Consider the following 144,179-nt stretch of genomic DNA (forward strand, 5'->3'; position numbering starts at 1 on the left):
CGACTGGCGAAAGGTCCCGAGTTGGGCACAATATTTCTGTGCATTTATCGTTTCTCCAGGTGCCAAAAAAGAATGGTGGATAACTGCAGCTGTAAACCACTAAACAGTCACGGCATATGTTCCGGTGGCTCATCAGCATCTAGCCATTGTACTGATCGGCGACGATTGTCGTATAATATTCACTTTTCATCACATGTCACTATTCTAGGCAAAAAAGAATCGCTTCTGTTGCGGAAGAGTAAAGAACTGTCAATTTCCATTCGAAGCGCCATGTTTTGCATTTGTCGAGCTTTTTCACCTTTTCGAGTTGTTACAAATGCCAGGAAATTGCCGATTAGTGTACACCCAGTTTCTCTGCAATGTCTCACACAGACTGACGTGTGTCCGATTCGACTAGCAAACGCAGCTCGTCGTTGTCAATATATGCATGTCCGCTTGGCTCACTTTGAAGGTTTACGTCGCGTGACCGGAATTTTTCGAACCACCGCCGTGTGGTTCGTTCGCTTACCGTATCACCTCCAAATGCGCTGTTAATGTTCCTGGTCGCATCCGCTGCTTTATGACTGAGTTTGAACTCATATAGAAAATGTATACGTTCTTGATCTTTTTCCATCCTTTTTTCCTTTTTATTCACTGTTATTACAACGGTGGTCAAAACTGAAATGATTCCTTGATTAAATGTGGGAGTATTTATACTTCATTATCCGACACCAACAGTGCCAGTTGGCGGTGGTTTGATACAGAAAAATCGCAAATAACTTCACTTGATTGCCAAATCGGCCATTTCATGTGCAATAACCTAATATAGAACACTAGAGATAATATTGACCATTATAAGATTGCATTTCAATGACAAAAAAGTTCTTTTTTTCACGATCTGCGCTGCATGTTGTTGTTGCTTTCTTCTGCTGAAAATAGTAATTTCCATTAGCCGATTAGGGATTTTATTCCCAAGCATATTATATTTCGGGCTGCTGGTGGTACCAGATGCGTTCCCAAGCGGGAGTTTAAACCCTTTCCCGTAATCGTCTCATATGTGTGTGTACATGTGAAAGTTACTGTATTTCCAACACTCTCCCTTAATGCGAACGTGTACACATTATATGCTTACTCCATCTTTCTTATGCCCACTGCCTGCATGAGTTCCATGTGTCTCTCTCGAGGTAGAGACTTCATGAATATGTTGGCGACCATTTTGTCCGTCGGCATATGTTCAAACTGATGTCCATCGATAATTTTATTGCGCCTCGATTATCGCAAATCATCCCATCTGATAATCCTGGGAATTCTAATCTGTTGAGGAGACCTCTAAAGTACATTGACTCCTTTGTCACCTCAGTTAGCACCTTGTATTCTGCCTCTGTCTTGATAACGCCACAGTTCTCTGTTTCCTGGACTTCAAGCTGATCGCGGCGCCTCCCAGTGTGAATGCGTATTCTGTGTACGACTTCGAAACTGTGGGGTCATTTCCCCAGTCTGTGTCGGCATATCCGACTAACTTGTTCACTGGTCCTTCGTAAATAAGTACTAGATTCGATGTTCGTTTTAGATATCTGAGCACTCTCTTTGCCACGCCCCAATGTTCCTCTTTTGGATCCTCGTTGAATTGGCTCAGTACGCTTACACTGTGCGCTATATCCGGTCTCGTCGCTACGGCTAAATACATTAGTGATTCCACTAGCTCTCGGTAGTGTGGATTCTCCGACGGTTTCCTCGGGTCTGTGGCTGCTTTCAACCTTGATGTTAGACTTGCTGATGTATTCTGCGGTGTGCGTGTGGTCATGCCGAATCTTTTGGGAAGTTCTTCGACATATTTCCTTTGATTCAAGCTCACACGTCCGTTTTCTTGCTTGATTCCAATCCCAAGGCAATATTTCGTCCAATACAAGTCCTTTATCTGGAACTCTCGTTTTAGTCCCTTCTTCGGATCTTCGATAAACTCTTCGTTGTTCGACGTTACTAATAAATCATCCACGTAGACTGCCAACAATAAAATTCCTCGTCCATGTCGACGTTGGAATAAACACGGGTCTGATATTATGGGTTTCAATCCCAATTTTCTGAGTACTGCGCTTAGTCGGCCGTGCCACTTTTTCCCGGATTTTTTTTTAATCTGTAAATCGTCTTGCGTAACCTGTACGCTTGATTTCCTTCTGCATTTTCGCTGCGTTCGGTAGAATGGGCGAGTCTCTTCGGTCCCTGCGTATTATATCCTCCACAGCTTCTTTCAGCGGAACTTCCATGTATAGTTTCCTCGTCGACTTCTCCATGTTTCCACATCTATCTAGTACAGTTTCACTCCCATTCCAATTGACAATACCGCCAGCAATGTAATGGTTTCCAGTCTTGCCACTGGTGCTGATCTCTCATCGTAGTCGAATCCAGGTCTTTACCTATAGCCTCTGGCCACTATTCGGCTCTTTTTGCGCTCGATTTTTCCCTCGGCATCTATCTTATTTTTGAGTATCAATTTGGAGCCTATTATCCTCCCTTGCTCTGGACGCTTTACGAGCTCGCACGTGCCGTGTTTGAAATGAGAACGTATCTCTTCTGCTAAAGCATGCTTCCATTGCTGCAATTCAGGTCATTGAATCGCTTCTTCGACATCAATATCCGCTATTAGAGCCATTTGTTTGATGAAATTCACTTCCATCTGTTCGTCGTCGTGTACGTCCTTCTGATCGTTACTAGGTCACGTATCTGGTTGGCTCGCGCGTGTATCTGCCTTGGACGTTTTTCTATAATTGGTACAAACGACGTCTTGAGCGATCGTTTTGCTCCTGGAGTTTCTTCTTCAATTTCTTGATCAAAAACATCATTGTCGACTTCGCCATCGTGCTCTGAATGATCATCTTCATACTGCGACATACCTTCGCGAGTGGAAGCACGACTCGAAGCAACACTCGACGCAGTGACATATTTGTACGTTTTTGGTCGTCCGGGTTTCCCAATCTTTAGTTTTCTGGGTCTTCCTCTTGTTCCTTTTGACGCTCTTCTTGAACATCTTCTTGTCTCATTTCGTCTTCTGCTGGGTGGGTATATTCAAAATCAATCAAACTGTGTAGATCCATGTCTTTTCATTGTGTACTCTTCATTTATTGAAACATCTCTTGTAACGACAATTTTTCCTGTCTCGTTTAATCTGACTCTGTAGGCTGACCCTGTTTCGCTGTATCCCACAAGTCTTCCTTCTTTTGATTTTTCGTCCAGTTTTCGACGACCTGGTCCCTTTTCCAGGACCAACGCCTTCGCACCAAACACTTGTAAGTGTTTCAAGCCTGGTTTTCTTTGAAACCATAATTCGGATAGAATTGATCCTCCATGGCTTCTACTGGGACATCTATTTCTCAGGTAGTTTGCAGTTTTGATGGCTTCTCCCCAATATTTCGTCGTAAATCCAGCCTGAATTAGCCGACATCTTGCCATATCGACGATCATTCTGTTCATGCGTTCGGCGACGCCATTTTGTTGTGTGTGTATACGGCACTGTTAGCCGTCTCTTGATACCCTCGCGTTTCAGGTAATCATTAAATCATTTATTACAAAATTCACGACCATTGTCAGATTGCAATGCCTTAATTGTTCTTCCAGTTCGTTTTTCAACATAATTTTTGTACGTTTTAAACGTCCCAAATACATCTTCCTTGCTCTTGAGCAAGTATAGTTTACACCATCCACTGTAATCGTCTATAAACGTTACGAAGTATTTAAGCCGTTACTTTCTTCTCTGGATGTAAACGGCTTTGCCGTTAATCTTCCTCGATGACATATTTCGTACGATGACGTATTTTTCTCCAACGGTTTTACTCCAATGGCTCGTCCTTTCGATAAATTGACCACGGCGTGCATGTGCAAGTGGCCTAGTCCATAAATCCGCATCTTTTATGCGAGTTTCTCCAGTCGTCGCTGCCTTCACTTGTTCTCCAGCTTCCAGTAGGTAGTACAGATCTCCAATCCGATCTGCAATCATCTTGACTTCTCCAATCAGGTCCTTGATGATCGCGACATCTTTTCTAAACAAAATCTTCCAATCGTTTCGAGTGACTTTCAACACCGAAATGAGATTTGATATCGTTGATATCTTCTCGTTGGAACACATGTGTGTGGTACATCCACTATCCAAACACCATCTCGTCGTGGATGTCACTTTCTTGGCTTCCTCTGGTCCTGCTACCTCGATGTAGTGGTTCTCGTTCTGTGCATAAAACGAAACCTTATTAAAATCGACTCACTGCCTGTCTGCCTGTCTGTCACAAGCTCTTTTTGCCAAAACGGCTAAACCGCATGAATTTACGTAGAGTTTGAAGGAAGAGCTCCTCATTACGTGCAAAGGGGGGCTGTTTAAATTTTTTTTTCAACCAATGTAGTGATGTGGGATATATCGATTAATACTTTCTGAAACCGATATTAGTTTCAGCGTAGTTTGGAAAATGCATGAGTAAACAGGCAAAATATTCACACTTCAAGTGAGATAGGATTCATTTTCGGAAACTACCCAACGCAAAAACGAATACGAACTCTAAGCCTCAAAATATGTCCCATTCCGATATCTGCTCCAGTAAACTTACTAATAGTATATTGCCAACTTTTATAAATTGTCTGAAAACCCCCCTTAATTTCATTTTAGGAGTACAGGAGTGTAACAGTATAGGGGACAGTATTGCACATACGCATGCCAAGTTGGCTATTCGTGTTAAAGCTATAGCAGTTCAAACTTATCAATTTCGTGCAAATTTACTCCTAAGCCATGCAAATAAGATGCTGACGTCATAATTAACGAGAATAATTGACATTCGAATGAAATATTAACATTCCATTCATGAAGAATCCACTTCTGCATTGCCTTTTTTGTATGTGTTGCAGGTTGTCCTCTTCACATTTGTTAATAGTATTGCACTGTCTAGTGTGGAGCGTATGAAGTTCACTGTTATCAATCAGATTTGCCAATCGTGAGCCTAGACTGCGCGAGGCACGTGCTGGAGCCAACCCGAATGCTAGCAGTTCGGCGAGATGAGGGTTCTCTGTTAGGACACAGTGATTTTATTCACGTGCCTAGACCCAATAGTAAGAAAAAAATTAAACCCACCAGGGGTAAAATACTCTAAAAGAGACGTGAAGCCCTGAGGTATCGAAAATTTCATCACCAAGGGAGCTAAACTGTTTAACGGTCTAACCACAAAAAAAAAAACTAACGCGCGCAGGATGGATGGACTGGTACCTACGCGATGGTGGCCCTGCGGCACCTTATACACATTAGACAGACCTACTTGCTTTGCGTGGCTAAGATATGGTGGTCGTTCATATGTGAGTTCAATATCATTTAGTTCTCAGAACCTAAGAATCATCATCAGATAGGATGTCATGTAAGTCATGACCACTAGATTCGAGCATGGAAATAGTTTCTCTCGCAAAAGGTTTCGATGTTTTCCTTCTGTGTGGTCTCATATCTATCATTACTGGATCAGATTTCAAGAGCAATCTGTAAATAAGATAATATGAATAGACATTTAATTGCAGTAAATTCCATTTTCACTTGTTTGAACATTAAGAGACGTTCGTTGATACGTCGATCACAAAGAACACCAGTTGTGGAACGCCATTTCATCCAGGTTGCGTTAATGCGTGAAGCAATTTTTTAACGCAGTTCTTCATTGGCTGATAGCATTGACCTGAGAATTTTAAATGGCTCAGTTCTGGGGAGATCACTGCCGCTGACAGTGATTGTACCTGTTTCGTGGGAATCGGTCGTCAAAAATTCAGTTTTGTTTAGATTCAATTTGAGACCGTGTTGCATGAGACGACCATTCCATTTTTGGACAAGTTGCTCGAGATAATTTTTGCTATTAGATGCTAGGAAGACATCATCTGCATAAAGCAGTGTGTAGGGCGCTGGATGTTGGATGTCCCCTGTGACGGTGTCCATAACAAGAACAAAGAACAGTGATGAACACCAACAGAGACATGAAGCGGTTTTGATACACCCGCCATACTTCGAACTTTACTTTTTGGATCGTGCTAGAGCAATTGAACCCAGCCCGCGAGTTCTTCTGGCACTGTGTTGTCATAGAGCACACTAGATGAGTTCGTGTGACACACGGTCAAACGCTTTCTCTGGATCCAGAAATGCAATGTACGGTGTTTCTCTATGAGTAACCGCGCAGTGTGTATTGTGTCAGTAGTTCCGCAGTTATTGATAAACCCGGCTTGATTCACGGTTATTTCAACGATTTCGCGAATACGGTTATCAAGAATGCGTTCAAAATTCGTCATGGTATGGGAAAGTAACCGGATCAGACGGTAATTTGAACATCCCCCTAGACTACCTTTCTTTTTCCATATTGGAACTGTGGTACTTTCTTACCAGTCAGATGGTGTTCTACTTGCCTGAATAACCCGATTAAAGAATTCACTGAGCAACAGTGTTGGGTCCCAGCTCTTCGCTTTCCAGAGTTCAGATGTGATGTCGTCACGTCCTGTTTCTTTCCCCGATTTCACTCTTTTTTTTTTCCTCGACTTCAGTCGTACTGACGGTTCCGTCACCGCTTTACGTGGGTATCTTCTCAGGGACTTCTTTAGACACGGATTGATTTTGTGATCACAATCAGAGTCCCGTTGCAGCAAGCTACAATGGTACCAGTCTATACCGAGTGCATAGCTCGGCATTCATACTGGTGGATGCAAGACTTACCTAAATCTCTACCGAACTAAGGAGTACGGCACCCGTGTTGAAACGCAACACCACGCCGAGGACCCAAGGTCTCTGTTCGCTTGAACGTAACCCACAACCCTCATGAAGCTACCATTAGGGGGCCAACCGCTACAACTGAGCTGAACGTACATACAACAGGAATTCTCCTAAAGTATGTGAATTCAGGGAATCTCCCGGTTTCCATGGTACCAGTATACCCTTAGTAAGGTTTCGTGACCAATTTGCCACTTCAGATAAGTCCCCGTGCAAACTCGGGTCTGATTGCCCTAATTAGGCCTTTGGAGCATTCGCCTACTGCATCACGGCCGGTAAGCCAAAGTGAGTATAGCGTCTCCCGGTGCCACCACTATGGAGGTTCTTCTTGGCCACTTGGTTTTGGTTTGGCCGACAGGGTTGCCGCACCAATTGCGCTGACAGGTGGAACTGCTCCAAATGTCGGCAATGATTGTGAAAGTGGAGGATGAGGAAATTCTTCAGTTGAAATCTGCTCGAAATATTCTCGCCATCTATCCGTCGCGGCTCAACGGTTGGTAGTACCGTTATTGTTATTATTGCAACAGAACTGTTCGATATCCTGCATGCGTTCGGTTCGGTTTTTGGCAAGTCGATACAGATCTCTTTTGTCATTCTAACTTCTCCACACAACTTTTTACCGAGCTTGCATTCTTTCTCTTTTGTTTGGTGCGACGTGTCGCTAAGGAGGCTCATTCGTCAGTCATCCTGAATAAGTGTATGGCATAATCCACTAAGTAATTATCCCTCTTTGTCAATGTCTGACCTATTCACTGCCACTTGCGTCTTCTGATCAACACGTCCATGGGTATCTGGCTCGTTCGCCATCGAAATTCTGTATTTGATATTGTTTCAGGCCAGAGTGGCCAGATATTCTGGGGAGTTCAAATAACAACTAACGCTTTTACTATTCTTAACAAGCCATTCAACTATAAAAATGATCAAAACTACTTATCCAGTTCAAGAAATTGTGCTCAGCTTTTCACATTTAACGCGGTTTAAAAAAAATCTATCCAAACTTCAAATCATTTAAGTTTCACCTAAAAAAAAGTTACAAAAAATGACAATAAATTTAACGTTATTTCTATGAAATTTTTGTTATCAATGTTAGGTAGACCAAATTTATCACTAAAGTTTTCGTTTGTTCAGAAAAGGTAAATGAAAATGTTTGTGTATTTCTCAAAGCAAAGGAAGATAGTTAACCATGAAATTTTCGTTTATTTTACAAAAGGCACGATTACTGCTTGATATCTAGAACTGCTATCTAGTGCAGCTATTGTAATTTGATAGGAGAAAAAAGGATAAAACTTATGAATATAATCTAGTGCGAAAAAAGGCCAAGAGTAGAAGCATGGCATGGGCCCTTCACTAATGGATAATTGTTCTGATACTGATAGAAAATAAAGCTGGCTCTGTCAGCGCATTGGCTTGAATTGCATTGCCTCAACCGTTTTCGTCTCAGAATATGAAATCAGGAATTTATGTCCGGAAACAAAACAGAGAATAGTAGAAAGAAATCAAGAGCGAGAACCAAACACTCGTAGAGAACTTAAGGAACGTTGTAAAAATTCATATAAACAAGTAACTCTAAATTTCTATATCATTCGATAGACTTTTTTTCAATTTGTTTATATAATCATCGCCAATTTGTTTAAAATACTTATGACGTTCATTTGGACCAAAAATCCTAATCAACTCTGCTTTTGTTTTAACCAAAATGACCGATATTTCCGTGAGTGTTCCTTTCCCGCTAAGCTCTCGAAAATAATCTTCAGCTTCTGAAAATTTAGTTAATTAAATAAACAGCAAAGAAAGGAAATTATAAACAATGAACAATATTAAGAGAATTATCCGAATAAATCAATTATTTTATATATATCATACGTAACACTCAGATACACACTCCATCAACATTTACTGTAACAGAATAAAAATCAGAACAGTGCGCATTACATGAATAAACCGATGGAAGATACAAAAAAAAAAAACAAGAAAAAAAATCAATAAACCAAACTGTTGTTCTGTAAACTGTGAATATAACAATATCAACAAAATGTGCGTAAAACGGATCTATTTGTTTCTTATTTCTTTCTTCGCGTGTTTTTATATCACAAAAGTGAAAAATAAAAATTTTTTAAAATGAATTTTGTGGTTTTATTTTTATCTAAGCTCTTGGTTAATTTTCAGTATATTTTCTGCTTGCAAAAGCTACTGAAAAGCCGATGAAACAACAAAAAGGCGTGATTGACTTCCAAAATGTGTATGGCGTCGTGTGAACCTTTGAATGTAGAATGAAGTTGGAACGCCGAATTTGATTCCTCTTGGGAAAACCCTGGGGGTCCAGATTCACGGAATGCAAGAATTTTCACGCTACGATGTCGGGAAGGCGAGATATGGCGCAAAATCGGCCGGTGGAAGGCCTGGCGAAAATCCAAGAAAATTGAAATTTTCCACGACCCCCGGGTCGTAAAACTGATGAAAAATGTAAAATCGTTGGATTCGTGTGGGCGATATCTCGTTTGAAAGGGGAGACGGCCCAGATTCAGGAGATCCAAGAATTTTCATGCTACGACGTCGGGAAGGCAAGATATGGCGGAAAGTCGGCCGGTGGAAGGCCTGGTGAAAATCGAAGATAATTGAAAACTTCCACGGCCCGGCAAAATCGTCGGATTCATGTGGGCGATACCTCGTTTGAAAGGGGAGGCGGCCCAGATTCACGAGATGCAAGAATCTTCACGGTACGTGTCACAAGTCAATGAAACGATGGTAAAATTGAATGAGTTCGGCTCCGCATCCACCGTATTCCCCAGATTTGTCCCCCAACCATTTTTTCCTGTGCTCTGACGGGAAGAGAATCCTAGCTGGAGAGAAATTTGGCGCCGATGAAGAGGTAATCGCCGAAACTGAGGCCTATTTTGAGGCTAAAATCGTACTAAAAAAATATCGAAAAATTGTGTGACCGTATAGTATTGCCCTCGGAGGCACTATGTTGAACAATAAAGTCAACGAGCGAACTTTTCATGGTAGCTTCTTCAAAATTACAATTTTCTGTTTTCAATGTAAATATATTTTTGCAAGTAGCAGATAAAAGCCTAATCTCTTATAGGGCCCATACACTGCCAAACAAATTGCACAACGGGGCGATGCGCATCGTTGCGTTGTGCAATTGCATTTCCCATACACTTAGTGAAATTTTGTTCAAACATTAGTTACAAGTTGGAAACGGTACCAGTAACATGCCACTAAAAGGGTATTGCATCTATCTGTATTGTTATCGGGACGGGTAGGAGGGTAAGGGGGTGGAGTCCTCTCTAGTCTCCCTTCCAAATTGGGGCGATATTTACTCTAACAGCTTATTTATGATCCGAAACTAGCTCTTTTTCGAGGTACTGTAACTTTAAAAAAAAAAATGGAAAGGAAGAATATTTTTTTCCTTCTATATATCCTCTTTACACTCTTACTGTCCGGGGATATGGTTGGCAAACTCAACTTTACCATGATAATATCAAAATACCCCCCAATTTGAGAGAGAGGACATCTTTATCACAGCAGAAATAGGGTTCCAAATTAAACCTTATCGTTTAAAGGGATGATGGCTGCCGCTGTCCTTTAACGAGGTTAGAAAAACAAAACCTTTCTCCCCATTCCGTCCTCCTCGCGGGTTAACCTTGAAAATTCAACTTGGTCATGCTGATGTAAAAGGAACCCCACTTTGAATGGTCATAACTTTGTAAGGGCGATGGGCTCATCGAGTTCCTTTTTCTCCTTTCCACCCCCTCCGGGGATGAGGTTGAAATTCTACCTTTATGAAAATTATATTTCAGTGGTCGGCTGAAAGATATTGCCGAACGAAGCACAATATGCCCATACACAGCACATCGCGTTGCGTAAACGTCTCCGTTGCCCAAAAGATTTCAAACATGTTTGAAATCCGTCAAACATTTGCGCAACGCGCCCATACATTAGCAAATTATTGCGCAACAGTCTGCGTTGCGCAATTTGTTTGATAGTGCATGGGTTATTTTAGGTAAAATTTCTGGACGATAAAAGATGTACAAATGCGTATACTAGATTAAACATCTTTTATGTAAAATATCCATAAAAGTTACGTAGAGTTAGCAGTGATGCGAATTAATTGTATCCGAAAATTGTGTAAGTATCCGAAAACAATAAAAGTGGCAGCAGTCTCACCTTCCGTGTACTACGGGCCCGACGTAGGAAGCGAAGTTACATCATCCTCACCCATCCCCGCCTACACATGTCGGCATCTTCAAAGTACGATGCCTAAGTAAATACTCGTTAGCAAGTAAGTTAGTTTTATTGCACTAGACCTAAGTAAATACATAATTGTTAGTAGTGCTTGCATTGTGACCCTTTAAAAGGACATGTAACTGCAAGCAAAGGGTGCACTCTTATCCAAGATATTAAAAGTGAAGGGTCACAGTTGAAATCATTTGTTTTGTAAAGGCGGACCACGGTCGGAAACTCGTGATCATAATTTCCCGCTTCCGCATTGACATAGTTATACAATAGTACCTATGCGCTCTCCATCTCTGCAGATACGGCATCTTGTGTCCATCACGATTTGACCTAAAAAGGACACACGAACCAGGTGCCGAGCGCAACACCTCGCGTAACAACGCTGTCGTGCACTATGGGCCCGACGTAGGCAGCGACTATCAAACCGCCTTCCCACAGAGGACTTGGTGCTTAAAACTATTTTTTTATTGAGAATAATTAATTTGGGCCGATCCCGGCGGTACTGCAATACCGGGCCAACCCGCGACAGAGGTGGAGCAAGCCCCTAGCACTCCGTCAATTTCCAAAAATCAGTTTAACATTTGTTGTCCCCCTATGGGGGATCTATCAGATGTTAAGCTGATAAGAACAGATACTACACTTTGATCTTAGCCATAAGGCCGAGAAGCGATACTGAGTCCACCGTCGACTCCGCTTATAAAGCGTGCAAAACACGACATGGCTACGAATTATATTCAACTGAAATCGGTCGCCTTCCAACTCGAGCTCATGCACAGATATAGATACGCGTATACCCGAGGAAAAATCATGAAAGCATTATTCACGTTGTGTGCGATAAACATTGTATGCTGTGCGCTCAAATATTGCTTCGCTTCGTCATATTTCTGATGTAATTCTATTCATATCAAGTGGGCGAAGTTTTTACATTAGAGTAAATTTAAAGGAAAATGCAAAACAAGTAAAAAGTTACATAGTCCAATCTATAATTAATAAATAAATCTAATAATCAAAAATTTACCCCCAGTAAAGAGTTTTAGAGTGAATGACTAGTATAAGAAATCAAATTAAATCAATCGATAAAATGATTTTTTTAAAAGTTTGAATATTCATTAGTGGGGACAGTTTGAACCATTCGAATTAAATTTGTTTTTATAGGAAAAATGACTCTTTTTAATGAATAAGATACTTGCATATCATTTTTTCTACTTTAGATATTTTGCTCAGCGATATGGCTGATTTAATTTACCTTTTAATTTCTTAGCGTCTACTTCATTTTTTGTTACTTGCATCCTTATTTGGAGAACAGTCAGGATCCAGTTCTATTCTGTTGGCTTGCCTTTTCCATGTGTTTTCAAAAAATGCTCACTATTCATTCAAATTTACGTTTCCAATTGAACGTTACGTAGATCCTAAAATAGAGTAAATTATAAGAAATTATTATATTGCATACTATGGGTAACAAAAGTATAATATTAATACATAGTGAAACGTTAGCATAAACCGCTCAAAAGGCGAATGAGAGGTGAAAATAGTGTATGGTGTCGAGAGAGAATGAGCATGAAACACGACAAGAAAAGGACATATTTGAATACCAGAAATGCATAGATGAACAGGGGAAAAAATGGGTACTCTATGCAGATGTAACGAAAATATTGGTACACGATGACATGTGTACAAACAATTATGTTTAACGCATGTATAAATAAATTTGAAAATAATAAATCGACATAAAGACATATGTGGGCAGTGTCCGAATTGCATAAAATCTAGAAAAATTATGACTCCGAAAAACTCCAGATCCCTTTGGAAGATCATGGGTAAACAGTGTCGCTTTGAGGAAAGAATCAAAGACATGTAGCTCTAAAGAAAGGAGGAAGTTTTCCTTGAAATATTTTATTTTTCTTTAGCCTTTGTCCCGTTCAAGGCTTTTAAATACACATCCAGCGTTGAGGCTTGTTACTCGATCCGATCATCTTGTTTCTAACGACATTGGATGCATTTTCTTGGTCGGCCTGTCGTGGGACCTGTCACCAAGAGAGATTGGGTAGGATTTAGCATAGTGGACTAACTCAAACTATACTTCATTTATCTCTTTCCCTGACCTCAGTATTTTCTTTTTGTTTTACTGAGAATAGTACAGAGTACGTTCCCTCAAACCCTGCTCCTTTGCCTGGGCTTGGGACCAGCATAATATGTTAATAGCTTGGCGGAGTTTGTTCCTGAAATATCGGTATATGCAAATTTAAGGGGACTTTCTGTTTGAAAATTTTTTATTTCCTCAAGAATTATTTCCTAAAATTTTGTTAAGAAATTCCTAACGAAAAAAGTTATAGCTATTTTCATAATGGCGACGTGCTAGATATTTCATTTCTCATTGCATACACCCTGTATGAATGTATGAATATTAAAAAGTTCAACCGTTGCTATGTAACAATCGTGAAGAAGCACGTGCTCGATTTTATTGAAAGTTAGTTAAAAATTGCATTAAAAACGTTGTAAAATTGTCTGAAATTGGTACTAATTTTGAAGACGGTCGAAGCAACTGCTGTCGGGCAAAGATGTTGTGGAAATAACATCACGCACTGAAGCTGAAGCTTTCGAATATATCTAACAATAATAGGTCTAATGGGAAACAAAATTGGCCCAACTGTAGCAATTTGGTCGGAGAAAATGGATGAGTGCCGTATCGCACAAGCAAGCGGCAGCAGCGAGCAACCGTAAGGGGCCGAAATCCGATTAAAACAGCTTTAGGAGACTATATGTAGCTGCTGACTGAGAACGAAAACCGAACGATGTTTATAAATTTTTTATAAATCAAAATTAGATCGGTGCTGATGAAAATTAGACAATAAACCTTCAAAAGTTTAAAGAATGCCCACTTCGCCTTTCTTATATAAGGGGCTTTGTCCTGAAAAGTCGATTTTTCGAATTTTTCAGAAATATTTACAAAATTAGAAGAATACAAAACAAGTCGGGAAACCAGAAGCTACACGCCCCACGTATGAAAGGGCTTGTGTTTTTGTTATGTGAGGAATTTTCAATGTACGTTCACCGGAAGCTAAAAATTCAAAATATTCCTTCGTGTTTTTCCAAATTTTAAGGTATACATATGTACGTACACACTAAAGATATAAATATTAGGCTCATCCTGATATCAATAATATCCTAAATAAAAAAAATAGGCGGAACACAAGTTGAGGCGTAGTGTGACGCAGGGTGATGCAGGAAAGTGGGACCCTATGCCTCCTCATGTCAAATAACATACGAGGTGCCTGCGGATATACATATCATGTTCGAAATCTGATTCCTATTTTAAATACCAAAAAAAAAAATCCAACAATATCCCCCTTTTGGAAAAGCAGCTATTGAAAAAATGACAATGATGCAATTCAATTTTTTGAACTACTTGAATTCCTCAAGGAGTGAGTAGTTGCTAGTTTTCACTCCAAGCAGACCGCAGTCATTAGTGAAAACTATGGCAAACCTTCACAGTTCACAGACGCTCTCAAGCTTCATCACGTAACTCAGCGTGGAAACCATTAGTTGTTGCATTAATTTCCTTGTTTCACAAAAAGCCACGGTGGGTCACGTCACCTTACCTCACTAAGCTGCATCTCAACTTGCGCTCATGGTCTCAGCCTTGCGCTGGAAAAATCGAAGTAATCATCTTGACCAGAAAGAGAATTCCGACCTTGTGTCCCATATCGATTGGGGAGTTGACTATAGAGTCAAAACGAGCTATTAAATATCTTGTCGAGCATTAAAGACTCGGAGATGAGCTTCTTCGAGTAAATCAAAGCAGCAGCAGACAGGGCTGTAGCTGGAATATCGGCCTTGAGTCGGCTAATAGTGAACATTGGAGGACTTGTGTCTAACAGGAAACGTTTTCTTAAGGGAGCGACGCAGTCCGTTCTGCTCTATGATGCGGAGGTATGGGCTGATGCCCTTGTCAAGGAGGTGCAGCGTAAGCGTGGCCCGTTACCCTGCTTGCTAAGAATCTATCTACAGCCAAGAGCGAAGATCTAAGAGAGGTGGTTGCCCATGAAGAAGGGCACACTTACCGAGTGGCAGAAGATTGAGTTCGACCGGGGTTTCCTGAACTAACAACTCCCTGCCTCCCCTCCCCTGCCGCTGGTGTAAGGAATTCTCCGACTTGAATGCTCTCAAAGCCGGGAGAGCGGGAGGGCCAGCCCGAAGTAATGTGTCACAAGGTTCCAGGCTAGGGGCTTAGTTGGTAGTCAGTTGCGGGAGTCCAACATTATGTACGTAAGCTCATTCACCTACCCTACTGAAAAAAAATACACATAGGACAATTTTGTTAGTAACTTCAGGATTTCATTCAACAATTAGGCAATGTATTATTCTTCATGTTTGTGCTGAATTTCGTACGTTTAGAATGAATTTTAGGGGGTCTTTCCAATAAATTTCTAAAATATAGAAATACAAAATTATTAACATTTTTTGAGCAGATAATGGAATGAGGCCTAGGATTTATACAAACGCAGCTTTGTATTTTCAAAGTTTTTGATTGACACACCATATACGCTTTATGGTACCGAAAGGGCAGTGCCACTGAATTATGAACACTAAGAAAATGTTGAAACAACAAGTTTTTATTATTTCACAAAAAAGGCATATGCGATGTTTGGAGTTCCTTATTAAGGCAGGTCTAGGCCGGATACCGGTTGTGGCGCCGTTGATGGCGATGATGTGATGTAAAAGGAATTTTGTTCATAAATGAAACAGATTTTGTAAAAAAAAGTTTTTAATAAGTGCGTTCTTATCAAATTTAAAAAAAAAAACAATAAAATAAGTGCATTAGCAATTAGAAAAATTTGTTTTGTTTCAGTTTGGTTTAGTCGCTAGTAACACCACGGACATACATTCAGTTCGAAATTGCAAAAAAGTTAAGATATCGTTGGATGCTGTCTGCTACATCGTAAATAATGTGAAAGGACCCAGAAAGTTGAGAGACAAACAGCGGAAATTGACATTTTAAAGACGATGCGACGCTATTCATAATTCACAGAAAAACTCATTCAAAATCATTGCCATGCTGGCGGAAGATGTTGATAAATGTACAGGCTAACAGTTTGCCCTTAGAACATTCGAAGATTATTGTGAGTAGTTCACCTCGAAAAACAATTCGCCAACCTAAACTTCAAATATACAGATTTCATAGGTAAAATATTTCTGTTCACGATATCAATTTAATGTTTGAGACTGTTTACATCAATATGATAGGGGCACTCAGTACTATACTATCATTACTTTATTTGAACTGATGTCAGAATAGGAAGTATTTTGAGACTTAAATTTTTATAAGGGCATCGTCTTGTTTTTTTTCATAAATTTTATGGTTTAGTAGTTTCTGAAAACGAGTTTTGTCATCTTTTAAGTTTGTACATTATAACTCCTTATTCCCCTACTTCGAAATTAACATCAAATTTAAATTTGTTTCTTTAAGTACTAACCGAGACCTTTCATTTGGCTCCACTATGTTCTGGAAAAAAAATACATACCCTCTTCGCTTATACCCCCTCCCTTTAACCATACTCGAAATTCAATGCGATGAAAGTTAATCCAATCTTTTTAGATCCTGCGCAAAGTAATATATCTACGAGAAAAGCAACACAGAAATTGGAGTTTTCAATGTACATATATGCAATCGTCAAACGTAGTGACGGGAATCAGTCAGTTTGGAGCCAATTCATGACAAAAGAAATATAGATCGATGTATTGCACTTTAATCTGCGACAAAGCGCGGTCCGTAGCATTCAACAGTCATTGGTGTTTCAGCAGGATAACGTCTCGAAAGACATGCCTAATTCATAACGAGAATGGTCCTTGTCGACTATATACGTTTCTTGACTATACACGCTTCTTCAATCGCTAGGCATCGCTCAATAGACTCCCCGTGTTAGAAAATAAATAGTAGTTTCACCTGCCAAATTACCATGACCGTTAAAGAAAACAAATTCGAAACACTGATTTGTTAATTATAATGGTTTAACAATTGAATTCTCACAAGGCGGAAAAGCAAACGCGGTGGCGTCATCGAGCAAGCAATTTAAATCTTATCTACGTGAAGGCATCCGGGTTAGTGTTTGCTAGTTTTCAATTAAACAATCAGTTTTCAACAGGAAAGTGGGAAATTGATGCGTGAATGGACAATCCTTCAATTTACTTTACGTTTTGGCAGTAACGGTCACAAGCTATATAGCAAATTCTGACATTTCCACCTGAATGGCAATAAAACGTACGTTTCTGAAAGATTCACAGGCCGCAAAAAAAAAAATGGATTTGCACTGAGCGGGATTCGAACCTTGGCCACGTTGAATATTCTGCGGTATCTCTTGTGACTTGATTTGAATTTGTATAATAGTGACACAAAATTCTAATGCAATCATATGTCATTAATTAAGATTGGAGTTAAAGTTTAAAAAATGTTAACTCATATTGAAGTGATTCTCACAATTTAAACCTGACTCCAAGGAAACTGGATTCCGTCGGACGATGGCGATCTACTTCTTCTGAAAATCTTCTTTCGAAACAGCCAAGTTATGGAGTTATTTATGCAGCAAGGCACGAAGCAATATTTCATTGTCCTCCTTAGCATTTCAAGCTCGACTCGAAGATGAGCTTCTTCCAATTGTGTGTGGTTGAACCGAACGCATGGTGAGATTGATTGCTTCCTTACGCAACTTTAAAGTGGACATGGAGGTGTTCAGTCTTACCTGCACATGATAGGGAAGGATCCGATCTCCTGATTGTTTGTTCTGCAATGGAATGGCGGACGATGCCCAACACACCTTTTTCGTTGATTGAAATAATAAAACTTGTTGTTTCTTTTTCGTTGGTGTGTGTATTTATTCTTGCAAATACCGATATTTCGGGAACCACTTGTTCCCTTCATCAGTGCAAACAAGTTGTTGTTTGCACTGATGAAGGGAACAAGTGGTTCCCGAAATATCGGTATTTGCAAGAATAAATACACACACCAACGAAAAAGAAACAACAAGTTTTATTATTTCAATTAATTAATCGTTGGAAACACCGCATAATTTCACTCTGACACCTTTTTCTCTTGTGAAAGATGCGACGACTTTCGTCAGCAGCTTCATCCTGGCACAGAGGAGCTCTCTCCAGACAAAATTTGTCAGAGAGATGCTGAGGAATGCTGGTACCTGGCTGTTTTCAGGCTCTTCTTATTGCGAAGAAGATTGAGCTCAACCGGCGGAGGGACCTTATAGCAAGGAATTCGCTGAACTAATAACTCCCTTCCTCCCCTCCCGTTGGTGAAAGGAATTCCCTGACTCTTAAAGCCGATGGAGCAGGAGGACTAACCCGAAGTAATGTGTTAAACGGTTCCAAGCTAGTTCTCTGATAACAGGGAGGTGTTTAGTTATATTATATTATTATATATTTCAAATTATTGCTTGAAACTGGTAGTTTTCAGTATATCTGTGTTATAACAAACAGTTACTAAAATTTCAGTAAAAAGTATCGTTGATAAGCACGTGCTTTAAATACAGAGTTTTACTTAGGAATTTTTGAAAATAAGGGCCTCAAGCCTTAAATACCGTTAAAGTCCTTCTCACTTGGGGTCTTCTCAGAACTGGGTGACGGATGATCAACGCAGAATATACAACATAACACAACTACAAACTTTTGAAAGCGGTGTCCGAGGCTAAGCTTGTAACACGTACCCTGCCTCTTCGGGTAGGCTCCGACACAATTGTCCTTGTAAATGTCGTCACAAAACGAATTGGAACATGTGTGGGTTGTTTAACCTACAACAAGTCTAGCAACACAGAGCCCAATAACCGGGTGAAAGCTGGCATACATAAGCCAAAGCCCTGGTCAATACTTGTCCTCTTCATGAGGCGGACCAGAGAACTTAGCTCAACTAAAATCTACAACAACAATAAACGGATATGTTCGCCAAATTTCACTTAGAAAGGTATAGCCGTATCTCATTTATAACGAGAATAGTTATTATATTACACCCCTTGTTGGATCTATACGCTTCTCCAATCGCTAGGCATCGCTCAGTTGAATATATATAGAGCTTTCACGCTACCTCTAGGTAGGTATTTATGACAACCATAGATATACATATATGTCAAGCTAGAGAACAAAAGAAATAAGTGTTGGATAATGACAAAAAAGTTTTTTATTTTTCATATATGGATCGATGCCTCGAAGACCAGTTGTCCTGTTAAGTTGGATAATAAACTTTATTTTTATTATTATGTTGAACACACTTATTTCCTCAGTTTTTCCTTCGCGAATCTGTTCTCCTACTCGTTGAATACAAAAAATAATTTTTGCCGTGGAACACTTTTTCAAACACACATAATTGCGCGTGTTGGTCATGGAAGTCATTCGCTCCGTCACAACACCTCACCTCCAGCTGAAACCAATGGGGATTTTCAGTAAGGTACCAGACACATCAATCCCTTGGCTCGGCTGCCGCAAATCAAAATGGACGCATCACGCGTTTTTTTCCTGGCTGCGCTGTTTCCGGGAAGGAAGGCTTTAGCCGGACCAAGGAGCTTCCCTTGATCGAGCCTCCGACGTTGAGGCGAAAATATAGGGTTTAGCTTTCACACTGCGCTCTTTAGCAGACGCAACAAGCGGGTGGTGTTAAGGCCCAACCTAATGTTGAGTACAGGGCCGCTGGGGATTCTCAGGTTCTCCCCGTACTCCGTACGCTTAGTCCAAATAGAACGAATGGTAAGACTTGCGACCATAAAGAGTCGTGTTGGGCTATTATGGCGGATTTCAGTGTCCTGTACCATCTTTCAAGCATCCCACTGCAATGTGGGTAGCACGGGGTTGTCCAGTGGCGTTTAAAGCCGATAAGTTTGCCTAACTCCGAGAAAAGGAGGACCCAAATCCGCAACTGCATTCCCTGGCCGGTGATTATAACTACCGGCATACCGAAGCGTGGAATCCACTCTCGACAGCAAAAATTGTTTTTCATTTTCATTCCCTACTCGTTCAGAATTGTGCGCATTTGTTACTGTCAATGTCTGCGATAAAAATGGAGGGGTCGAACATTCTAATCTGTTCCGACAGTCGGGCGGCATTATCAGCACTAAATAGCAACGACATATCAAGCCAGTTGGGATGGAGTTGTCATCAGGTACTGCTGAAACTTGGCCGACTGAACGAAATATTCCTGATGTGGGTGCCGGGGCACTCTAACATCGCTGGTAATGAGGAGGCTGACAGACTGGCTCGCCGAGGGTCTGGATCCACAATGATGGGGCCAGAACCAGCTCTTGCAATCCGACCATCTACTGTCAAGTCTACTCTGAAGGGTGAAATTGCAAGGATTCACGCAACCAAGTGGAGAAATTTGGACTCTTGCCGGCAAGCGAAAATCCTTGTGAAGGAGCCTAGGGCCACTCGAGCGGCATTTTTGTTGTCCTTTAAGAAGTGGGACATGAAAACCCTTGTAGGGCTTTTAACAGGAAACTGCTCGTTAAACTACCATATGGAGAAGATTGGGGTGGTGGTTTCGGCTATGTGCAGTCAATGTGAGTAGAAGGTGGCGACGGCTCTGCACTTTTTATGCAGCTGCCCGGCATCCTCAGATCTCAGACGAAGACTCCTTGGCTAGGTTTTCTTCAATGAAGAATCTGCACACTCTCTGCCTCTGGAGAATGTTCTCAGATTCGTAGAACGCCATAGGCGGGAACCCATTGAATAGGTGATTTACGGGGATAGTACATTGGGCTTAACAACAGCCTGAGTGCTCGGAGCTGCGGCTCCCCCCAGAAAACTAAAATAACTAACTAACCGGAAATACTATTCCACGTTTTTATTAGATAATCATGTTTAGGTGACGAGATAATCTCACATTATTTAAAGAATGATTGAAGCAATTAATGAACTTCTACTCGGTTAAACTCATCAAGGTCCGGGAGTCTTTACCACTATGGATGATGAAAACCCCATGACAATTAGGAGAGTAATTACTTCTTTCAAATACAGCGGATGAAAGAGCTATTAGTCATGGAAAACACTGCCCGGGGCCAGATCTAGTAGTGAACTTGATACCATAATTTGAAAATAAATATAAAAAAAATAAGTATGTAATTATAAAAGGCATCTAGTCATAACAAATTTAAGGCGGTATACATGCAACTAATATTAATGAACTTAAAATACCTTCACCATGAAAATGCATGAATTTCTATGTTTCTGTTAGGGCTTGATTGTGGTTAGAATGATCTTGCAATAGAATTTCTGACTATTCAACACGATGTATAAAACTAGAAAAAAGAAACAAAAGAAATTTAATACTTTTATTGGGAGATAAAAAACAAGTTTAATTACCTTGTATTTATGCTTTATTACACAATAAAATTCTAAAAGATATCTGGATATAATTTTCGCGTATAACAATTATAATTACTTAGTTTCGGCTTCATTAATACGCAAATGAAACATGCTTTCATCTTCGCAATTTATAAACTTATCTATTATCTTAACAGCACTAAATTGTGTCAATGTCAAATCATAAGACGCCTGACACTTTCAATTGCCCAAAAGTTCATGAAACGAACTTAAAAATGAATTTTTATTCATAATTTTCGTAGTTGCAATTATAAATTCAACATTATATTCCTCCTGTTGAGCTAGAAATCTTAAAGCAGATATTTCGGCAAAGGTGCAACCACCTAAAAAGAAAACTAATATCACACGTGGAATGTCTGATGAGGAAATTTCACTGGTTAATGATGCACGTCTGCCGCCGATACCGATCAGTGGTGCCTGAAAATCTTCAAACATTGGTCCTGGCAAAATATTTAGGTCGCCTTTGAGATTTTGCCAACCGTTTGGTTTTAGACTTTGTTCGATGATTCGTATTGATAATGGAGCGTAGAAACTATGAACGTAGCTGATATCTTTTGGGGAGATTTCGATGGCTTCGTCAACGGTTAGATTGAGTCGCTGGGGATAGAGAGTAAATTTTTCCCATTAACCATTTTATTATCAAAGATGGCAAAATGCCATCCACTTACATAATAGTAAGACATACGATTTAGTTCTACTCACCTTGCGTAATACAGCGTAAGGTCGAGCTTCAGTTGGTATTTTCAGGATCCCAGCACGCTCAAGACTACTTATTGTTAACAGACTTTCAACTCCATAGACATGCACCAATTCCCGTTTATAATAATCCAGAATCTATCATGAAACCCATTTAAAATACTAGACATATTTGAAAAGCTCGGTAAGTTACCTTTGGTTTCAACCCCGACGCGGCAATACACTGAATGCAGATTAATCTTATCACAGTTCGAAAATCACACTTTTTCGCAATTAAATCTTCAATATAAGGGCTAGGCTTATCGATATCCGAGCACATCATAAACTCTTGTTCAGCAGCTAGGTCATCTCCAAATTCATTCGACTCAGTAATCTCCTTTATCATCTCTGCAATCGTAGTATGCGTGGCGACTGATTGTTTCTTTCCGAGAATGTTAGGAAGACGTTCAACAAACTTTTTCATTTCCTGAACCGACTTATCACTATGCCGCTCTTCAAGTTGTGAACTGATTGCCTTCGCATGTCGTGACAGGATTTTACCAACCTCATTGAAGTTTTTATCTCGCAACTCAGCAAAGATTTCCTCACCTGAGTTCAGTATGATTGTTTTTACTTCAGGCGTTGAGATTCGTTGGAAACGTTCTTCATTTCCTTTTGAAAACTTATCAGCTGGCAACTGAACTGTTGTTTGTTTGATCCCAAAATTTTCATCTATAAGTCCTTCATATGTAAGTTGAGTCGCCAGAACACTCATCAGATCGACCGACCTATCTAAGATTATCATCTGATCGATTGCTCCTTTATCCGAGTTGAACATGGAACGTTCCTCGCGACCCATTCCTTTAGCAAGCTCCCAAACTCTGGCTGCAAAATTTCCTTTCCCAAATATTTTTGGTATCCTGCCGTAAATTTTTTGCAGGTTCACAAGTCCGGTAGCTGCTTGAAATAGACAAGTCTGATCACCCTCTATCACCAACTCTTTATAAGCGTCTGGAAGTTCCATTGAGATTAAATCACTGTCAACAGGAAAGAAATCACAAGGAAATTCCTCGATTGATGCAAAACTCCCAAACACTCCTTTGTGTTTGAGATGTTGTTCGCATAGGAGCGATTTTCGTGGTAAAAAGCATAGATGAAAATCGCGTTGGACAAATTTCCGGCGTCGTGATTCGCTGTGAACATTCTCTGCAATCATATCCATGCATTTAAGATTGGGGCGGGTGATGAATATTACATGCTTGACATCGACGTCTGGTAGTTCGCCGCCTTGCAAAGGAAGATTTTTCATAACGTTTCGTTCTTTAAGGAAACTCAGCTGCGCAATTAGGCCGACAGGACCGTAGAGACCGTCGCCCCAAACAATAATCTGTAACAATTGGAATGAGAAGTTACGATATTGATTCCAGTAAGATCTACAATTGAAAGGAAGACAAATATTGACAACAACTTAACACGTTCCTTCTAGGATCTAAGCATGGAAAATATTTCATACTTTTGAGGTCGCTGTTCGATGCTGATAAGAGTGATTCGTCAATCAAATCAAGAGTTGGAAGGTCCTCCGTAGGATCGACACGATCCCTCTCCGCCGTGCTCGAGCATGGGCGGTTCTTTTTTTTGCTTGGGGGACAGATTGATGAACTGTCGGGGGAAGGGCTTAATAACACTTATTACAATGCCCCCCATTAAGCTACACGAGGAGCATAACTTCCAAACGATAAATGGAAAAAATACATCAGAAATACAAGTGACATTCTTGAAGGTAGGAAATGAGAAAAATCTGGTACGATAGGGACGGAATAAATGAGCGCTTGATATCCTAGCAAACCATCAAGAGAAAAACAACTACTTTACCAAAGACAACTGAGCGAATGAAAGTCAGAAACTCATCGATAGTGGTTCCAGAATTAGTAGAAGAGCAAGAGGCGAAAGAAAATACCCAAGAAAAACGGAAATTTAGCGACGATCGTTCCAATATTAGCAGAAGAGCAAGAAGATCAAAGCAAGCTCGGGAGAAAAAGAGACTAAACAAGTCGGGAAACCGGAAACTGGACGCTTCAGGTACGAAAGGTTTTGTATATTTCTTAGTACGTAGCACGTAATATATGCAGAGATTATCTGAGAATATCTACTTTCGGAAGATATTGACATTCATAGTCTTAAATTTGCAAAAAAGCGATAACTTTGACGTATTATAACTTGATTAGCAATAGTGCGATTTCCACCAAACTTAGTAAGATCATGCTCTATATTATACCCTATATTGAGGGATCATGCTCTATACCCTATATTGTTGCTAGCATGAACTTAAGGGGGGTTTTGCAGCCAATTACTAAAAATTATAGTAATCTACTATTATTAACTTTATTTGTACAGATATCAGTATGGAAGGTATTTCGGAGCCCAGGCAACATATAGTGGCAGCCTCCTGATTTTTCTCAAATTTTTCGGTTGGGTAGTTTCTGAGAATGGCTGCCTTAAAGGAATGATCACTTTCAACCCCCGCACTCCCCATCTTTTCAAAAAATGTCAAAACTAAGACCGCTAACCGAGACCTTTAATTTGATACCCCACATGACAACATTTGATGAAAAAAAAAATTTACACCCCCCTTTTGCATATATGGGGACCCGGCCTTAAATTCATCGTAAAAGAGTGTAACTCGCTGTATGCGTTAGCATTCACAGTTCCCAGCTTTCTACCAAATTTGGTGTCAATCGCTGTAACCGTCTCCGAAAAAAATGCGTGTGATAGTAGACCAATTTTAATAAGGTTTTGTGTTTACACATAACCTTAAAAAGGAAAGGAAAGAACGAAAGCCATAACTATTTCCAAAAAAGGAATACATATGATCTATGCTGATATCATTTGAAAGATGTAAACCGATCCAGAGATGAAAGAGATCGCCTTACGGACATATATGCTCATTTCATTCGAAGACATGTTCAGCCTTAGTGATTTGGCGCAGAGCGTCATAAAGAACGTGGAAAAGGTCTGCAGGGGATCATAAAAGCTCAGTTTGGCGTCAATTACTCCCCCTCCCCCCCCCTAAATTGATAGTCAGCTTAGTATATATCCACCGGCTTCCACGTTCAAGTTGTTTTTTTTCTACGGTTCGTTATTAAAACCGCTCCCGTTTTTTCATCCGTCAGGGTCAACCCGGCTTTTTCTAGCCAGGTCTTTACCGCTCTTAACGTCTCCGTTGCGTAAACTTCCACATCCTCTAGGTGTTTTGCTGCAACATCTACAACCAGATCATCAACAAAGCCTACTATCGTAGCCTCCTCTGGGGCGGGAAGGATAAGCACTCCATTATACATGACATGTGGTACTCCTGCTGTGACGATGTACTCTTTGAGACCCTCATCCATTCCGTACCAGAGAATATCCAGGAACACCTATGTCAGCCAATGCGCTTTCAATTCGGCTGACGGAATCAAATGCGTTTTTGACATCCAGCGTCACCACCAGAATTCAGTGCGTCTTTTGCTAGGCTCACCACCATGCTTATTGCATCCATCGTAGATTGAGCACGTCGAAACCCGTATTGGTGCTTGGCCAAATTCTTGAAGATTAAAAGATGATGTTGATACCTAGATGCTACCACCGGGCGAATAGCTTTATAGAGGCTGCAGAGGTTCATGACGAAGTCGTTAGGACTGGCGGCTGGTTTACCCTGAAGCGCGATTAACTCGCTTGGAATGCGGAGCGATGAGCTGAGAGCCATTTCAGCCGTAGAGGTTGGCAGATCCTCTTTGAAAGTAGTGTGTAGCCCAAAGAGGACTGGTGGAAGCGCTCGGGGCCATTTAATCCCGAGTATGCACTTTAAGGCGGTTTTGGGAAGGCGATACATAAGTTGGCCTGGAGGTAAAAAGGTTTCGTGTGGACGTGTTTCGCTCCCACGAGACGGTTGAGTTGAATTAAAAGTTCGCAAATTGGCGACCTTGATCAACGGTGACGTACAAAGGCATACCAAAAATTGAGATCCAGTTATCAAATATGGCTCTTGCGATGGTGAAAGTCGTCGTATCTAGAACTGAAACTACTTACAAACACCGTATAGGTTAATCAATAATGGTAAGGCAACTTCTCTAGCCTTCGCAAAGAGGAAGCCTTATGACATCCACGTGGATATGATCGAAGCGAGCATCAGACGTTTTGAAATTACCGGACTCTATTATGTTGTGGCGGTGTACCTTTGAGAGTTGACATGGCACCCATTGCTTAGTCCAGCGCAGGACATCCTTGCGGAGACCCGGCAAAAAAAATAGCTTGGCTGTTACCCGGGCTATGGGGTGTGCCATTTGGTCAATGATGTCAAAATCCTGGCGGCGAAGTGAAATCGGTGAATATGGCTTGATCGTGCTCTTGAACTCCGTATAGTAGCCCGCGTAGCCGTCGTCCAACTCCAACTGGTGAAAGTCAAGGTGAGAGCTGGCGATGAGGTACAGCAGTTGTTTGTCTTTCGTCTACGCCTCGCGGATAACTGGGTACCCAATATGGGGGACATAGTTACAGAGTGTCTGAAACAATGTTTTGATTGGCAAGTGTCAAACTGGCCGTTGAGGTCGAATTGCCTGGCTTGATTTGGTGAGGTCTTGTCGGGCCGCTGCATTAGCGCGAAAGTGAAGAGACGATGGTCGGGGCCGTTAAAAATATTTAGCAGCGAGACGGCGAGAAACTCGCGATCGTAGGTGCAATAGCGCTGCTCATTTTCCGGCTATCCCGACTTGTGTATTGTTGGACCAGATGATTGCAAATTCGACTTCTTCCAGAGATGTGAAGAAGAAGGCGAACGGGCCGATTTTGACTATATCAGCCGGGCGGCTGGGGGAAACAGTGCAAGGTTCCAAGGTCAACCTTTTATCGTTGACAGTAGTGATGACCACCGAGTTCCAGATGGGGTCCGCGGGAAATTTGGCTTTAAATAAGCGGCTGAAGTAGTCTACGCAGTCAGATATTTTTTCCTCAAGGGAGTGAAACTGGAGGTTACCTACTTTTATCGGGGAGTAGTTGACGTTGGGAGAATTTTTTTTCCTTCCAGCCAATCGATTAATTATTGAGAAAAACCAGGTTTTAGGAGTTTGAGAAGTTTCTTGTAGGATGTATTCAATTCGGACTGAATAGCTCCATTCATTTTGCTGGACCGGGTTTTATTGATCTCGGAGAGGAGACGGTAGTCAGCGTTGCGTCTGTTTCGTAGTCGGTGAAAAAATCGTTTCCGGCGCTGCAGTAGTCTGTCTCTATCGCGGACTAAGAGGAGGGTTGAGGGGGAAAGGCACCCGTATTTATAGTAACCAAGTTCTTTGAATGGAGCGTGTTTGTCAACTGCAGTTTCGAAGGCAGGATTGAATTTCCAGATGCAAGTGTCTAGCTCATCATTAGAGTGAATGCGCGATTTGTCCAGGGGAAGACCCAGCGTACTGGATAAGTCGCGTTGAAAATCGTCCCAGTTTGTCAAATTGAAGGACCTGCATTTATGCGGATGGTGGAGGAAAGGAAGAATTTGCTGTACATGCAGAGAGAGACTGAGAACATGGTGAAAAGTGAGCTGCCAAAGAGGAGCAGCTAGTGACACATTGGACGAGATTATAAAGCCGTCTAGGAAGGAAAACCCTCGAGGAAAGAATGGCACTTCAGCGTTAATGATGCCCGCGCTAAGGAATGGGCCTGACTGGAACCAATCGAAGAGTGCTTTGCCGTTTTCGATGGCAAATGGGTCGCCCCAAGTTACGTGCCTGGCACTGAGCTCACCGCCGAGGATGAAAACGTCGAAACCGGCCGCGATTTCCCAGAGTTCGAACAAAATGGGAGTGAGATGGCGATCTGTGCCGCCCGGGAATTAGAGAGTGCCATTTAGGACTCGGGGGACGCCTCCACCCCTAACAGGTAGTCTGACCACTGCTAACAGGGATGCCGATGGGATGCTATTTGCCCCGAGTCTGACTAGGATGGCTGTGCTTCTACCCGTGTCATTGCGGAAAGTAATGTAACCGGAAACATGTAGTCTTACATTGGGGGCTTCCCCCAGTCTGGTTTCGTTTAGGAGCTTGGGATCGGAATCCTCGAGGAGCTTGTAGAGAGCGAAATTTTTGTCGTTAAAATTGAGCGAATTAATGTTGAGTGTGAGCACCTTCATTTTGGTTGTCTACCAATTTGAAAAGGAATTGTAAGTAGGCTTGGGGTTTGTCTTCAAGGGGGAGACGGAGGTAGTTGTGAAAGAAGTCAGAGATTGGGATCCACAGTGAGGAGAATGACATGTTGAATAGGAACCTGGTTTCCATGAAGAAGCTCGTGGGAATGAAAGAATGAGGGGGCGATGAAGAGCTGAGGATTTCGAGTCTCACTCGAAACCCATTTCAGATTGCTTTCCCATATCCTACTAACTTGAAGCTCATATGACGTCCTTCTCTATGCAGTACCTTCGTGAAGCGTTTAAAGGAAATCTCCTATTTCTAAAATGCCTGTGGTCTTTGTTATTGGTATTGTTAATCCTCTGCATGAATATTATAATAATATTTCATCCAATTTCATTATCGGAAGCTGAGTGAACGAATATTTCACAAAGGAAAAGGAAACGAATTATAATCAAGTCGAACATCTTACCTTTGACCCATCGCATTTTTCTACCAATTCAGCCAACTGTTTGCTTGCCGCCTCTTGAAGCAAAGCTATATTAACTCGCCATCCAGATAAATGTGGAAACATTTTATTCCTGGCTTCCTTCTGTAATCACTCAACAGATCCAAACACTAGTCATCAAGTAAACGACTAGTTGTCAAAATCTCTAAATACGCCTCTTTGCAGAAAACAGCTGTAGCTTCTTATCATTTCTTATTAGGCATTGTTGGAAAAATGGCGGGTGCTTCATAAAATGTATTTTGTGTTGTATTAAACTTTACTAAATCGAGATGTATATCAAGTTGGTTGACTCTAGTCCCATATGTAATTTTCCTTTACACTCGTCTATGTTATTTTAATTCAAAAAGGAGATATCGCTAATAGTATAACAGTTAGCTTGAATCAACCGACCGTAGAAAATTCCAATTCAATAATAACAAACCTAAACAGCCGATGCATTTCTGCAAAGTTATCTGCATGTGCGAATGTTTGTACCGTTTGCCGGAATCTGAGAAGGGAGGACTTGTTGGATTATTCTTATAAGAGCCGAAATGTAAGTTTATTTTACCATATAATTCACCAACGATAATTAGCCATGTATGTTGCCCCCCTATTGAGGGCCTCAATAACCGGGAGTTGGTGTAGGGGTTCAGGGTTTTTCAAATTAAACAACCGTCTCCAAAGCAATGACATTCTTGCTGTCAGACGCAGCCCCTAGAATCCCAAAACTGTGTGTGCGCTTGTGTGTTCGACATCCTTCATTGCGAAGTTCCTTTCCATCACAAAGGCACAGTTGATTCATTTTGTAGGCGTCCCTGCAAACCATTCAAAAGTAGCCAAGTTTTCCTGCTTTCCATGTTCAAAGCTAATCCTGTTTGTATGGGCGATGAGCGCGACAGTAGACCCAGCGCCAGTTGTGAAAACGGAAACTCCACTTTTCTACAACTGTAATTACCCTGCAACCCTCCTGAATCTAGACACCTATCAAAACGTAAAGTCTAGATCAAAGTGGAACGAGAGTCCCGAAGCAAGACAACGCCGGTTGGCACGGAACGCGGAAAGGATGCGTGAGAAACGATCAAAGGAGTCAGATGAAGAATACAGAGCGCGATTGGCCCGGAATGCGGAAGCGAACCGTATTCGGAGACAAAATGAATCGGACATGGAGAGAACGTTGCGACTAATGAAAAATGCTGCGCGCCAAAGGTTGAGGCGTGCTAATGAGAGTGGCGAGGACCGGGCAAAACGCCTGGCCAAAAGCGCGGAACGAATGCGGATGGTGCGAGCCAGTGCACCAAAAGTGGAAAAACCAAATTTGGCCGACAGGCTGAAAGGATACTAGATAAGGTGGAGAAGGAAGTTGAAGTTAGTTTTTATTAAGGGTAGTGTATTTATTAATTGTAAGTGTCGCCTTGGGAGGAAGATTAATTTTGTGTGTACTATTTTCTTCTTAATTGAACCACGACTGCGTGGGTAACAATAAAGAGTCGTATGTTACGTTCACATTGTAGAGTTTTGGTGCAATAATTCCGTTTCCATTCGTCGTTGGTTTGATAGGTTTACTTCCGGAAAGAACCGGTCCCCGTTCTGGCTATTTGGATCTAGGCCTTGCAGCATGTTAGGGCACTTCATTCAAGACCATAACTCCTCTTTGAAGCATAGGGCTTCCATAAAGCCTCTCTATCAGGATCTTTTCCGCTCTTTGAACATCGTTCTTTTCAATGTAGTGCCCCTCTTGCCCGCTGGAGTTGCTTCTTGGTCTTCGCAGAGTGTGTTCAGTCCAACATCACTTGCGTCTTCCGATTCGAACTACTTTGGACGTTTTCCTTTGTTTCCATAGCTTCTAATTTGTTGTTTGCCTGCTTATAATTCTTGTATTCTGTTTATTATGGTTTTTTTAGTGAATCGTTTTTGACTATTATATATCCAGCTTTATCATAACACATCATTCGAACAGTAAAATCTTCGGTTTTTGCGTTATTTCTAATTTTTATGTTCGTCTCTCTGCTATCTCGTTGCTGTAGGCACATCTTATCGAGTTATTTTTCAGAGTTATTTATTTCCCAGGCCGAATTTTTCCACCGACAGAACGCGCGCACTGTTTCGTCCTCATCATTGTAAACTCTTCACATTGCGTCTTCGTTGTAGATCATCATTGTGTGCAGATGTTTACCACGTTTGCTTAGTTGCAGGGTTTCGATTGTTCTAATCCCTCGTCCATCCGGTTAACATTCTTGTAGATTTGCCATTGACCAGCGTTTTATCGTTGAGAAACTTGTGGTACAGGCGTTTCTTTTCACGGACCTACATTTAAAAAGGCGCATCTGAAGGTAGTCTCCAAAGCTCAAATGTAAAAAAAACATGCTGCAACGTTAGAAAACCGTCTACCTAAAGTAAACGCGGACATGAATATTTGAGCACCAATAAAAAAAAAAAAAATGAGGAGACGAAGGGGGACTAGACTGTCAACTCTTTTTCTTTTAATAAACCAACGGCAAGCAAGTCCTTGTGGAAGTTGTCGGCGAGATCTGTTATAAGATCAAGTCCGAAAACAGTGGAGCAGATGTGTTCCTTCCGAATGTTGGTGAAGTCCTCTTCGATTTAGCTCCTAAGTCGCAAAAACATACCGTCTGTGGAGTGGTCAGGGGGCAACTACTGGGAAAGAAGGCTCTGGTTTCTAGCTTAGAACATAGGTATTCTCTGCAAAATCTGAGATGACTGTCTCACCCAAAAAACCGATGTTAAGGAGGTCTTCAAGCATGAATGTCCAAAAGTAACAAATGCTCAAGAAGTTGCCGAGCAATAGGCAACTTGTCGAGGATCTGATTGGAGGGCAGGACGCCGCAGATGCCCCAGATAGCCCATGAAGGGAATAATTGCAACGAAAATGAGGGTTGCGTTCTCTATAGGGGTCTGGTGAAAGCGTTGTACATGCTACGGTGTCGGGGTGGTCAGAACAGAATTGGAAAGAACTAGGACAGGATTAGCACGATCTGCATTCCACAGCTGCTAGTGCAGCTCGCTTTGGAAATAACAACTGATTTAGATTCACACTACCTCGACTTATCAGGTACCGCTGCTATCTGGGTTCAATACGACACCCGCCCTAGGGTTTGTTTGGATGCGGTGTTTAGGAATAAAGGTTTTTAGCATCTATTTAACACTGAATGAGCGGCCGAGTTATGATGACCTCATTGTTGGCATTGAGGAAACAACCCAGATGATCACAACTAGTATTGGCTTGTGAAGAGAACCGTTCACTCAGTTGCTCAATACGAAAGAAGGAAAAACACCATAATGGGACTTGGATTCGGCAAAAGGGATCAACGACAAGGGCACTATAATACCGAGCTCTCAAATCTGATTCAAATTTGGCTGTAATCGGTACAAAAAGGGGCAGAAAGCTCTAACGAAAAGCATCAGTTAAACTAAACGGACATCACGGAGACTATTTTGCAAAGAGTCTAAGTGCATCCTTCCCAAAGAACGTAGCCAGCAACGGGGTAACCCATGTTTACTGAGCGGGGGATACACAGAGAGCAATGAAGAAACGGCAAACAATTTGCTAGAAGTGCACTTCCCAACTAGCATCCAAAATCTTAATTCAATTGAGAGACTTAGCGAGTAAGTCCTATAGATATAAGTCTGCGGGCCCAGGTGCCATCATTCCTTCTCTAATAATAGAAGGACTGGGTTCTCTGGTCCTATATGCCGTACATGCCCGATACCCATACAGGTGATATTTATTACCAAACTAAGAAAGTTTACCTTGACGAACACATCGGTCAGTCTAACTAAAAGGTGTGATAAACTAGTGGATCAGTTCGCAAAGGATGCATGCCTTTCTTGGCGGCTACTTCACTATAGGCGACATGAGCTCATCACACAAATTAAGAAGTTAATATTTGAAAATGAATTTTTTTTATCGCTCTTATGGATTTCGAAAGTACCTTCAATTATAGCTCGCAGTTATTTATTACATTGCAAAGCAGTATGGAATCGATCCACTGTTAATCAGTTGTATTTTTCACATGCAGAACTGGAGAAAGATTCACACAATAGTCGCACGGAAGTCTATTGAGACAGCATGTCTTAGAGGCTGCTTATAAACAGGGGTTCTCTCATCTGGTAATGGATACCTTGCTATGACTTCTGGAGTGCACAAAGGTCTTTGCACAAGTATTCCCGGATGATCTAGCTGTACCGATCATCGGCAAGTTAGCGGACACAGTATATGACAACCTGCAGATTCCTCTGGTGCTGTACCGTACTGTACTGTCCTTAGTAAAGTCCACTTTGAAGTATGGCGTCCAAGACTGAACTTTGCTAATAGCAAGAAGTTGACGTCAATCGCACTCAGAGCTCTCCTAAATCTAAACCCCATTAATTTGGAGGTGAATCGGCAAAAAGCTAACGACGCATTTAGGCTTTTGCACGTGGAAAGGCGATCAGTTACACAGTGATGTGTCCATCTAGAAATTCCTTGGTAAAAATCAGTTGGCCCTTATGACTGCGGAGCATATAGTTTCCAAATTTGTGCTTGACCAGATATTTTCTGTTGTAATTACTAAAAGAAGAATGGTCGATAAATGGCCAGGAATCGCTTGGAATTACATATATAGCCCGTCGATGGGCTAAGTTTTTAAGCTCTCAGTCTTGCATAGTTCTTATAGTTGGGGCTTTTCTTATTCCAAGTGCAGGCACCGTTCTCATAAATGATGCCCCTCTGCTCTCTTGTCGCCATCACTACTTTTGTCCCTCGCAATCCACTTCAATATTATCTTGGTTTTGCCAGCTATGGGTTTGAGCTTTTTGCTGACATTTGCATATGAGTATGAATGGTTCGAACTAATGTGATGTGTTTCATGCTGCCGTCAAACTGTGGATCTTAATACGCTTGCAAGATTCTCTCCGGCATCACCGGAAAAAAACGGTGGTATGTCGACCTAGAAATGTTGGTCCTATTTTCTGTTTTAAATCAATCTGTGTACAACAGTATTCGATTCCTAAGACGGCTATTATTGCAATGATTCTAACTTTTCTTTATCATCGTGGACCCGACGCAGGATTTGTGTGACATAAAGTCACTACTCATATTCGGATATCCAGAGTTGAGTTTGTAACTATGTAGGTGATCCTGCAATGCTCGTAAGCCCCATGTGTCCCACATGTTGTTCAACTTTAGCTTTTATGCTGCAAGGCTCGCCTCTTCTTTTACCAAGAGTAGTAATTCTAGCAGCATCTTTAAGGCAAGTGTGGGTGTACTCATAATGCAGAAGTAGGCGACCCTTTGAAGCGAGCCCACTTTCTTGACAATATACCTCTGCTTCACTTTTGACCATCGTACTAGTACTCCAGAGTTAAGCAGGCGCTTCATCACGTTTTGGTATATTCAGTATTACATGTGTCGTTTCAATTCATATGTCGTACACCTTCGGTTTCGTTTGTGTCAAAAAGGGTCCGCTTTCAACTGTTAATTACATACTCGAGATAATTAGATCATTCTAGCTTTGTACCCAAGACCAATCCCAGATATTTTCCCTCATTTGATAGTCGAGGTCGTTCACTAAACAAGTCGGAATATTTCGGGAATAAAGGCTTTGTGTTCATCTTGTGTGAGCAATTTTCTATGCACATTGTTCCACTCGTATATAGCTAAAAATCCAAAATATCCTTTCATATGCCTGCAAACTGCGCTGTTCAAATGCCTACACTTTATATGATGATGACGTCGTACATTCACATGAAATACAATATTTTGACTTTCCATAACTTTGTTAATATTAGTTGGATTTCCTTCAAACTTTCCAAAATTGAGAATTATATTATTACCTATAATGGTATAACTAAAAAACGAAGGGATTTGTTTAAGCTTACCGAACCGATCAAAACTTGAAAATGAAATAAAAAAAAAATAACGGTTCGACCACACGAGTGAAGCCGTAAAACTCCAGACCCGGGTGTCGCAATCGAGAAGGAGTTTCCACGACGGATCACATCCTCGATCGATATTTCTTCTGCCTCAGATGTATGGAGAGGCGCGGTTTTCGAGGTTTCCTCTCTGCCTTGGCATCCTCAGACCCTTCTACTGGTGGATGCCCCTTGTGAGACCTAAAGCCTCAAAACACCACATAAAACGAAGGCCAGGGCAAGAGACTCTACAGGGCCTGGACGCATCTACACTGACACCTGAGAGACTTCCCTAGTGAGGTCTACATTTTAACATTTAAAACGAAACGCAATATATAAAAATGACTCACTTTCGTGGTATACTGTAAGGAAAGGATAGGAAAAGTCTTCTCTACATGGTGGGATGCAAAAGTGAATCTTAGGAACCCTTGCTTCTAGGGAAAAGGCGTGAAATTCAATACTTGAAAGAGTGGAGCAAGTGTACGTGGAACCTATCCCGGAACAATGTTGAGAAACTATTGTTTACCTATACGACACTTGTGAGCGTCCGAAAGCTGCGGAGATTTGTGTTCATGCCGTATATTTCACTAGTGACTACGACCTGTTGATTGAAAACTAGGAAATATTGACTCTTTGATGAATGTTCGCGGATTGTTTAATGATAATTTTTATACTTTTCATTACAATATTCGTCCTTAACGATAAATTCAACGTGTTAAAGTTTCTAGGAGATATTGTCGAATTTTTTGTTCATATCATATAAGCAGTCATTCCGTTCTTTATTTGACACAGTGTCGATAGAACTGCGCTTCAACTTTTGCTCTATCTGCTCGCAAAGAGCAGCGATTTCACCTCCTGCTTTCTTGCGTCACCCTGCGTATGGCCTAAATATTGTGTCGGAAACTTTTTTTAGTTTCGTGTTTTCACGTCAAGGACTTTCAAATTGTACGACAGAGTATATTTTGCTCACGCTTTCCGAAAAGGGACTATATTTTGAAGAATGGAATCTTGCTCTACTCTGCCACACCCAAGTAAATTGTCCTGAAAACTAACGAATCTAAGAAATGGGACGATTCATTCAATCCTCCTATTTATATCTTTTTGGAAGAAGTAGAACCAGTAGTTCCCCGAAATATCCACACTCATTATAATGAAAGATATTAACAGGAAGCCTCAGAAACCAAAAAATTTGCGTGTACATCGAACTAGTCATATCAAATTCAGAGTATGGCTGCGGAATTTGCATGGGGGTTATAAGCAGGAATTTCGATGAAAAAGTCACTCTCATTTTGTTGGTAAATGAGGTTCCACAAATGTAGGTGGCCAATTAACTTTTACCCGAAGCAGCTTCTTCTTTTTCTTCAGCCTTTGTCCCGTTCAAAAGCGGGGTCGGCTCATGCGTCAAGAACCCTTGCCCATTTCTCGACAGGACCGGGGCCCGTCCTGCCGCGTCGACTGAGGTGGACGCCCTAGCATTTCTCCGAGGCTTATGACTCAATCCGATCATCATGTTTGTAACGACATTCTATGCATTTTCTTGGTCGACCTGTCGCGGGGCCTGTCACCAAGAGAGATCAGGTAGGATTTAGCATAGTAGAATAACTCCAACTATACTCTATTTATCTCTTTCCGTGATCTCAGCATTTTATTTTTGTTTTACTAAGGATAGTACAGAGTACGTTGCCTCAAACCCTCCTCCTTTACCTGGACTTGGGACCAGCATACTATGTTAATAGCATGGCGGAGTTACCCGAAGCAGCATTCCATGATTTTAGACATCGAGCCTTCAATTCAATTTATATTTTTAACGCTTTTTCTATTCTGCTCATTGATATAGATTGGGGAAGTGCATTAATACGTGGCTTTGGTAGCATTCATTCTCCAAGTCATTTCGCAACGGCTGATGAGTTACGGGAATGCAATTGGGACATTTTTCCTGCGAGATTGAAGTGCTGAGGAAACTACGTCATTTTTTCGGGTTTTTTATATCTTTCTTCTCATAAGAAGCAGTACTGCAGGTGGCACGGTGAGGCATTGTAGACTGTCAATGGGACCCATTTATATATTATTAAGTTTGAGAGCAGGAACGTGATGGATCTCTAACTTGATGTGATTCAACTTATACGGCTGCTTAAACCTCTCCGCGGAGAATAGCACACCAACCTCGTCCTTGCGCCACTGTTGTGAGGCCTACCCACTGCCACTCGCCTTCTGACCAAAGCCTTCGTTAAAGCTTTTTATTTGTCTTTATTTACTTGTCTCAGGGCAGAATATCCTAATGATGAGTCGCAGATATGGTTGATGCAACCTTGGAGCGTTCAAGTAACAGTGGCAGCGTAGACAGAAAACCGGAACGAGACAGCCTCAACTCGATATTGGTGTTGAGATATCGACATTTCCAAATTCTGGGCAAAAAACAGCGAAGACAGACTAACGGAGTCAAGTGAAATTAGGTTCAAAAGGGCCATCTTCAGAAGAAACGTTGCTCATTCATGCGAATTGGGATTCAAAGTGAGAACCTTGTTTTTCACCTTCAGAGCGATTCTGCTTGTCTTTCTCCAAAACCAGGCCATTTGGCCAAGGTCCACTACTCGGTGAGAGGACAAATTGACGTCATCACCGTAGTAGACCTCCACGTCCTACAACAGGAGTGTCTTTTTACATCGGATTCCTCTGAGATTTTACTTCGCAGCACGCTCCATTTTGTATGGTCATAAGTCGATCTAATAACAACTATTACTTTTTTTGTTATGGATGCTGGGAGTCCTGAGTCCGCACCCAATTGGTGACAGACCGGACCACTTGGGAAGCAACTTACTTCCTCTTTTGTAGTCCACGGACTTCTCCTTTGGGTTGAACACCCAAGTTTTCAAAAAAAAAACGAAAAAGTTGGCTGACGATTTCGTCCAGGGCAGAGGTAACTCCTCAGACGCTGCCTCACCTCTTTCTCCGGAATAGTTGTCTTCAACAGAGCACTCAAACCCTTCCTGACGGCGCTGTTGAAAGGCTTCTCGAAATCGATGAAAAGCAAATGGAAGGGGTCCTAACTCCGCAACATTGCTTGACAATGATTCGAAGAGCGTTGCTGTGGTCAGTGCATGCGTTCAATTGTCCCATGTGAGAATTGAAAAGGATCTACTTCTACAGGAAATAAAACGCCAATCAATTGCTTACAAAATTATTCACTTAATTCTATTTTCTCATCATTAATTAAAGTTAATATTTTGTTCAACATTATTTCGCTTTCATTATAATAATAGGCTCCAGTATTTTCAACACGTCATTATTTTCCGATTGTGCAAAATCCTTGCCGGGATTCTTCACGAAATCTTCATTAGCTGCATTAGCACCAGATGAATGAGCCATTTGCAGGGTATGCGATTGATTTTGATGCATTGTGGGTTGTTGTGATTGCGGCTGCTGTTGCCCGTGAATAATGGCACTCTGCTGTTGTTGCTGCAGCAGCTGCTGCTGTTGACTATGTATTTGGGCGTACAGCTGTTTCGCCCGCTCCTCTATTCGTTTCTTATTCTCCGGTGTTTGTGCTCTAAGACGACGAAGCCGTGCATATTCGGCTTGTTTGGCACGTCGTACACGACGCTCCTCCTCAGTTTCCGTTTCGCGAATTTGTTGGCGCTTCAAGCGGGCACGCTCGCTTAACTTTCTCAACCGGATCTCTCGTTCTTCGAGAGTTTCATTGGCTCGGACTTGGCGTTGATGAGCGGCCATTTTGTCAAGGCGAATTCGGCGCTCCTCTTCTGTTTCGTGACCACGTCCGGGACGACCTCGACCGCGTTTAGGAGATGCAAGGATCTGGTTGATCTCGTTCTCCAGTAAAGCATTGACCTTGTACTGTCGTATTGCTTCATCTTGTAATTCGGCCGGAATGCGAGTTATTTCATTGTCCGGGAATATTTTTTTAGGTCGTCCACGGACCGGTTTTGGAAAATCCTGAACCAGTTGCGTTGGTTGTTGTGGTAGTTGTTGTTGATTTTGTGCTTGCTGGGAAGCGTTTACTATGTTGTAGTTTTGCGGCGCTTGCTGTTGTTGCTGTTGCTGCGGCTGCTGGATAGTGCCCGCGTTCTGGAAGTGTACGGGAGTAAAGGGGGGTGGGATAGTGTTGGGAGCTATGGCAAGTTGAAAACCGTTATGATACATGGGATAGTAGTTCTGCTGCGAATTGCTGGAGGACGGGGGAGATGATACGGGTGGGAAGTTGTTTAAGTATGGGAACTGGTTGTATAGCTGAGTTGTCGGGTTGACAAGCTGCTGATGCGAGGCTAGTGGAGAGGATGACTCGGAGCCAGGCGGTCTAATCTTCGGTTTGATTTCTTCCGACGGCGACTGATCTTTGGTGTCCTGCTGGACTTTCTCTCCTTTTATGAACTTGTTTTGATAATATTCTATGGAACTAGTAAGTGTTTGATATGGAACTTGCTGAATCTTTTGTACAGGTTTGGAATCATCGTAAAAGTTTTGCTGGAATATGTTTGTGGGGACACTGGGATCTATGACAACTCCGTGAGTATTGTTGGTGAATCGAACCGGGAGTTGAGTGGAATTCTGGGTAACGTTCAGTTGAGTTTGGAGATCCTTGGTTATGTTTGGACGCAATGCAGAGTTGATAAACATATTTTGGTAGTATTCAATGGAATTCGTTAGTGTCTGGTGAGGATATGTGGGTGGGTTTGGCTGCTGTGGCTGGCTAGTTTGCTGCCCACCGATTTGCGTGTCCGGAACATTCTGTACAGTATTCTGATTTAAATTCTGATTAGATTCATTAGTATTTGCAGTCTTCATATTGTTTTTATTGGATCGAACCTTCTTAGCATATTCCGATAGCTTCCGGAGCCGCTCCTTCCGTTCCTCGCTTGATTCGCGCGCGATACGTTCTCGAGCTCTTGCCGCCATCTCAGCCAGCCGCATCTTCCGTTGTTCCGGTGTTTCGTTTGCCCTGTAGATTCTCATCCGTTCAGCTAGTTTTGCGAGGCGTTTGGAGCGCTGATCGGGTGTCTCCATGGCGCGCCGTAGACGCTGTCGTGCCGCATTGCGTACTAATCGCATGGCACGCTCAACTTCGTTTTCATTGTGTCGTCGCATTCGGTTAGCCTCCGCGTTCCGTGCTAGTCGCGCACGGTATTCATCCTCTGATTCACGAGCTCGGCGTTCGCGCATCCTCTCCGCATTCCGGGCTAGACGTCTGGCTCGCGCCTCGGGACTTTCATTCCAACGCTGCTTTGAGCTTGTGCTACGAAACGAACTGGACGACTCTGTCGTGGAGCCTGGCGTGTTGCCCTGGTTAGCAGCGTCAATGCTCAACAGATTATAATGTTCATTGCCTTCTAATTTAATGCCATCATTGTGGCCGCTTTCCATTTTCGATTTTCAAGTTACTTTTATTGCACCTTTTTTCTTACTTTAAGTAAATGTTACTGCTTACGCTCGATTTGGGATTACATTATAGACGAATATAGTTTTAGCGCGGAAATCGCGGCTTACACAACTGTCAGTGAATGTAATATTTTGTTTACAAAATTTTTATTGCAAAAAATACTATCGCGGCTTTGACAGCACTTCGGAGTGTCATGTTGACGTTTATTAGCACGGACGACCATTGTGCTCACAAATGCCAAACCTATTGGTTATTTGTTTTTGCGCGTTTCTCACGATACACTCGAAACCACTGCACTAACGTTGAGCTTACGAATGGGGACTTGTACTTGAGTCACTGTTTCCACTAAATTCATCTATTTCTGAGGGATTTAGACAATTGTTTCCGTAGGAAAAAGCGATGGAGTGCGGGAACTCCTACCGAATCGATTACTGCGTAGGGGAACAAGCTCGGGAAATGTTATACAAATGCATTTCTGTGCAGATTTCCCCGCTTTGATAGTTGATTGGAAGGACTGGAATGGGTGTTCCAGTGTAGTGAGCGGGTAATTTGAAGAATAGATGTAGAATTGCATCAGAATTCCTTCTGGGTTATTTTTGAGAAAGGATGAGAGGATGTGGAGTTGTGGAGTCAACTTTGTTAAAAAAGGGGTAATCCGTTTGGTATATAGACGCAGCTTAATATGCCCAATAGCTATTCAATCGCAAAATATTTGAGAAGTTATCTAAGTTTGCCTGCATGGATTAAAGATAAACACCAATAAATCTAAGGTTACTCGGAAGTTCCAAGCTTTCTTCAACTAATGTCTACGTCGATGGTCTCAAGCTGTTTTCCTCTGTTTTGTCCCCAATCGAATGCGCTTGTCTGCAAACAAATCTGGATACTTTGGTCCATTGGTGCACAGTTAATAAGTTGGGTCTTAATGTCAGCAAATGCCACACAATTTGATACTCGCTTAAAACCTCACCCATCCCTTTCTTCTATCCTCTTGGTGGTTGCTCTCTGTCCTATCTGAACTCTATCCTCGACCTTCGATATCACCAACCCTGCTTCCAAAATGTCAGGTTTCATACTGCGTTCCTGTACTGATTTCACCTCGGTCCAACCCTACATAATGCTTTTTAACTCCCTCGTGAGAAGTATCCTTGAGTATTGTTCCGTGATGTGGTCTCCCTTCCGTAATTGTGATTGCCTTGCCCTAGAGAATATACAGCGCAAATACACGCGCTCGCTCTTCTTCAAGACGACCCTCCCCCGTTTTGACTATCCCGCCCGCCTCCGTACATTTCGTTTTCCTTACCTCCAATAACATAGAATCTTCCCCGATCTTTGCACCCTCTTCAAACTCTCTATCGGCCTAATGGACTGCTCTGCCTCTGCTGACATTGCTCTTCATAACGCGTCATACAACATGCGTAATGCTGACATTTTCGGTGTGCCCTCCGCGGAGCTCGAAGTCCATTTCCCTTCCCGGATCCCGAGACTATGTCGGAGTTATAAGGCACTACAGCTTGATCCCGTGGACTCCTTTTTGCACTTTAGTTTTAAGTGTAAGCTACGATCTTTGCTTTTTCCTCCTTCTGAGGGCAATATGTAATTGGAATTTTGTCTGTTTGATCGACATGTACTGGCCTGAGACAATAACAAATGAGGAACTACTTCGGCGATAGGATCATGTACCAGTTATTATTTAAGAGGATGGAAGAGACAGTCGATATGTCACACATTTTTTTAGGAGTAGGATAGGTGCATGCCTTTACGGGCAGAGTGTTGGACTCCCGCAACAGTGCACCGTCAGACTACAAACTAGTCATCTCATTGTCATCAGAGAACTAGCCTGAAACTCTTTGACACCTTACGTCGGGCTTGCCCTTCCGCTCTCCCGGCTTTGCAGGCCTCCAAATCAGAAAATTCCTTTCACCAACCAGAGGGAAGGAAGGGAGCGCTAGTTCAGGGAACCTCTTGCCGTCCGCAGGGAACCTCTTCGCCGGTCGAGCTCAATATTGCTCGCAATAAGAAGAGCCCGAACATAATGCGCAACACGACTCCAACTGCCAGCGCTCCTCAGCATCTCTCTGATAATGTTGTCTGGAGAGAGCTCCCCAGTGCCTGCATAAAGCTGCTGAAGAAAGCCGTCCCACCTTTCACAAGAGAAAAAACGGTGTTCAGCAGCTCTGCCACTCCATTGCACAACACACAATCAAGAGTTGGCGCCTTCTCAATCTTGTGCAGGTAAGACTGAAAACCTTCATGCCCACTTAGAAATTGGGTAAAAAAGTAATCAATCTCTGCGTTCCGTTCAATCACGGATCTAAATTGTCGATGAGCCGCGCAGTTCACCTACCTCTTGGCTCATTTTGCAAATGCACTTCTCTTTCTTACAATTTTGCCCTTGATGCTGTAGATAGCCTTACGCTCCTTAGCAAGGAGAGCAACGGGGATCACTCCTGCGATGACTATCATGGCCAGTTCTGAAATAGTGCGTAAAGCTCCCCACCTCTACACTTGGACAAGGCGTTTATAATGCACCTCCTTGAAAAGGGCATCACCCCATACATCCGCGCCATAGAGCAGAACGGACTGCGTTGCTCCAAGACGTGCAATTCTGGGCGTTGACAGAACACCAATTTGTAAATTTCCGCCGGGATACCATCAGAATCTGGCGTCTTCTTATTTTTCATGGTTAAAATCGCTTTTTCGCTTTCTCATTAAAAAAGGGGGCAATTCTCGACGTTTTCCGGGCTATTGACATCAACCCGTATGGAATGTCTGGGGAATAATGTCCGCACGAGGCGGTCCATCTGGTCGGTGCTTAGTATGCAGGGTTTCCGCGGAGCCACGATTTTCCGGGTGACAAGTTTATAGCCAAGTCGCCATGGGAATTAATTTACCTTATTGACCAGGTTTTGCCAGCCGTGAGCTTTTCTTCTATTTATCGCACTGCGGATACTCCTTTTTACCTTAATGGGGCATGCCTTCTTGGCGGTGTGTAATCGGTGTACGAAAAGGGGGAGCTTATGACACTACCCCCATAGGTCGCCAATTTCTGCCGTCCACCAGTACGAGGCATGGAAACCTCATACGCAGTCGTTATCAGGTTTATCACTGAGTTTACAACGGTTTCAGCTGCAACGCTACCACCCCCCGGAGTACCCTTCAGCGCGACTCTGCCTGTTCCAAGGGACGAATTTTCCGATGTCCCTCGTGACATTCCACACGCAGGGGGAGCACAAGGTTGATGCACCCCGGAAAGTAGCGTCCACCACCCTGACTCTAGAAATCTCTCTGAGGTCCTTAAAGAATGGTTTACCCAGTGTCCGTAGTCTGACTTTAACTAGAGTTGGGCAATCGCAAACGAGGTGCGTGAGGGTTTCCCCCTCTTCTCCGCAGGTTCGGCAATGGGAATTGCAGGGTATGCCGAGTCTGCCGGCATGGTCCCTTATGGGTCAGTGTCCCGTGCAGACCGTCGTAATCTTGTGTACATTTGCACGCTTCTGGCACAGGAGCTCTCGTGATCGGGTTTTGTTATAAGTGGGCCAAATTCTCTTTGACTTGACACAGGCTAGCGACTGTTGAGTGTGGGAGTAGATTCCGCCCTTGACAGTCACCAACGAGATACCAACTGTACTCACCGAAGGACTACCAAGAGCAGAGCCCCGCTTGGTCAATCCTGCCGTCCAGATTTTTCAGTGCATTTCTGCACTGCCCCAGCCTGGAGGATGTCGTCGCTGAGTACAAGGCCTTAATGGAGACCGCTGGCTGCCGGTCGGAATGACTATGTTACGTTTAGGGCTCGGAGTATGTTCTAGTTATCGACAAGCTTCCAGTATCGCCTGTATTTCCGCTTGGAATACACTGGCGAAACCTGGGAGACTATATGACTCGGATACACTGTGTGTATTCGAGAACACCCTCGCACTGATTTCACAGACCATCTTTGATCCGTCGGTGAAGAAGTAAAGTTTCTCGTGAAGTTCAGCTTGCATGTGACATAATCCGTGGGGAATGCCCTGATTTCTCGTCAAGGATGTCCGAACTCACGTAGTTTCACGGCACTGCACGTTACAACGTATTTAATGTGAAAGTCTAAAAGGAGGAGATGCAGGAGTACATTGAGAGCATCTGCCGGGCAGGACTGCAAAACCCCAATAGCATCTGCACACGAGGTTCTTTGAATCCTATTAAGCTTGGTTCTATTGTACTTTTTGCTCAAAGCACACCCGGACACTTTACATTGGAGGAAAGAACCAGAACCACCAGCTTAAGTACTGAGGAAGAAAGTAAGTAGCTTTCGAAATACGTATTTACTAACTATTAAAATATATTGTAGTAGGAGCAAGCTACCTAGTTTTATTTTTATTTAACCATTCTTTGTTCATTCAGCCGCGGTATGTGGAATTTAAATACCCTTGCCATGCCAATTACCTCGTGGAGGGCGGTTTCTGTGGATTTGCCTTTGAGGTAGGCATGCTGGGACTTACGAGAAAGGCGCTCTCTCCATAATCGTCTTTAAGTGGATGGCCAAGACGCGCTCTAGGGTCTTCAACATCTTGAAATCAAAAGAGGTGAGGCTGATTGGTCGAAAGTCCGTTGCGGACTCATGGCCGCGCCTACCCGCTTTCGGTATGAAAGCCACTCGTGCGCGTCTGCAAGACTGTGGTACGTATCATAAAGATATACAGTTCCACAACCCTTTTTTGCTGCTTCTGTAGCATGACTAACATTATGCCATCTTAACACGAAGATTTATATGCAGAGAAGCTGTTTACAGTTCAGCCGATCTTATTCTCAGTAATTACCGATTTGATAGTTTCGCACGGCTGGGTTGGCTGCATACTCTCCAAGTAAGGCTCTGAATCACAGTCCTTTTTGCTGGCGGGAAAGTGCGACTGGATCAGTAGCTCCAAGGTTTCACCAAAAGTTTCCGTCCAGGAGCCTTCCAACTTTTTAAGAAAGGATGGTCTCCTATGTTCCTTAGACCGAATCTTACCGAGCCTTGCAGCTTCGCTGGTGCTTTCGATGTTCTGACAATAGTTCAACCACGATCGCATCTTGGTGGTATTGATGACCGACTTGTACTTCTTCAGGGAGTCCTTGTATGGCTGCCAGTATTTATGCTTGTAGCAGATGTTGAAGATTTCCCTGGTCAGCTTCCTGAGGCTGGAGAGATTTTCATTCCACCACGCTGGCAGTGTGTTCTTGCTGGATTTAGCGGAGCACCAGACTTTAATGTCGGTATCGAATTCCTTTCCCAGAGTCCTAACCTTTGACTTCAGTTCGTCTGTCGTGCCAATCTTGAAAATTTACACACCGGAGAGTTTGTTCTTGATTTGACTAAACTGTCTCCAGTCGATCCTCCTGGGGTTTCTGAAATGTTTGGAGTTCGATCGTTTCACGCACGGTATGAAGCGGCATTTCTCGAGCTGTAAACACGATGCTGGCCTTCAAACTCGCCAAAGCGGTGTAAGTTCGATCGCAGGCCGGCTGCTCTAACTTACCCCAAAGGCTGTAGTTCAGAGGATTCAAATCTGGGCTGCCTGAGACCCATTCATCCGCGGCTATGAAGTCAGGAACATGCGCCGCTAACCACTGCTGAATTATCTTGGCTTTGTGAGGGGGGGCCGAGTCCTTCTGGAAGCACCACGGCTTTCAAACGAATAGAGATTCACTCAATGGCTCGACTACATCCTCTAACACCTTTTCGTACACGCTCGCATTGGTTTTGATGCCGGCCCCGCAGAAATGAATATCATTGTTGGGAGTAACGAACTAGACGAACGGTCTGTCTGAATCGTGGTCCAAAATTTCTTCCTTTCCTGCTCTTTCTCCCTTTATATGCCTTTTGAGATTTGGACTCTTTTTCAAACTCATTTCTTCTTTTTGAACTATAATTTCTTCACGAAGCGCAATTTTGTCTTCTGTCATTCGTACTATTTCACATGGAGCGTTAGATTGTCTCCACTATTGAAGTTTTCATCACCCTATTCGTGCCTTGTACTGCATTCTTTACTTATACTTCTTAAGGAACAAAGCATGACTTTTATGTAATATAAGGCAAGTTAAGTTTGTTGTTACTTCTCTTTGTTCTAGATGAAAATTACAACACTCCACAAAATCGACACTGAATATTCAGCAGATTCAGTGGAATGGTGCCCCCAGGATGATTACCATTCCTATTTCGTTTGTGGAACTTATCAGCTCGAAGGCAACAATTCCGAATCAACATCACCGCCGTGTCGTCGAAAAGGACGAATCTATTTATATCAATTTAATCCAGAGACAGATGAACTGACTGAAAAATTTCGGATTGAGACTGCAGCAATCTTGGATATGAAATGGCTCCCAGGTGCAAACGTGGAAATTCCAATCCTTGCAGCAGCGAACGCTTTAGGCGAGCTCATCATATACGAACTGGTAGATGACACGTTAAAGGAGAAACATGTACTGAACCTAGACAAAAGCTTCCACAATCTACTAACACTGGCCTTGGATTGGGAATGGAATCCGGTTGGAGAAAATCGAATCGTTGCGTCGGATTCCAAAGGTGACATATCAATCGTTGAATATGGTTCGTCTGGGCTGCAGTTGGTCTCATCGTGGTCAGCCCATTCTTTTGAGGCGTGGACCTGTACATTCGACAAATGGAATCCGAATACCATTTTCACTGGCGGTGATGACACATTTTTATACACATTCGATATCAGAGCACCAGAAAATGTAACAAAAATATCAACGAATAAACTACACTTGGCGGGAGTCACAAGTGTATTGAGCCATCCAACTAAACCAAATATTTTGCTAACCGGAAGCTACGATACAAACCTGCGAATTTTCGATTCAAGACAAATGGGAACTCCACTAGCTTCAGTCACGTTGAACGGTGGCATTTGGAGGATTCGTCCAGATGTGCAGGATCGAAATTTACTTCTCTGTGCGTGTATGTACGAGAATTTCAGTATTGTTAAAATTAGCGATGATAATACGGATATGCGTTGTATTGCCGAATATAAGGAACATACGGACATTTGTTACGGTGCAGATTGGTATCAGTCAAAGGAGAATAACGAAAGGATGGTGATGGCAACTTGTTCGTTCTATGATAAGAAGCTTTGTGTTTCCAGCGTAACAGAGGCGGGAGAGGTTGAGGAATAAAGTGAGTTTGTGTATTTTATATATTTTTTATTTTTCATGAGGTTTATGTTTTCTATTATATCAAATAATACGCGCATTAAAATAAAGTGAAAATTTTTGTTAAATTACTTCACTTATTTGCTTTTAAAAATCAATTCGACGAATGAATTCCAATTTACTTTTGACATAGTATGAACCCTCGTAATTCAATTTATATAGTTATTCTCCAATTTAAGCTAATTTTGAAGCCTATTAAGTTAGAAGGTGATTAGCTTGGCCAAAAAGCTGAAATTTTAAATACAGAAGCATGTTCCGTGCTGTGTAATTTCCGTGTTTTGCGAAATAATATACGGCCCATCTCGTTTGTCTGGGCTCTACCCTAAATGAACTATCGAAATGATCCACATATGTAGCTGACCGCCATTGTCATCCTTCGAATATGGAACTATGGAATAAAGAGATAGCTCCGCTTGTGTTTATTGTTAGAGAAGCGGACCGCTCGACAGTACATGAGTCGATTCTACTTGCGAGCCTATATACAGATCTAGATGCACTGAAGAATGAAGGAATATAGAAAATATATCATCCTGGTTTTTCGACAAACGAATTTTGGTGTCATGCGGGATGGGATGAAACATAAGAGTCCACATTCACTTGATTTTGGACCAGACCAGATGAAGAGCAATTTACTCCCACCTTTTTTGTCCACGTCGGGAATTTGATCTTGGGGTAACAAGGTTCCTCAATCACCGCGACTTTTGATAAAATAGAGATTCCCCTTTTCCCTGGGGCTAGATTTTCTACCGACGGTACTGTTTATGTGCGAAATATCCCTGTCCAAATGGGGAACATTGGTGCGGAATGTATGAGAAGCAAATAGTTCGTAATTGTCAGGAAGCATCGAGTTGCTATTATCTCTGTCAGGAGCTGCCAAATTGTAATTGCTCCGGAATTAAATTAACTAAAATAAAGTGTTCATTCGACTTTTTACGCTTTTATGCCACTAAGTAACACCCGGTGGAGGCTACACTTCTAGTATATACTTCGAGGTTTCAGACAAGTTTCTAAGGCCATATATTCTGGTCGTCTTTTCCTAGGGAAGAATTTCACGCTATTCACTGCCTAGTGAACTGAGGCATCCGCACAACGGATCTGTTAGTCACCGCAAAGTATATCCGGCCATCATTGAAAAAGGACATTAATTCTTGGGACAGATAGTACATCGCATGCCAGAAGTGCAAGACTACGCGACATGTGTGAAAATAAGTAGGCGTGTTCCCTCGGACCACTAAGCGTTTCCACAAAATCCATCTCGATTTAATTGGCCCTTTGCGAGACTCACACGTTCTCAGGTATTGCCTCAAAATCATCGATAGGTTCACGCGATTGTCTGAGGCGATATCTACCTAAAAAAAAAATATGCACAATCTTGTTCGAAGGCCGTCTGCCGAGAGTGGATTTTACGCTTTAGTGTAGCGGCAGTTATAACCACCAATCAGAGAAAGCAGTTTCAGTCCTCTCTTTTTCTCGGAGTTGGCCAAACTCATAGGTTTCAAATGCCACCGAGCAACCACGTACCACCCGCAGTCTGATGGAATGCTCGAAAGAAAGCAGGAGTCGCTGGAGGGGAAAACTGAGACCCCAGCGACCCTTTACTCGACATTAGGTCGGACCTTAACACGTCTGGTTAAGGACGCAGTGTGAAAGTTGAAGCCGCTACCACCTGCTAACCACGTAAAAAAATGGATGGCGTGCCCAAGGATCTCGACTCCTGCATGCATATCCTAATTAGGACGGACTTCTTCCTATGGCCACTGCAGCCACTTTACGAAGGCCGCTTCGAGGCCCACGCCATTTTAGCTTCAACGTTGGAAGCATGATCAAGAAGGTCTCCCTGGTCCTCGGAAGAACGCGCAATTGAGAAGAGGCAGCCGAACTCAGGGGGTTGAGTGTTGCTGCAGAGCGAGAAACTAGCGGGACAAACGCCCACAATCTTAAAGATATCGGCCATGACTTCGAAAACCAATTTCAGACAGTTAAAATTGTTTTTGGAAGTCAGAGAGAAGTAAATCAGGAGGTGTGTGGTATATTTGTAAGTTCCTTAGGCTCGAGTAGAAAAGTGGAAAGTGATTCCCCTCACGCGGGAAGTTTTCTGATGGGTCCAGAATAGAAATGCGCAACGAAGTTAAGGGTTAACCGCACGCACGGATTTTCTTTTTACTCACTCCCCTGAAATTTGCAGTAGTTGGTTTTGTTTCTCAGTGAACCTCTTTTCGTTGATATATTATTCTTTGGTGAATAACTCAAGTCAACAAGTGACAAAGCATGCATTAAATGTAGTCCATATACGAGTATATCATATTGGTTTTATTATTAAGGAGTAAAACCTAAAAACGCAGAGGAAGGCGGTTATTATATATGGCTGTCTTTCACCCTTTGGTGTGGTATAGCGCGTCAACCACACCTACGTCACCACGACTTCTCGAGACGCTCACACTCCTCTACTGTTTTGCACCAAGTGCTCTTGGGGCGGCCGCTCTTCGGCTATCTTGAGAAAGTGGATTCCACTGCATGGCATAGCTCGCAATGCAATTGTCGCCTCTCCTTAATGTGTGACCCATCCACTGCCACTTCTGTCTTCCAATCACATGGCATACGAGTGCCAAGCCTGTGCGCCGGCCAAATTGTTCGTTTAAGATATTGTCAGCTTGGAGCTTCTGAGTAACAGTGGAGTTCACTTCCCATGTGTTACTCCAGGCAGGGAAAGCGGATCTAGCGCTGTTAATGCGTCAGGCAAGATCTAGTTTAGTGCCGTTGTCGGCAGAAACCACGCTTCCTAGATGTGTAAATTGATCGACGCTTTCAATGCTCTGCACGGCAGCATGAGGAACATCATCTATAACAAGGAGAAACAATATCTGCGACAGGATGCAACCCTGGCGGACTCTGCTTTGGACCTCCAAATCCTTCGAGATTTGACCTCGGTGCAGCACGTGATTTTTTAATGTGTTCCGGGATTATTTTAACTACTATCTTTGCGATGGCAGGGAACACGCAGATACCCCTTCAGTTGTTACACTCAAATCGGGTGCCCTTTTTGGGAACCTTAACGATCATCCCCTTCTTCCACTCCCTGGGAGAGGTCTCCTAGTCCAGAGATTTCCGTACGGGTGGGAACAGCAGATCTGTAGCAGGTGCAGCGTTTAATAACTCTGCGTCCATATTCGCATGTTACGGCGACTAGCCATTTCATCCACAAGAGGAGGAACCTTACCAGATGTAATACGGTTAAGGACCCTGGTGAAGTATTCTTTTCACCTCTTTAGTTGTTCATCATTATGGATGAGAAGTGGACGTCCTTCACAGGACCATCGGAAAATTTGCGGTTACATGGAAGCTCTTTCGTGATGCCGTATACAGTTCTAAAATCATTGCGATCTGCGGCATCTTTCGCTTCCCTGACCAACGCAATAGCAAATTCTCACTACATCTACACATTTGGTACATTATGCTGAACTTCTCGTGATTTCCGTATCAGAGTTCGAGCGCGTAGCGGCTTGTGGAGCCTTCAATCCCTTTCATTCATCGATTCCACGACTCAGCAGTCAGTCAGATCTTATGGCGCCCTTTCGTGACGTGGCCGACGACCTGTGCAGCACACGGAAAAAAAAACATTTTTGATGCTGACCCGCTCATAGATATTTTCAGGAGCGTTGCTCAGTAAATCTGCCATTCGATCAGTAATATAGCTCTCCCACTGTCGAGCGATAGCTAGGTCGTACAGGAGGTCGATGTTGAATTTAAGAGGTTGCAGCTTCCTAATCCTGCGAGAAGTGGCAGACGCAACACGCAAGCGTACGTAAACGACCATCAGATAATGACCCCTTTCGAAGCCGATATCAGCGCCTTTTTTGTTATGCACATCCAGAAGATAATTCCTAAATCTACTGCTTACCGCGAAGTGGTCGATCTGATTGCTCGTACGGCGTCGGTTAGTTGAAACCCAATAGAATCCACTATCCTACAAAAACTGTTTCGCTCGAAATGTCTCACCATAGGATCAAAACTCTTCCTGTTGGAGACTATGATCCTGTCAGTCCTTATGTACTCCACGAAGACCTGGGCTTTTAGCAAGAAAAATTGCGAACTCTTGGTCGCGTTCGAGAGAAGAATCCTTCGAAGAATTTTTGGCCCCTACATGAGGATGGACGATTCCGTAGCCTACATAACGACGAAATTTATGAGCGATAATAGGACCGTCTGGTTATGGATAAAATCTGGCTAAACAAATTACCGTGGGCGGATCACTTAATCCGTATGGATGAAGATGATCCAGCCCAGCTGTCTGAGATGGGGCGATGGCGTAGATCAAGACGCCAGACAGCTTTTACAGACATCGAATTAGGTGGACCTCTGCACAAAACTGGGGTGTCTGGAGTTCCTTACTAAGGCAGGCCTAGAACGGATACCGGTAGTTGCGCTGTTGATTATGATCCTAGGGTGGCTCACGAGTGGGTCTTCATAATTGTTGAGAGTGTCGACAAATATTTCACCAGTTGAATTACAGACTTGTGATAAGATCGTACGTGGAGAAATCTTACACCAAATTACAGCAGTGTTTGTAGTTAATTTAAAAGCTAATGATTCTGTAAAATTTATTGAAAGTCAAGAGTCATGGATAGCAATTAGGGAAGGTTTGAGTTTCAAAAGTTACTTACTCAGTAACCATTTATAATTCACAATTACGTTGTGTTCTGACTTCCTATCGAATAGGAAAAATCTCCAAGCATCTGTTCGAAAGTCAAAGTAAAGCGCCTAAGGTCTGTTCAGAATCGTGAATTTGCGCGAGCATTTCAGAGGATCCCCACTAGTCGGCCGTCCTGAGATAATGGCTTCTATTGAAGCCAAAGCCGGTAATGGAGTAGTTGTTCTTTCTAAGAGTGTGGCATATACACTAGCCCTTCGGAATAACAGAGGCTGTCACTTTCCATGTGCTGTTCTTAGCACAGAGAAAACGTTGGTTCGGAACAACTTCAGCGAGGATCTGGAGGGAGCTGAAGCAGGGGTGTAAGCAACGATAGACTTTTGCAAGAATTCTAGGGGAGGCAGTAGATATTTGAAAATTGGAACTTTCTCGAAGATTTTTGGAGTCCGGATTAAAATTAATTGAGCTAACATTTAGGACGAATCATAGTGCTGAAGATCATCAAGCTGTCGAATTAAAGATCAATCGAATACGCTTAAAGAAGACATTTAGGAAAGGGAAGAAGACAAAGGTTCAGTTCGAGAATTAGAGGTCATGCATAAAAATTACAAGAAGATAACCAGACCAATCAGAGGCGAAATGCTTCGTTAGAGACAATTTTATAAAAGAAACAACAATAACGATTTTAAAAACTAAAAATATTGAATTTATTCATATAAAAAATCATCACGAGTTAATATTTCCTGTCCACATCTGTTCACAAATATATATATAAAATTATGATTTGTTTTAAATTAGAAAATCTGAGCAACAACAAATAACTTTCAGTGAACTGTTTGAATTGGTTTGCTTGCTTGCTTTTTACAATATTTACATCATAATTAAAATCACATAAAATATCAATAGTTCAACGAGATAATATACAACATTTGAAATTAGAAACGGATATGTATAGTATATAAAATTGTAGTTTTCTAATTGAGCAACCACCATAGTAACGTACAGGTTTCGGTAGAGTATCTTTTCATTTCTAATTTCACAAGGATAATATACACACATATTTCCATATTTTTTATGCATATTCATATTGCTTAGCTAAAAATAGATAGAGTTATCTTTAAATATCGTTAGAGACGGCAAGAATCCACTATATTTGTATTTGAATGGCATTCCGATGGGACATCAACAGAACATGATTGATTATCACAGGAGTTATTGTCACTGGATGAGTCTGAAGCTATTTCGTTAGTATATCCTGTTCGGGTATGTTTGGAGCTAGACGTTGACGCTGTGAAAAATTAAGAGCATTTAGTGAATTGTTCAAAAAAAGCTTTAAATAACGCGATCGATTGAATTGATAACATTGAACTGTAGAACTGGATAGAAGCCAAAGTGGAAAGTTCTAAACGATTTGCTGCCTTTTCGGATGCTGGAAGCGTTTCAAATCAATTTGTGAATTTAAGCTTGCTTTGTTTGGCGAACAAGAGCCAAAGCAAGCTATGATTTCGTAGAAACTTTTTGTTGATTGCGAAAACATCCACAATAAAATGTTTGGTAAGTCATCTTTAGTGTCATTGCTAAGTGAAAATACTTCTCCCATAATCTCTTTTCATAATATAATGATAAAAACAGAACTGACGAAGGAGCGGGAAATAGAAGCTTTAAGAAAATTAAGTTTTGTTGAAAATAGAGAGGGGTTACATTCGTTCTAAGCATAATTTGGTTGTTGTGCATATAAAAGAATTACTTCGACTTACTCTACTTTAATCTTTTACCAGCACCAAAATTCTGATGTCTAATTCGTCGGGGGCACTCACATAGAGAATGTTCCGTGGATTCTGCTTTTCCTTTCCTATTTTCAACATATGCCCAGCTAGTGATTTATGGCCAGTCGGGATGAACATAATACTTCTGCAAGGATCCCTGTCTTTCGACAGGATAAACTTTGCCGTGTGTTTGTTTGGTTCTGACAGGAGTGTTTGGAGTGTTTGGTGTGTAGCATTAAGACTTTGCCATCTATCATTATGAGAAGTTCATTTCCAGTTTTTGATAGCTGCTACTGACACCGCAATTGATGGGTCTGGTCCATTTATGGTAGAAATTGAACCTTCTTTTGTTAAAGCATCCGAGATTGCATTTTCCTCTACACTACGATGACCGTGTACCCAAAGTAATTCAACCGTTGAATCTAGAAACTGAGCTGTATCGAGTTCTACATTCTTGAACGATTCCTGAAGTGATCAAAGGACTACTCAGCTTCCTCAATGCAGCTTGACTATCGCTCCAGATTGCAATGTGCTTGGCCTTCAACCGCTCGTTAATTATCCTGGTTGCTACCCTTTAGGATCGCATTCACTTCAGCTGGAAAGACCGTTGCATACTGTCCAAAGGGGAAAGCTCACTTCTCTTTTTTATTCGAGAGATACATTGCTGCTCCAGATCCCTGTTTTGTTTTTGAGCCATCAGTTTAGAAGACGTCAGTATATCCGTACATGCGTTCTTCTGGTTCGTCCCAGTTCTCTCTTCGTTTCAAGATAACCACATATTTTCTATCAAACAGATGTATGGGGATCCGAGAGTTAGAAGGCAATTGTGATTCCCCAATAACTCTTCCAATGCTCTGTGCCCTCTACGTCCATTATTTCCCTATAGATCTAATCGAATTAGTCTCATGAGAGGCTCTCATTGCAGTGTTTTGAACAAACAAATTCAACGGATGCAAATTTAGTAACGCATTTAGAGCCGCGCCGAATGTCGTGCTTATGAAACCGGTAATACCCAGACGCACAGTTCTTTGCAAGGCTATCTACAGTGAAAACTCTTTTGTTTCATCTTAACCTTCCGTACTACGGATGCATAAGGGAACATCGGCCGAATGATGGCAACATATATCCACATTACTACCTGAGGTCTAAGTCCCCACGTCGAGGCAAAGACCCGCCTAAACAGCCCTTACGCTGTGAGAGCTCCTATTATTTTACATGTTTGTTCCAAAGAAGCTTCTTATCTAGAATAACTCCCATATATTTCACTTCTTCGAAGAGTTGAAGGGTTATACCCCATCTCTGGAAGGCGGTCATCAGGCTAGCCAGCTAAAGTGATAAAATCAAACAGCGTCTCGCCTCTACAGGTCTATTAAAAACTGCGGAACTGCTATGCAATACACACTGCGCGGTTACTCACAGAGAAGCACTGTAAGAAGCATCGCCCTCTTTACATTGCGTTTTTGGCTCTGGAGAAAGCGTTTGATCATTTACTAAACAAACTTATCTGGAGTGCTCTACCGCGAGAGAACCAATTTGAATCATACTTCCTAATCCGTAAAGCACCTTTTCTGATGCATTTTTGAAGCCGCAGAGGACTCTCAGCGTTAGACTAAGAAAAGAACTAGGTTTTTCCATAATCTGTAAATTTTATTTTCTTTAACATATAACCGTTTCGGGGACAATGTGCCTTCTTCATCAGTGCTAATAACTAATTTTAGTTAGTTTAAAAAAATAAAAATATGGACACAAATTTCAACTCTCAGCGTGTGAATTGATATGTTGGGTGTTCCCCTTTTCCCATTGATTTCCATGAGTATGTCTTGTTCCAAACGTCCGCTGCATACAGCAGATTGAAATGTACTAAACTGCCTAGAGCGATCTATGTTAGACATCATCCTTCCTAGTAATTTGCTTTCATTTCTTGCTTTGCCGCAAACAATAGATTTACCTTGAACTTCGGCTTCGTATCAATCATAACATTGAGATATTTGACAATCCAGCCTAGTTGTCGATTGTGTTCTTCTTTCTAGGTTTAGTGTTTCAGCCATACTCTTATTGCATTGCCATTTGTGTTTGCATAAACTTTAGCGTCCCCGGAGTTTTTCGCAAATATGACGGAGACCAGGTCATCGGCAAAGCTCACCATGGTACAGTGACTCATTTCGGAACATGTAGAACAAGTAAACTATTTATATATGGCATTCTCCAGCACAGAGCCCTGTGGTACTACAATCATAATTACCCCTTTTTCAAGTCCTCGTTTGTGTTGGGCCAAGTAGCTCGAAACTCCAATCCTACCCAGCACCCCTTTAGTTTGCTCTTTCTTGGCTAAATTGACCAGCACTCTCGTCGTTCTGAGAATCCACTACGCCGAGTGGCAGGATCGACTACATTGCGGTAAATTTTAGATTTGAGACGTTCATTGATACGTCACCAGTTGTGGAACGCCACTTCATCCAGGTTACGTTGATGCGTGAAGCAATTTCATAACGCAGTTTTCCATTGGCTGATAGGGTTGACCCGAGGTATTTAAATCGCTCAGTGCTGAGCAAATCACTGCCACTGACAGTGATTGTGCCTGTTTCATGGGGATCGATGGTTAAAAATTCAGTTTTGTTTAGATTCAATCTGAGACCGTGCTGCATGAGCACCGATCATTCCATTTTTGGACTAGTTGTTCGAGATCATTTTTGCTATCAGATGCTAGGAAAACATCATCTGCATAAAGCAGGGTGTAGGGCGCTGGACGTTGGATATTCTGTGTGACAGTGTAGAAAACAAGAACAAAGAGGATTGGTGAGAGGGCGTTCCTTTGATGAACACCAACGGAGACAGTGTTTTATGTTCTGAAAAATCTTTTCCTATTTGGGTCTTGTGATTATAATATCCTAATTAGGTTTCTACTCTTTTCCTAGTATTTCCTAAAAGTGCTACCAAAGTGGAAAAATTGTTACCCATGTCGGTGTTTAACCTTTTTTCGGGGGGAATTTTTGAGATGTGGAAACTCTCGTAGGAATCTAGTCTCCTAACGTCGTTCACTTCCTTCAAAATATTGGCGTTGTCCAACGACATATGGTGTCCCTGCTCTATTATATGTCTGGCAACCGCAGACCTTATGTGTGGGTTATTCTTATTTTTAGCGGATTCAGCCTCCTTTAAGGGTTCTAACACCCTGGTGTGGACTAGTCGTTTTGTTTGCCCTACGTAAATCTGGTCGCAGTCTGGGCAGGAGATCTTATAAAAGCAGCTTTTTCCGTACATTTTTTTTTGTCCTTGACTGATTGTAACCGGGTCCTAAATAGGTATCATCTGCTGGTCGAAGTGACTCGGAATCCACATTTATGTAGCCGCCTTTCAATGTTCTATATACGACCCGAGTACCATGACATTGACGTCTAGGAGCGTTCGGCCTCTCCATTACATTTCACAACTAGTTACCACAATGGAATGCAAGTATGGTGCTGCAATAAAGTTCATGTGGTCCTGCACTGGCAGTATAGGTTGTTGATCAACCCAAACTACAATAAATTCTTATAAATGTTACATGAACCGGTGAACTAGATTAGCCTTAGGTGTGTACTTAACTGACCAATATGCTTAAAGTAGTAGTAACGAACGTAATCTATGGTAATCCTTTATACACACCCATCGCTGATTGCCGATTGGTAGGTTCGGGAGCTAGAGCTGCGAGACTTTGTAAAGACTGCTATTATCTCTACATTTAACTAGAGTCTAGAGGAAGTAAGTATTGATGAGCAAACATTCCAGACCGAGCAACCAACTTCTAAATGAATTGCGACCGTTGTTTAAGGCCAGCTGCAAGTCTAAGCGAAAAAGGGATCTTATAAACTTATCCCGATATCTGGTTTTCATGGCAGTTTTGGAAACAAAAAAATTTGCCGATTCAATAAAATTTTCAAATTTTGTGGTAACAACCTCTTTCTAGAGTTGTGCTGTTTTCCATCCTAATTTAAGGGCATCCCGATATGCATAACTAATAGAAAGCTAAAGGCTTCAACTATCAAATGTGATAAATTGAAAACTAACGCATTGTGTTTTCTAAAAGCAAAAAAGAGCAACAATGAAGGAATATGCGAAAAACTTTACATACAGGACTAGGAGGTGGCGCATTAGTTGGATGGCAACTTGTATTTGCTGCAAATGTAGACATTGATTAATTTCCAGTTTCCGTTTCTCGTCATCTCTTCAAATCTCTAAACATATCAGTTGTCTATCAAATTCACATAAAATACTTACGCTGTTCTGGGCAAGCAGTTGAGCAAATCACATTTGTAGTTCGTGCACGCATATTTTCCATATTTATTCGCATTGATATGTGTCCGAATAGAAAGTATCCCAAGCCCATGGCTAGAACAACAACTAAAAACACATAGCCATTGTAGACCATTACAGACAACATGATAATGTAGCCTAGAGTTGTATGGAACATGAAGACCAAGGCTTGAAGGAATAGTTTACGAAACTTTTTCGAGAAAGGAATACGATGATGACCACCTCGTCGTGAATCGGCGGTTATTAAGTTGGCTGTTTCGCTTGGAGCACATGATGGTGTTCGTATTCGTTCGCGGGCGGCGCGAGCTCGAGCTCTTGTTTGTAGGACCTAAAAAGATAAATTACAGGATTTTAATATTTTTCACCTCCTCTAATTTATGAAGATTGATTTCATTAAATTTCATCTTTTTCCTCTACACTAGTGATATATATTATGCTTGTGAATCCCGATATTTCGGGGACCACTTGTTCCCTTTATCAGTGCAACAAGTCTGATTTGTTAGTACTTATGAAGGGAATAACTGGTTCCCGAAATATCGGTGTTTGCAAGCATAATAAGCGAATCGAAAAAAGCAAGTTTTAATTACTTTAAAAAGGTTCATGATTATTTTAATTTTAGTAAGCTGGTCTCGACTGAAACCCTTGCACTCTTCCTTTAGTCAAATTTTGTTCTGGTCTGGCAAACCGTGCATTTCTACAAAAAACGTAGAATACTCATTTGAATGTGTATAATATTTGTATCTCATTTCAAACAGCGAGTTTTCACACTGTTTATTCAGTTGTATCTACTGAAGCTTATTGGATATGTAGCTTAGAATATGATCAAGTGCACATCCGATCCCCGACGTAATGTCTCTCTAGTTTTCAAGGTGAGCACTTGAAGAACGTAATATCTATTCTTAGAACTATTTTCCGAATGATGCATATGCACTCCATCTACTTCACTTACCTTAATTGCTTCATACGCAATGGATAATAATATCAAAACTAGACTCAATAGGAAAAGTGCCGTGGAACCGTTGACTTTCAAGCCGGGAAACAAGTACACACCAACATCCGTATCCCAATGAAAAGCCGATAAATGATGATGCATTTTATTATATTTTGTTTTGGTTTATTCACTTCGACTTCCACAGCTTTGACCGATTTTTTTACGTGGTAAGAATTTCAATGGTAGCCAACATTAGCTGGAAAAGAGAAGAAATGTAAATTATTTAGTTAGCATTCTAGTTGACGATTGTTTTTCAAGGTTGATTTATTGTAACTTGCAAATGTTATCGGTTGTAACACATATTTTGTGGTGATTTAGATGATAATAAGATTTAGTTGAATTCACAGTTAATCCCATTGAATGGCTAGCAGTTGTTAGGTAGAAGCTGTTTTTTTAACGAATTCTAATTACGATGATTCGAATGAATTGAAGTTCAAGGTTTCTTAGTCCTTCGCAGATGAACTTCTGCGTTAGTCTCTCTAGTTTGGGAGCAAAAAATAACGAACTTGATCGACCCCAACTATATATAGGCTTCACTGGGAATGTAATTACACAAAATAACCACTGGAAATCTTAGAAAGATGTAGCACTAAGTGTGTGGGCAACAATTCCCTCCTGCTCTTTTTCACTTCATCGTAAGAACCAAAATGCTGATCGGGCAGGTCGTGCGCCATTGATCGAAAAAAGTGATAATCAGATGGGGCAAAGTCAGGAGAGTACGGCGGTTAGGGTAGAACTTCCCATTTTAGCGTTTCAAAGTATGTTTGCAACGGTCGCGCCACATGGGGGCGAGCATTGTCATGCAGCCAACTCATGTTATCGTGCATTTCCTCGAACTGAGGCCGTTTATCCTTCAGTGACCGTCTCAAACGTATCGGTTAAGTTCGATATCGTTCGCCTGTAGTGGTTTCATTCGGTTTTAGCAGCTCGTAGTGAACTACACCGAGCTGGTCCCACCAAATGCAAAACATAACTTCGGAGTCGTGAATATTGGGTCTGGCTCTCGATGTGGAAGCATGGCCGCACAAACCCCATAATTTTCTGCGTTTGAGATTATCGTAGTCAACCCCCCAGTCACGACACGGTGCAGAAGTCACAAACAAACAAACGCCGTTCAACGTCCTTCGGCTTCAATTCGTACGTCACCCAATTTCCTTGCTTCCATTCCAGAGCTTTGAGGCGCTTAGCAATGACTCGAGTCTTCGTCGAGTAAAGTCGGCAACTCGTCATCGTCAAACACCTCTTCTCTTCCATCGCCATGCCGGTCTTCGACGTTGAAATCACCATTCTTGAAGCGTTAAAGCCATTCACGACACGCGCTTTCACTAATAGCTATCTAGCCAAATACATCCGAGCCCATTCGATGAGGCTCAGCCAGAGATTTCTTTGAATTGAATTCCTAAAAGAAAACTTTTCGCAAATGATGAGAACTTGGCTCGTAAACTGACATTTTAGAGCGATTAAAAATGTATGAAACGAATACCAAATCGCTTATATTTGGAAGTGGTGCTTTCGACAGATATATAAAGTTGCCAAATTACACTTTAGATCCGACAGTTTCATTCACCACGTATCTTTAAAGCCATCTATTGAAAAACTGCTGACGCATGCTGCTTTACCCGAAATTGTTTAATTTATTGCAATTTTCAGCGCAATTACCGCAGTTGTTCTTCTTTGATCCACGGTGCTCCAAAATGTTTCCACTCAGAGCGGGTCCGCATATAACAATACCACACCACTTCAGCCAGGAACCGCCTACTATTGTTAGATATCATCATTTTGGAAGCATAAGCTAGTCCTTGCTACCATCTTATTGGGGAAAATCCAAATGTCCTGTGAAATCCAGCCGACCGATATCGACCATCACCAATACTTAATTATCGATTCCGGGACGACCTCCTAGTCAGCCATACCAGTTCAAATTTGAAGACGCAAGTGATATTATATTGGGAAGATTTTGCGAAAGCGAAACATAGCAAGGCAGGTTCTGAAATAGCTATCAAGGGAGAGGAAAAATATGTGTAGACCCAAGCCACAGGGAAAGGAATGGTGTTGAAAGAAGTGGAAATAAATGACAAAAATTGGGCAGAAATTCTCGCAATAGATTTAGACTGGTTCTCATAGAGAGACTTTGTGGAGAAGCAGGAGCATATTGCGGTTGATGATAAGAGTTGCCTCCCCCCTCCTCCCCTGTTCTTTTTTTGCTTCAAGCTCAAGTCTGACTATTCGAAACCACGATTTGAGGGTACAAATTGTTCGCTGAACTAAAAGCATTTTAGAAGTCTAGCATACCCTCGACTTGCACGCTTCTCAGTGCGTGCAAAAAGCTACCGAGGCTAGATCTGACTATAGCTGTCACATCACATCAACCCTAGAATGGGTACGCCCTTATTTTGGCTTTGAGAGATTGCTCACTTCTTCTTTAGGAGCTTGTATTCTTCGAAATAGGTTTCTGACATGTTTTTCATATTTAACAAAGTTCTCGTATTTAACAAAGTTCAATACACAATTTAAAAAAAGTACTCCTATTATAACTCCGATTTCCGTCTGTAACTATTTTCTTTTTGCACAAAACTCGTTCTTCTCACAATGACTGCCAACTGTCTTTTTTTCTTATTATTATTATTTTTTCATCTGACGTCTCTCGTCACCTACTCTGCTCTTCACTCTTGTAGCGAGGTCTGAACTGAGTGGAGAGCGCCGGTGACGTAATCTGTCCGCTGGTATTCGCGACATTCGAAATAAATTTCGAATGCCGCGAATCCTGCCGCGCCACATCACTCCGCCCCCAGATGAAACCAAGGGGTTTCAGCGATCGAATCCGGAACTGTGTTCCCCATCAGTCCTTGAGGCGAACGCGCCGTTGTTTAGGGATGCACACGGGCTTCAGCCTGGACGATCTCGAGCTGCAAGAAATGTTCTCCCCGCTCGATAACGCGGTATGGGCCTTCGTAAGGAGGCTGCAGTGGCTTCCGGACGGCATCCGTCCTGACCAGGACGTGCGTACACGTGTCCAGTTCCTTGGGCGCACAGACAGGTGCGGACGAGTGTTGGGTGGGAGGAGTGGCCTTGATGCGTCGGAGATTGTCTCTCAGCAGACGCACCAACCCCGCAGACCGAATTAATCAGGCGCCTGTCAGTTAGTGAATCAGCAAAACTGGATCACTTGCTGGCAGGCCTAACGTTGGGAGAACGGACTCCCAGCCAATTGATGCGCGAAATGAAGCAATTGGTTGGGAGTAAGATCGACGACGAACTGATGAAATCCCCCTGCTGCGTCGGCTCCCGGAAGGCACCCAGGCGGTCTTCGCATGTGTCTCAGGTTCCTTGGAGGCACTGGCAGCTGCGGCCGACAACAGCCAGTGTGGCTGAGATGCGGGCGACGCTGGACGCTCAGCGTTCGGGCGCCAGATCACGAGCTCACTCGCGGTCCACCACCCGAAAAGGGCGATCAGGTAGCAGGTCGTCAGGACAGTCCACGGATCGAGGGATTTGCTGCTACCACCGCAGATTCGGCGATAAAGCCACCAAGTCTACAATCCCTTGTAAATTCACGCCTGCCGCAAAAAAAACTAGGTCCGCGGGGGGTCCTGGCGACGGCCACCCAGAACGCAGCGCCACGTCGCCTAACAATTTACGACCCTCTCAGCCGGCGCAACTACCTCATCGATACTGGTGCGGAGGTTTCGGTTCTTCCCGTACCTCGGTAACATCAACTTTTTCCACAACCGCTCAAACTGGGGGCAGCGTCATCTGTCCGCTGGTATTCGCGCCATTCGAAATAAATCCTGCCGCGCCACACTTCCATGAACGAAAATAACCGCTTGTATATCATCCTCTCCAATATTTTCAAGGTTTTATGTGAACCAAAACCTTATTAAAATCGGTTCAAGGTTTGTCTATTTGTCACAGCTGATTTACTGGTAGACAGGTAAACCGAATGTCACGAAATTTGATGAGAACATGTGGTCTGTGTGACCCCTTACATGCAGCGGAGTGGCGCCATTTTATTATGAGTTACATACGAAAGAGATACTCTAGCAGCTATCTGTTATCTAATTCCCTTTTATCGGCTTTTCGAATATTCACCATCGCTGGATTTACTTCTCTAGAAAATCTGTAGATATGTCTACAAGTGAAGAAAAGTATGCGTAGACCATGCACCACATGGAAATAAGTGGTGTTGAAAGAAGTGAAAATGACCATTTATGTGAAAATTGAGTAAACATTTTCGCAATTGGTCCTCTTGGAGAGGGTTTGTGGGAATCCAATGCTTAAACTAGGAGTGAAGCAGGAGGAGTAATCTGGGGATTGATCGTCTCACTTTTTTTTAAAGTTTTGTGTAAAACATAACTGAAGCGTCCATCTTCCGGTTTCCCGACTTGTTTTGCATATGACGTAGAGGAGCCAGAGGTCACCTTCTCGAGCCTGTCGAGCACAGGCGTGTGTCGATGGGACATTTCCTTTTACATTTAAGGACAGCTCTACTTTTTATGGTTGGCCATAATCAACTCCGATGGTCATTCTCGCCATCTACAACTGCCATACGCTTCGGAACTTATCCTATTTAATTTTTATTTACCAGTTCGTCGCAAAACAATTTTAACAAGAGGCAGTCTGGCAATCGGGGGACGCCCGAAATTTAATAAATGAGAAATTTTCCAGCTGTATCAATATTGAAGAGTCATTATTGCGAACAATTGCAACTACGTTTTGCACGAAAAATTATTATTCTTTTTTTTAAACGCATATGCAAAAATATTTTCAAAACTCATCAATCATAGGAGAAAACCACAGTATTTCAGTAACATCTTTACTTTGAGACAGTCTAAATCCACTTCGCAAATATAATTATGTGAATTCAAAAGTCATGCATGAGAGATAATTTATAGTTTATTATTCATAGTTATTACTTATGCAAATGTTATTGTTTACTTTGTTTTATAGCGCTTAGGATGATTACTCAAGTGTCACGAAAGATAATGCTATTCAAATTAGACTAAGACAAAGCATATGCACAATTAAGTTCCATTTAAAGTAGAGAACGCTGAAACTATTTCAAGTGAACATTATTAGCCAAAAAAGTACTTTATAATGCAAGTCTTGGATGAGAAAATAGAACGCGGTTTAGAAGAGGTCATCTTTACATCAACATCATCAACGGCGCAACAATCGGCATCTGGTCTAGGCCTGCCTTAAGAAGAAACTCCAGACATCCCGATTTTGCGCCGAGGTTCATCCCTAAAAGCTGTCTGGCATCCTAACCTACGCCATCGCTCCATCTCAGGCAGGGTCTGCCTTGTCTTCTTTTCCTACCATAGATATTGCGGGCTGGATCATCCTCATCCATACGGATTAAATGACCCGCCCACCGTAACCTATTGAGTCGGACTTTATCCACAACTTGACGACCATGGTATCGCTCATAGATTTCGTCGTTATCTAGGCTACGGAATCGTTCATCTTCATGTAGGGGGCTAAAAATTCTTCGGGGGATTCTTCTCTCGAACGCGGCCAAGAGTTCGCAATTTTTCTTGCCAAGAACCCAAGTCTCCGAGGAATACATAAGGAATGGCAAGATCATTGTCTTGTACAGTAAGAGCTTTGACTCTATGGTGAGACGTTTCGAGCGAAACAGTTTTGATAAGCTGAAATAGGCTCTGGTGGCTGACAACAACCGTGCGCGGATTTCCTCATCGTAGCTGTTATCGGTTGTGATTTTCGACCCTAGATAAGAGAAATTATCAACGGTCTCAAAGTTGTATTCTTCTATCTTTATTCTTCCAGTTTGACCAGTGCAGTTTGATGTTGTTGGTTGGTTAGTTTTTGTTGCTGACGTTGCCACCATATACTTTGTCTTGCCTTCATTGATGTGCAGCCCAAGATCTCGCGCCAATCACCGTCTGCTCTATCTGGATGAAGGCAGTTTGCACATCTCGGGTCGTTCTTCCCATGATGTCGATATCGTCAGCGTAGGTCAGTAGTTAGGTGGACTTAAAGAGGATCGTACCTCTTGCATTTACCTCAGCATCGCGGATCACTTTCTCCAGGGCCAGGTTGAAGAGGACGCATGATAGGGCATCCCCCTGTCGTAGACCGTTGTTGATGTCGAATGGTCTCGAGAGTGATCCTTCTACTTTTATCTGGTCTCGCACATTGGTCAGGGTCAGCTTAGCCAGTCTTATTAATTTCGTCGGGATACCCTATTCTCTCATTGCCGTGTACAGTTTTACCCTGAGTCGCCTATGGCTATGCTGTCGCAAATCTGAATCTGGAGGTACTTCTAACAACCATTTCGTATGATACTGCTAACTGAATGATCCGCAGTTCGTCAGAATTGGTATCCTTATGTAATCTATGGGGGTGGACGTATTGTCTGAATACGGGCTCCGTCCCTACTTGGCTGTTGAAATCTCCAATTATGATTTTGATATCATATTTGGGACAGGCTTCGAGGGTCCGTTCAACTGCCTCGCAAAAGGTATCTGTCTCCGATTCTACAGTCTCCTCTATAGGGGCATAAACGTTTATGATGCTTATATTTCTAAATTTGCCTCGCAAACGCAAAGTGCATAGCCGTTCGCTTATATTTTCAAAGCCGATAACAGCAGGTTTCATTTTTTGGCTGACTAAGAAACCTACTCCGAGCACATGGTTTACTAGATGGCCGCTATACTACATGGTGTAGTGGTTGTTCTCCAGGAAACCGGTCCCTGTCTAACGCATTTCCTGCAATGCTGTTACATCAGCCCTATATTTAGACAGGGTATCGGCTAGCTGCTAGGCAGCTCCATCTCTGTACAGGGAGCGCATATTCGATGAGAAAATGCGGAAATCGTTATTCCGTTGCCATTGCCGGGTTCGTCTTGTAAAGTCCATCCTGTCCGAGGCTGCTTCTGTGGATTTGTAATGTTGGTTTTCCATGTAGGGATGTCAGCACTACCCAACCCCCAAACTGGAGGACTAGTTGGTAAAATTTGTCCTGTTTTTAGGCGCGGGAGACTCGCCTTCATTCTTTTCCGTCTGCAGCTTTTCGTTAAGAAAGAGCTCCCAGCGATCACCACGTGGAGATGGAGATAGGGTTTGTTAGTAGAGTTGTTGGTGTTGGTTCAGCAGGCGTTTCCCAGGTTTTATGCTCCACCGTGGGTACCAATCCACGTTTCGTAGAAAAAGAAGACGAGGCCGACTCTACGTGAGATGGAACGATGGCGTGGGTCAGGACGTCAGACAGCTTTCAGGGATATCGAATTTGTGGACCTCGGCGTAAAATTGGGATGTCTGGAATTCCTTATTAAGGCAGGGGGCTAGACCGGATACCGGTTATTACGCCGTTGATGATAATGATAATATCTATGCCTGTAATATGTACGTATATCTTGTATTTTGGAAAATTTGCAGCTATATAGGAATGGAAAAATGTGCGTAGTTTCTCATATAAAATCAACACAAAACCTTTATACCCGAAGAGCGAGCTTTCGGTATTCCGACTTGCTTAAAGTAGATCTGGGTTGGCAGTATATTAACCAGGTCATCGCATTTTGTTAAATAAGTCTTCGCAAATAGTCACAACTTTCACTTTGTCGTTCTCGCGGTGACTGAATTATTTTTCAAAATCGTCTCTTTAGCATGTTCACTAGGATGGACTGTATGATGCCAACATTTTTCTTTAAGAATTATTGGAGTCCTGAATCCCTTAGGCTGGACTAATTGGAGAGAAACTCATTTCCAAGTAAGGCAGCGTTCGATTTTCATTTTTAAATAAAGTTGTTAGACTATACTCGAGCGCTGGTTAATATACCCGATTGGTTTTTGTCCTAATTTTCCTTCTTCCTTCCTTCACTTTGTAATAGTTAATGTTATATGTTTACTGATAGTTTATTCCACCTCAAGTTTCTGGCGCAGCGGGGTTGAAAACATTCGAAATTTATTTCGAACCCCGCTGCGCAACATCACTCCGCCCCCAGTCCGTTTTGAACGCGTACTTGTCTGGCCCCAAAACAAAGGACACACGAGAGATTGTGTGGTTTGAAGAGGCTGTTCGCGCTTTTGATAAATCCCGACAGCAACTGGCTTATGCTACACTCTTGGCATTTCCTCGACAAGATGCACTCCTAGCCGTCTTAGTTGATGCCTCTGACCTCGCAGTAGGTGCTGCTCATCACCAAAAGGTGAAGTCTGGCAGCCGTTGAGCTTCTTCTCTAGACAGTTAAACCCCACTCAACGGAACTAAAGTTGCTCGCCACGTACTTGAGCATTAAGTACTTCCGCTTGTCCCTAGAAGGCAGGCCGTTCACAGTGTTCACGGACCATAAGCCTCTCACCTATGCTTTAAAACAAAAGCCAGACAAAGCGTCCCCTCGTCAGCTTCAACACTTGAGCCTTATAAGCCAGTTCACATCCGACATACAGCACGTGTCTGGCAAGGACAACATAGTTGCTGACGCTTTGTTATGTGTCTCCGAGGCTAATATTCCCGCCTCAGTCGACTTCTCGGCTATCGCCAAGGCGCAGGAAGATGACGCAGCACTTCAGAGTCTCAAATCCAACCCCAAATATGAATTTCGGGAGTTGTCCATCTTCAGCTCGAACCTCTTTCTGCTGCGAATACTCGGAATAGGGAACCCGGCCATACATTTCGGCCACCTTTCGCAAGGAAGTGTTCCACGCAGTTCACGACATAGCGCATCCAGACATCAGGACGTCAAATCGGTTAGTCACTGAAAAATAATTCTGGCCCTCCATGAATGAGGACATCAACTCCTGAGCCAGAGAGTGCATCGCATGCCAGAAGTGTAAGGTCACCAGGCATGTGAGAAAAGAAGTCGGCTCATTTCCCCGGAAGTTTGTTCCTCCTCTTTCCATATAATTTCATGACCTAATTTCTTGCGTAAACCTATGAAAATCTGTAAGCTTCCCCGGTTATTTCTCACATTTGAAAATAGACTTACCTAAATCTACGTTCTATAGTTAGAAGTACTTGAAAAAACAACGTTAGTATCTCACGGATTTTCACACAAAGCCCCAGCTGTTAAATCATACGTAAAGAATGCAAAGTAACTTATAAGCAAAAACCCAAACATTACTACGACTACTATTACCGAACCAATGAAAAGTTGATGACCTTCGTAAAGTTGTTCGAAATCTTAGGTAACACGCCATTAGTCCAACGTCAATAGACCTCATAACCAGATTGACTCCATAACAAAAACAGTGCGAATAGTCAAAGCGATGCGTACATGCTTCAATTGTTGCGGTAGCCTTATCTTTGAAGATAGTTTTAACAAAAGTAGATTGATGTTCCGAGGCAGTCGCGCATTTCTCGATAAGATAAGAGAATTGGGTATTTTTTTCACGCTCTACGCTTGGGATCTCTGATGCATTGCCCGTTGCAAGGGGTTTTATTTTTATTAGAGGAAAAAGTGAAAGTTGTTTACGAAATCTAGTTAGTAACTTACTTTGCTGCCTGCCCCTGTAATGCGCCTCCCATTTAAAGCAAGTTCAACGCTCTCATTTCAAACGTTGATTTGCAACGAATGCTCACTAAGCTGATAATCAGTTTAATGAGGAGTTCTCGAAAAGAGATTGGAATTGGAACGATATGGAAGTAATCATAAAAAAATGCTGATACCAGTGAAGCTAATGTACACAGAGGTAGCTTCGTGCTAATACAATTTATTATCGTGCTCAGACATTTTGTGTTAATTGTTGAAAGTGGAACATTTGTTTCCGATCTCAACAAATAATGTTATGTCGGGCGATTACCATGAAATGCAGGAAGCTATGTGAGAAATGCATTTGATAAGAATTGTGTTGACAATTCTGTGTATGCCTTTCGATAATGAATGACTGTGGTATGGAAATATGCATACATGCTAGTTGTGCCTGCATTTGAAAGTACACACGTTGCTTTGTTTCTTTAAATTGTTTCCTTTAGTAGTTTCCAGAAAATTCCCATCAAAGATGAGGCGGGAATTCGTCCCTTCCCACTTTTCATTTCAATTCTCTTTTCCCTTCCTTACAAAAACTGAATTGTCTACATGATTTCTTTTCACTTGCTTAGAGTTCTAAGATAACACCCTTGATTTCCCACGTTAGCTATGCACGTACATGTCGAAGAACCGGCTCAGTTGTCTGCTTGTTTACTATGACAAATTTTTCTTTCAGGGTATCTAGAGTCAGCTGATGGCAAACTAATCTCAGTGGAAGAAGAAGAAAAGGACACTGATTGACTACGTCTATCAAAATGAGGAGACCAAATGACTTTAAAAAAAAATCAGAACCACAACTGCATTATCAATAGTACAATACCATAGTTTCTCGGAGTACCAAGGTTGTAACATCGAAACCACTTGCGTCATTTTAAAGATATACCACGAATCGGCTATGCCGCTTCTAACTCTAATATTGATCATCATCATCATCAACGGCGCAACAACCGGTATCCGGTCTAGGCCTGCCTTAATAAGGAACTCCAGACATCCCGGTTTTGCGCCGAGGTCCACCAATTCGATATCCCTAAAAGCTGTTTGGCGTCCTGACCTACGCCATCGCTCCACCTTAGGCAGGGTCTGCCTCGTCTTCTTTTTCTACCATAGATATTGCCCTTATAGACTTTCCGGGTGGGATCATCCTCATCCATACGGATTAAGTGACCCGCCACCCTAACCTATTGAGCTGGATTTTATCCACAACCGGACCGTCATGGTATCGCTCATAGATTTCGTTATTGTGTAGGCTACGGAATCGTCCATCCTCATGTAGGGGGCCAAAAATTCTTCGGAGGATTCTTCTCTCGAACGCGGCCAAGAGTTCGCAATTTTTCTTGCTAAGAACCCAAGTTTCCGAGGAATACATGAGGACTGGCAAGATCATAGTCTTGTACAGTAAGAGCTTTGACCCTATGGTGAGACGTTTCGTGCGGAACAGTCTTTGTAAGCTGAAATAGGCTCTGTTGGCTGACAACAACCGTGCGCGGATTTCATCATCGTAGTTGTTATCGGTTGTGATTTTCGACCCTAGATAAGAGAAATTGTCAACGGTCTCAAAGTTGTATTTTCCTATCCTTATTCTTCTTCGTGTTTGTGTTTGACCAGTGCGGTTTGATGTTGTTGGTTGATTCGTCTTCGGTGCTGACGTTGCCACCAATAATAATATTGATCACCGCTGCGTTAATTGTAGCAACAATCACAGCATCACGATTCCATGATTCAAACCTGCCGGAGAGCGACCTAAATTCAGTAACATAGCTGCTAATCACAATGTTTCAATGCCAACACATTCTTCTATCAAGCACCATATCCATAGCTCAATCTCAGTCCCTTTTTTGTTCTATCGGCAGTTTTCTTTGCGGATGTTGTCCTTGAAATATTGGGAAGTGCAACGCCAAATGCTTGAGGCTAGACCGGAGTCTGTAAGGGATTCATCTGAAGTGCCTCTTGTCAAGAAACGTCACAGGAGGTTACCTGCTATAATGTGAACCAGGATGACCTTCTAAAAACCTATGCTCCAACGAAAATTTTGAAGCATATGCTTTCGTCCCAGTTTTATATCGTATCCTGGTGGGGGTTCCATGGAGGTTGTAATTATGCAAATATCGCGAGCAGAGCTGCTTGTGGAGGCGCACGTCTTAATTACGGCAGCGGTGTCAATCAGTACGGTTGTGCTGCTCATGGCGGGGCTCTGATTGTCGCCCCCAAGTGTATCTGTGTCCGCTGAAGATCGTGGGATCATCTCTACACAATAGATAGATAGGTACTCAATATAAACTCCACGAGGTCTTCATGAAGAGGTTGTCAGACACGATAGTAATAGGTCTCCAAACAAAACTGCAAATATTATTGTCCAATTCGCAACGGAACACCCAGAAGTATTTGACATCTCTAAATCCCTCGATAATGGCTGTTCGAATTATTTCATGTGTGTATATTTGTATAGAGTGAGGTCCATTGTGCTTCGCGCCCCTGTCTAACGGCATATTGCAGATTTGTTTATGCACAGGAGGATTTCCGATACCGGACGTGATGATGCCCTCAGCACCTTTGTGATGCCAATTGCGCCTACAAGGAGCATTCATATAGGAAGTGTTTCGTGGTTTTCGTGACCTCGTTACAGAATTGACGTGTATTATCTTCTAACATATCATAACTACGTACAGCCAGGTTTGGTCAATCAGAATCATAGGCAAGACTTTGAGCTTTTTTCCCAGAAACACAAGCCTCATATTACTTTGCTTTGCGGGATAAAACTTCAGCAGAGAGGGGTAATTTTTCCGCCATTGGTTGATATCTTCCTGTCATGTTAGCAGCCGAGGGCACTGCTCTCTCTTTAGATTCGTTAGGTTTCTCACTATCTACCTCTTGATTTTAACTTGGCCACGGCGTCCCAGAGCAAGCGTAAACGCCCAGTGGTGGAAAGAGTTGACCTGGTATCGAACACGGGATCACTTCGGAGTCTCAAATTGCCCTGTATACTAGTTCGGCGGAGCTGGTGGCAAATTTCTCACGATGAGTTGCACATAGGCCAAGTAGAACAAAAGGCAGGACTTGTGTGTCATTATAGCGCTGTAGTGTAGACTCGAACTACATTCCCGGCCAGTAATGATTTCGGTTGGAACGCCAAAGCGTGGAATCCATTCCTCACAAAGAGCCTCGGTGTACGATTGTGCGGAAATGGCGATCGATGATTTTGAGACAATACTTGGAGCCATGCGAATCTCGTTAGCAGCCAATGATATCGATGTGTATCGTGTGAAAACGCCTTGCAAACCGAGGAAATGAACCTACTTCTTTTAGTACGTACTTGGTGACTTTACACTTCTGGCACGTGATGCACTGTCTGGCCCAGGAGTTAACATCCTTATTCATTGAGCGCCAGAAATATTTGCCAATGACAAGCCGATTCATTGTCCGAATACCTCGAATATTTCGTTGCAAACAGTGGCCGGAATATATGACATAGGTCTCGCAGAATATTTCGCAGGTTGAGCCGAAAAGGGAAAACTTCCAAAATTTGTATTTAAGTTTGTCGGTGAGGCTTTGAAGTACTGCGTCATCTTCTGTGTCTCGACGATTGCCGAAAAATCTATCGTGGCAGGGATTTTGAACTCTGAAATGCGTGACAAAGCGTCTGAAACTACAAACTACGTTGCCCATGGCGAACACGTGCTGGATGTCCGAAATAATCTGGCTTATGAAGTTTAGATGCCGAAGTTGGCGAGGGAACGCTTTGTTGGGCTTCGGCTTAAAAGCGAAGATATGAGGCTTGAGGTCCGTGAACACCGTGGACGGCTTGCCTTTTAGGGAATATCGGAAGTATTTGATTGCCATGTACGCGACTAATAGCTCATGATCATAAGTGCTGTAGTACTTTTGAGCTATATTCAATTTTTTTTCAACGGCTGTCAGATTTGGTTCATCTTTTGTTGAAGGGCAGCACCTACCGCGATGTCTGAGGCATCGATGAATACGGCTAGATGTGTATCTGATTGCGGGAATGCTAGGACTGTAGCGTCCGCCGGCTATCGCTTGACAAGCCCAGTTGTCTGAACGGCCTTTTTAGACTACGCGATCACGCGTGAATCTTTAGTCTTAAGTTCAGATAAGTAGGCGTTGAGGATCGCTTGATGTTATGCGGCTTTTGGCAGGAAACAGTGATAGAAGTTTAACATGCCCAGAAACCTTCGCAGACCATTGACTGTTTTAGATTGTGGGAAGTATGTGATGGCCTGAACCTTGTCTGGATCCGGGTGTATTTCCTCAGGGAAAACCGTGTAGCTTAAAAATTTCAGCTGCTGTTGAAGGAATTTTCATTTTACAAAGTTAAGCAAAAGACCCCCCTCAAGGGGAGGCTGAAAAATGAATTCTAGATGTTTCAAATGCTTAGACTCAGGTGAAGAGGCGGCTAAAACATTATCTAAGAACACTAAACCAAAGTTAAGGTTTCGCAGAACATATTGAATGAACCTTTGAAAAGTTAGCGCCGCATTGCACAACCCAGAAGGCATCCTTATGAACTCGAAGATTTCGAAGGGTGTGCATATTGTTGTTTTCGGAGTGCCTTTTGGAGCTTCAGGATAGGTACGAATTGACTATGTCCAAGGTCGTAAAAACACGGCAGTTAGCGAGGTTGTGCGTAAAGTGATGAGTGGTACTTGTTTTTTTTCAAGTCTTTCCTTTTGCTGTCAGTCAAAATCCCAGTACTCGCACGAGCGACCAGCCACTTCTCTTTCCTCGCACTCCTTCATCGGAAGCAACTGTTGCTTGGGTGATTTTATAACTCAGCACTAGTTGCTCGCGTCTCCCCGACACGAGCTGTCAAAAGCAAAGCCTTTTCACGCTATATGGAGCGGCAAAGCGAGGTAGTGTTGTCACGAATATAAAAATTCCTCTCTCGCAACCGAAATGTGAAGACTCAAACCCAAAGGATCAAATTTGAATTTTCAAACTCTTAATGCGGCCCAAAAAATTCATTAGACCAATCTGATGTTTGACCAAGGATTCCAAATGGACGCACAATGTTTTTCCAGGTACCAGCGGTCCCAAACTTATAAGCGTCTTTAATTGCTTTACTTTAAATCTCCATATGAATGGAGAATAGAGGATGGCAAGTGCTGCGAATGGCTTAGTTCTCATCGCTCCAGTAATGTTCAGGCAACAAAGTGTGGATGAGCTTCTTGTTACGAGCAATGTTCAGTGTTCACATTAATTTGGATTTGAGATGCACACTTATTGTCGATTTCAAATCTCATCCATATACATTTCTGGTTCTATTTCATTAATGACATCTACATAACAATCCTTTACTTTTTTTGAGAATTGTGGGGTCCTAAGTCTGCATAAACTTAATGCCGGACCGGACCAAATGACGCGTAACTTACTCCCTCTTTTTTTGGTCCACAGACCCCTCGTTTAGGGCTTAGCACCCAAACTTTAACAAAATGTCAGGCGATGACGGCTTTACGGTTTCTTACCAGGGCAGAGGCAAATCGTCAGACGCTTCCTCACCTCTGCCCTGGGAACAGCGTGAACGAAGCGGCTCGCGCTCAATATAATTCGCAGTCATGTTGTCTTCTGCGAATTATATAAAGGAGCACTTAACATCTGCGAGCTGCTTTGGTCTATAAGGGCAAAAGAAGACAAGGCAGATCCTGCCTGAGATGGAGCGATGGCGTAGGTCAAGGCGCCAGATAGTTTTAGGGATATCGAATTGGTGGACCTCGGGGCAAAACCGGGATGTCTGAGTTCCTTATTAAGGCAGGCCTAGACCGGATACCGGTTGTTGCGCCGTTGATGATGATGATATCTGATCTGGATGAAAATGAGATTTATCTTCTCAGCTCTTGCAATGAAATTTGGACTTTAAAAACAGGACTAAGGACTCCGCATTGTAAAACCCATTCTAAGAGCCTGACTCCGTCAGTAAATCAAACGACTATCGACTTTCAACAATATTTCTCATATCCTTCATAATAGTGGTAATATTTTCGTTTACATGTTATAGAACAAGTCTATCAACATCTGATTGAATTACCATTGGAATGTTGATATCAAGTTTTGATTTCAACACACATGCTTGGAATGCAATGTGATTTGACAAGTAGTATGGATGTGTGGGTCTTTTATTTATAAGAATCATTCCAGCAATCTCGGCATGAAAAAATTATGGTTGCAAATTATATAGAAATCAAATTCAATGAACTGGTTTTACCTTACTTAAAACTTGCTATTTTTGTCGATTTCTTGAGGCTACTCCAAAGTGCATATTTTTCGATATTTCGCGCATCTCCGGCGCCTACAGATGAAAATTATTCTATATTCTAAATCTGGGTTACATTGTTTTAGAGCTCTATTTTTCATCTTTTGCAATATTTGAGGTTTCTAGCTCGTTTGTATCTTACGGATACAAAATGTAAACCTGCTGAAGATATGTTCATCTTTCCACTTATTCCTCTACTGCTATGGAATTTCATAACTGCCTTATGCTGTCAATTTGCATAAAATCGTTCTTCTCATCTCCATCACGTTTCCATGGTCTCTATACTATTCTGGGATATATACTTTTTTTTCATCCCTGACCCATGCAAAAATCCACGAAACATTCGCATTTGTGTCATAAAAGTTGCTTCTCGCCTAACCTGGTGCATGAATTCAAGATTTACGTAAATATTTGAATTTAACTGCGCTCGTGACGCAAAACGTAAAACGAATCGAAAAAGATGTAATTTTCTACTTGCGTGAGTGCTCACAACTGGATGGTTTGGTTTGGTGTTTTGGGAAATCACCGGTCAGGTGATTTCATATTTGAGACTGGATATCGTCGTCTTTCCAATTCAGGGAAATTCATTATAAAGCAAATGAGCGAAGTAAACGTAAACAGACGACTTTGAGTCGTTTTCAGCGAGCATTCACCTTTGATATGATTTATTGTGGCTGCGGTTTTATTTTATAGATGAAAACAGCACATTCACTCTATTATGTTCCCTAGTTTCACGTGCTTCAACCTGGCATTTGTTATCAAGTATTCTCCTAGGTTCTTCAACCTACAGTATCGGACACTGGAGGTTTCGTCATTCTGTTCATAAAACCAGCAGACAGTGTCCGTAGATATTCTTAGCTTCGCGCAGGTGAATAGCGGCGCACCTGCTCCTGTCCCGGCCAGCTTGCTCTCTACTTCATTGCCTTCTAACCCAATGTGGCCTGGAACCCAGAGTATGCACACCTTATTGAGCAACCCCAACATATCCAGTATGTTAGGGAATTCCCATACCAGTTTGAAATTCACCTAGTTTGACCTAAGTGCTTTTATAGCAGCTTAGATATTGGTTAAAATAGTAATTTTCTGTCCCTTATAGTTTCTTTCGGAGTTAAAAGAGGCACATTTATCTATGTCATACATTTCCGCCTGGCATCTACTACTGCGTTTACCCATTGGTTCAAAATACGTTTTCCTTGGACCCATGATCCCGACACTCCGTCTATTGTAAGTGATCCGTCAGTGTCTCAGATAATCAGTTGCTGATTTAGGCTGCAGGTTACTGTATGCTCTCCTAGTTTGCGTTGTTGCTCCAAAATAATTCAGACTTCTTATCGAAATGAAACCTCTTTGTCATAAAGTTCCCCTCCCAGACATTTTGAAGATCGCCTTCTTTGCTGGCAACTGTATGTGCAGGTGAAGAGGAGACAATCTCAGAAGGACCTCTAGGTATGCCGTTGGGAATGTCCTCATTGCCCAGCTGATACACACGTAAGCCAGTCTTTAAGTTTACGTAGCTTCCTGGTTGTTGTGCTAAGTTTAGTTCTATCTGGTTAGATTATTGGCATCTCCATTTTTTCCTGCTATGGAAATCATCAGGGCCGTTGACATATGTTTTCAACGTGCGTTTTTCAGAGTAATTTTTGGTCTAGTGTGATTTCCAAATATTTGATCTCTGTTACTTGTTCCACTTCAATGTCATGTAACCTAATGGCTCCCAGGTGGTCAAGCTTCGGCTTCCTAGTGAATGGTACTATAGTGGCTGGCGCTGTATACCAAGTTATCGACAAGGATTCGATTTTTCTCGTTGATCATTTTAGCTAGTTCCGGCACTTATGCAGCGTTGGACATCTTCTGGACGTATCTTATTGATGTAGAGTTCCCATAACATTTATCAAGCCAGGCTCAGGTTTTTTTTGGATTGGATTTATCCATCCAAGCTCAGGTTTTTTGGATTGGGTGGATTTTTCCCCATTACATAGAAATGTTCAAGGGGGTTTCCTATGTGATGGTCAATATTCTTTTGTGATAAAAAATATAATCTGTTCAATTTTTTTTATATGCTGGAGTTTTGAATTATGATACAACATTTTTAATTAACAAATTGGGTAGTCGTTTATATTAGTTTTTTGCCGTCAAATTGTGCTCCTCTTAAAAAGCGTAGTAATCTGGAGCCCAAAATTCTCACGTTTCCTCATTATTTTCTTATTCTGTACAAGTGAGTGAGCCAAGTGCGTCTATCGTCCTAACCACGATTATAATTTGACCTTACTAAACAGCGGACTTGTAAAGAAAATTTTTTAAAAATCAAGTCTTTTAAAATGTAGATTAATAAAAAGAAATCATTATCGTGATTCGGACCAGAACTATACAGGTATATGTAAGTATTTCAGTCCAATCGGTCCAATCCGTAGGATCGCCAAACTAGTGCTCTTCCATTTGCTGTAGCTTAGTAAATATTTAGAATTTCGGTCGAAACCGTCACATAGAAAAACCTCCTTTATCGATTTCGCCATACTTACATAGCATGCTGGTGCCAAACCCAGATAAAGGAGGGTTTGAGGCAACGTACTTTGTACTATCCTCAGTAAAAAAAAATGCTGAGATCAGGAAAAGAGATAATAAAGTATAATTGGAGTTACCCCACTCTGTTAAATCCTACCTGATCTCTCTTGGTGACATGTCCCGCAACAGACTAACCAAGGAAATGCATGCAATGTCGTTAAAATACAAAAATAAAATTACCGCGTTGAGTAAAAGGCCGCAGTAAATGCTAGAGTGTTCAACACAGTCGACGAAGTTCCACGAGCTACGGTCCTGTCGAGAAATCAGCAAGGGTTCTTCACGTATGGACCGCGTCAGAACGTAAGTACAGAGTGCGGCAGCATAACTTCCTTTTTTCAATAAAAACTATTGTATGCATCGGAAAATATTTATTTATTTTTTATAATGTAGGTACATGTCTAAAGTTTTTATTTACATTGTTTTGAAGATCAAATCTGTTGGGTGACGTCCCCCATTCTCCATACATTGCCTAAACCGATTTCTGGCGTTTGTCATGACTCTTGTTAGCATAGCAGGTTTTATGTTGGCAATTTCTTCTTGGATGTTGGTCTTCAAATCTTGTAGGGTTCTTGGACGGTTCACATAAACACGGGATTTCAAAAAACCCCATAGAAAAAAATCACAAGGGGACAGATCCGGAGAGCGTGCCGGCCATTCCAAATCGCCTCTAATTGAGATAAGGCGCTCTGGAAAGTGTTCCCTCAAAACAGCCATCGATGCTCTTGAAGTGTGTGCTGTTGCACCGTCTTGTTGGAACCAAGTGTCCCCCAAATCCAAATTTTCTAGCCGTGGGAAAAAAAAATTCTGTAGCATGTTTACATACCGGTCCGAATTCACTGCCACTGTAACCTCATTTTCCTAAAAAAAAACAGGGACCAATAATTCCAGCTGAGGAAATTGCACACCACACTATGACTTTGGGTGAATGCAAAGGCTTTTGATGCAATTCTCGAGGGTTAGTGTCAGCCCAGTAGCGCATGTTTTGTTTGTTAACCGACCCACACAAATGAAAATGGGCTTCATCGGTAAAAAAGAAGCTCACACGCGTTCATCCGAGAATTGAAGTCACGTTCTGAAAGTTCCTGCACTATCGCCATCTTATAGGGATGAAAATGAAGATAATCACGAAGAATTCTTCTCACAGAACGATCGGATAGTCCAAGGGCAGATGCGTGTTTGCGCGCAGAACACCGTCGCGATCGCAACATTGACGCTCTCACTGCTTCAATGTTCTCCGGTGATCTAACGGGCCGAGGGACTCCAGTTCTTCCTTTTGTCGCACTTGCAGTTTGTCTGAATGTAGTGACCCATGTAACAATTGATTTGCGGTCTGGGACGGGAGCCAACGGGGCTAAATTAAAGCGACTCCGAAATGCACGTTGTGTTGCAATAACCGAACATCCGCTTGAAAAGTAAACCTCAACGGCAAAGGCACGCTCCTCACTATTCCAACGCATGATGGCGACTGAACCATGTCGGGACAAAACTTTACAGTATTACCTCTTGAACGAGACCACTAGCGCTCCGCTATGATATCAACTAACTGAGTGGCGCGCATTTTAAAAAAGGAAGTTATGCTGCCGCACCCTATATATGTAAGTATTTCAGCTTAATCGGTCCGGTAAAATAGAGTTAACAGAACTGTGGTTTCGAGAAAATCATGTTTCAAGCTTCCCTTTCGTAATGACACCAAACCGGCACATGATCTCCTATTTGCTGTAGCTTAGTAAATATTTTGAATTTCGGTTGTAAATTTCTGCAGGATATTCTCAATATATTCTTGCTTTCAAAATGGACATAAAAGAAAAAAATCGATTTTTAAAAACCGTCACATAGAAAAACCTCCTTACCTACATAGCATGGTGGTTCCAGACCCAGGTAAAGGAGGGTTTGCTAAATCCGCAGGTCCCGCGGTAAGCCAACCATGAAAATGCATTTAGTGTCGTCGAAAAACCAAGAAAATGATCATACGAAGGACCTCGATCCTGGTGAGAAACTAGAAAGGGTTCTTGATGCAAGGACTGCATCAGGACGTAAGTACATTAATCCAAACCAAACAAATACGTGTCTGCACCCTTTTTTTCTTAACACATTCAATTTATTTTGTTTGATTTTGTTACAGGTAGTTTATGACTAAAATTAATACTAGACTTATCTCTAACAGCTTAACTTTACCTAGAAATTAACATTTTGCTTAATACTAGACTTAATTTACGGTGGTATTAATTTATCCTATGGCTAATGTTATAGAGGGGAAAGCTAGGAAAAACCCCTCTTATGTTGTTGTTTGTTCGTTGGATAATTGTGTTGCATGAATGGATGGAGGAAGGATACATATAGGGGAAGGTGGTGTTATTGGGCGGTGGAGTAGACGAGGCCAGGGCGATGTCGATCGTATGGGCGGTTGAATATGATCATCTTCCCGCCGCGATAACTGCTGTTTTGGGAGGAAAGGGTTAGGAGGTCTGAAGGGAGGGGATGGTGGCGGTATGTGGGGTTATTGTTATGGTTTAAAAGTGTCTGCACCCTAAATATTGGTACCCTCACTGGAAAGACGAAGGAACTCAGAAGAGCCCTTCGGAGGGGGCGCATTAATATTTGCGCTCTATAAGAAACTTGATGTTGTGTTGCAAAAACCTGCGATATAGAACGCAAATGCGGTAAAAATGGTTATAAACTTCTCGATTTTGATAGCCTATGAATGAGATATGGTCTCGGCATTGCCATTTCAGATATTTCCCGTCTTCAACGCATATGCGCCGTAGACAGGTCGATCCGATGCTTTCTAGCAACTGCTTTACGCAAAGATCGATAATGTGCTTATTGGTCATGTGGGTGAAAAGACAGACGACAACAGGTACCATTAGGAAAAAGGATTTGGAGCGCGCAATGGGGGTGACGGGCGTTTAGTCGGTTTTGCGGGCACTCATGACTTAGTACTTGTGAATACATGATACATCAAATCGTCTCATCTGCCTACATTTTATAGTAGGAACAGTAAGATGCCGTCATTTTACCACCGCTATCGACTGCCAAATCGTTCCCTATGAAACCATCGCACCTCAACATCGGCGAAATATCGGTATTTGCAAAATAAAATTCTACACTAGCGAATAGAAAAAAATAAGTTTTATTATTTCAAATCGGCTATTGATTGCTATCTTGGGAATCAAGTCACCGATAAAACAACGTGAGGAGACAACTGTCCTGCAGTGAATTAAATAGGGGCGATTTCGTAAGAAAAGCGAAGCAGTGGTGTCACTTACGTGATTGACGACCATTACGAATGTCGAAGAATCGTGAAATCAAGCTAGAAACACGATTCACAAAGCGGCTTATGCAACACTGGGGGTCAATCGAGATTCTTAGCTTTGGAATGCAGATGTTTAAATGAAGGTGCGTGAGAAGAAACGTCTCTGAACATGCCAAGAGAAAATTTGGTATCCCGATGAAATTGATAAGATTAACTAGGTTGACTCTGACCAATGTGCGAGATAAAAGCAGTAGAATCACTCTTGATACGTCTGCGTCCTCTTTAACCTGGCTTTGGGAAAAGTGATCCGCGATACAGATGCTAATGCAAGAGGTACCATCCTCTTCAAGTTCACACACTACTGGTCTATGCTGATGATATTGACATTATGGGAAGGCTAGTGGCATGACACGTTTTGATCACGTTCGAAATGAGGATATCCGCGACCGATATGGCGTTGCACCGATCGTAGAAAAACTACGAGAGACGCGTCTTCGATGGTATGGTCACGTAATCGCATCAACAAGAACTCGCTTGCCAAGATTGGTTTGAACATCGAAATCGATGATAAGCGACCATAAGGCCGACCAAAACAACGGTGGCGTGATACGCTGGATGGGGATTCGGAAGCCTCCCGATTACATCCAGATCAGGCATTTGATAGAACCAAATGGCGAAACCGATTACGACGAGCCAGCCTCGCTTGTGAACGGGACAAAGGCTGAAGAAAAAGAAGATGGGGTGAACGACCCGTGACGTTTAAACTGCCTTCATCCAGATCGAGCAGGCGGCGCGAGATCTTGGGCTGCACATTAATGAAGACAAGACGAAATACATGGTGGCAACGTCAGCGCCAAAAACGAAAGAATCAACACAATCAAACCGCACTGGACCAACGAGAACAATAAATATAGGAGACTACAACTTTGAGACTGTTGAAAATTTCTCCTATCTAAGAATGAAAATCACAACCGATAACAGCTATGACGATGAAATGCATGCACGGTTGCTGGCAGCCAACGTCAGCCACGTCTCACCATAGGGGTAAAACTCTTACTGTACAAGACACCAGTCCTCATGCTTTCCTCGGAGGCCTGGGTTTTTAGCAATAAGAATTGCGAACCCTTAGTCGCATTCGAAGGAAAAATCCTCCGAAAAATTGTTGTCCTCCTACAAGAGAATAGACGATTCCGTAGCTTATGTAACGACAAAACCAATGAGCGATACTATCACCGTCTAGTTGGGGATAAAATCCGGCTCAATAGGTTGGGGTGTACGGGTCACGTAATCCATATGAATGAGGCTGATCCAGCGCGGAAAAACTATAAGGGCAATGTCTATGGTAGAAAAAGAAGGTGAGTCAGAGCCTGCCTGAGATAGAGCAAGCAATGGCGTAGGCCAGGACGCTAGACAGCTTTTAGGGATATCGAATTGATGGACCTCGGCGCAAAATCCGGATGTTTGGAGTTCCTTATTAAATCAGGCCTAGATCGGATACTGGTTCTTGTGCCGTTGATGATTATGATAATACCTTTCTCGAATTTCGGGGCTTTTACCAGCTTCTATTCACTCAACTGATAGTCGATCGTCATCGCAGCAACTGCTTTTAACTGGAATGCTATTGCTATCTCGTGTAGTAACCGTTTGTGATCGGTCAAAACCATACTGTGGAGTTGTTTGATGTTTTTTTGGGTATGATTCTCACTTGAACATCCCCAGCGTAAAACATCAATCGTGTTCATATGACCAGGGCCATAGAGAGAACATCCTGGCTCGGGGTGAATATTATGCGGAAAAACGGAGCCCAGAATGAAAATTATTCGAGCTCCTTATTATCTCTTTTTACTATTGGAATTTTTACTGGGAGCCCATAAAAAGCACCTAGCCCGGAAGGAACCCCACTCTCTCTCGTCAGGCTTGCATAGGATCGTGTTTAAATTCATCAAAACAACGGATAACTGTTCATTTTCTTAACCATAATTGCTTATAATATTTGTCAAGCCATAACTTTGCTTGGACCAATTTTTCAATATTAAAAAACAATGTATGGTATAATCACCGCGCGAACATACTTTTTCTACGATTTTCAAAGCAACAAAAGTCGGCATCGAGGCACTGCAGCCCAATTCGCGTCTTGGGCTTCATTATGTCCTTCCTCCAATCATCTCGATCCATTGGTTAATCCTTCAAATTTCGAAATCCGAGCAGTCATCCACTGTCTTCGTCAATAGAACCTGCCTAGCGGTTTGATGTTTCCCTACCGACCTTCGTTCTTTTGTTCTCCATTCTAACACCCTTTTAAGTATCTGAGAGTCATCCATACGTTAAACGTAGCCAGCTCATTGCAACTTTCTAAGTTTGGTTACTTTGGAAACTTCAGGGTCGTCAAATATTTGGTACAACTCATGGTTGTATCCGATTCACCGTTCCTCGTCCTTTCACTTAGCTCCTATTATTCTCCTCGTCGTCGTCCTCTCGAAAGTTTTGACCAGCTTTTCGAAGTTTGTGTTAGAGTCTATGTTTCACATCCGTAGCATGGCACAGGTCTTATTATCGTTTTTTATACTCGAAGTAGGAACAGATTTTATTATCGCTTTTTAAAATCAGAGCTTTGCTTTCCTGTGTACATGATAATTTTTAAAGTCGGCAGGATCGAGTAAAAGGCTCTTTTTTCGAGCTGAATTTGGCGTCTTATGTCGCCAATTTCATTTTGACCTTTCCGCACATTTAAATATTCAAGTTGTTGTGTTGCATTTGTCAATCGTTATATTTTGTCTGGTTTTCGTCACTTGTCTTGTTTGATGTTTTTTGGAGTTTTATAAATATCCCCCTTGCTGATCTCGAAGATCGGACCATGATGTTTATATCGTCCGCATATATGGCGATTTGGTAGTACTTATAGAACAGCGTGGCTTTTGTGTTCGCAACCAATTTTCGTATAACCTGCTGCAGTGCCAAATTGGAAACTGGAGATGTCAGCCCATCCCCACATTTTAACCTGACATTTGTTTCAAACGCATCTGTCACACTATTATTGACTCTGACCTATGCTGCTGTGTGGTACATCTGTAGAGTTCAGCGAGGTTGTCATCTAAGTCTAAACGCATTGTCCTTTTCCTGGCATTTAATCACTGACTCTATTTTGCCAGCTTTGGCGATTCTTTGTTCCCATAATGTCGACCATAATCTTTGAAGGTCTGCTGATTGAATTGCTTATGTGTGGTTCTTCGAAATAAGACTTGCCTCACTTTCATTCGCAATGATTTGGATTGATATTCGCCCCTCAGGCTCTTCACCACTTTGTAGGCATGTCTTGTATTCTTGCTCGCAATGTTTTCGTCAATTTTCTTGATTTCCTCGTTGATTTAAGTTATTTTCTCTCTTCGTCCTTATGTTTCGTTCTAAATGTTGTATGTGGGTTTCATTTCTCTTGTCAAAAACTTTCTGACACTCATCATCAAACCAATCATTTCTTTGGCACCGGGATTTATATCCAACTACTTCTTCCGACGTTGTTTTGATAGCGCGCTTCAGGTCATACCAGGCGTCATCTATAGAGTTTCTCGTGAGACTCTGGAGAAAAGGACTTAATCATTCTTCTAGTTTTGCCCTATACTCTTTCGTTATTAAATATTTTTTTTCTTCATTTTCGGGCTTCAAATTTTCGACATCTGTAGACTTTTTTATCATGATGTGGTCGGAGTCTTGGTGATGAGGACGTTGTCAATCTGGTTGAAGGTAATGCCATCTGGGGACGCTCAGGTCCTTTTCTGAATGCGTTTGTGTGGAAAGCATGTCGACTTTATGACTAAATTTCTGCCTTTTGCGAAGTCAATCGGGCGTTGAGTATGCCATTTATGAATCCCCTTTTTACTTTTGATAGTTTAATCATTATCCAATCCTTGTGCTCGTTACATTTCACTTTTTCTGTTTGCACTGATAGAATATTGAAGTCATCGAGTTTGATGTTGCTTAACTTAAAGCGATCAAAATGCCAAAATTGTCTCTAAAATTTTGACAATCAGCATCAACTTGAGGCTGTTTTGTTGCAATATTCTCGGTGTTGCAGTTCTGAACCTCAAAGTTAAATAAGCGGCAGTGATGCTATGTATCCTGAACTCCGCCATGCTATTAATATAGTATGCTGGTCCCAAGTCCAGGTAAAGGAGGAAGATTTGAGGCAGCGTACTTTGTACTAACATCAGTAAAACAAAAATAAAATGCTGAGATCAGGGAAAGAGATAAATAAAGTATAGTTGGAGTTACCTACCTGATCTCTCTTAGTGACAGGTCCCGGGACAGGCTGACCAAGGAAATGCATACAATGTCGTTACAAAAAAGATGATCGGATTGAGTCACAATCATCGGAAAAATGCTAGGGCGTCCACCTCAGTCGAAGCGGCAGGACGGGCCCCGGTCCTGTTGAGAAATGGGCAAGGGTTCTTGACGCAGGATGTAAGCAAGTTAGTTCGAGCAAAACAAATACGTGTCTGCACGCGTCCTAACTGGAAAGACGGAGGAACTCGCAAGAGCCCTTCGGAAAAGCCGAAATGATATCTGCGCTTTGCAAGAAACCCGACGGTCTGGTGCCAAGAGCTGCGAAATAGAACGCGAACGCGGTAAAAATGGCTATAAACTTTTCTATTTTGGTAGCCCACACACTCAATATGGTATTGGCATTGCCGTCTCAGAGGGTTTCCGTGATGCCATTAAAGAAGTTGAATGATTTGATGATCGGCTGATGAAGCTCACCATTATATCAGCTGATCTCACTATCCACTTCTTCGTCGCATCGAGAAAGATGCCTTCTCGCAACTTCTCGACGAAAAGACTTGTCACGTGCCTGCTGACGATTATATTATCATTGCCGACGGCCTTAATGGTAATGTGGGTGAAAAGGCAGACGGTAACAGGTGTCATGGGGAAAAGGGGTTTGAGGCACGCAATGAGGGTGACGAGCGTATAATCGATTTTGCGGACACCCATAACTTTTTACTTATGAACACATGGTTTATCAAGCAGATTTCAACGAAAGAATTTGCTCATCCTCTATTTCCACAATCATCGTCGACTTTTGGGGCGATTTCACCTGTCAGCGCAATTGAAATCGAGGAGGCAATAAAACGAACGACATTGCATCTGAGCTCTGGAAAGCGAAGAGCTGGGACCCAACACTGTTGCTCAGTGAATTCTTTAATCGGGTTATTCAGGCAAATAGAACACCATCTGACTGGAAAGAAAGTACCACAGTTCCAATATGAAAAAAGAAAGGTAGTCTAGGGGGATGTTCAAATTACCGTCTGATCCGGTTACTTTCCCATACCATGAAGTTTTTGAACGCAGTTTTGACAACCGTATTCGCGAAATCGTTGAAATAACCGTGAATCAAGCCGGATTTATCAAAAACTGCGGAACTACTGACACAATACACGCTGCGCGCTTACTCATGGAGAAACACCGTGAGAAGCATCGTCCTCTTTACATTGCATATTTAGGTCTGGAGAAAGCGTTTGACCGTGTGCCACATGAACTTATCTGGCATGCTCTACGACAACACTTAGTGCCGAAGCAATTCGTACGCTGGGTTCAATTGCTCTACCACGATTCGAAAAGTAAAGTTTGAAGTGTGGCGGGTGTATAAAAATAGTTCGGGTCTCTGCCGGTGTTCATCAAAGAAGCGCCCTCTCACCACTCCTCTTTGTTCTTGTTATGGACACCGTCACACGGGACATCCAACATCCAGCGCCCTATACACTGCTTTTTGCAGATAATGTTTTCCTAGCATCTGATAGCAAAAATGATTTCGAGCAACTTGTTCAAAAATGGAATGATCGCCTCATGCAACACGGTCTCAGATTGAATTTAAACAAAGCTGAGTTTTTAACGACCGATCCCCATGAAACAGGCACAATCAGTCAGCGGCAGTGATCTGCCCAGAACTGAGCGATTTAAATACCTCGGATCAACGCTATCAGCCAATGAAGAACTGCATTATGAAATTGCTTCACGCATTAACGCAACCTGGATGAAGTGGCGTTCCACAACTGGTGTCCTTTGTGATCGACGTATCAACGAACGTCTCAAATCTAAAATTTCCCGCAATGTCGCCCGTCCAGTCGCTCTCTATGGTTCTGAGTGTTGGCCAACCATAAAAGACAATGAACGGCGTCTTGCGGTAATGGAGACGAAGATGCTACGTTGGATTAGTGGCGTCACACGTTTAGATCACATCCGAAATGAGGATATCCGCGATCATTATGGGGTTGCACCGATCGTGGAAAAGTTGCGAGAGAGGCGTCTTCGATGGTATGGTCACGCAATTCGTGCAAACGAGAATTCACTTGCCAAGATTGGTCTGAACATCGAAGTCGATGGAAAACGACCAAAAGGCAGACCTAAGCAACGGTGGCTTGATACGCTGGATGGGGATTTGAAAGCCTCGAGATTGCACCCAGATCAGGCATTCGATAGAGCCAAATGGCGAAGCCGATCACGACGAGCCGACCCCGCTTGTGAACGGGACAAAGGCTGAAGAAAAAGAAGAAGAAAAGATGATTTTTCTAGGGTACATAAGTACCCTTATTGGGTCAATTAATTGGTTTCCTTTAGGAGCTGTTACGGAAGTTGGGTGCTGTTCATGGCCTCTGGCTCTCGTAAGAAGGTTATCCGAGCACACATATTTATTTTTGTTTTTTTTATTTTATTTTAGTTCGTTTTTTACTTGATTGTACAATTTATCTATCCTCTTCTTACTTTTGATAGTTTAATCATTATCCAATGCTTGCGTTCACTACATCTCACTCTCCCTGTTGGCACTGATGGATAGAATATTGAAGTCATCGGGTTTGATGTTGCTTAAAGGGATCAAAATACCAAAATTGTCTTCAAAATTTTGACAATCAGCATCAACTTGACAAATGCTTGCAATATTCTCGGTGTTGCATATCTGAACCTCAAAGTTAAATAAGCGGCAGTGATGCTATGAATCCTGAACTCCGCCATGCTATTAACATAGTGAGCTGGTCCCAAGTCCAGGTAAAGGAGGAGGATTTGAGGTAGCGTACTTTGTACTATCCTCAGTAAAACAAAAATAAAATGCTGAGAGTTTAGTTGGAGTTACTCCGCCATGCTTCCTAGCGGATCTCTCTTAGTGATGGGTCCCGCGACAGCCCAACCAAGAAAGTTCATACCATGTCGTTACAAACAAAATGATCGGATTGAGTCACAAGCCTCGGAAAAATGCTAGGGCGTCCACCTCAGTCGACGCGGCAGGACGGGCCCCGGTCCTGTCGAGAAATGGGCAAGGGTTCTTGACGCATGGACGGCGTCAGGATGTAAGCAAGTTAGTCCGAGCAAAACAAATACGTGTCAGCGGCAGTGACCTGCCCAGAACTGAGCGATACCGGTCAAAGCTATCAGCCAATGGAGAACTGCGTTATGAAATCGCTTCATGCATTTACACAACCTAAATGAAGTGACGTTCCTCAACTGGTGTTCCTTTTGATCGATGTATCAACGAACGTCTCAAATCTAAAATTTACCGCAATGTCGTCCGCCCTGTCGCTCTCTATGGTTCTGAGTGTTGGCTGACTATAAAAGACAATGAGACAATCTTGCGGTAATGAAGACGAAGATGTTGCGTTGGATTAGTGGCATGACACGTTTTGATCACATCCGAAATGAGGATATCCGTGATCGTTACGGGGTTGCATCGATCGTGGAAAAATTGCGAGAGACGCGTCTTCGATGGTATGGTCACGCGATTTGCGCTAACGAGAATCCACTTGCCAAAATTGGTCTGAACATCGAAGTCGATGGTAAACGACCAAAAGGCAGGTCGAAACAGCAGTGGCTTGATACACTGGATGGGAATTTAAAAGCTTCGAGATTGCATCCAGATCAGGCATTTGATAGAGCCAAATGGCGAAACCGATCACGACGAGCCGACCCTGCTTGTGAACGGGACAAAGGTTGAAGAAAAAGAAGATGCTATGAAATCTGATGACTCCTACAAGCTGAGAAGTGGATTTCCTTGGAGCTACGAAGTGTGTTAGAGTTCGGGAGATGTGTAAAGGTTGAGGGAGGTCATGTGGAGAATTGAAGGATCCGTTCCTTCTAAGAGTTTATAGCAATGAAATTATTCAATCCATTGTCTAAAATTCACTAATAAATTTATGTCGGAAAGTCTTCTTTTATTAAATCCCCGCAATCAAGTCCTACAACCGGTATTGGTGTTAATTTAATAGTAACCATGGTGACAGCGAATATACAAATGTAATTTAATCCGTAACAAGCACATCCACTGTTCCTCACGTACAACTCTTCATGTAAATTTGAAAATCCTACTGGGGATTGCCTGTCTACTAGTCTCAGCTTCTTAATTGGTGTGGATAAGCCACTGAGATTCCCCTCACAAACTGTACAGGTGATTCCCAATTGATTATCCACTCGAATTAGCTGCGAAGTGACCAACTTGTGTGCCTATTATAGGCAACACTACAAACAACCCAATGGAAGCAAAATAGCAAAACAATACGAATTCTGTGGGATGAGTTCCGCGAAGAGAGAATGGCATAACCCACTTGCGGTCACCTGCGCACGTTGCAGGCGAGGAATACCTTGTGGTTAGCACCTCAATCGCATATTTCAAGACGCTGAGATTGACTCCGGGCAAAAAGATAACCCACGGACGGGGAGCTACTAATCCAAGACGATTATATAATTAGTGGCGCAAAACCGGTCTCTGAGGTAAACACAGCGGTGCGGAGTGGTGACTTGGTGAGCTTGATGTTGGGCAAACGCTCCTTCAAGTTCGCTTTGGCACCAATTTACTGGCTGTTGACGTTGATTTGCACGTCCGCAGGCACCATTGCACTACTTGATGGCGACTGCCCTAGTCCACTTGTTGAAATGAGGAAGTCCCACATTAGACCGAGTCAACGACGGGCTTTTACTTTCGTTCACTTAATTCGCAGCTATTTAACGTGAATTACCCGGTGATGGTTGCAATGCTATTTGGCGCAATATCGGCATCGAACGTGACACATTTCATAATTGCAGTTCGAATGCAAAGGGACATCTGGGAAGGTCGGAATATATCCAAATTAAAGCATATTTACCCATCCAATTCGCAGCCAGTCATCCACAACAGCAACCTGTCGACCGTAAATATAAATCTGAACGCCAGCCAAGAAACGATTATTGCATTTATTTAGGATTTTTCACTTTTCCACTTCATGCGAAACACATCCAATACGACAAAAACATGATGAACACTTCGCACTACACTTCAATGATTTCTTTTTTCGTTTTCTAGATAACCGTTAGTGAGGGGGAAACTCGTCACAGTCATTAAAACCACAATTGAATTTCAGATATTATGCAAATTTCAATTAGTCAGAAAACTTGAAGGTGGATGATAACAACACACCCAAACGCTCTGTACTTCCCGAATCGACTGACATTTTCGTTGTGCTTTTCGCATCAGCTGAGAAGAACTGATAGCAAATTTCATGTGTAAGAGAATGAAGAGAATGAAATGTTTTGAAGAAAGAGAGAGATTGTATTGATTTCAGAGAGTGTGGTGTAGTGATGGTTGGTTTCCGAACGCTACCTGCCAAGTGACAAATGTCGTCAAGATTCATTTGACATTTCGCTGCTGTTTGTGGTGTGTGAGTCCCGGCGCCGATAAATTCGAGAAATTTGGTAATAATTTGGTTTGTATTTCAGTGTCTTGCACTGCATTTCGTTGAAAACAGTTGTGTTTATTATGAATTCATTTTTTTAGATTGAAGAATCATCGATTTTGAAATGTCTACGCTTAGTGGACCCATCAGTACAGCGAAGGACGCCTTGAGTCAGGCGGTCCAAAGCCATATAATTCCGAATCAAGAATATTTGCTGCAAGGATCAATCTTGGATTCATCGGTGGAACATCTTCTGCATAGACTGAAGGGATTATGCGACAATGTTGACACTGGACCGGAACCCTTTCACGATCATGAAGTTTGCATGAGCCTGAGGACGCCGAATCAGGTTAGTCTTCTTGGATACTTTATACGGAAAACGTCGAAATAACTGATAAAATGGTTGTATCTCCTTCTTGTAATTATGAGTGTTCGGTTTCCGTAACGCTAAGCCTCCTTTTGACACATTACTTCGGACTAGGCTCGCCTCAGGGAGCCTGCAAGTCAGGGAACTCCTTTCACCAAATCGAGAGCCGAGGACGAAGTCAATTGTTAGTTCAAAGGATCACCTACCATTCGGTCGATCTCTATCTTTTTCGCAACAAGAACCTGAATCTGAGAAAGCGCAAAGCGGCTCAATCTATCAGCGTTTCTCAGCACCTTTATAACAACTGTTGGCCGTAGAGAGCTCCCTTGAATCTGCTAAAGTTGTCGATGAATCCCATCCTAAATTCCGCAAGAAAAAAATGTGAACGACGCTGTTCAACATTGCAGAACGCACAGACAGGGAATTGTATCTTCCTAATCCTGTGCACGGAACCTACATGCCTACATAGAAGCTGGGTAAAGAAATAATCAGACTAAGTATGCTCCTCCTGTGGGTATGCTGTCGTTTTCCGCGAACAGTCGCCTCCCTTGAGTTTCTTCCTTTGCACTTGTAAATCATTTAAAGTTCCTTAACAAGGGGGTAAGCGGAGTCACTCCCGCGATAGCCATTACTATCGATTCTGAGACAGCGCAGCAGACAGACACCATCCCCAAAGCTCTCCTTCTTTGCGCTTACACAAATTAATCGCGGTTCACCTTCTTGCAAAGAGCATCAGCCCTTAGTGCGCGCCATAGAACAAAACGGGCTGCGTTGTATTCATGAAAAGACGTCTCCTGCTAAAAGTAGGACCCCGAAGTTTGTCATGAGCCGATTTTATTGAAAGGCGCATCCTTCTTTTGGGAAATCACGTTTAAAGATAAACAAGTCAAGAAACTGGAACTTTACGCTTAAGGTATAAAAGGTTTTTCCCTATATGAGGAGCATAACGCAGTTCTCCATTGACTGATAAAAGTGGCCTGCCCACAACTGAGCGATTGAAATACCTTAGGTCAATGCTATCAGCCAATGGAGAATTGCGTAATGAAATTGCTTCATCTTCTTCTTTTCCTTCAGCCTTTGTCCCGTTCACAAGCGGGGTCGGCTTGTCGTGATCGGCTTCGCCATTTGGCTCTATCGAATGCCTGATCTGGGTGCAATCTCGAGGCTTTCAAATCCCCATCCAGCGTATCAAGCCACCGTTGCTTAGGTCTGCCTTTTGGTCGTTTACCATCGACGACGATGTTCAGACCAATCTTGGCAAGTGACCGTGCCGTCGAAGACGCCTCTCTCACAACTTTTCCACGATCGGTGCAACCCTATAACGATCGCGGATATCCTCATTTCGGATGTGATCTAAACGTGTGACGCCACTAGTCCAACGTAGCATCTTCGTCTCCATTACCGCAAGACGCCGTTCATTGTCTTTTATGGTCGGCCAACACTCAGAACCATAGAGAGCGACTGGACGGACGAAATTGCGGTAAATTTTAGATTTGAGACGTTCGTTGATACGTCGATCACAAAGGATACCAGTTGTGGAACGCCACTTCATCCAGGTTGCGTTAATGCGAAAAGCAATTTCATAACGCAGTTCTCCATTGGCTGATAGCGTTGACCCGAGGTATTTAAATCGCTCAGTTCTGGGCAGATCACTGCCGCTGACAGTGATTGTGCCTGTTTCATGGGGATCGGTCGTCAAAAATTCAGGTTTGTTTGAATTCAATCTGAGACCGTGTTGCATGAGGCGATCATTCCATTTTTGAACAAGTTGCTCGAGATCATTTTTGCTATCAGATGCTAGGAAAACATCATCTGCATAAAGCAGTGTGTAGTGCGCTGGACGTTGGATATCCCGTGTCCTGGATTAAGTGGCGTTCCACAACTGGTGTTCTTTGTGATCGACGTATCAGCGCACGTTTCAAATGTAAAATTTCCCGCAATGTCGTTCGTCCTGTCGCCCTCTATATTTCTGAGTGTTGACCGACTAAAAAAGAAATGAACGGCCTCAAGAATCTATACCTGGAAAAGAACGGCGCGACCGCATGCATGCATGAAAAGGCCGGAGATGGTTACTTTCGAGGCCCCAGAAACCTGGGAAGGAATATGTTTTCGGCAAAATCTTTTTAGTGGCATATTCGTAAATACATGCAGATTAAAAAATCTATTGAAACTGCAAGTGTTGATCCTCCCTTTAATGCGGAAACTGTAGCTGTGGTTTTTTTCCGCTGCTGCTTTGAATTACCCAAGAGCTCTCAAGGTACTCAACTGTTGGTTTTGACTATTTCATAATCTCGCCGAACCATACAGAACGCAGGGTCGAGATTTTATTTTTAGTCAAGATGACTGTGTGTGTGCGTGTGTATGGTGGGGGAGAAGCTACAGCTTCTGAGCACTCAGGCCGTGTTGGCCCATTGTACTCGCAACCCCCGTCTAACGGAATATTCCGGATTCGTTAACGTATCGCAGGATTTCCGTTAGTGGATGTGATGCTACCCGTCGCAATTGGAGAACATCGGCACCAAAGATCTGATGCCTGATGCGTCCATAGGCGGGGCATTCATATAGGAAATGCTCCATGGATTCCGCTTCCTCATTACAGGAGGAACACGTATCATCTTCGGTAATTCCTATTCTGAACATATGCCCAGCTAGTGAATTATGGCCTTTCAGAATGCCCACAATACACATGCAGGTCCTCCTGCTTTTCGACAGTTTGTTGTGTCGAGCAGCATTTAGGCTCTGCCACCTGTCATTATGGGAAACTTGTTCCCAGTTTTTGAAAACAGATTTAGCCAATGCCACTGATACCCCAATTGCTGGCTCCGGTCCCTGCATAGGGGAGATTGACCCCTCTTTCGCGCTTCGTCTGAGATTTCATTTCCCTCTATGCCACAGTGACCAGGTACCCAGAGTAGTTCCACCGTATTGAATCTAGACATAGAGCTCAAACGGTTTCTGCATTCCTGAACGATTTTCGAGGTGATCAAAGGACTGCTCAATGCCCTCAGCGCAGCTTGACTGTCACTGCAGATTGCGATGCGCCTGCCCTTCCACCGCTCGTCAATCACCCAGTTTGCCACCCTTAGGATCGGATAAACTTCGGCTTGAAAAACCGTTGCATATTGTCCCAAAGGAAAAGCCCACTTCTCGTTTTTATTCGAGAGGTAGACTCCGGCTCCAGAACCCTCTTCTGTTTTTGAGCCATCGGTGTAGAAGACTTCCGTATATCCCGCCACGCATTCCTCTGGGTCTTCCCAGTCCTCTCTACGCTTCAGGGTAACTACATATCTTCTACCAAACAGATGTATGGGGACACGAGAATCGGAAGGCATTGTAAGAACTGGATTCAGTCCTCCCAGTAACTCTTCCAATGCTCTGTGCCCCCCACATCCGTTGTTTTCCCATAGATCTAATCGAATTAGCCTATGAGCTGCTCTCATTGCAGTGCTTTGAATGAATATATCCAGTGGCTGCAAATTGAGTAGTGCATTCAGAGCTGCGCCGGGTCAAGATGACTACTTCGGTATATTTCAGTGCAAGGCTGAGAACATGAGCAGTCATCCTTCCGCTTACTCATCACATCAATATTTCAACTCCTCTTTGTGCCTACTCAGTTGATCTACGCAAGCGTTAACACTTGCCTTCTGCGAGTAACCGGTAAATGCGTCGAGAACTAGGTCCCTCAATGGGGGAGCACTAGCTTGTTCGCATTTGCCCGGATAGGCCCGGGTCTTGGCCCCTTCTTATTTTTCAAGGAGAGGACTGCTTCTCCCAAGTCCCAAGTGTGCGTCTCCCACGCTGTTGTCACCAATCGAAACTAGCCCATCTTTTTGGCATTAAGTGAACAGGGTTTCGCCAGATTCTGGAACTTTCTGGTGATCAGTTTGTAACCGAGTCTCCAAATTGTTTATCGCTGTGGAATTTCATCCTGATCCGCACCTTGCCATTGTGGCGCATACCAAATCCCGGTTATGAACGTTGTTCTAAACGGCAAAACTAATGACATTATTTCTGTAGGCTGGCAACGGAAGGTGTTATTTGAAATAATAAAAACTTGCCTTTTCTATTCGCTAATGTTATTCATTGGTCTTGCAAATACTCGTTCCACAACTGGTTCCCGAAATATCGGTATTTGCAAGACCAATAAATAACACTAGCGAATAGAAAAAGCAAGTTTTTATTATTGTGTTTAAAACCACGAGCTTCGCTTTCGCCGCCATTACTAGGATCAGTTTCCTTCTTGAGAGCCAGTACTCATCTAATTCGTTATTATATAGCCGCTGAAAAGCGTTATCCCTAAATACCAAACCCAAACAAAGGCATTGTCGCGGCCTTGGACCTGAAGTCGGGCGCCGTCCCGAACTCAGCGACAGCGGTTCGTAATAAGTCTGGGTCTTTGTTCCGATACTGTTCGCTGATTAACACTAGATCCACTGCGAACTGCAGCGCTAGCATTGAAAGTTACAATCCGTAAGGCTATTCTGTTTTTAAAGTCCGTTTAGGATTTAGTTTCCCAGACTGTACTGTTTAGACAGAAAGTACAGAACTGTTCCAACTCCTAAATCAGACAGATTAGGGGTTCCTCATGCACTGCCGCGTTATCAAGCATAAGCATCTCTTGTCGCGTCGATTGCAGAGTGTGCCATTCGCTACTTTGTTGTTTTGTTTCAGGATAACGACATTGTCCAAAAACTCAGGGTCTTATTTAGTTTATCCTGAAGAATCTTTTAAAATGATCTCACGGGCTTGTTTCTGTTCACTTTCGGGACGAGTTTTTCGTAAATCTTCTTCATCGCAAGATACTCACCAATGATTTTGTGCACAACAATTTTATGGATTTCTAGGGTACTCGCGATCACATGAATGCTTAACGCTTGTCCGTATTCGACAAATCTCACACATGTTTCTCGTTGTCTTCGGTTCTCGAAGTTGCTGGATAATCTGCACCGAGTTCTTCTTCAAATCTCTCCTGGCTTTCTTCAAACATTTTGTGCCATCTAAAAACTTAAGTTTGTGATAAGCTTTCATTATCGTACGCTTGGCGAATTATTTCCAATATTAATGCAGCACATTTTCCGAACCGAGCACAAAACTAAGTTGCGTAATGCGCGTGATGCAAAAATATTTCCATTACCTAAAATATACAGCTTGTATTACCTTTGCGACGGTAGGAAGCACGCAGATACCCCTTGAATTGGCGTACTCAAGACGGGTTCCCTTCTTCGGAGTTTTCACGATCATTCCCTTTTTCTACTCACTGACAAACATTTCACATTGCCAGGATTTATGGATGAGTGCAAGAAGCAGAGACTGCAGGGATAGCCGAAGTTGCGATGAACACTTGCACGGGGAGACCGTCAATCCAGGGGGGCAGTCTGTATCCATATGTTATGCTGATTAGCAGTTTCACCGACGAAAGGTGGAACTTCATCAGATGCAATACGGTTGACAACTGTGGTAAAATGCTCTCTTCAGCTTTTAAGCTGATTGTCGTCATGGATGAGGATAGTTGACTTTTGTCACAGGACCATCAAGAGATCTGCAAGCACCTGCAAGTTCTTTCGTGATGCGGTATATGGTAGCGAAATCGTAGTTATTTGCTGTAGCTTCTGCTTCCCTAACAAGCACAATAATGATATCTCGAGATTTTCTGCTTCAATGTCCCGGGAGTCAGCCGAATCCCTTACGTTACGTGATCAACAACTTCGTCGGCCCAGTGCTCATAAATATTCTGTGGCGAGATTTGATAATTTTCCCACAGTTGAAAGACAGCTAGGTCGCGTAAGTGAACTATCCACAGGGGGTCAGGAGGTGCTTACAGGATGCCTGGTTGGACCGCTAAGATGCATCAGTGGCGGATCTCCGGTTAGACCGCTAAGATTTTCAGGAAGACACGTGTTTTGAAGCACTCGTGACGGATGTGCATAAAACTAGATGCTACTGTCCTGAAGTGAGCCGTTTATTCAATAGCTGTTAAGTTATTATCTGGTGGGCTACGGAAACACTATGCCAACAAGGCAAACGCTCCTCAGCAGGCGATTCAGAGAAAAGGACGATAGTGTTAAATGACACCGTCACACAGGATATCCAACTTCCAGCGCCCTATAGACTGCTTTATGCAGATGATGTTTTCCTAGCATCTGATAGCAAAAATGATCTCGAGCAACTTGTTCAAAAATGGAATGATCGCCTCATGCAACACGGTCTCAGATTGAATCTAAACAAAACTGAATTTTTGACGACCGACCCCCATGAAACAGGCACAATCACTGCCAGCGGCAGTGATCTGCCCAGAACTGAGCTCGGGTCAACGCTATCAGCCAATGGAGAACTGCGTTATGAAATTGCTTCACGCATTAACGCAACCTGGATGAAGTGGCGCTCCACAACTGGTGCTCTTTGTGATCGACGTATCAACGAACGTCTCAAATCTAAAATTTCCCGCAATTTCGTCCGTCCAGTCGCTCTCTATGGTTCTGAGTGTTGGCCGACTATAAAAGACAATGAACGGCGTCTTGCGGTAATGGAGACGAAGATGTTACGTTGGACTAGTGGCGTCACACGTTTAGATCACATCCGAAATGAGGATATCCGCGATCGTTATGGGGTTGCACCGATCGTGGAAAAGTTGCGGGAGAGGCGCCTTCGATGGTATGGTCACGCAATTCGTGCAAACGAGAATTCACTTGCCAAGATTGGTCTGAACATCGAAGTCGATGGTAAACGACTAAAAGGCAGACCTAAACAACCGTGGCTTGATACGCTAGATGGGGATTTGAAAGCATCGAGATTGCACTCAGATCAGGCATTCGAAAGAGCCAAATGGCGAAGCCGATCACGACGAGCCGACCCCGCTTGTGAATAGGACAAAGGCTGAAGAAAAAGAAGAAGTGTTAAGTGAGAGATATATAAGCACTTGCAAAGCAATCTGAGAAATACCACGCGGAGCAACAAAAGGAATTGTTTCAGCTGTGTTAGAAGGCAGACATATACCGCAGATGTATGGCCACCGCAGGTAATAACTCCCACCTTATTCTCTAATAATAAAGCCTATAGGAAGCAAAAAGTCGTGGAATCCAAGAATTCGCAACATTCATAATCATCGCAGAAGAGCTGCAGGTTTGAAATGTATCCGCAACAAACCAGGCAGTAAAGACTAGGTTCAATCTACTGTTAGTACGTTCGAGGCATACCTGAAAAAGGGTATATACATTGCCCAGTAGAAAAGGCAGAGATTGGTACTGATACTCGAACCTCGGTCACAGCAGTCCAATCACCATATCGCCCGGAACATAATGGAGAAATGGACGGATGGATGAATGGAAAGGGTCATCTAAAACAGGCTTCTATCCATCCACCAACATCAGTGGTCTGTCCCAGTGTTAGTACGGGTTTCGGCGGTCCTATTTTGTAAGATTCGTCCTTAGTGTTTATAATTCAAAAAGTCGCTTTAGTGCTTTTCGAGCACTAGTGGTATATACAAAGTTCATGTATCTGCCCTCCCATGTAGGTGTTAAATTTTTAGCGGGAATTCATATTTTGATAACAATCCCTTCTGAATAAAAAAAACATTTGCTTATGTGGTGTGCGGGAGAACTGTATATCAGGCACGAATGCAATTATATCATATAATAATTTCAATAATCTCAAATCCTTTCCAATTTTAGATGGCCCTACAGCTCCGTGTACGTCGATCTTTAGATTGTGATGCACCACATCAACTGCGATATATCGGTCAAGCCGAATTAGGTGACCGATCAAGACCAACTCTAGTGCGTTCCAGCATTGATGTTGCATGCACCTCTACAGTGATGGATTTCCTTACAGAACTGGGCTGTCGGGTTGACTTCGAATATACTAATCGCGGTAAGACCTTTAACTTTCAACTATCTTCTATTGGATCATATTTTCGATAAGATTGTGATATTAATATGTAATAATCCTCTGTTATTTGTACTCCAGGTTACATGTTTCGAAAGGGACGGATGAAAATTACAGTTTCGAAAATATTCAAGACTGGGTCGAATAAACCGGGTGAAATGGGACCAGAACCAATATCGCAAAGTTATTTGGTTGAGTTATCCGTTCTTGCGCCGACCGGTCAGGATGCAATTGGTGAGGAGATGCGTGCTTTTGCGGAACAGCTCAGACCACTGGTGCAATTAGATAAAATAGATTATAAGAGATTGGGTTAGATATAGTCAAGATTTTAATATAATGAAAGGGTTTAGATCAATAAAGGTCTAGAACAGGGAGACGTTTTATAAAAAAAAACCTTGTTTTCTCTTTAGTAAGAGGTGATCAAAGGGTAGTATAGATAGGGGGAAACATGGATTGGTACACACGATGGAGTATAAAACCTGGGAAATGCCTGCTGAACCAACACCAACAGCTCTACTACCAAACCATATCTCCACTTCCACGTGGTGACCGCTGTCAGCTCTTTCTTAACGAAAAGCTGCAGACGGAGAAGGATGAAGGCGAGTCTCCCGCGCCTAAAAACGGAAAAAGGAAGCCTGGGAGAACCAACAAGTCTGTGAACTAGAAAAGTACAGGGAGCAACCGCACCAGGCACGGAAATTTTACCAACAAGTCAGCAGGATGAAGCCTTACACACCTCGATGCTCATTCTGCCTTGACAAAGAGGGAAATCTGATTTCCGACAGAATGGTCATATTGGAGCTATTGGTTGAGTACTTTGATGAACTGCTCAACAACCAGAACATCGGCAAGTTGGAGGTCCCGCCAACTGAAGAAGACGGACAAAAACTGCCACCACCGAGTATAGAAGAAAGTGTCCGTGGAATTCATCAGTGGATCGATCGATGGAATCAGCCGAATTGGTTAAATAGGAAGGCGACCAATCACACCAAGTGGTTCATCAACTTGTGCTCAAGGTGTGGGACAGCGAATCAATGCCTGACGACTGGCAAAGAGGCATTATTTGTCTCATACATAAAAAGGGAGATATCACACAGGGCAGCAATTATAGAGGTATCACGTTGCTGAGTACCATCTGCAGATCTATCTCGCGGCGCGAGATCTTAGGCTGCACATTAATGAAGGCAAGACAAAATATATTCTGGCAATGTCAGCACCAAAAACCAACCAATCAACTACATCAAACCACACTGGTCAAACGGGAAGAACAAAGATAGGAGACTACAACTTTGAAACCGTTGATAATTTCTCCTATGTAGGGTCAAAAATCACAACCGATAACAGTTACAATGATGAAATCGGCGCACGGTTGTTGGCAGCCAACAGAGCCTATTTCAGTTTACAAAAATTGTTCCGCTTAGAACGTCTCACGATAGGGTCAAAGCTCTTACCGTAAGAAAAATTGCGAACTCTTGGCCGCGTTCGAGAGAAGAATCTTCCGAAGAATTTTTGGCCCCCTATATGAGGATGGACGATTCCGTAGTCTACATAACGACGAAATCTATGAGTGATACCACGACCGTCCGGTTGTGGATAAAATCCGGCTGAATAGGTTGTGCGGGTCACTTAATCCGTATGAATGAGGATGATCCAGCCCGGAAAGTCTATAAGGGCAATATCTATGGTAGAAAAAGAAGAGGAGGCAGACCCTGCCTGAGATGGAGCGATGGCGTAGGCCAGGATGCCAGACAGCTTTTAGGGATATCGAATTGGTGGACCTCGGCACAAAACCGGGATGTCTGGAGTTTCTCATTAAGGCAAGCCTAGACCGGATACTGGTTGTTGCGCCGTTGAAAATGATGATGATGAAGGGATAACATGACAACGAGGTTTTACTTTAATAAGAAGTTTGAAACACGTTGGAGTAACAAGGCAAACTGTGACATACGGCTTAAACCAGCAACTGATTACTTAGTACACTGACCCCAACAGCAGAGAGAGCGGGTGCCGGTGTCATTGGTCCAAGGAAAATATACTTCAAGTCAATGGGTAAGCACACTAGCATATTCCAGGCAGAAATATACGCCATAGACAGATGTGTTTCTTTTAATCGCCAAAGGAACTACAGAGGGCCTTGCATTGGAAAAAACCGAAGTAGTCATCCTGACTAAGAAGAGAATTCCGACCCTGCGTCCCATATCGTTCGGCGAGTCGATAATCGAGTCAAAATCGGCGGTAAAGTACCTCGGGTTGACTCAAAGATGAGTTTTTCTGAGCAAATCCAAGCAGCAGCGAACAAGGCTGCGGCTGGAGTTTCGGCGTTGAGTAGGCTAATGACAAACATTGGGGGTCCTACGTCTAGTAGGCGACGTCTCCTGATGAGCTCAACGCAGTCTGTCCTGCTCTACGGCGCAGAGGTATGGGCTAGCGCTCTTAACAAGGAGGTATATCGTAGACGCCTCGCGCAAGTACAGAGACGGGGAGCTTTACGGGTGGCGTCTGCGTACCGCACAGTCTCTGAACCGGCCGTGATGGTGATCGCGGGAGTTATCCCCGTTGCCCTTCTTGCTGGGGAGCGTCAGGCCATATACAAGCGCAAGGGAGATGAGCCAAGGGAGGTGGTTGCTCGCGAAGAACGGCAACACACTCTAGACGAGTGGCAGCTCTCTTGGCAAAATGAAACTAGAGGCAGATGGACTGCGCGGCTCATCGGCAACTTAGGTGCGTGGCTGAATCGGAAGCATGGTGAGACTGACTATTTCCTTACCCAATTTTTAAGTGGGCATGGAAATTTTCAGTCTTACCTGCACAAGATTGGAAAGGCGCGTTCTCCGGATTGTGTGTTTTGCAATGGAGTTGTGGACGATGCCCACCACACTTTTTTTTCTTGTGGAAGGTGGGATGGGGTTCGTCAGCAGCTCTATTTAAACACAGGGGATCTCTCTCCAGACAACATTGTGGAAGAGATGCTGAGGACTGCTGATAGCTGGAACCGTGTTGCCCATTACGTTCGGGCCCTTCTCGTTGCTAAGAAGATAGAACTCGACCGGTGGAGGAGCCGGATGGCAGAGGGTTCCTTGAACTGACAGTTTCCTTCCTCCTCTCCCCTCCCGTTGGTGAAAGGAATTCCCTGATTTGAAGGCTCCGCAAAGCGGGAGAGTTCGGGGGCTGGCCCGAAGTAATGTGACAAACGGTTCCAGGCTAGCTCTCTGACGATGGGGAGGTGTTTAGTTGGTAGTCCGATGACGTACCGAATCGGGAGTCCAACACTGTGTGCGTAAATGCATTCACCTACCCTACCCCAAAAAAAAAAAAAAAAAGGAACTACAGAGGGCAGAACTTTGCTTTTCTCACCGGCAGCCAAACAGCGATCAAGGTACTTAGGTCCAACCAGGTGAACTCTAAACTGGTATGGGAATAGGGGCCAACGATTTCGTCCAGGGCAGAGGCACCTCATCAGACGCTGCCTCACCTCTGCCCTGGGAGCATCGTGACCGCAGTGGCTATTGACTGTTAGTCCCTATTTTTTATGGTTGGGTGCCATGTCCCAAACGAGGGATCTGTGAACCAAAAAACGTGAGAGTAAGTTGCTCTCCATTTGGTCCGGTCCAACATCAAGTGGATGTGGACTTAGGATCCCTCACTATCCTAAACAATGGTATGGGAATGGGTTCCAGGTCATGTTGGGTTGGTAAGCAATCAGGCACCGGACGAACTAGCCAAGAAGGGAGCAAGGATGCCTTCACACGGGCCAGAACCTTTCTGTGGAATCGGAAACGGGTTCATGGCTATGACATAAAAAAAAAGGAAGAGGAACGGTTGAGGGAACTATACTGGGCGGGCCTACTAGGAATGGAGCAGTCCAGGGTGCTTATTGGGGGATACGAACTCAAGCGCAGAAAAGATTGTTTAAACCTCACCAAAAAGAACCTCCGAATCATAGTGGGAATTCTCCCTGGTCGCTGTCGACTGAACTATTACTTATGGAAGCTAGGGATAGCTACGGACACTGCTTGCAGTTTCTGTGTGAAGTGTGATGAAACCTCTATACACGTTTTGGGACAGTGTTAGGATTATCATGAATAGAAATTAGATCGTTTTGTTCTAGCCCTCCCCAGGAAGGCCTCCGTCCACTCGATTATTTAGGGTCCCCCATTATATTCGAAGCGGCAGGGGGTGAATGCTTAGATTCGGTGGGCCGCCGCAGGGCCACCATGTCATCTGGCCCCCATGAAGAAGAAAGGAAGACGCGGGCCACTCGTCGCGTAGGTGCCAAAATCAGCTCAAGGTTAGTCCTTACCCGTCCATCTCGCTCACGTTAGTTTTTTTTTTGTGATTTTGTCCCCTCCCTTATTAGGCCGTTTGGCAGTTTAGCTTCTTTTGTGAAGAAATTTTTGGAGGTATCAACTCGCCTCGAGACTGCATGTCTCGGTTTAGTTTTTTTTTGTATCGAGTGTAGGTGCTCAGAGGTGGCGGCGAGGAAGATGGGGCGGCAACCCTATCGGCGAAACCAAAACCAAGTGGCCGAGGAGAACCTCCATAGTGGTGGCACCGGGAGACGCTGTAACCACTTTGGTTTGCCGGCCGTGATTCAGTAGGCGAATGCTCCAAAGGCCTAATCAGGGCGATCAGATCCGAGTCTGCACGGGGACTCATCTGATGTGGCAAATTGGTCACGAAACCTTACTAGGGGTATACTGGTACCATGGGAACCAGGAAAGCCCCTGGACTCTCATACTTCGCGTGAACTCCTGTTGTATGTGAGGACAGCTCGGTTATTTGCGGTTGGCCCTCCTAGGGGGAGTCCATGGTGATTGTGGTTATGCTCAAGCGAGAAGAGACTTTCGGGCCTCGACGTGGTGTTGCGTATCAACACGGGTGCCGTACTCCATAGTTCGGTAGAGATTTAGGTAATTCTTGCATCCACCAGTATGAATGCTAACCCATGCACTGTGTCCTGACAGGGAAATGATATTTGCGGGCCAAGAACCCCGGCCCTCACCTCGCCGAACTGCTAGCATTCGGGTTAGCTCCAGTAGGTGGCTTCCGGTTCCATATACAGTATTATCTTGTACAGTCGGTGTTCACGACTGGCATATATGTTAGGGGAGTTTGGTTGGTTGACAGCGTTGGTGACCGCGTTAGTGCCAAGGTGATGCAATGCCGTACTCTCATCGTAGCAAAGTTAGCGCCCAACGTGGGGTCATACTTGCGTTTGTAACAGGATATGGCTTTTCAATCACTTCTACTCTGTATATCTACGCAGTACGGAAGAGGCGACAATCCAGCGCTTCTGTCCTGGTCTGGGAAATTCAACCTCATTATTATATCCCCAGCAGGGGATATATGGAGTTTACAAGGACCATTTACTTACTTGAAGGCAAAGTAACCAGATCTTCTCACTGATATCAGGTACAAAGTACATACCTCATTTTCTTAAAAACGGTTTACTATACTTGCTCCCCTTGTGCACTTGCGCTCATAGCCAAGAGCCAACAATTTACATTATTCAGAGGAGCATTTTTTAAATCAAATGTCGGCGACTACTCGTCACTATTCAAAACATCCCAAGAATGCATTTCCATTTATCGAAATATTGGTAAACCCAGCGAACAATTGCGCAACATCAACGACATTCGTGGCTGCATTTTTCCGCTGATATCACCTCAGCAGCCATCGTGGATGAATGTGGAAAGGTAAAAAATGGCACGAAACCAGAGCACGACCTTGACGGTTTACAGCCAATATTCGCAATAGATAGGTAGGCCTGCATTCGTATGCACTTTCGTGCACTCGTATCTATTCGAAGTGCATTGAAAAGCGAGTGGTACGCCCAGCAGTCTACGACTAGCTGCAATTAACGGCTTCACAAAACCATAATGATTGCATGCAATTTGTGGTGCATTACGTGTTGCTGCAGTTGCTGCTTGCAATTAACATTAGTCATAGGAAAACGGCGAGTGGAAAAATATTAGATTTATTTCTTAGTAATCTAATTAGTACGGGAAGAGTGGATTCGTTTATTTCCTTTGATGTCATACAAAGAATGGTGTGCGTCTCTGAAGCAGTTTGAGATTTTGATAAGCTCTTTGTGTTGATTTAGCGAATCTGTGGGAGCCAGAAGCTGCTTTGATAGACAGTGAGATTAGCAGGAAAACTATTCGTTCAAATTGGCGAGATTCGTCAGGATGTGGATTACTTTTAAAATATCATGACCCAGATCTATGTAGCATATACGAAACTTTTCCATGAAAATGCATTCGTAGGGAAATGCCTATGACTATGCTCTTTGAATCAAAAAAAAAAAATCATTTGATAGCCAAAGCAATTACGAGTCTAATTGTTGCGCTGCCTAATCCTCAACGCTTGGACAGTATGCAAATGGTGATCCCAAGGCTTTCGATAAAATCGCTGATGTGCGAAGACTGGATAAAAATGACTGCATATGCCCGTGTATGAGTTTCTGAGGTAGTATTATCATGTTCAGGATGTCCTTCACCCATCCATCTCGATCCATCGACAGCGTTCTCAGGCCTTAAGCGTAACATAGCCATTCTGACTAATAGGTTGGTGGGGTAGTGTAGGTGGTCTTCAGATGGTGAAGGCTCATCACCTGTATCAAGTCAAGGAGGATTTTTCTCGTCTGTAACAAGACCCGATCGCGAGAGCCCTTGCCCCAGACGTGCACAAATGCGTACAATATTTCGGCGGTATACACGGAGCACCGACCTATAGGGGACCATGTCGCCAGATTCGGAATAAATTGGAATTTTCGAAGTGGCGGAGAAGAGGGAGAAATCCTTGCCCAGTTCCAGCTACAGCCAGGCTATGGATACTAGATAAACCATTCTTTGCGAACCTCAGAGAGATCCCTAGCTGTAGGGTGGGAGAGCTGTTTTTCTTCATGAATGGTACGAGCTGGCGCTGAAGATTTGATCATAATTTTATTCCCACCTCTTTCCAAAGCAGTCGCGGTCTTAGGAGTTTGTGGCATCAAAACGGCACACTACTGTGCTAATTGGGCTCCCCGGAGTGGTACTGATACCTACCTAACCATTATAATCGCTTTTTTTCGTTAAAATTTATATTACACACACCCCAGAAACCTTTGGAAAGAATTCCCCTTTTGGTCCCACTCTCCTCTAGTTATACTTCGCGGGGGTTTTAAATCCCCATCCAGCACATCAAGCCACCGTTATTTCGGCATGCCTTTTGTCGCTTACCATTGACTTCAATGTTCAGACACGCGAATTACATGACCATACCATCGAAACACCTCTATCGCAGTTTTCCACGATCGGTGCAACCCCACATCCATCGCAGATATCCTCATTTCGGATGTGTTGAAAACATGTCACGCGACTTGACCAACGCAACATCTTCGTCTCCATTAAGGCAAGACGCCGTTCATTGCCTTTTATAGTCGGCCACGGAACCATAGAGAGTGACAGGACTGATGACATTGCGGTAAATTTTAGGTTTGGGCTCGGGTCTTTTCCTGGATCGCTGGAGCTGCCTTCTTGCTCGATAGCATGCCGATTTTTTCCTTGCCATTTTCCATCAATAGTTTGACTGTTCGTTTGCAAACTCTCGCTTCCGGGGCATAGAAGCATCGGATGCCTCCGTCACTGATCGCGTGATTATCGATGTCATTTCTGGCGCCGTGCCATTCAGATCGTCATGTCCTGCCAGAGCTTCAGAAATCGTATCCTGCTCGAACTCTCTAGACGTCCAGCCCGGCATCCCTACCCGCTTCCTGCGAGCATCCAACCCACCACTTGGTCTACCAGCGACTTTAATAAAGGTCGCCTGGTGGTCGCTGTGGGTGAAATACCCACTGGCATACCAGGTGGTTCCCCTCGCCAATGCGGTGGTCACGAACGTGAGGTCGACAATAGAGCCCCGGCCTCTCCCTCTAAATATAAACGAGTTCCCAACATTGGCGAGTAGAACATTCCCCGCAAATGCCGCAAGCAGAAGACGACCTCTCTCGTTTATCCTTCGGCTACCCCATTCACAGGCCCAAGCATTGAAGTCCCCCGCTGTGATTTTCAGGGTAGGACTCTTTGCGTCCAGCACCAAATGGTGCAGTATCTTCCCGTACTGCGCACGTGTTGAAACCAGCTTCTGGAAGTTACATAACTTCCTGAATGGCAGCAAGACGTAGTTGCAATAGGGTTGGCAAATAATGGCAACGTCAACACCCTCCTCTCGGATGGTCTGTGAGAGGAGGTCTTGCGCCGCCCCACAGTTGTTGACATTGATTTGAAACAATTTGATTTGGGCTTTGTATTTAGCGCTATACTGCCCTTCTTTCCTTCGCACAACATGAATTTCGGGCCAGCTGTGCACTTCTTGGAGATATGTCCCTCTCCTCCGCACTTTCTGCACCGCTTTGATCTATCGTGGGCGCTGGTGTATGCTGCGGCTATGTGCCGAAGGTCGAGGCACCTGAAGCATCTCTTCATTTCCACTCGCTCTCTGAGCCGACAGTTGACCCAGCCTATCTTCACTCTGCCCGACGGTAGCATTTTAAAAGCTGTCTCTGCTGGCAGGCTGTTAACTGCAATCAGCGTCCCCCTGTAAGTTTTTGCATTGATTTGACTGCAGACTCCTGTAGTCTCGGAAGCTCGAACACTTTTTCCAGTGCTGCGCGAACATCCTCCTTCGTGGTAACCTTTGCCCTTTTGTCATTAGACTTCTTTAGCTTCAGTATGAGGTCTTCCTTCTGCGACCGCCTAATTTGGTTGACGCTCTTGCCTATATCCCTAAACTCTGGGTCCGACTTAACTTGCTTAAGGATGTCAGCATAAGTTGCTCCCCTTTTTTGGAAATGACGATCACTTCTGGCCGTATCCTCTTCCTCTCCTTCCTCTTCTTGGAAATAACCTTGCTCCATGCTTCATTGCCTCGCACTTTACGCTCTGCCTCTTTTGTAGGCATCACAGCTACCGCCTTTTCTTTGACATCCTTGGCTGTTTTCATTATTTTTCATTGTTCATTTGTTATCAGAATCACATCGCTAGGCTTCTTCCTCATTGTCTGACAAACACCTTGTCCCTCTATCAATCTCACTCGGCCAGATGGTGATCTAAGGAGCACCGAACTCCTGAAAGGATCTGGTACCGAATTAGGTGTCCCCTCCTGGACACCTGCAACCGAGGCAGTACGGTTGCCGGTCCTCGTCGGTTCGCCTGTTCCCAACAACGGCCGGCGTTGGGTCTTTTCAAGCCCTCTATTGTTGGTGTTGTTATTTTGTTGATTGTTTGGGTATTTGCCTCGAATTCAGGCACGGGCTCGCAGCCATGGCAATTGCCAGCAATTGACCTCCCCATACCTTGTGCTCCATAGGAAGTCCTATCTCTCCAGGCGTCCCTTCCCCACTTTAAACACCCTGTTTACCATCAGCAGGCAACCACCGAAGGTTCCGTACACCTTCAGGAGTAGTCCAACCTGCGCATCTTCTGAGTTCGCTTAAACTTATTTTCCGTACGTCTGTCTGTCTGTCCGTCCTAACTCACGTGTTTCCCCTAGTTTAAGGCGCTCTACTTCTCTCCGCGGTTCACCCGTCTCAGGAATACACCAAATTGGCGTGTTGAATTCCGGATCCCGCAGAAACCGTTCACCTCAACCGATCAGCTGCAACCTTACCCGGGTCGCCGTATCGCCCACGTGAAGAGAAACATATACGCCCCACTGATAGGTGCGGCTGGGAAAACCGCTTATAAGATGATACGTCATTAACATATATATATATATATAGCCCAAGAATCGCTAGTATATTTCAAGCAGAAGTACTGGCAATATTGGAAGCTTGTCGATGGTTGGGGCATGTTCTGACCCTCAAGTGTAACATAACCATTCTGACCGGCAGTGGAGAAAGCGCTGAACAGTCTTGGCGACACACTGAAAATCGCCTTCATTTGGGTTCCTGGTCATAGGAACATAGAAGGGGATGAGTGGGCTGATGGACTGTCCAGGCGGAGTTCTGCTCTTGGTAACCCCTCGGTGGGCACAGTTTGTTGAAGGCTGTGCTAAATCAAGGAGGATTTAGCTTGCGTGAAACAAGGCCCGACCGCAAGAACTGTGGTGCCAGACGCTAAAATGGATTCAAGATTACGGCGATCTGTACGGGGCACCGGCCCATAGGAAACCTCGGCCTCGGCATAGCCTCCAATCCGTTGTGCCAAAGCTGCGAAGAAGAGGGAGAAACCCGCAGGCACTTCCTTGCGATCGCCTAGCTCAGAGTGCAGTATGTAAACCATACTTTGAGGTCCTCAGTCTCTGTAGTCGCAGGGTGGGAGTATCTTGTAGGATTTAGCATCGTAAAATGACTCCAATTAAACTTTATTTATCTCTTTTTCACAGATCTCAGCCAGCAGGTTGCCTCAAACTCTCTTCTCACCCAACCGGCCCGAGGGGCTACCAACATAAGGATGGGCTGAAGGCAACATCGAAAGGCTCACATCACAGCGATCATGCGCGTCAACGCAAAGTGTGTGCGACCATGCGAAAATGCATTGCTACATCGATTGTCGCAAACACTTCAGGCAGTGACACGGTGGTTATAATCTGCGGACACATCGATTTTAATTTGAAAACAGTACGAATCTAGACCACTGGAGCAGACTATTACCGGACAACACTCTTCGGACATAGCACAGAGTGCAAAGATAACTGCTTTTTGCATCTCTATGTATAGTCCAGCCCTAAGATCGAGCTGCGCCAAGTTGCAGCAGTGTGTGGGATTCTAGCCACTAAAACCACCCCCACTTCTCCGCCAATATTCTCGCGAGACCACCGTGAAGTATTACTTCGCGAGGAGGGCTCTGGTTTACACCAGCAGAACTAAGTCACACATCCGTCGCGTTTTCCGGGCTCGTTCCAGTACCTTCAGCTTCTCCTGTATCGCAGTTGCTGTTCCGTTTATCGCACTCCAGTTTCCTGCGGATCTCAGCCTCCCCTCCACGAAATTATGGGGTCCGATAACTGCGTTGAGGGCATCGTTAAACCACCCTCTTTCATTCGCGAATCTCGGACAGTGAAGCATATCATCCTCCGGGTTCTCGGGTATAGCGATGTATTTCGGATAGTCTGGAGACTCATCCAATCCGAAGCGATGCAAGTAATTCCTATATCTACCGTGTCTCTTAAGGAAGTGCATTAGGTGATAATTTAGTTCTCGTTGCCTGCGCTCGACCCATCTCTCAATAGACGGGATCGGTGTATGGGTCCAGCGATCTGGAATTTGATAGAGCTAAATGGCGAAATCGATCACGACGTGCCGACTCCGCTTGTGAACGGGACAAAGGCTGAAGAAAAAGAAGAAGTGTATGGGTCCAACGGCCTTTTTCGGAATAATCCCACCATTGCTGCCATCTCCTGTACAGCTCCTTCCTAGTGGCTTTGAAGAAGCCCGCAGTCACTTCGGCCGGATTCACCCTCCATCTCCGGTAGAGACAGCGTGCCTCATTTGCTAGAAGATCCAAACGAATCATTCCTATGATTTCACCACCCCTGTGATAAGCAGCCGGTGACTAGATTTTCGCCCTCCAATAATTGACATCATCCTTGCTAGAGATGAACTAGCCTGTGCTGCCCTTTTCGCGCGCATAGTCCAGGTGCCCCACAAAGCTCAACTTGGCATCGATCATCACTCCCAGGTATCTAAGAATCGATTTCGAAACGACCTCGTGATTGATAGACCAGTAGCTTACTCCAAACTACAATTTTTATTTTACAGTGTAGATATATATCTAATATATAACTTACCTCCTTCATCAGTACAAAGCTACTATAGTAGCTTTGTAGCTACTGATGAAGGGGGAAGGGGGTAAGTTGCTCCCGAAATATATATACTGTATGTATATATACTGTAAAATAAAAATAGTCTATCAATTTTAGGCTTGACTACAAATAGAAGACAATATCTAACCTCTTAGAAATGGTACTCAACCAGAAGTCTGACCTTGTGATTGCCAAACCGGATTTTGACAGTGTTGTTTTTCCTGCGATTGGTAATGAGGACCGCTTCCATCTTATCTTCCGCCATACTGTCGCTCTGATGGACCACCAGTTAGCTCGATGAACGGAAGCAGCCTGTTGTATATCACCTCAAAACATCTTCTCGATAGTGTCTAAAAGACAGATAGGGCGATATGAAGACGGTGCGCCAGGTGGTTTTTGGGGCTTCGGTAGCCGAACCAACCTCTGCCTCTTTGATAGACCAGTAGCTGACTCCAAACTACAATTTTATTTTATAGTGTATATATATATTTCGAGAGCAACTTACCCCAATCATCCTTCAGCTACTAGGTAGCTTTGTACTGATGAAGGGGGTAAGCTACTGGTCTATCAATTTAGGCTTAACTACAAATAGAAGACAAAATCTAATCTCTCTGCCTATTCCATTGAGCGGAAACAGTCCTTCAACCATGCATGATTCAGTTAGTTAGTTAGTTTAGTTAAATGGGGGGAGCCGCAGCTCCGAGCACTCAGGCCTTTATTAGGCCCATTGTACTATCTCCGTAAGTTGCCTATTCAATGGCTTCCCGCCTACGGTGTTCGCAGGCTTTAGCGAATCTGAGAACATTCTCAAGAGGCAGAGAGTGTGCAGATTCTTCTTTGAAGAAAACCTTGCCAAGGTGTCTTCGTCTGAGATCTGAGGATGCCGGGCAGCTGCATAAAAAGTGCAGGGCTGTCTCCTCCTCCTCCTCACATTGGCTGCACACAGCCGAAACCACTACCCCAATCTTTTCCATATGGTAGTTTAAGGGGCAGTGTCCCGTCAAAAGCCCTACTAGGGTTTTCATGTCCCACTTCTTAAGGGACAACAAAAATGCCGCTCTGGTGGCCCTAGGCTCCTTCACAAGGATTTTCGCTTGCCGGCAAGAGTCCAAATTTCTCCACTCGGTTGCGTGAATCCTTGCAATTTCACCCTTCAGAGTAGACTTGACAGTATGCATGATTCAAATGTACCTATGAACCATGCGGGCCTGATTTTAGCAGCCCACTTCAAGGCTTTGTTCAGAATCCCGTCCAATCCCGGAGCCTTAATGTTCCCAATTTGTCCACAGATCTCCCCTAGTTTTTCTTCGGTCACCCCGGGGATTGAGAAGACGTCCTGTTGAAACATGGATATGTATATACATATATATAGCCCAAGAATCGTCAGTGTATTCCAAGCAGAAGTGCTGGCAATATTGGAAGCCTGTCGATGGTTGGGACATGGTCTGAGGCTCAAGTGTAACATTACCATTCTAACCGGCAGTGCAGGAACGCGCTGAACAGTCTTGGCAGCACACTCAAAGTTGCCGTCCTCTGGGTTCCTGGTCATACGAACATAGAGGAGAATGAGTAGGCTTTCGAACTGGCCAGGCGGATCTCTGCTCTTGGCAACCCCTCGGTGGGCACAGTTTGCGTCTCGCTGGTGATTGTTTGGAGCGGAATTTACTCGCACTATGTACTTAGCAACCGCGGACCTTAAATGTTAAAGGCTGTGCCAAGTCAAGGAGGATTTGGCTTGCCTGTAACAAGGCCCGACCGCAAGAACTATGGTGTCAGACGCTAAAATGCATACAAAAATACGGCGATCTGTATGAGGCACTGGCCGCTAGGGGACTATGCCGCCAGGGTCGGCATACTCTATAATCTATTTTGCCGAATCTGCAGAGAAGGGGAAGAAACCCTCAGGCACCTCATTTGCGATTGCCAAGTTCCAGGTACAGTCAGAATACAGACACTAGGTAATCCATTCCTTGATGACCTCAGGGAGATCTCTAGTTACAGGGTGGGAGACCAGCTTTCCTTTGTGAATACTACAGGCTGTGTTTGAAGATCTGTAACCTGTTATAGCAAAAGATATGCATCATGTTCGTCCCTATAATGGCTTGGTCCACCCTTCACCTAATGAGGGTCACTCTTCCGGATAAAAAACTTACAACCGAACAACTAGCCCGGTATGTATTTGCAGAAGTTAATGTGATTTTGGCTTTAAGGATAATTGAAGCTACGAAGGTTCTTGGAAATCGTTGCGCGCTAAATTAACAATTCAGAGCGATACAGGTAAAACCATGCAATCCAAAAATCTAGAGAAAGACTTATCTTAGATATATTTAGTAAGGAACCACCCCCAGAAATGAGTTATTATGAGTCAGGTTTCAAAAGGGTATGTTTTAAAAAATACATATCTAAATTCAATGAAATAGATACACATCTTCCCACTTAGGTTTAATATACTTCTCGGATTCTTGAGAACGTCCTATATCTCAATTGTCAAAGGAAGACTACTCTATTCCGGGGTATAATTGAAAATACATATTTATGTGTATCCAGTAAACCTTCTAAGTACAAAACACCAACAAACAAGAGCCATCCTAATCAATTACCACGAAATTTGAAAACTCAACATATGGAAATGATTAGCGCACAGCCAGCCAACCGCTCAGAGACAAAACAACGAAAAGGTGAATGCAATAATACCTGTTTTCAAGGAACGTCCTAGACAAGGTGCCTTGGCTTTCAATGCAGTCCTATTTGACGAACGATTACCAAAAGGATTTACGACTTGGGAATTCCCCACATTAGCTCAAAAACATGCAAATACCTTCAAAGGCCCGATAGAGATACTGAGAGTGAGGCTAGGTGTCCATTGTAAAGTCATAAATAGACCTGCCATGAAACACAGGTGTGCCTTGAACGGTGCGAGAAAGGTGAACGGAGAGGGTGTATAGCACCGGCTGTAAGGTGATTTGATAAGATGTGTAGGGGAGAGATGTTAGTGAGGGCTATACCGGGTAGAAAGACAACTGCTTCGAATTTGGAGACGGAATTTACCTCATGGTGTCATGGTAGGGTCCTTGATGGTTCGGAACTATCGTCCTCCTTCAAAATCGTAGGGAGTTGTTTGAAACTTTTTGGGCTAGGGAGTTCCAAACTTCTCTCAGCTAAAGTGCAGGTATTTTAGAATCAGCCTTAATCGAACTTCTTTAAGACGTCCTTCCCCTATTCGCCCGAAAAAACTGCTTCCCATGCTACATAGTTATGGATAATTCTCACATAGAGCTCACCGGCGTATTTGGCATGTTGGTAATAAACAATTGAGGCGATCTGTGAAGGACAAGTAAACTTCTCTAAAACGAGCTACCTGTTAAAAAGACACCTGCACATTGTCTTTATGGACAGCATATGAATTCTGTTTTCGCATTTCTATGGTATCCATCTTACACGGGGCGACAATATACACACGTATCTAATTTACGATCCGCAAATGCAACAATAAATTTTTGGGAGTCCATTGTGGGCCACATCCAAGTGGCGAATTGTCCTCGTTCGAGCGGCATTTTGAGGAATGAGTATTACATCAGGCGAATACTAAGTAGACAATCTCATATATAATTGGATACCATGAAATCTACAGCTCCGCCTCTTCGTCCAAGGCGAGCCATGCTAGCGAATAATGAGCCCGAATTCAGTCAGAAATTTGTGACTTGTTAGAAATTCTGGGCCGAGAATATCATATTATGCATAGAAGCCACATGTAATGTTTCAATAGATAAATCGATTCAAAGAAATAGTCAAAGTGATTTGAGGAAGTGCCACTCTATATGGCTAGGGGTGATTGAAATTCTTGGCAATTACGAGTCTTTAAAAGAACTTGGGAGCCTTCAGTAATTGTGCTTATCGAGCGCACGCCAAATTCCAGGATATGACTTTTGGAGATAGGAAAATTTCGTAATGAAACTATCTCCAAAAAAGATTGTTTAACATCTATAAATTATTGTAAGCTAGAAACTTCTCTATTAAAAATCATATCCCTCCCAGCAGGCCTCCAAAGATCCTCCAATATATCTCCTTGTCATTACTAGGTTGTCATCATACCTCTCCAAACTCTAATCAATCCAGCTAAACTTAGAATATCAAAACAATACCCCGATAGCAACCTATCCATCTTTCAGCGAGGACTATTGCCCATTATGCCCTTTATCTTTCGACTCTCCGTTCCGACCTTTTTGAAAAAACTTGACAGTTGACGGGAATACTATTAATCTGGTTTCATGTGTCACAATGGGATTAGAGGCTTGTGACGATTTAAATAGCGTCCCATCTCCACAGCTCCCTTGATCCACGTTATGAGCCCAAGTTACCATAAAAGACAAAGCCATATCGCTTTGAAGGATTTGCACTGGGTTCGGTAAACAAAGGAGTTTCGCAACAAGCAGGATGGCATGTAGTGGGACGGAAAGTGCTTTTGCACGGATTAAAATGTCATAAAGTTTATTCGTTCGGGAAAGAAATACAAAGACAATTGATTTAATTTCCAATTGTCTTTGAAGAAATGTTCCTTTCAGTGTCAAAGAGGCGAATGACATGTAATTGGTGTATAGGAAGCCACAGTCAATTGTATTAGTTTTCAAGGTAGGGGGAGGCGGCTCTTTAGAAGTAGGACTTCTAATGGGTTACTTTGACAAAAATTGCAATGTATGGACAACAAAACCATATTTCGTTTCGGCTCCTTGGTCAAATCTTTACAACTTCTGTCGGAAGCATGCTTCCGAAAGAACACAGTCTTGGCTTCTGTAAGTACGGTCCAATTTGAGTGAGTGGTCTCGCAGTTGACGTATGAAGTAGGTTATCTTTACCAATTTTCTAAATTTCATTAGGAATATATAAGGTAGGCTTGATGCCCCAAACTCCTAAGAACATGATGCCTAATTTCATGAGCCTGGGATCACTCAGAGGAAGATGACTTCGAGAGTATGGCTTAGACTGGTCAGCGTGTTTCTGCCCTATTCCACTAGCCTGAAGGATGTCGCCACTGACTAAAAGGACTTTATGGTGGCTCCTCTGTTGGTCAGAATGACTATATTATGCTTGGGACTCGGATTATGCCCCTATTATCGACAGGCCGCTAGTATCGCCAGTACCTTTGTTTAGCATATGCTGGAAGAATGTATAACTCTACTGCACTATGCGCATCCCGGAATACCGCAGCTCCAACACTACAGATCCTCTTTCATTGGTCGGTAAAAAATACTGCATCGTATACCTGCAAACCATCGTCGGTCTTCCACTTTGCCGAAATAAAAATTCCTCATGAAGCTCGGCTTGGGTGTGCTTTTTAGGAATTCAGAAAGTTCCAGTGGCACTTCCTCTAGGCGGTTACTATGGTCTTAGCGCTTTACCCCTCAGCATCCAGACTCACAAAGTCTGACAAAAATACACAATATCGCATTTTATATGAAGGTCCAGGGAGAGGAGGTGTAGGTGTACACTATGGGAAGCCACTTGGAAGGCATCTCCGCATATGGCTCTTTGGATCATATTAAGTCAATCGTACATTAGGATGGGATGAACTATCCACCAGAGATCCGATGTTTGACCGGATATTTTCTTACAGACTTTGAAAGTTATACGCTCCGTCTAAACCTTCCGTTCTATTTTTTTTGACTGATCAGTGTCAATTAGGCGCGTCTCAACCCTGCGGAGCAACGTTATCGAAAGTGGCAACGGATTTCAATTGCTTCATTTATGTTAAATTCGAAAACCTGAACAATGAATAAACTCTATTCTTCGAAATAGCCAAGTTCGTGACTGACTGGTTTCAGTGGCCGCTCCTAAGAGTTTTGATGCCACAAAACTCATAAGACCATGACTGCTGTGGTTAGAGTAAGGGGACAGAATCCAGCTCAGATCTTCAGAGTCAGCCCATAGTATTCACGAGGAAAGCAGCTCTTCCAACCTGCAGCTAGAGATCTATCTGAGGTCTTCAAAGAGTTTACCTAGTGTCTTTAGCCTGGGTTTAGGTAGAGCTGGGTAGTCGCAAAGGAGGTGCCTCCCTCTTCTCCGCAGCTTCGGCAATGCGAATTGTAGGATATGCCGAGTTTGGTAGCATGGTCCTCATAGGCCGATGCAATCTTGTGTGCATTTGCACGCGTGTGGCGCAAGAGCTCTCACGGTCGGGTTTTGCTGTGGTGAGCCTTCACCATGTAAGCTCCGTGGCTACTAAGTAGTGCAAATAGATTTCATCCTTAACACTACAGCGGGACAAAAAACTTTGCGCACCGAAGGACTGTTAAGAGCAGAGCCAGATCTGGCCAGTCTGTTAATCAGTTCATTCCCCTCTATGTTTCTATGATGGCGAACCCAGAGGATAGTAGTTTTAAGTGTCCCGACGAGACAATTTAGCGCGTTTCAGCATTGTTCCAACAACCTGGAAGTGTTGCTAATGAGTGCGAGGCGTTAATGGCCGCTGGGTTGTCGGTCAGCAATCGGCAGGCTTCCAAATTTGCCAACACTTCCGCTGGGAATCATCATCATCAACGGCGCAGCAACCGGTATCCGGTCTAGGCCTGCCTTAATAAGGAACTCCAGATAGGCGTTCTGACCTACGCCATCGCTCCTTCTTAGGGAGGGTCTGCCTCATCTTGTGTTCTACCATAGATATTGCCTTTCAGTAGTTTTATCTGTCTCATACATAAAAAGGGAGATATCACACAGTGCAGCAATTATAGAGGTATCACGTTGTTGAGTACCATCTATAAGATATTCTCCACTATCTTGCTAGACCGGATAGCCCCATACGCCCAGAACATCATTGGCCCATACCAAAGAGGCTTCACTCCAGGTAAATCAGCAACAGATCAGATTTTCTCTCTGCGGCAAGCGATGGAAAAACTGTTGGAATATGAACAACAGTTGCACCATCTTTTCATCGACTTTAAAGCCGCCTATGACATCATAGCCAGGATAAAACTGTATGCGGCCATGAGAGAATTCAGTATCCCAACAAAATTGATAAGACTGATTAGGCTGACCCTGGTCAATGTACGAGGCCAGATAAAAGCAGTAGGATCACTCTTAAGACTATTCGACATCAACCACGGTCTACGACAAGGGGATGCCCTATCATGCGTCCTCTTTAACCTGGCCCTTGAGAAAGTGATCCGTGATGCCGAGGTAAATGCAAGAGGTACGATCTTCTTTAAGTCCACCCAACTACTGGCCTATGCTGACGATATCGACATCATGGGAAGAACCACCCGAGACGTACAAACTGCCTTCATCCAGATCGAGTAGGTGGCGCGAGATCTTGGGCTGCACATCAATGAAGGCAAGACAAAATATATGGTGGCAACGTCAGCACCGAAAACGAATCAACCAACAACATCAAACCGCACTGGTCAAACACGAAGAAGAATAAGGATAGGAGAATACAACTTTGAGACCGTTGACAATTTCTCCTATCTAGGGTCGAAAATCACAACCGATAACAGCTACGATGATGAAATCCACGCACGGTTGTTGTCAGCCAACAGAGCCTATTTCAGCTTGCAAAGACTGTTCCGCTCGAAACATCTCACCATAGGGTTCAAGCTCTTACTGTACAAGACAATGATCTTGGCAGTCATGTATTCTTCGGAGACTTGGGTTCTTAGCAAGAAAAATTGCGAACTCTTGGCCGCGTTCGAGAGAAGAATCCTCCGAAGAATTCTTGGCCCCCTACATGAGGATGGACGATTCCGTAGCCTACACAATAACGAAATCTATGAGCGATACCATGACGGTCCGGTTGTGGATGAAATCCGGCTCAATAGGTTAGGGTGGCGGGTCACTTAATCCGTATGGATGAGGATGATCCCACCCGGCAATATCTATAGTAGAAAAAGAAGACGAGGCAGACCCTGCCTAAGATGGAGCGATGGCGTAGGTCAGGACGCCAGACAGCTTTTAGGGATATCGAACCTCGACCTCGGCGCAAAACCGGGATGTCTGGAGTTCCTTATTAAGGCAGACCTAGACCGGATACCGGTTGTTGCGCCGTTGATGATGATGATGATGAAGAACCCAAGTCTCCGAGGAATACATGATGACTGGCAAGATCATTGTCTTGTACAGTAAGAGCTTTGACCCTATGGTGAGACGTTTCGAGCGGAACAGTTTTTGTAAGCTGAAATAGGCCAGTAGTTGGGTGGACTTAAAGAGGACCGTAGCTATTGCATTTACCTCAGCATCACGGATCACTTTCTCCAGGGCCAGGTTAAAGAGGACGCATGATAGGGCATCCCCTTGTTGTAGACCGTTGTTGATGTTGAATGGTCTTGAGAGTGATCCTGCTGCTTTTATCTGGCCTCACACATTGGTCAGGGTCAGCCTAGTTAGTCTTATCAATTTCGTCGGGATACCGAATTCTCTCATGACCGTGTACATTTTTACCTTGGCTATGGTATCATAAGCGGATTTAAAGTCGATGGATAGATGGATCAAATCGGATTCACCAGCTCGAAAGCAGGCTAGGATCGCCCAAGCACCGCAAGTTAAAATACGAATACAGCGGGATATATAAAGTGACATGCTCAGATTATGAGAAGTGGTACATAGGACAAACGAAAAGACGGCACATGGTTGAGGAGAGATATAGCATCACAGGGGCAACTTAGAGGTAATCAAGGAGTGAAAGCTTTCGAGGGGGACACGTTTTCCGCGGTGCTCAAATCCGACATATCCCTGAATGGTACGGCTGGAGAGAAAGCCACCCAGATCACTCGATGGGTGGCGGAAGCATGCGATGCTACTATGCCCAGAAGGCGATTGCTCCGCAGTAGGCAACCCAACTACTGGTGGAACAACGAAATCGCAAGTTTGCGAGCCGCATATTTTCGGGCAAGGAGGCTTTGCCAGAGGCTCAGGGGAAAACCCGGTGGCGACGGTCGAGAGGAGGCACACAAGCAATTGCGTGGCCGCCTAAAGGAAGCCATTCGGAGGAGCAAAAAGAACTGCTTCAAACAGCTGTGCGACCATGCCGACATAAACCCTTGGGGCGAGGCGTACAGAGTGGTGATGAAAAGGCTGCGGAAATCACCCCAGGTGACCTGTCCGCGCCTCCTGAAACAGAGTGTTATCACTCTGTTCCCTCACCACGAAAATAGGGGAAGGCAAATTTTTGTCCAGCTAAATGACGGCATAATACCGCCTGTAACTGTGGAGGAGCTGCGGGAAATATGTGGTAGGTTCGGTGACAACAAGGCCCCAGGTTTGGATGGCATCCCCAACCGAGCTTTGAAACTGGCAGTGAAGACTAGGCCCGACCTTTTCGCCAACAACTTCGAGGCGTGCCTAAAAGAAGGAATATTCCCTGCCCAGTGGAAAAAGCAAAAGTTGGTGTTGCTTCCGAAGCCTGGCAAGCCACCTGGAAACCCAGCGTCGTATCGTCCTATCTGCCTGTTGGATACAATGGGGAAGATGATGGAGAGAGTCATCTACAACAGACTCCTGCACATCGTCAAAGCCAGCAATGGTTTGTCGGAACGCCAGTTTGGTTTCCGACGCGCCCACTCTACGGTGGACGCAATTGGCATGGTGGTAAACCTCGCAAAAGGTGCACTGATTTCTGGCGGCTGCTGTGCCGTGGTGGCGTTGGATGTCAAAAACGCATTCAACTCGGCCAACTGGAATAGAATTAAACGGGCGTTGGCTGACATAGGTGTCCCCGGATACTTAGCGAGTTTGGTGGAAAACTACCTCTCAGAGAGGACTCTCTGGTACGGGACGGATGAGGGCCCCAAAGAGTACATTGTCACAGCCGGAGTACCACAGGGATCGGTACTTGGTCTCCTGTTGTGGAATATCATGTATAATGGGGTGCTTGCTCTTCCCGTCCCAGAGGGGACTACGATTGTCGGCTTTGCTGATGACCTAGCTGTGGTTGTTGCAGCAAAACACCCAGAAGATGTGGAAGTTTGCGCAACAGAAACAGTGAGAGCGGTAAAGTCCTGGCTAGAAAAGGCCGGGCTGACCTTGGCGGACGCGAAAACGGAAGCGGTCTTAATAACGAAACGCAGGAAAAATAACACTGTAAAAGTGGAGGTCGGTGGACATACGGTCGTATCAAAGTCGGCTATCAAATACCTGGGAGTAATAATTGACACCAAATTGAGTTTTAGGGAACACCTAGAGTATGCATGCCAAAAGGCAGCCAGTGCCACCACGGCACTTGCAAAAATGTTGCCAAATATTGGTGGGCCGAAACATTGCCGGAGGTTAGTGCTAGTCGGAGTGGTGCGCTCCATCCTGCTCTACTCGTCGCCTGTGTGGGCAGAGGCGCTTGCAAACTCTCAGAGACGGAAGCAGGTGAACTCGGTTTACCGACGGATGGCTTTGAGGGTTTGCAGTGCTTTTAGAACCACATCAGATGAGGCAGTATTGGTGGTGGCAGGCATGATCCCGGTTGACATTCTGGCCAAGGAAATGAGTGTCCTGTACAATGCAAAACATATGGAGGGGCTTGCACAGCGTAGAAGTGCGGCAAGGTCAGAGTCGCTTGATCTCTGGCAACGCAGATGGGACGAGTCTGCGAAAGGTCGGTGGACGCACAGGCTCATTCCCAACATTAGGGTGTGGCTTGAGCGAAAACATGGGGAGACCAACTAACACATTACCCAGTTCCTCACGGGACACGGTGGTTGCTACAGGCAGTATCTGCACCGCTTTGGGTTGGATGATTTTCCGAACTGTCCCAGATGCGATGGCATACCGGAGGATCCCGAGCATGTGATGTTTCACTGCCCACGATTTGCGACGGAGAGAAGGAGCTTAAACCAGGTGCTGGGCAGGAGCGGGACCCCGGAGAGCTTGGTTACTGAGATGCTGGAGTCCGAGGAGAAGTGGCTTGCGGTTGGTTCCGCAATCATCCAAATGCAGGAGGAGTTGCTGAAGGAACAAAGAAGGAGGAAAGCTGCAAATAGGAGAAGGATGAGTGCCTAAGAGCAAACCTACCCCGCGAAGTAATACCTCAATGGTGGTCCCGCGGGGCTGGGGCTGGAGAGACCGGGGGTGGTTTTTAGTGGGTGTGAATCCCACACGCGCCCGCTGCGGCGGACGTGTCTTTCTAAGATTTTCCACCTCCGTGTACGCACAAAAAAAAAAAAAAAAGGGAATCAGGGACTACGGGAACAGCAAAAAGTTGACCGCGCAAGCGAGCTTGGCGATCTTAAGGGAACCTGACGGGAGCAGGTTGAACCACTACACGGGCAACGTGCAATAAAAGCTCCTGAGAGAGATGGCTAATGAGCGTAAGCAATTACAAGAAAACAAAATATCTGAGTCGATCAGGTACTGATGGAGGGCACAATTTGCGTCCGAAATACGTATAAATAACCAATCCCACTTTAGGATGAAATCTAATGATTTCTATTAAGATTTTTTGTAAAAGCAAACCTTATTAAAATGGAAACGTTCAAAGCCTACTATTGGCTCCTGCCATGTAGTTATGTGAGACTTCTACTCACTAAAACCACTTTCTTCTGGTTCTACTCTCTCCAGGGAACTCCTATACAGTATTGCGTCCCGGGACTGGATCCCCTTTTAAATGCAGCTCATTATGGTTTCCTCCCTTTCTTGTTTTCGTTGTAGTTCTTCCTGCCTGGTTCCTTTGCAACCTGGTTCCAAGCATCTGGTGACTCCAACATGAACTCCACAATATGTTCGTGGGTTAATCGCCTGTCTGCGATCGCTTCAATTCTTGCTCGGTGCGCAGTAAATCTGGGGCACTCCAATATGACCATGTGGTCCAAACCGGTGACCATGTTGTCCAGCTTCCGGTTCCCCGACTTGTTTAGATTCCGAAGGAGTGTAACAGACTCCGCCACTTGACCATTACCAGAAGCCATAACAGAGGAATGAAGTGCTCTAACACACTTCAAGGCACCTTCGATGTTTATAAGACGCCCAAGGTATATTCTTTTTCGAACATCGCCATTTAAATTTTTGACGTAAGTTCATGGAGAGCTACTTCCGTGGATTTGCCTTTCTGGTAGGCGTGTTGCTCTAGCCTTTTAATAGAAAGGACGTTAGACTGATCGGTGTAGGTGGGTTTCCATGGTTTGTGAAAAAGAAACAACACCACATCACGCCAGTTAATTAAAATATAAGCGTGTGCTAGGTATGCGCGGCCTATATTCTGAATATGTAGACCCACGGTATCCATTCCGTCTATTACTAGCGCAGGAACGATGCCATCCGAACCTGCAGACTTGTATCTATGGAACCAGTTAAATGCCCATTTCACTCGCTCCAGCGATATTACTTTGCACGCTAGATTCCAGGCTCTCAGTTGAGGGCTGTATGCACCTATCGGCCCCAAGATGAGATTTGGGATGCTGCTTGGAAAGTGCACTTCAAGCAAATGGTTTGCAGTTTCTTCATCACTTTTTATGTACCTCGCGCTCTGTAAACGTAAATAACCCAGCTTCTGGCTAAATATTTTAACAGGGATCCGCTTCAGTTTTGAGGTCGCCTCAAGAGAGTTAATCTCTTTGCAAAAGCGTCTCCATAATGATCGTTTAGCCGATCTTATGCTTTTATTCAGAGCCTCCTGTGCGTCTTTATAGCGATTCCAGTCTGCGGCTGAATCACATTTCAGAGCACGATTGAAGAGCATCCTTGTTGTTCTTCTCTGTTTTCCCAATTCCTAGTTCCGCCATGGTGTTTTGCTTTCTTCGAAAGCTTCTCTCATGCTAGTTATGATCGTCTGGGTTGTCTTCTCAATTCCAGCAATGGATTCGATGCGTTTCTCAGGGATCGTCACTCGGGCCCTCAGTTCTATTTTATAGGTTGCCTAATCTTCCGCAAATTTCGAAATAGAGTGGTTGGAGGTGGATCCATGCCCATTACGAAATCAATGCCTCTGTGATCTGAGAGTGTGATATCGTTTGGTACTCTCCACTCTCCGACCAGAGCCGCAATGTCAGGGGATGCCACCGTGATGTCGATGACCTCCGTGAAGAAAGTGGGTTCATTACCCATAGTAAAGATCTGCTGATACTCCAGCAGCCTCGATCCTCTTGCATTGATGTTGGAACTTCCCCAGCATATGTGGTGAGCCTCTACTTTTGGCATATTCGATAGCTCTGATCAATGTTCCACTGAGAACTTTTTCTGCGTCATAGGGAAAATATGCAGAGCACTATAGTCTCTCTTTATCTCCCTGTTGACTTTTTATGGTTAGTTTAGCCTATGTGGTGTCACCATTACATAGGTCTTTAACCAAATTAGCCAAGAAGTCTTTTGAAACTACCATGCAGGAGCGGGATCGATCACTTAAATTGGCATACAGCAAGTCAGCATGTTGGAAGTTTAGGCCCCTGACTACTCCACCAACAACCCACGCTTCTTGTATTAGGTATATAAGTGTCCTATTGATCCGACGACTGATAAATGCAATCGCCGCTTTACAATGCTGCAAATTTATTTGGGATATATTGCACCTCATCTACGCTTCAGGTGAAGGTGTCGAGGGTTGCGCATCCCCTTCAATGGTTTTAGGATCCGAGACTTGTAACGTGACAGTCCCTAGCCCACAGTAGAGCCGGCAGCTCTTAACTCTTCTTAACATCGGGTTCGAGAACGCCGATAGTAAGGAAAGCATATCCCCTGTTTTGTTGCCTAGCAGCGTCTTGGTGGAAGTGTTGAGGTTATTCTGGACACCAAGTTGTTCCAGAACCTCCGCACTATTACGCTCTTCTTCTGGGAGCCAGAGGAAGCCTTTTTTTAACAATGGTAGCTCAGAGACCTTTTGAAGGGTTAGTCGCACACTCTCCCACACATCTTTGAGGGAGGAGCAGTACTGCCTGAGCCACTTGTTTGTGTTTTCGTCGGCAAAGTTTATCCGTAACATTTTACGGGGTACATCTACCGACTCAAAGCCAAGCTTAAAGCCTTACAGTTAGGACGAGTTTCCTCCTAAGCTGTTCGCACTGCTCAGTATCGTAACCGGATGGATTAGAGTCGTCATACAAGACCCATCCATCGGCTTCGATACCCTTGGCTGCAAATGAAGGCCTAGCCGTTGCCGGCCGAGCCCTCTTTACTGCCTTTTGTGTCTAAGAGTTGGGATCGTCCGAGCACCGCTGCCGCTTTGGTTTTCCTTTAGCCGCAGGTGCCCGGAACGATCCTTTCTCCTCAACCGTGGCACAGCCCGTGGGTTGTGATTTGCCCGAAGGCTGTTTGTTGTCCCTGAACAGATGCTTACCCTCGGGCAAGACTTTAGTCTCAGCAGGTGGCGCCGCTTGGAGCCCGGGCTCAGGAGTGCTGACAGAAGGGGCCTGCTTCGGTTCATCTGTTAAGGACTGGGACCCAATTAGATTGATTCCCATTTGAGTAAATGGAGAATCTGTTCTCCATCAATGAGCTTAGGGTTGCCCTTCACTCGGATTTGGATCGTCACGATCGAAATTTAATTTTAGTTTTTTAATAGATTTTTGTTTCCTTATAATTGGCTACTATGGCCTCAGTCTTATCGGTCAAAGTAAGTCGATCTTGGCAGAGCCCTTTTTGCTGAGACAAGGTTAGTTGAAACTGGGGGTCGCTTGGTACGCAAAGTTCACCGCTTACGGCCACATCGTAACCCCTGACCATTCAGCTCTTGGCATGGTGGTCACATCTTGGCTTGGGGATTTGATTACTGCTTGGCTTTAGGTGTCACCTCTCGTTTCCCAGAGGATCTTCCTTAATGAGCTCCCTCACCACGACAAGGTAGGTAATTGTCGAGGGAGATAGCATTTGGTAGTTCCTGGACTATTTTCGCTGTAACTAAACCATGGCTAGGCGCTGTCTTCGGATCTACCCAGGTTGCAATCGTATGCACGAGTTTTTTCACTTTGTGACGTAGCTTTGTTATGATAAGTTTTCGATCCCCAAAAGGGTTCTAATTCCTTCCACAATTAATTTCAAAAGTGTCATTATTGATGTTCCCAATTTAAAGGCGATTTGTAGTGCATTGCCATCTAAATATCGTGGTCCATGAATATAGCTTGTCACTTAGGCCCAAATATTCAGGTTAAAGTCCTGACATTGCGGTCTAGGATTGCATTCGTTGAAAATCTGGCTTTTTCCAAAAGGCACGAGGAGAGCGCCCTGAACCTCCCATTTAGTGTTGTAAGGCTTCGAAATAATTAAATTAAACAATGGACAACTTTTACTGCAGCAATATAATTATCGCATAAACACCTGGGAAAAACCCAAAGGTCTCCTTAACGAGTTGAGCCATAAACAAAAGTTAAGCTGCTGTAATTAGTGTGAAACGATCCTGTACAAGGTGAAAATGGATCATCAGAAGGTACCTGTCGAAGCTATACCTGCCCGTTCTCGGATTGAGTTCATGATTGTTATGAACACAGAAAACAAAAGGATTTAAGGGGTCGCTCCTGCGAGCCGACCTGTAGTCACTTACTCTAGATATGAAGAGATTAAAATGAAAAGATCAAACGGCGCCTTAAATCGGGAAAAACCCAAAATTAGACTCCTAAGAGTTTATAGGGAATTTTTAGTTCATTTGATATATAGGTTGATTATGGGAAATTCCAGATGGATAAGGAAGGAACCAGGTAGAGCATTGTAATAGCAAAGGCTTTTTTGAGTGAATATTTTTTTCAGCCCTATGGACTGAAGGTGATTTTCACTACGACTATCGTCCAGCCAGCGTCAGCCCATTATTAATAAAGTAATAAGACGCCTTCTTATCGTAATGGAAACTAATTGAGGATAATTCGTTTCCTTCTTGCTCAGTTAGCTTCTTCATAATTGCATAAGGTTGAAGAAGTAAATGTAAAACCCGGCAATGTTAAATCGCCAGCAGAAGGGCGGGACCAATATGTGATGTCTCCATAGCAAACTCTCTACCTGTGTCTGTCCCTGTTGTATAGTATTCCCAACATAGTGTGATCAGATATATCCTTTGAATCAAATGGTTTTTCCTGTCTTTAACAAGTATTAGGCTTGGCGCTAGTCTGATGCTCATTTGCATTGATTTACATAGGAGGAGACAGTTATATCAAAGTATATTACGAATTATCAGTCTTTGGGTCTTAGGATTTGGTCTATTGTTGTTACCATTTCCTTGGCAGATTGTCTTTTGACCTTTGACGACATTCTGTACCTTCTCCAAGTGGATTCATTTCATTTTTTTTACAGGTACTCCACTTCTTTCGTTCGCCTTTCAGGCGAGGGAGGGAGGGTACCTTTCCCCACCATTTTCATGTGTCGGGGGTCTTATTAGAGTACATTTCAACTGACAATTTTAGCTAAGCCATCCACGAAACCAATCATTGTAGCCTTTCCTGTATGTACACATTAAAGCTCTCGTATGATAGATGCCATAGATAATAGAGTATCTTTTCTTAAAGGTAAAAATCGATTAGCTTTGTCGAACAGCTGTTTTAGCTAGTGGGTCTCACCGCAGTTGATGAAACGAATTCTTTTTGGGCATGCCGCATTCATTAGAAATCATTGATCCTTGAGCTAAATTTAATACTAGGCCATATCAGCGAGGGCTGACCCAAATTGCTTACTGTGAAAACGGCAGCAGAGAGTGGACCATCGGTACCAAACGGGCCAAGCAGCGCTATGAGCTTGTGGCGAACAAGCCTTCCAGAAAATAGTGGAGTTCCGGAGGATGCATTCGCCAGAGCAGAAGTATAAGGAATAAACACATATAATCGCTATGCTCTATCCAGCACTACATGGTACTCGCGAATGTCGGAACCTCATACAATTTTTGAGGAAGGGGCCTGGGGTCTGGACCCAACAACGCTGCTTTAGCCAGTAGAGTCGCTTGGCAAATCAGTGAGGAATATACTGATAGTGACCACTAGGCAATCTGAGAGCTTTCGCACACTGCCAGGTCGTTGCCCAGGTGGATGCCGAAACTTTTGAAGGGGGCACGTTCTCTACGGCGCAAACCAGACGCATCTCTGAATAGTACAGCCGGAGAAAAAGTCACTCTAAGGAGTCGATGGGTGATGGAAGCATGCGATGGTGTTTTTTCCAAAGAGTAACTCTTCCCCAGTAGGCAACCGAACTACTGGTGGAAAACCAAGTTGCAAGTGTGCGAGTCGGATATTTCCGCACAAGGAAGCTTTGCCAGAGACTTAGGGGATAAACTCACATTAACTACTGCGTGACTGCTCAAAAGAAGCCAATTGGAGAAGGTAAGAAGTGCTTCAAATTTTTGTTGGTTTGTTTTTCATGTCGATAGCATACCTTGAGCTGGGGCTTACAGAATGGTAATGAAAAGGCTGTGAAGATCGCTCCAGGTGACCTACCCGTGCCTCTTGAAAGAGATTGCTACCGCTTTATATCCTCACCATGAAGACAGCGCAAGGGAAACGGCGGTCCAGTTCGACGAGTGCTTTATACCTTCAGTAGTTATGAAGGGGCTGCGGGAAATATGTGGCATGATCGGCGACAACAGGGCCCCAGTTTTGGGTGGCATCCTTAATGGAGTTTTGAAACTAGCACTGCAGACTAAGCCCGACCTTTTTGCTAAGACCTTGAAGACATATTTTACAGAAGAAATATTATCTGCTCAATGGAAAAGGCAAAAGTTGGTGTTGCATCCCAAATCTGCTAAGCCACCTGGAGATTCAGCATCATATCGGCCGCTAAATGGAATCGAATTAAACGGAGGTTGGCCGACACAAGTGTTCCTGGGGATTTAACAAGTTTAGTCGATAACTTCCTCTCAGAAAAGACTTCCTGGTACGGGGCAGTTGAAGGCTCCAAAGAGTACATCGTCACAGTAGAAGTACCATAGGAATCGATATTGAGTTCCTGTTGTGGAATGTCATATATAATAAACCGTTTGTTCTTTCCGTTCCAAGAGAGGTTAGGATTGTCGGCTTTGCGAATGACCCAGTTGAAGTTGTTACGGCAAAACAGCCAGATGATGTAGAGGTCTACGTGATGGAGACAATAAAAGTGGTGAAGTTCTGGCTAGAAAGAACTGGGATGGCCTTGGCGGATGAAAGAACGGAAGCAGTTGGAAGGCGATGGACATACGGTTGTCTATTCGCCAGTTATCAAATACCTGGGGGTGATGGGTGATGCCAAACAGAGCTTTAAGGAACACCTAGAGTATCTATATCAAAGGGCAATCAGTTCCCCCACCGCACTTGCAGAAATACTGCTAAATATTGGTGGGCCGAAACATTGTCGGAGATTGTTTCTTTCTGGAGTGGTTCGATCCATTCTATTTTGCGCGTCATCTGTTTGGAGGGAGGTGCTTGCAACCTCTCAGAGACGGCAGCGTATGAATTCGGTTTACCGGCTGATGTTTTTGAGGATTTGCAGTCATTTTGGAACCAAATCAGGTGAGGTGTTGGCAGGCATTTTGGCGACAAAAATTAATTTGCTGCACTATGCAGGATATATGGAGAGGCATAAATAACGCAGGAAGAAGGAAGGGTCAGAATAGTTTGATTTCTAGTGGCGCAGAGGAAACGAGCCTATGGACTCCCTGCTCCCACAGACTTATTCCCAACATTAAGGGGTGGCTTGAGCGAACATATGGAGAGACCAATTACTACATTAGTCAGTTGCTCACGGGCATGGTGGTTACTACAGGCAGGATCTATTTCACTTTGGGTTGGATGATTTACCGAATTTTCTTAGAAACGATGGCAAACCGGAGAATCCAGAGCATGTGATGTTTCACTGCCCAAGGTTGGCTATGGACAGAGAGAGAATCTGAGCCAAACGCTGGGCAGGAGCGTGAACCCGGAGAATATAGTTTGCGGAGATGCTGAGGTCAAAGGAGAACCGGTTTACGGTGTCACCTGCAGGAGTTTCTGAAAGAAGAAAGAAAAGGGAAGCTGGAGCAAACGTGTTTTCCAAGATTTTCCACTTTTGTTAAACATTACTATGTTTATAATGTTAACAGTATAATAGTATAATAGGGTTGGTAGAGTATCTTCTAAAGAATGGTAAAGACCGCTATATTGTATCTAAGGTCGGCAAAATACACCATGTCAAATCATTTGGTGGCGCGGTGGTTGCGGGTAGAGCGTCAGCATCTGGATATCTGTGTTTGTCTCGCTGCTGTGAGTTTATAACCTTCACAGCAATAGGTGTGGTTGTAATAAAACTGAAGCCCACTCTGCCTATTTAGATGCCTTATACTCCACTAAGGAGTGATCAGGAAATACTAAATGCTATGAAGTCCATGCTGAAGTATCATTTATACTTTTCCTACGAAACCATGCTCTCAGATGAATGAGGTAACCGCAGAATAGCGCCCCATCGCCCCTTGTCTGAGGCTGGTTGGAGGTAGGTTATCGGACCACAAACTAAACAACTTATCGTCATCAAGAACCGGAACCGTTTGACTTATTTCTATTGGCTAACCCATCCTTGCTCTTCCGTTTTAGAGGGCCTTTCGCCAAAGGAGGGGGGGGGGGGGGGGGTGCCAAGTTGTTTGATCTAAGAACACTTTACAATCAGGTCCGTTCCACGGCGAGCATTCAAAGCGAATTTCCAGAGAGTTGGTACTCATTCAGTGAATGTCGCTCTTCTCTACCTCCCTTGAGCCCTCTCCCTTGTGTTAGGTATTATGTTCCTTATCAAGGAGACCGACGAAGGCCACTCCGGCGATCGTTATTGTCGTTAACTTTGAGGTAATATGGTACGCTGAGATAACACTTTGATAAAAGTAGGCTTTTCAAAGCTTGCCCTTCGCAGAAAGGCCGTTGGTCGAAAAGGCTCATCTTTTGAGTCCAGTGTCGTTCCAAGCTACTTAAGCGCTAGCTTTGACTCTATAATCATTTCGCCGCTCACAATGGGACGCAGACTTTAAGGTAAGATAACTACTTCGGCCTTTTCCAGTGAAACCCATCCGGTTAACTGTTGGATCAATATGTCACGTCCGCTTTGCTTCTGTTTAGCAGTGCGTACATTTCCAACATCGATCGTTACGAGGAGCACTATCTGTTTATAACAACGGCTTCGATGAACCCCATCCACGATCTCCATGACAGCATCTATTGTGAATCGCCGAGCTCAAAACTGATCTGCCTTGGAGATAAGTTCCCGGCTGCAAGTATGGTTAAGATGAGTCAACTTTTTATGAGTTTTATGAGCATCTTACCGTATCTCAAATATACAGATTGGTGGACCGGTTTGCACACCGCAACTCAGAATCTCTTTGCCTTTGGTGAGCAACTCGAACTCTGCTTCTATGTACCTAGGGACTAGACCAAAATTTTCAGACAAGTGTTGAATGCGCCGATTGCGGCCGACGGGGGAGCGTCAGTTTGTGCAACTTTGTCTGGATACTGTCGAATCCTCGTCACGGTTGGGGCCCTCAGGTTCATAGCAGAACTTATTTTCTAGTGCGGATCAAGTTACCCCAGGAACTTCAATGGATCTTTTAATGATCACCTTCGTGACGTTCCAAGCGTACGGAGAGCGCCAGGCTGGTGTACAACGAGAGACAAAATCAACCACTTTGAGCGTAATGTTTTGATGGTCACTTGCCGAGAAATCTTCCACTGAAGACACTAGTCATTCCGACACTAAGTTACGTATGGAATGCATTAAAGTATGCCCCAACCAGGATCTCCTTCTCGGTATCCAAGATAGCTACCTCCAGAGTATCAAATCTATTTGGAAACTCTGATATCGTCTTATTCGGTATTAGTTAGATATTATCCGTGAACACCATTTCCTTCGCCTGATTAAGGATAGATCGGCTTTTATCCCCGAAGTGAACGGTGCTCCTATTCAGGTTGATTTGTAAGATCAGTTCCACTCGGAGGATCCATCATTTCCCCCAGCCCGTAGTATTACCGCATTTTCACTAATCGTGCCAAAATCGCTGCTGAGAAACCAACTTTTCAGATTCTATGTACTGGTCCAATCTAGACCCAGTTTCCCTCCTACTAAATGATACTCAACCAATTCTGATTTTCGTGCTGTTAAGAAGTTTCCTTGCGCAATGTTCGACAAATTCCACCAGAATTAATTTCGGTCTCGAGAATTCGCAGACATGATTCATCATTATCAACGGCGGAACAACCGATATCTGGTCTAGGCCTGCCTTAATAAGGCACTCTAGATATCCCGGTTTTGCGCCGAGATCCACCAATTCGATATCCTTAAAAGCTGTCTGGCGTCCTGGCCTATGCCATCGCTCCATCTTAGGCAGGGTTTGCCTCATCTTCTTTTTCTATCATAGCCCACCGTAACCTAATGAGCCGGAGTTTTTCCAGAACCTGCTGGTCATAGTATCGCTCATAGATTTCGTCGTTATGTAGACTACGGAATCGTCCATCCTCATGTAGGGGGCCCAAAATTCTTCGGAGGATTTTTCTCTCGAACACGGCCAAGAGTTCGCAATTCTTCTTGCTAAGAACCCAAGTTTCCGAGGAATACATGAGGACTGGCAAGATCATAGTCTTGTACAGTAAGAGCTTTGACCCTATGGTGAGACGTTTCGAGCGGAACATTTTTTGTAAGTTGAAATAGGCTCTGTTGGCTGACAACAACCGTGCGCGGATTTCATCATCGTAGCTATTATCGGTTGTGATTTTCGACCCTAGATAGGACAAATTATCAACGGTCTCAAAGTTGCATTCCCCTATCCTTATTCTTCCCGTTTGACCAGTGACCGCACCGATGTTGTTGATTGGTTGGTTTTCGGTGCTGACGTTCCAACCATATACTTTGTCTTGCCTTCATTGATGTGCAGCCCAAGATCTCGCCTCAATCGCCGCCTGCTCGATCTGGATGAAGGCAGTTTGTACATCTCGGGTGGTTCTTCCCATAATGTCGATATCGTCAGCATAGGCCAGTAGTTGGTTCAGACATGATTGGTTGTATTATTTGCCTCTGGGTTTTCACGCTTGATGGCTTCTTCCACTTTGGTCTTTTTTCTAAGACAGCTAAGAGATTCTTTACACTAGAACGTGTAGTTCCAGGCCTTTGGTATCTAGTAGGTCCATTATATATATATATGGCGGACGGAGTATTTCCCGCCCAACCGGAACGAGGGGCTCCTTTGTTGAGTCGAAATACCCAGAACAGTAAAGTACTTCTGCGCATACCTCTATTGTTTGCTCTAAGATGTTGATTATGGAGACGAATAACAGTGGCAGCTGCAACGTAAATCAGGCTGTGAACTTCTGTAGCAGTAATTTCATTAGCCAAACGATCAGCCAAAATTCTGTCAACGACAGCAATGATGTTAGTAGTTGCCGAAGTAAACTTCAGTTTGGGGATGTTTGGCCTAGCGTCTGGGAGAATCTCAGCATATTCTGTGAATGCAACCTGGAATGCAGTCAAAGCCTCATTATGAATTGAGTCGACATCACCAGTCACTAAGCTTCTCCTGATTACTGGATTCATGGAGTGCCTTATTGGTGGAGTACTCGTGTTACTCCTTTGTTCAGTCCGGTAAGTTGGTGACTCCAGACCGAGCTCAAGTAAAACTTTGTAGAAAATTTGTTGCCTAGTTGGTAGGGCAAGTCGATTTTTTTCACAATCATCCGGCACTGATTGACGACGTTTTGCTCCGGAACATGGTTTAGTTCCGGGAAGCGGGTTATGAACGCGGCATGGAGTCGGTGTCCGTACCCTGATGGATTCCGTTCCAAATCCGTGACACGGTAATAGGTGCGGACGATAAATTCGTTGAGTTGGTTCGTCCAAACGGATGGTTGACGCCATAACCGCCAAAACATCCAAGGACGAAGAGTCGCTCTGATGTTGTTGAGCGACCCTTAACCGTGTTGGGTACTGTCTTCGTGTTCCTGGGGTCCCATTTAAAGAATTTAAACAAAAGTCCCCAATTTTACTCCCACGAGTAATGGGGAACCAGTCAGCCTTGCAACAGAGCCCCAATGTTGCAATGCCCCATGATTACCTCCAAAGGGAGGGAAGGTATTTGGAGGGGAGTCGCTGAAATACAGTGTAACGTCACTGCAATTCATCCGATAGGCGCGTCGATTCCTTCACCCTGGATTACGGATTTGTTAAGGAAGTTTACTCCCCCAGAAAGGGAAGTATAGGTTAGGGGTTAGGGTTAGGACGAACACAAATGGAAACGTTCTCTTGTCCGCGGCTACTTATTTACAAGATTAACTCACGATATTTGTAGCTGACCCGGTGGGTCATGTCATTATCCGCAACCCATGACACGCGCCTGGTCGCATGCAGCTCTGCATTTGCAACTCAGGTGAGGATACACCTGGTACGCCAGGTACCTATATATATATATATATATATATATATATATATATATCCTATTCCCTTTAGCCAATTACAAACCTCCGTGAATGGGATTTGAATCCCATCATACCATTTTCGGTTCAAATATATTTAAGTGGTGGAAATTGGAAATATTGGTCATCGTTAGAGATCTACTAATTAGCCCCTCATTGAACGAATTGCATGTCCGCCGTAACGACTGTGCAATATTTTCCGGTATTACCTCTTCTGTGAATTCCATTTTTGAAAAAGCCAGTAAAATTTTCCTCGGTTTTAGTGCAAATTTCACTCATCGTTGTGAAATGGTCATTACCAAATACTTTCTTCTTGACTTCCACGTCATCGAATCAACCTTATCAATTTCATAACTCCTCGAAAAACTACGGCTCGGGGTTTCCCCTTGAAAATTGCTTATCAATGCTTATCAATTCCTCTATTGCGACCAAATCCTCTGCAGATGGGGTGTTAGAAAAATATTATTTTAGTACGTCAATAAGAGATACATATATCTTAAGCGATTTTTTCTTCCTTTTATTTTAGAAACCTTTTTAAAAACTATTTGACTACTTACTAAGAAAGGCTACTAAGAAGTGAAATTCTCTAAAGTGATGCAAACACGGCCATAGGTCCTCTGGCACGGAATAGGTATGGGATGCAATGGCGTTTCCAAAAACACGAATACAAAACTGTCTCTGAAATGATGAGACCAGGATAGCCTTGTATTCGGAGTTGAAGAATACACTCACCCCTCAAACAAGTGCTAAATCCGCTTTCGTTGTTTCGTCCAGAATCTGGAAATGTTCCTCGCCAATGTTCTCTCAGTGCTACTATCTCGAGGTAGCCTATGGAAAGTGACCAACATTATTACCTGGAAGCCCTAAGCTTTCATCAACTCATGTCTGGGTCGTGTCATCAGGGTATTTTGTCTTAAAGCAATAACTAATGAAGAGTGAATGAAGGCCAGATACTCGTAGACATGCTGATCAGAAAGCTGGGATAGGTGACACATTAAGAAAGGACGATAAATCCATTATGAAATGGGGTCGGGTTTTATGGTCATTACACTCGGAGAATAAGATGAATGTTTGAGGGGGCTATACTGAGCGAACTTATAAGGAAAGGAACTGTCCAAAGTGCGTATGAGGAAATATGAACCAAAGCGCTTGCACGGTTGCTTGTTTACTAAGAAGAGCCTCTACCCTAAAGTACTACCTGGGGAAGCGGGAATTGTCTGAAGTTACCCGTTGTGACTTATGGTAGTAGTTAACCATAAATATTAACCATCGAAAGAGCACAACCGATTTTTAGGGTGCACTACACTTGCACTTGTCCTTGATCATATCATCTCACACTTATCGAATAATTTACCATCGTTGGCGGTTTTTGAAAATATCTTTTGTTTGAAGTGTAAGTCATAACTTGTGACCTAAAATTTTATTAACTTATCTTTCACGTTATCGGTTCGTTCTTATCAATTTCACTATTCCATGAAAGACCCCCAGTCTGGTATTTTACCTGTTGAAATTTATTTACCATAACACCTTGGTTCTTCGATTTTGATTAATTTAATCAGATACAAAATAAAAAGATATAATTTTAATGAATCATTGCTACTGTTAAGTATTTTCCTTAATCTAACTCTTTCAGGTATTTTCTTTGTTGTCAAATACAGTGCATTACATTTTTGAAGATGGACTTTGTATGCCGAACTACATCTCCATCATTGCCCGACAAATAAAATTGCTGGTATTGGGCAGCAGAATACCCACGGCAGCTTCACGGGGGCCATTTCTGAGAAGTATGTCAACAACTGGTTGTTCACTGACTCTAGCAACCTTATAACTAAGGAACGTCATTGGCCCATACCAAACAGGCTTCATTCCAGGCAAATCAGCAACAGATCAGATTTTCTCTCTGCGGCAAGCGATGGACAAACTATTGAAATATGGACGTCAGTTGCACTATCTATTGATCGAATTTACAGCCGCCTATGATAGCATAGCAGGGTAAAACTGTACACGGCCATGAGAGAATTTGGTATCCCGACGAAATTAATAAGACTGACTAGGCTGATCTTGACCAATGTGCTAGGCCAGATAAAAGCAGCAGGATCACTCTCAAGACCATTCGACATCAACAACGGTCTACGACAAGGGGATGCCCTATCATGCGTCCTCTTTAACCTGGCCCTGGAGAAAGTGATCCGTGATGTTGAGGTAAATGCAAGAGGTACGATCCTCTTTAAGTCCACCCAACTACTGGCCTATGCTGACGATATCGACATCATGGGATGAACGACCTGAGATGTACAAACTGCCTTCATCCAGATCGAGTAGGCGGGGCGAGATCTTGGGCTGCACATCAATGAAGGCAAGACAAAATATATGGTGACAACGTCAGCACCGAAGACGAATCAACCAACAACATCAAACCGCACTGGTCAAACACGAAGAAGAATAAGGATAGGAGAATACAACTTTGAGACCGTTGACAATTTCTCCTATCTAGGGTCGAAAATCACAACCGATAACAGCTACGATGATGAAATCCGCGCACGGTTGCAACAACCAACGCCGCGTTCGAGAGAAGAATCTTCTGAAGAATTTTTGGCCCCCTACATGAGGATGGACGATTTCGTAGCCTACACAATGACGAAATCTATGAGCGATACCATGACCGTCATGTTATGGATAAAATCCGGCTCAATAGGTTACGGTGGGCGGGTCACTTAATCCACATGGATGAGGATAATTCCACCCGGAAAGTCTATAAGGGCAATATCTATGGTAGAAAAAGAAGACGAGGCAGACCCTGCCTAAGATGGAGCAATGGCGTAGGTCAGGACGCCAGACAGCTTTTAGGGATATCGAATTGGTGGACCTCGGCGCAAAACCGGGATGTCTGGAGTTCCTTATTAAGACAGGCCTAGACCGGATACCGGTTGTTGCGCCGTTGATGATGACGATGAATAGATATTTAAGTGTTGCATCATTTTGGGGATCTGTCAAAAGATATGGGATATATCACGAAAAGGAAAATAGATGTCGGCTGATCAGAAAGATCGAAGCCTATTTGATGTGTAACATATGCGAAATAAATTATTATATGACCTGAGGCAGTTCACCTCGCGTGCTGGCAACTTGTTGATCAATTTTACAATTTTTTGAGTAAAATCTATGATGAACATCATCTGGTACCAGAACATACCTATAACTGCGACGGAATTGGTATTCCAGTTATGCCTGAAACAGCAACGTCAACCTTAACTTCTGCAGAGAGAGTTTTCACTATTACAGTAGAAATATGGGGAATAGATACAAGGGGCATCTGGCTGAAAGAGTATGCAGTTAATGTTCAACGTTCTCCCTAGGAGCTTGTAAATGACTTAGGATGGATGAATGCCGAAATCTTTTTCGGATGGTTTAGACAATTTTTGAATTTTTTTCATAAAATTTCGCATTTACGGGCACGGAGAATGAGACCAATGGTTTTACAGGGAAAGGGCTTGATTACTACTTTTAAAAAATTATCTTACTTCTGATACTGGGTGAAAAAATGGGAATGGGAGCTCAAAATGTGTGCCCCAAAAAGGCCTCCTTCTCAGAACTTATCCAAACGAAAAACTTGAAAAAAATCATAATGCGCATCTGTATGAAATCTAGGCCTCAAAATACATCCCCTTCCGGTGTGCTCTCAAATAAAGTTAACAATGGCATATACCACATTTTGCAAATTCACCTGATACCCCCTACCTCCTTAAGCTAAGCCCTGAAGTATAGATTTTGTATATCAAATGACATCATCGCTACATAAAGTGAATTCATATAAGGGTCGGGCGCATGGGAACATTCCTTTTTCTGGCTAACTTCCTCCTGTCTAAGCTTCTCATGGACAGCTGCGATCACCTTTCCGACTCCAGTCCATACTCCCTTCAATCTCAACATAGGCTCAATTACCGCTCCGTATTCGCTCAAAGCTTGCGTTAGGTGAAAATTTACTTCGTCGGGGGGTCGCTTGCTCCATCTCCGAATATCCCATATGATTTTGTGAGCCCATCGATCTTTTTTCTGATTCGTTCCACCCGTTCTGTCACTTGGCGATAGTCTCACTTTGTACGAACTGCCGCCGACGGGCAAAAGATTCTCCGATGAAATATGCTGGTTTATAAGGGCATTGTCTTTCTCTTGCCCGAATATCAATTGGGATTAATCCCTGTTATCACGCATAGCCCTCGTCGGAGTGCAGTTCGGAGATGTGCAGCTTAAATTTTTCTTTACTTTACTTTTTTTTCCAGTACTTCCGCCCATACTGGATCTGCATACAATACGATTGAGCTGACTTTCCTTGAAACAAGGGGGCGACGGCTCAGCCTTCGACTACTTATATACGGTAGCATTCTCGTAGCGTATACGGTAGCAGTTTTCCATTTTGTGTCAACCAAAACCTTATTAAAATCGGTATACTGTCTGCCTGTCTGCCCGTTTTTCTATCTGTCTCTCACACTTTACATCTCAGAAATGGTTCCTCCTATTGATACAAAATTTGGTAGAAAGGTGCGACCTGTAAATCTTATTGGATGCACGCAGTAACACAACTCCACATTGAGTTTAAGGAGGGCCTGTAAATAATTTTTTTTTTCCGAGTATAGTCGTGTGGGGTATCAAATAAAAGGCCTCAATTAGTACTTTGCGAAGCCGGTATTAGTTTTGACATTGGTTGTAAAGGGAAGGAGTGTGGGAGTCCGAAAAGAATCAGTTACTTCAACGACCCGTTCTCAGAAACTACCGACCGCAACTATCTGAAAAACTATGGTAGTCCATGCACTCTCGTTACCAATACCGGTTTAAATAAAGTTAATAATAGTAGATAATCATATTTATTACATGTATATTTTTTAGAAATTTGCTGGGAACCCCCTTAAGTTTATCCTAGCATCATAGCGGTAATATAGGCTATACTACCATATAGAGCATGATACTGCCAACTTTGATGCAAATCAAATTATTGTTAACAAAGTTATAATATGTTAAAATTGTTACTTTTGTGCAAATTTCGTGCATTCTAAGACTATGAAAGCCAGTATCATACTAAAGTGAATGCTCTGACAAAATAAATGCATAAACGTTACGAATTAGGTACAAATGGGATGAGTGGCTTCTCGAATGTGCTTATGTAACCAATGCACAAAACTTTTCCTACCTAAAGCGGTCAGCTTCCGGTTTCCCGACTTCTTTAGAGTTTCCTGTGGTGGTAGAGGTCTATATTCAACTTTCGCGAGTCTTAACTTTTGTAAATCACTTCTGTATTACTATACTTTAAGAAATCGTCGCTACTAATTGGGTCCTGAGAAATGTTACTTGCAGAAGCTAATTTACCGGAGCGATACTACTATTTAATAACCTTATATCACAATTATCGAACAATTTATCACCAGTGGCGTTTTTCGACAATATCTTTTGTTTCAAATGCAAGTTGTAACTTGTTACTCATAATTTTATCAACTTATCTTTCACGTCATCGAATCATTTTTATCAATTTCACTACTCACAGAAATACCCCCAGTTCGGTATTTTTCCCGCTGAAAAATACTTACCATACCACCACCTTGATTCTTTGATTATTATCAAATTCTACTGGATACCAAATAAAAGATATATAATTTCAATGAATCAATAATAATATATATTTTCAAGGATTTTTTTTTTCTCTCCATATTTTCTTTCATTTTCTTTTAGAAACTATACATTAAAAACATGTAATATAATCATACAATAATATTTCATTTGTATCATAATAATATATACCGAACAGTCAGTGCAGCTGCTAAACATTATCTTTCATCTAAATCTTTCTTTCTTTCAGGCGTCTTCTTTGTTTTCATGGAAACAAAGAAAACTTTTGATCTTGAAAAGGATAAAAAGTCTTAAAACTAAACTTAAATGAAGAAAAAACAATTAAAACGAGACTAAATATGATAAGAAACTATGAATATAATTCTTTGTAATCGTTTTTTTTTATTTTCTTATGAGAAGATATCAAAGAATTCATTATTTATTCATTTGTATATAACAAGTGTAGATTTCATTTTTTTTTTCTTTTATTATAAATCTTTTTTTTTGTATGTTCAATATGTATCGTTTAATATAGTTTTTTTGTTTTATTTGAAATATTTTCTGTCCCATTGGGTAGTTTAGATATAAAATATCCGATTTGTTTCAGGCATTTCTAAAGTTTATAAAATATGATTTATTTCTATAATATTTATCTTTATTATATACGCGTATATACATTTTATATTACGTTGAATTATTGTAATAACTTTCATTAGAAGAAATCTGAGAAGTTGAATGGCATTAAGGCAACATGTATACAATTCGTCTTTGTTTTAATATTTGAGAGTTTTTAATTCGTTTTTTTTTTCTCCTTTGCTCCTTGTTTTTTATTATATAAATCTATTTACATTTATCTTTTATCATTTCATTTATTTGTCTTCAAATTTTTCTCACGCTAGTTTTTGTTTTGTATATATATATATATGCACAATTTTAAAAAGATGAAAATTGCACAGCCTGATATAATTTCTTGTAATCTATTTTAGAGGATTCGAAGAATTAACATAAAAAAAAGTACGTTGACATGGCTTTCGATTTAGATTTTTTTTTAAATTTTATATCTTTTTGTTGAAGAGGGTTTTAAGGAAGGACAAAAGTTGAATTAAGGCATTAAGGCAACATGCATATAATTCATCTTTGTTTTGATATTTTAGTTTTCAATTCATTTTTTTTGCAGTCAAGGTTTAGGAATGTATCTTCAATGTAAACTAATGTGGAAATATCACCTCCTGGATACATATCAAAAGTGGAAACAAAAGGATTATTTTTTAGCTCAAAGGGTAAAGGCAATTACTTTATTATTGTGCATATATCGATTTTTCAAAGGCAGGTTGCTTGCAGGGAGAGAGCATGTTATAATTCAGATCCTAAAATGCGCTAACGAAGGAGCAGTTGGCTCACAAAATATCAATATATTTAGAATTAAAGTAAAATGTCCGCCTTTTAATTAAAAAAAATCAAAATCGAGAGAATAAGATGATCATACTAATTGCTCTGGCTTATAAGTTTCGATCGGCAAAATTTAGGGGCTTTCGCCACAATAGGTTCATTTTATGTGCAGAAGGGGGGTGCTAGCACTAATTGAACTATGTATTGAAAGGCTCCGTTGGCGAAACATTTCTGATCGATGAGAACTATCCTGATCGCGACCCTAGAACTACGTCCACCTCTCCTTGTACGCCTTGGAATCTTTTGGAAACAGGTGGTTCTTATCTAATAATTTCCAGGTTCATCTTGAGGGGATAGAGTAGATCGAAATTGTCGAAACGGACGAATGGTCGCGAGTGCACGTGGCAGGCTTTCTTTCAATTTTCTTGAATTGCGGAGGAAAGAAAAATCTCAAGAAGACGTTGGGAAGGACGGCAGCTTCGCAAAGCTTAACTGAGGAAATGCTAGTATGCCGGGAAGTCTGCCCATGATACTAATATGGTCAGCATAGACCAGAAATGAGATAGACGTAATGAATAGACCCCGCATTCTAATTCCTGAATCTCCGATTACTTTTTTCGATGTCAGGTTAAAGAAGATACACGATGCGCGATGCGTTTCTCTGTGCTTGAATACAGCCGACAGTGATTCAGCTGCTTTTATCTGGCCTTATACGTTGTTCCCCGTCAATCAATTAATTTTGCTTGGATATCGAATTCTCCCATTACCGTGCAAAGTTTTGTCCTGGGTATGCTATCTCAAACGGCCCTGAATTCATTGTAAAGATGTTAGAGTTTCTGCTTGTATTCCAGCGATATGGCAATGGAGTAGTATTGCAGAGAATACCATATAAACAGTACTCAGCACCATCATAATTTCTGTCATCGGTGATATTTTCTTTTTTGGACTTATATAAGAAAAATAATGCATACAGACACAGACTTTTTCGCGACCAGGCAGAGTAATTTTAACAGTCATAGAAGATTGATGGACACCGTGGTGTTTCCACCAAACTCCAGTACGGACTGAGCTACTATCAGAACCAGCTGTTGCCGTCATTCGTGTTAAATCTGTTATGAAGAAAGAATCCGTAAAGCTTAACGCAGCTGAGTGGAAAATGTGATCCTGTCAGAAGATGGAAATCTTCATGAAAACCCTCCGCTAGAGTGGCCTTTATAATTTTTCGCTAAGAAAACGGACATGGAATGGCATACATCTTAAAATGTCTCGTGAAAAAATTGGAATATTGGCTCAAAGGTCTTTGCTAAGAGGGAATCTGCACACTTTCTACCTTTAGATAGCGTCCTTAAAAACACAATAGCCAGCGAGCGGCATAGGCAGGAAACGGCCTAAGTAGATGTCGCGGGAGGTAGTGTAGTAAGCCTATATACGGTCCCTAATATACGGTCTGAACGTTTAGAGGTAACCAACTTATGCAATTGTTTCAAGGATATCCATGAAAATATAATGAAGGAGCATAATTAGGAAAATTTACCCGAGAAATCTAAATATTGAAGGAAGCTTTACCAGCTGATTGTTATTCAAGGAAGGGTGTTTTCTGCTATATAACCATATGGCGGAATAGGGGTATCTATTGCCAATAGGAGGAAGAAACTCTTTAGCTTAAGATGAACTGGCCTATGGTTGGGACTATGAGGACATGCTTAATGGTATTCTTGGAGATGCTTCTGAGGTTGACTCCTCTTCATTTTCCCAGACAGTTGCAAGCAAGGAAATAATCTTCAGATTGCTTACGTTCATACTTTAACCTCCAAGGGAAAAAATATGGCCCAGGAAGAAGCAGAAACGCAAAATTTCTGTGGGTCCTGGATGGATTTATGCCCCTAATGCTTGGAAAATGAAGTAATTATACTGAGCGAACTTACGAGGAAGGCAAATATGAATCCATAAGTCACCTAGATATTATTATATTCGGCACCAGTCGCGCGGTATTGGTAGTGGTATATCGCGGTATTGCCTTAAGGAAGACACTGTATGTTGACGCGGAACTGAAATGCATTTACGAAGCCAGAGAAAGAGATCAATGGCTTTTCATCATTTTGGCTACCAAAAGAGATGGGATACATCGCGGAAAGGAAGATAGATAGATGGGCTGATCCAAAAAAATCGAGTTCATCTTTGTCAATAAGAAAATCGAAAAGCACTACGGCTAAGCATGCTACTGGGTCCAGTAGGCAAGTTGTTGATTCATTTTACAATATCTTGAGTAGAATCTATGACAAACATCGTCTGGTACCGGAACGCATCTATAACTGCCAAGGAGTTATTCTAGTCATACCTAAAATGTAATCGAAAATTGCAGCTAAGCGAAGTCGGCCTTAACTTTTACGAAAAGAGTTGTCACTATTACATTAGAAATGTGGGGAGTAGATATAAGGGGCATTTGGTTGACGGAGGATGGACCCTCAGTTAACGCTCAACGCTGCTCTGGAACACGAAAGGTTGTAAGCGATTTGGGATGGATGACTGCAGAAATCTTTTTCAGATAGTTTGAGGAATGTGAAAAATTCAGTAAGGCTACAGCAGGTTGACCTGAGTTACTTCCATAGAAATTCATGGCACCCACATAAAGAACTTTCATTTATTAAACGGGGTTGTAATGCTTCTTAAGCTGCGCAGTAATCACCGCCTTCAGGTCGTTGATTTTTTTATGATGCCGTTGAGCAATTATTATGATTGACGAATCACGGCCTGGTTCCATAATAATCCAAGAATTTTGGAACATCCCATTAGTAATTTTTTTCAGGAAATATCTATAGCCAAAACTTTAAACGCGTTTTACTCGAAACCACCGTTCCAAAGTTTCAGGGAAGCAATCAAAAAAAAAATCCTTTAGCTGATTTAGTTGGAGTTTGAATCTCTTATTCTATACACCTATGTCGATATGTGAAACCTTAAAAAGATCAAATTTTCTAATACTAAAAAATATATATAATATTTTTTTAACAATTTAAAATAAAAAATACAATAATTTTGAGGTACATATTTCGAAAAGTGTACAAAATAGAAAGAAATTTATTTTTCCGAATTCGGACAAACGCAGAAAGCTGTGTGCTTCCTCGAATGAGACTATCCTTTTTTTTCAAGGATTCTACTTTGATCATAAGAAGCCCGTATTGATTAATGCTAAATTAAGTACAAAATATAATTCTATATTTAAAGTTTCCGTCAAAATCATATTAAAGTTTCAGAACAATTTTCTTGTTGAAAAAAATTATGAAACAACGTTGAAATTTCGAGCATGACACTGTACACCGTCCTACATATTACCGGTCTCACAGTTCCCAGGGCATACTCCAATGGGTTGACAATGAGGTGGGCTTGTCTATAAGCAACGAGACATTTAATTTACCTAATCCGCACTATTTTTAATGGAGAGTGGATCCATGTCAGTCATTAGGTACGAATCTGATATTGATAGACCAGTAGTTTACTCCAAACAAAGCTAGCTTTGTACTGATGAAAGGAGTATGTTGCTCCTGAAATATATATAATATATACACAATAAAATAAAATTGTAGTTTGGAGTAAGTTACTGGTCTATCAATTTTAGACTAAACTACAAATAGAAGACAATATCTAACCTCTTAGGAATCTGATGATCTTCAGCTTATCGCCAAACTGATGGCTAAGCAAACCCGAATTGCACAGCGAAGAACGAAGGTCTATCCCGATTCGCAACTTCTTTCTTTGGAATTTGGAAATTCTGCCCAAACTACAATTCCAAA

General features: G+C 43.1%; 6 protein-coding genes and 1 non-coding gene across 10 annotated transcripts; 3 read left to right on the forward strand and 4 right to left on the reverse strand.

The window, feature by feature from the left end:
- Window positions 1-11,458: 11,458 nt before the first annotated feature.
- Window positions 11,459-11,652, reverse strand: LOC119656351. The gene has a single exon (XR_005250053.1). It is a non-coding gene; the product is annotated as a U2 spliceosomal RNA (small nuclear RNA).
- Window positions 11,459-28,817, reverse strand: LOC119655034 (vacuolar protein sorting-associated protein 33A). 2 transcript variants are annotated; one of them, XR_005249869.1, is made up of 6 exons: window positions 28,652-28,817; window positions 22,242-23,414; window positions 22,055-22,186; window positions 21,332-21,949; window positions 21,164-21,267; window positions 11,459-12,390 (listed from the first exon to the last, which is right to left on the reverse strand). XR_005249869.1 is itself a non-coding variant. In XM_038060711.1 (4 exons), exons 1-4 carry the CDS (start codon window positions 28,751-28,753, stop codon window positions 21,533-21,535), a joined length of 1,824 nt encoding a protein of 607 aa, XP_037916639.1. In that variant the 3' UTR covers window positions 21,328-21,532. The 2 variants fall into 2 exon arrangements, 1 of the variants encoding a protein (XP_037916639.1); XM_038060711.1 differs by lacking the exons at window positions 11,459-12,390; window positions 21,164-21,267 and having other exon boundaries at window positions 21,328-21,949; window positions 28,652-28,753.
- A 228-nt stretch (window positions 28,818-29,045) lies between these two features.
- On the forward strand, window positions 29,046-47,227 carry LOC119654310 (diphthine methyltransferase). Its single transcript, XM_038059633.1, has 2 exons — window positions 29,046-29,219; window positions 46,059-47,227. The coding sequence occupies exon 2, from the start codon at window positions 46,059-46,061 to the stop codon at window positions 47,118-47,120; it is 1,062 nt and encodes a 353-aa protein (XP_037915561.1). The 5' UTR covers window positions 29,046-29,219; the 3' UTR covers window positions 47,121-47,227.
- LOC119654311 (zinc finger protein 821-like) lies at window positions 29,295-30,169 on the forward strand. Its single transcript, XM_038059634.1, has one exon. It carries the CDS (start codon window positions 29,553-29,555, stop codon window positions 30,006-30,008), a length of 456 nt encoding a protein of 151 aa, XP_037915562.1. The 5' UTR covers window positions 29,295-29,552; the 3' UTR covers window positions 30,009-30,169.
- Window positions 37,743-40,408, reverse strand: LOC119654309 (putative uncharacterized protein DDB_G0271606). 2 transcript variants are annotated; one of them, XM_038059631.1, is made up of 2 exons: window positions 39,398-40,408; window positions 37,743-39,331 (listed from the first exon to the last, which is right to left on the reverse strand). In XM_038059631.1, exons 1-2 carry the CDS (start codon window positions 39,950-39,952, stop codon window positions 37,811-37,813), a joined length of 2,076 nt encoding a protein of 691 aa, XP_037915559.1. In that variant the 5' UTR covers window positions 39,953-40,408; the 3' UTR covers window positions 37,743-37,810. The 2 variants fall into 2 exon arrangements, with proteins under 2 accessions (XP_037915559.1, XP_037915558.1); XM_038059630.1 differs by having other exon boundaries at window positions 37,743-39,343.
- A 5,254-nt stretch (window positions 47,228-52,481) lies between the features above and the next one.
- LOC119654358 (probable low affinity copper uptake protein 2) lies at window positions 52,482-89,895 on the reverse strand. Its single transcript, XM_038059702.1, has 4 exons — window positions 89,542-89,895; window positions 58,813-59,050; window positions 57,828-58,191; window positions 52,482-53,092 (listed from the first exon to the last, which is right to left on the reverse strand). Exons 2-4 carry the CDS (start codon window positions 58,954-58,956, stop codon window positions 52,932-52,934), a joined length of 669 nt encoding a protein of 222 aa, XP_037915630.1. The 5' UTR covers window positions 58,957-59,050; window positions 89,542-89,895; the 3' UTR covers window positions 52,482-52,931.
- A 100-nt stretch (window positions 89,896-89,995) lies between these two features.
- LOC119654359 (mediator of RNA polymerase II transcription subunit 18) lies at window positions 89,996-98,742 on the forward strand. Of its 2 annotated transcripts, none has more exons than XM_038059703.1 (4): window positions 89,996-90,138; window positions 90,210-90,457; window positions 98,143-98,341; window positions 98,438-98,742. In XM_038059703.1, exons 2-4 carry the CDS (start codon window positions 90,233-90,235, stop codon window positions 98,668-98,670), a joined length of 657 nt encoding a protein of 218 aa, XP_037915631.1. In that variant the 5' UTR covers window positions 89,996-90,138; window positions 90,210-90,232; the 3' UTR covers window positions 98,671-98,742. The 2 variants fall into 2 exon arrangements, with proteins under 2 accessions (XP_037915631.1, XP_037915632.1); XM_038059704.1 differs by having other exon boundaries at window positions 90,002-90,127.
- The last annotated feature ends 45,437 nt before the right edge of the window (window positions 98,743-144,179 follow it).

Source organism: Hermetia illucens, chromosome 4 (assembly GCF_905115235.1).
Source record: "Hermetia illucens chromosome 4, iHerIll2.2.curated.20191125, whole genome shotgun sequence".
Classification (NCBI taxonomy): Eukaryota; Metazoa; Arthropoda; class Insecta; order Diptera; family Stratiomyidae; genus Hermetia; species Hermetia illucens.

Bases quoted from the DNA above. Each gene is read 5' to 3' on its own strand.
- LOC119654310 (XM_038059633.1), top strand. From the start codon at position 46,059: ATGAAAATTACAACACTCCACAAAATCGACACTGAATATTCAGCAGAT.
- LOC119655034 (XM_038060711.1), bottom strand. From the start codon at position 28,753: ATGTTTCCACATTTATCTGGATGGCGAGTTAATATAGCTTTGCTTCAA. The intron at 23,415-28,651 runs GTAAGATGTTCG...CAATTGTTACAG, and splicing joins AAAAATGCGATGGGTCAAAG to ATTATTGTTTGGGGCGACGG. The intron at 21,950-22,054 runs GTGAGTAGAACT...CTCTATCCCCAG, and splicing joins CTTACGCTGTATTACGCAAG to CGACTCAATCTAACCGTTGA.
- LOC119654311 (XM_038059634.1), top strand. From the start codon at position 29,553: ATGAGCGCGACAGTAGACCCAGCGCCAGTTGTGAAAACGGAAACTCCA.
- LOC119654359 (XM_038059703.1), top strand. From the start codon at position 90,233: ATGTCTACGCTTAGTGGACCCATCAGTACAGCGAAGGACGCCTTGAGT. The intron at 90,458-98,142 runs GTTAGTCTTCTT...TTCCAATTTTAG, and splicing joins GCCTGAGGACGCCGAATCAG to ATGGCCCTACAGCTCCGTGT. The intron at 98,342-98,437 runs GTAAGACCTTTA...TTTGTACTCCAG, and splicing joins CTTCGAATATACTAATCGCG to GTTACATGTTTCGAAAGGGA.
- LOC119654358 (XM_038059702.1), bottom strand. From the start codon at position 58,956: ATGCATCATCATTTATCGGCTTTTCATTGGGATACGGATGTTGGTGTG. The intron at 58,192-58,812 runs GTAAGTGAAGTA...TTATCTTTTTAG, and splicing joins TTGCGTATGAAGCAATTAAG to GTCCTACAAACAAGAGCTCG. The intron at 53,093-57,827 runs GTAAGTATTTTA...AATTTTTCACAG, and splicing joins AACTGCTTGCCCAGAACAGC to CGTCAACGTCTAGCTCCAAA.
- LOC119654309 (XM_038059630.1), bottom strand. From the start codon at position 39,952: ATGGAAAGCGGCCACAATGATGGCATTAAATTAGAAGGCAATGAACAT. The intron at 39,344-39,397 runs GTTCGATCCAAT...GAATCTAATCAG, and splicing joins TATCGGAATATGCTAAGAAG to AATTTAAATCAGAATACTGT.